This window comes from Nesoenas mayeri (assembly GCF_963082525.1).
Source record: "Nesoenas mayeri genome assembly, chromosome: 5".
Classification (NCBI taxonomy): domain Eukaryota; kingdom Metazoa; phylum Chordata; class Aves; order Columbiformes; family Columbidae; genus Nesoenas; species Nesoenas mayeri.
In genome coordinates, this window is record NC_137548.1 from 13,436,730 (window position 1) to 13,580,908 (window position 144,179).

Consider the following 144,179-nt stretch of genomic DNA (forward strand, 5'->3'; position numbering starts at 1 on the left):
GCCAGGGAGCACTGCCTGAACCTTCTGCTTGCTCCTACCCTGTATATACACCCTTTGTGTATGGAAAGTGTGAATTTTCTTTTCTTCTGCCTTTGTATGTAAAGAATTCATGATCTGGTTCACCCTACCAAACCACAAATTGCTAACTTGGCACAGCTGAGGGGAACAGGAAGGAGAACTTAGAAGAAATGTATAAACTAACACTGAACTTGAAACAAGTATAAGGCTTGAATGCCTTCACCAAGAAGGAAAATCAAAAGTTTCTGGCCCCCACAGGTCTCTTCCACTCCAGGACTGTGAAATATCCAGGGAAATGTAATGCTTCACTAGTTGTTGTGATGTTACAAAATGGCGCTTTGGATAGTCAGAAATGTGAAGGAGGTTTCCAGGCTCAAATTTTTGGTAAGGACTTGCCCAGTCTGTCTCCTCTGATTAATAAAAATAGATATGCCTAATACTTTTATAACTCTCAAGTGAAGAATAGTCTTGGAAAGACTGTCAATACCACTCTGAGTGTTTGCTCAAAGCAAAAATTCCAAGTCTCACAGGAAGAAATGTTCTGCAGTGCTAAATATCCCAGAAATGAAAAAGAAAAAAAAAAGGACAAATTTGGACTGTTTTCAATTTCACAGACTGAGACACTCTTTGAGTGTTACTGGGTGATATGCACACACACCCATGAACATGGGGTCATCCCAAGCAGACCATGCTGGATGAACCATCAGGTTTCTCCCTTCCTACAGTGCAGGACAGAAACATCTCCGCTAGGCCAGGCACTGGGAAACAGCCAACACACACACTGCAGAGCTCCCTGTGGGCTCATCAGCCGGGAACAAGGCAGATTAGCCCCAGCAAGGCTGTGTGCTGCTGTGACTTGTGCCCTAGGGGCCTCACGGCCCCCTATCTAGATGTCTGGTGTCTTCTCCCTGGGCTGCATTATGGCCACACTCCAGCAAGGATGGCGACTTTACTGGTGCACAACTCAAATGCATCTTAGTGGGAGCTCTGATGGTGGCTTTTGGTCACTTCCCCTCATCATGGCACATTAGATCAAGAAGCAGATGAAATGGAAGTCTTGGGGAGGTGCCTGTGGATGAAATCTGCCTGAGGGAGAACAACAGGGTGAGATGAAGAAATGGTGGCACAGCTACTCCACCTCTGCTCCGTGCTCCTGAGAAACTAAACCTAGACACACAGCTGAGAAAAAGAAATGGGGGGAAGCACCGTGGATCCCTAATGTTCTGCAATGGCTGTGGAGAAAACAGAAAACATATCTCAAAACTACCCCAATCCTCCTGTAGGAGCAATACCTGTGTACACTGGAGCAGTTTTTACTGCCTATCTACTGTAATGAAGGACAATATCAGCTAATTTTTTAAGATAAACAGAAATTGAATGAGATAATGCTAAGATTCAGATTCAGCAAAGGAGCCTGAAATATCTGTAGTGACCTTCTCAGACTCAGAAAATCTATAGCTCACCCAATTTATTTTAATTCTGTAATTATTAGGATTGAACATGAGTCAGGATTAATTTTATTTTGGCAGCAGCTTTTGAAATCTTTTCTAAAGAGGTTCAACACTGCTCATTTTACACAGTTCCCAGAACTGAGAGAAACTGTGACAGACAGCAAGAAAAAAAGGAAAGAAATCACAAAAGTGCTAAGCTGCAAGATACAGGAAATTATTTAGGCCTGAACTGTGTTTGCACCTTTGAGAAGATTTTGATGATTTCTTACAAGAAATACTTACAAATACTTAAATACTTACAAAGTGAGAAGTGTAGTAGTGCCCAAAGGAAGCACCTAGTCAAGTACAAAGAAAGACTATGCAGGCACCTTTAATGATGACACACTTCTAATGAAGCTGCTCTGCATTAGGACATCTGTTGTTTAACACAGTCTGAGTGATCTGGGAAAGGACAGAAGTGAAACATCACACAAAACCACAATATTGAGTTAAACAGACCTGCACACTCTCACTTGAAAGATGGCTTTCAGCCTCCATTATACCATTACAAAGAATATAAAACATGTCAAAAAAGGGAGAATGCAAAAAAAGATGTCCAGGGTTTGTCCTTTATTTTAGAGAGGGGAAAATAAGCGTGTTTTTTAAGAGTACAGAATAACAATTAGTATAAAATTGGTACAACTGGCCTGCCTGCTCACACGTCCCAACAGTGAGGGTACATTGACGGAATCACAGCATCGCTTGGTTCCTGATGAGCCACAGCCCAACCTTCAGCAGAGGTCCAAAATTTGCTGACAAAGGAGTTTGTCTGCAGCTAGAGCTAAACTGCCTCTCTACAGATCTAAGGGGAGCAAACAAAAGCAATTTTCTGTCAGCAGCATAGTAGCCACACTTGGGATTTTGCTGATGAAACTGTGACAGCCAGAGGACTGGGTGTTTCCTCATGGAGTGATGCTGGCAGATCTGCGCAGCACAGGTTCGGCTCAAAAGGCTGCAAACCTAAACATACCAAAAGGTGTGATTGTAGGTGGTGGTGTGACAGCTCACAGTCATCCCCAGGAGCCCACAGCCATGCACATCGCAATGCCAAGGCACATACATAGCAGGAGTCAGAACATGGCAGGACAGAGGTTTCAATTTAAACAAAAATTAACCAAGTTACAAGTGTATTGTTCCAACTCACAAATCAATTACTAAGTGACAAGGTTAAAAGACACTTTATAGACAACTTGATTTGATTATCCATCTCAGGGGATGCTACTGCTTTCCTGGAGGAAACAGTACACTGGGCCACAAGGCCAGTGAGTTCAGTAACCTCAGTTCTGACAACATTATAAACACAAACAACACATTCTCTCTAATTCGTTACAGATGGAATCAGAAAGAAACAGTAAAGAAAAAGAAAACATAGAAAATGACACTGTATACATACAGCTCCAGTTACTCCAAGCAAACTAAAAGCATTGGCAAAACTCTTGAGTTATCCCATGAATTACTTAATAAATAGAAAATGTGGAAGACAATTAAATACTCAATACATTGTGTTTATTGGAAGAAATGTAAAGACTTCACTTGTTTATGTCTGAAAACAAAAGGCTTAAGATAAATGATGTATATACACTTTGTGTTACTAAAACCAGCTTATTCTATGAATATTCAGTTCTCTTTTTCTCATGGTCTTGCTCCATCCCTTTAAATCAGGCCTAAATACAACAGCTTTTTAGGATTTTCAGTTGGCAGCTATACAGGAATGTCAGAACAAAAAGGCTGACTTTAGCCAGAGCACTCTACAAATGTTAAGGTGCTAAGGGAAACCATTTTCCCCAGTAACTTCTGTATTGAACTCATTACCTCACATTTGATAAAAGCATATATTCCCACAAAAGAGTACTTTTGATCTGAATAATCTCATTTAGAGGTTGTTTCCTTCTCTGGATATTCTGTATGTTCTGTTTAGAAAAAAAGAAGTGCTGGAGGTGGGAGGCTTTCCCCACATCATTGCCTCAGGACCGCAGCACAGAGCCAGCTCACACTCACCACAGTCATGGCAAAGAGACAGACAATGAAGACTTTTTCCGGGATGCACTCAAAATGCTATAGGTGGTTTTTATTTTTAATAACAGAGACCACTGAAATACACGTGATTTATAAACTACAACTATGGCTAAGAAATGCAAGGTTACACCTCTGTTGAAATCATGTAAACATCTTATTTTCATCTACAGTGCTATTCATAGACATTTTCCCAAATATGAGCTAATTCTGTTACTTCCAAGAATAAATTAATATCTGCTGGAGAATAACCTCAATATTTATTGTACTAAATGAATATTTTTATATTCTAAGCAGTAATAACACCTCTGCACTTTAGCATTTTCCACCTAGGAATCCTAATCCACTTCTGAGACAGAACATCTATTGTAATCTGTTTTATTACTAAAACCTGTGGTACACCCACTATACACACTACACCTTTGAAGTGAAGACATAAATTATCAAAAAATTGAAACCATCACATAAATGCAACTGTGCAAAGAATAGCATTGTAACCTATTCACCACAAAAAGCAATATAAATAAAACACACATAGCTAAGCAAATGTTTTAAGAAGGTTTTTATTAAATGATTGTATAGCCTGCCAGGGTCTTTTGGAATTATATAGCCTATATTTATTAAACAAGGATTGTTACTGAAAGAGGTTTTAAGTGATTTGCAGACATGTATTTACTGACAAGTACAACCTATTCAGTAGTAACTGTATCAGGAGGCAAAAAAATCAGTTATGGAAACCTTTAAAAACAAGAAAGCATTAAAACCAACCAACCAAACAAAACCAAAACACCACCAAATACAAATAACACTAACCAAGCATATATGTTAAACTACAACAGCGGTAATTGTATGCAAAGACTGTTTTAAGCATTATACGAGGAAAACAGGGCAGCTGTACTAAGTCACACACAACCCAACTCCGGGGGTCGGCTCCACTACCTAGATGTGACACAGCCTGGCATGAGGTGTCCAACCTAGAGAAGCATCCTGTCCATCACCATCGAAAGTGAGAACATGGAGAAGTCCTGAGCCCCTCCTGGAGTGAAGCTGCTTTTTCTTTCCAAAATGCCCTGTAGCTCCCGCCTCCTCAGAGAGTGCCCCATCTGTCATGGTGGGGATCTCTTTGGGTGCATTATGGTACTCTAATTTACAGGCTATCTTTGTGGGTCTCTCTCTTTCCCGCTGCCTCTTCCGACAGAAAACACAACCACCAACTTCAAAAGTTCATATGGAGCAGAGTGCCTTCAGTGGGAGAAAGTTAAAACTCTTCCAGCCTTCCAGCTAGCCCGTGGTGCCCCCTCAGGGGTGAAATGTGTGCTTGAGTGAGAAAGTCAGCTTTTCTTCATGGGGGAAGAGCTCTACCAACTGGGCTACTAACTGAATGGGAGGGAACAAGCGAAAAATCCACTGCCCTCTCTTGTGTTTGATCTCTGGAGGTCTCTGAGCAGCATCACGATCAGACCAGGGAGACTGATGGAGATAGATACACATTATGTATGGAGATCAGAGGGATCTAGGCTACCAGTCGCATTACACTGCAGGCTTGTGTGCTTTCAGCCCACCCTGAGAATGTAATTTTAAGGAAGTGAAGAAAACTATTGGTAAGATAAATGACTAAATAAATCTATGCAGCTCCAACCCTTCAGCACACGTGACAGCATCAGGAATAAATGTAACTGTAAATGCAGACAAAGGTTTTTAGACTTCCACTGCACTTCCAAGGAGCAATGCCAAACTTGGAATTCAGGCATCAAGCACTACAAAAAGGTATCTGGCTTCAAACTATTATTTCCATTTTTAAGGTTTCCCAAAGTGGTTTTACCTTGCTGAAGATAGTAATTAAGTGGAAAGAATCACTAGTATTAGAAGATGAATCAGAGGCTGGATGGCTCTGAGATACTGACAGCTCAAGTGAACTCTTGAATAAATGAGGAAAGAGATAGATTTGGAAGAGCATGAACCAAAACAAATAACGTCTTCCTTCCACCAGGCACTTATCTGGCTGCAGGAAATCTGTGTGTTGTTTGTGGGTTTTTTGCTTTTCGTATTCAAAATAGAGAAACCGACCTCGGGAAAACTACGAGTTGGAGCACTCACTGCCTGACGAGACTCCGGGAGATCAGGCACGACCTGTGCTGGATGCTCGGGAGAAATCTCATCTCCTCTCTCCGGATCTCCTCTCTCACAACCCCGCACGTTGTCCCTACCGCCCGGAGGGTACTTTGTCCGAGTCTCATCTGGCCGAACCCTCTGGCTGCGAGGCACAGCAGCATTAAGCACGATCCCTGGCTGTACATCGCAGCACTATTTTCAAAGCGCTTTACAGCCTTTTGTAACCGCCGAGATAATCTGTCATATGGATTTAGGCACTGACAGTCAAACATGCCAAAAATGTCACCACCCACTCGTATTATCCATCCGGCGAAAGACTAGGAAGCGCCGCATTGCTTAACCTCTCCTCCGCCTTCCACTCGCACAGGAAATCCCCACCCCCCACTGAGTGACACCATCGCGCGGGGACCGCGGACACCCCCTACTCCCGCAGGCCGGCTCGGGGGCGCCCTGCCCGAGGCGCTCGGCGCTGCGCATCCCGGGCCGCCTGCACTCACCTCATCTTCCCGGCGGGGCGCGGCGGTGGCCGGGGCCGGGGGCGGGCGGCGGCCGGGGGCGCTCCGGCAGCGGCGCCGCCCCACTCGCAGCGCCGGGCCCCGCGGCGCTATCCGGGCAGCGCGGCGGCGGGCAGCCCCTCTGCCGGCCCGGCCATGTTGCCGGCTCCCGCCCGGCTGCGCTTAGTGTGTCTGTGTGTGTGGGCAGGACAAAGCGCCGCTGCCGCCGCCCGCCCCACTCCGCTCCCACGCGCGGCGGGGCCGCACCGCCCCCCCGCTCCGCTCCGCCCCGCGCAGCCTCCGCGGCTCCACCCGCGGGGGGATGGGGAGCCGTGCTCGGCCTCTCCCCCGCTGCCCCCCGTGGGGGTTGCGCAGGTGAGGCAGGGCGTGGGCGTGGGGAGCGGCCGCGCACCGGGAGCGGCACCGACCGGCGGTTCCGGGCTCCTCGGCCGGTGCCGTTGTCGAGCCGAGGGCTCGGGAAAGCGGACGCGCCGCGTTCCCGGCTGGAACAGGGGCAGTGCCCGTAGTTGCAGACCGCTCCTCTGCAAAGTGCTGTAGGGGTCCTGTGTACCAGCGTCAAAAATGGGTGCTTTTGTGGTTGGAAGCAAGGGCAAAAATTCTATTTTCAGTTAATATTGAAGGGAAGTTCTGTTTTCCGTGCCTTCACCCTTTCCACCTGCCCAGATGAGTTTCCCTGAGAGCTCTGTCATTCTGCTGTCAGCCGTGTCCATCCTCTGCATCCACCTTCCTGCCCACCTCAGGGTGACCTGGGCTTCCTCCCAGCTGTGCTGTTCCTTCCCATACAACTTTCCTCCCTGTTCCACAAGCCAGTCCCATCCCTGGCCTTCTGCTCTTCTCCTTCCAGTCACCTCCTGCCAGCTCTCTAGTGCAGGGTGAACCACATGGTGATGATCTCCACCAGTGGGAACGGCTGCTTTGCAGGACCAGAGCCTGGAGCTTCCACTTTCCCTCTCTTTGACTCTTCCCATGCATCACGCACTAGAAAAAGGCGATACTGAAAGTTGTGTCACTTATATATCATCAATGACTGGCATCAGGAAGGACCAAATACTGCAATTGTTTCTCAGGTCTTTAATAAGTATATCACCGTAAATTCATTGGCAGTTCTCAGGAGACTAAAGACTCTTCAAACTGAAAATTTGTGAGTTCATCTCCCACAGATCTCCCTGAGTTGTGCATTATCTAATTTGGACACAAAAAAACCCCAGCAACCATGTAATCCCAGGTAATCCCACAGCAGCGGGCTTTCAGGCAGGTAGCACGTGTGTGCACATTGTGTCTGAAATGGTTGCTTGGCATGTCCCTGTGTCAATTGCCACTGCTCCAGTCACTGAGACCCTGGGACCCACCTCTGTCCACATGTGCCCTGAGGGGCAAGGGAGCTGTAGCCCCTCTCAGTGTGTGCAGAGGCAGTTTTGGGAAGGTGCAGGGGGTACGGGTGGGGCAAAGTGGGCTGCGGGGCAGCACAGGTGGCTGGAAAGGATTGTGAGATCTCAGGGAACCTGCCCGTAGTGCAGCACAAACAAACTGCAGGACCACGCTAGAGGCGATCGGGCATGGCACAGCCTGTGCAGGGGGTAGGGAGTGAAGCAGTGGGGCATGTGTTTAATATAAATACTTTACATTTGCATTTCTGTTTCTCTAAAAAGTTACGGTTTTCCATAAGGTTTCCATATAGCGCTTATTTTTACTGTAATAGTAGCCTATGCCACTAGAATGGATGCTGCAAAAATCAAGCCATAGATCTGATGCCCCAGGGACCTATTTCCCCATTTGCTTGTCAAGCCTTGCTGCTGCCTGCTGCAGCCCCATACCAAACAAAATTATACTACAACAATAACAACAACAACAATATGACAGCAACAAAACTCCTGGTAGTAATAATGTCTATGACTTTCATTCAAGGCCATGTTTGTTTCTTGGTAGCTAATGTGTTTCTGATAATTGCTGTTTTCAATGATCATTAAGCTGTTAAAAAAATAATTAGGACCAGAATTACTGAGAGGCCAGGGGGATGGAACTGCCACCCCTTCTGTGCCTCATTAGCACAGAACCTAGCTCCTGCCTTCCCTGTCCCTTAGCAGGTCTGTGCCACTCTCTTCCCAAATCACCCCACCAATTAATCTAAGCTCATTTCACACAGATAAGGTCTCTCCTAAAGAAGAAGATTCCCCTGTCACTAACGGGCTTCCTCATTTGTTTGAAACCAAAGCTTATAGTCCTTTCTTATGAGCAATTATCCTAAATTTCCTAGAAGGCACGATAAATGTTTATATAAAGGAAAAACTGTGTCAGACCATAGATTTGATACACCGTCTCCATCAAGTGACAGTGGCTTGGAGAAGCTCTTCCCCATAGTTTGTGATGGAGTTGCTGAAAGCAGCAAGCTTGTGAACAAATAATGGCAAAAATAAAACCTATTTTCTTGTTACGATCATCTGACTAATCCTTTAGAGTGTGGGTCACTGACCAGCGTATGCAACATATGGGAGACAGCATAAGGCAAGGAGGATGCTTATTAAACTAGAAAGTTTCATGGAAATTGTACTAGAACTTAAAACATGATTAAAAGAGCAAATCCATATGTGAGTTCACTGATAATCTGGGGTTTTTTTAAAATGTAATTTCCTTAAGCTAGGTTTATAACAGGCACAAATCAAATAGGCAAAGAAAGGTATGTAAATTATGCCATGGTGAAGATATAAAACTAGAGTAAGCAAAACTAGCAAAGACTTTTATCTGGGTAGGTATGCTGCACAGCGTAAAGTGGCACCTGATGTTGCAGAGAGACTCCTGAGTCTTTACAAAGAGATGAAACTACAACCACCACATGCCCCAACACAGACACATCCGGCAGCCGCCCAGAAGGGGCTGCAACCCAGCGGGTTCGGTACGGAGTGGTTCCCACCACCTGCAGTTCTGTACTTGCACAGCCCCTGAGAAGAGGTGCCGTCCTTCGGCAAGCTGCAACACCTCACTGGCTATAAACTTGTGCAATGTCTGCCTTTGCAAAGGGTTGGGAGGCTTAATTGCCCAGGAAATGTTTTGAGAACTGATGCAGAAATGCAGAGTATGTGAGGTTACTTGTCAGTTTTACTGGCCATTTTATTTATTCTTATGTTAAGAAACAAGAGAGAGAAGGAGAAGAAATTTTATGTACTGTTACATATGCCAATTTTGCTGGCCTCTAACGGCACAGAAACAGGAGAGCAGTGTTAGAAATCTTTGTTATATCAGAATCCACGAGGTTTCTTCATCAATGTTGATGTCTTCAAGTGTCCACAAGATCACTGTGTTGATTGAAAGACAGGATTGAACCACGTAATAATGGTTTTGCTGGGACAAATCTTACACCATACTGCTGTCAGGACTAAACGTCTTCTAAGAGACTTAAAGCTATTCATTTGTATGAACACATATATCATTTCAGACTGTGGTCTTGCCGGTTCACCTACCCTTGCCCCAGGGTGACATCCTGACCCACCATCTCCATCCTTCTGGCCTCGCCAGCCTGTCCACTCTCCCTAGCAGCTGCCCCTAATTGCAAATCCTCCTGCATGGCCCAACAAAGAGCCGCACCAGAGAGCCCCTGGCCCCAGGGTCACGTCTTTCCTGGCTGACGCCTCCAGCATGGCAAACTGTGGTGGACCTGCCCCGTCCTGGTCCTACTGGAATGACTGCCTAGAAGCTTGCCCTCCTTGTCACTTCAGGGATTTCGTGTTAGGAAGAGGAGGAGCATGCCCACCTTAAATAGTCACACAGCCTGGGGCAACATTCTCTGTAAATATCCTCATATCAGGAGCTCAAGGTCATCCAGTTGTATTTCACAGTGAGTCAATGCCACATCCAGAGCTACACAGCGGTGCAGGAACAGTCTTGTGATTTTCTTCCCACTGAATTTGTCCAGCTCGGAGCTTTTGCTTGAAACTCTCAGGCCTTCCTGTGGGCTTGTCCAAAAAAAATACCTAGTTCTTTTCAAAGAGAACAAATGTCCACAATAGTTTGCTTTGCACACTATTTTTGGAAGGCTTTTCCTAAGCAAGTAGGATTTAGCCTCATGAAAGTCACCCTTGAGAGCACTTCATTATACTGGTTTATTATATGGTGTCCAATAATACACATATGCATTTATTTCTAAAAAAAAATATATATTCTTTAGACAGCAACATGACTCATAACTTCACCAAAGCTGAAGCTGGGTTTCAGTTGCACAATTTCATGGACACCTTCTTGGGGCAGAGAACATGATTACTCAATTCAGGCACAAAATGAGAGCAAATGATTCCCAGAACTCAGAGGGGTTCAGTCCTGGAGGTTTGGTTTTCACCCATCACCATGCCCGTGTGCTTGGCCACTTAAAACATTCCCTGTGATCTTTGGCATCATTTGGCAAAGTTCTAGGTACTGACTCAGATTTGTTATGGCAGCCCAAAAGACATCCCTGGGGAGGCACTGGCACGGAGGGAACACACATCACCATGGTCCATGCTGCAGGGAGATGGTGAGAATGAAGCTGGAGCAGGGCTGCAACTGGGGACTCCCAAAACCCTGAATTTCTTTAGCAGTGCTTCATCCAGCCATGGGGTAAGAAGAAAAGAATGAGAAGAGGCTGGAACAAAGGATCAAGTGGCAGAAGAGTTGTCAGGAGCTAAAGAGAGTAAGAGAATGGAGACTAGAGAAAAATGAGGGAAATACAGAGGTGTTTTTCTTTTTTTAACAAGGAGAGAAAAGGAAATTAGATGAAAAGGGCAAAAATGAGGAGAGGAAAGAACAAAGAAGGAAGACAGGAAGGGCAGCTTGTATAGGAAAAGACAGAATAAGTAGGAAAAATTACACTGCTATATACTTTAATTCTATGTTTTATTATACTTCCTCAAGTGAAGATGGCAGCCAAGGAAAGAGCCCAATTGCGCCCGCAGGGTGGTGGTGGTGGATAGTCAGTACTTTCTCTCAGAAAGGGAGGAGCCCCCTGGCATTTCTATGTTTCCGTGACACACCAGGAAAGCAGGGTTTGCGGTCACTGGGAGGGCTGGAGCAGGCAGCCGGGAGCTCTGCTGTGCAGGCAGCCCCTGCTGTGGCCTTATCTGTTCAAGGCTATCCCTGATTTTTCCTTGACAATTTTTATATGCAACTTAAGGAAAAGACATGACTAAACAACAAGTGTGTAGGTGCCCAGTGGGCAAAAGCCAAACCAGTAAGGATGTTTCCAAAGCCCACACACCCTTCTGCGGGACTCAGAAGTAACAGTGGTCCAGTTTCCCCAGTAGCATCTCCAGAGATGCCTTTTCATGCTAGGGTGAGGGCAGGAATGGGAAATATAAACACACCTGACAATTCCAGTTTTCCCTGTAACAAATGGAGTAGCTGCATCTGAGCATTGCCAAAGCCTTTATTTTGATATGGCATATTCCACATCAGGGCATAATGTAGTGCCCTTGAAGGACAGTCTGTCTCTTTGCTGTCTCTTGCAAGAAGGCTTTACTGAGCCAGGCAAGGAGACGCTTCTTTTTGTTTGTTTGATTTATTATTTTTAAATGCTCTTGGTCCCACTTTTGCGAGGTCAAGATTGTTTGGCCTTGAGCTTTTTAGAAAGAGAGAACAAAAGCAGTGGTGTCCTCACCCAAAACTAGTCTGAAAGGTCTCGGCACAGAGGTGACGCTGTGCTCCTGAGGTCAGAGATGGTTGGGACTCTCCAGGCTGTTAAGCTGCGTGTGGCCGTATTTTGTGCTGAATGGGAGCTGAGCACACGGGAAATGCCAGAGGGCTTTGCACTTAAACTGAGCCTCCTGTCAGCTTGCTCTCCAACTGTTTAAGCCCTCGATAGACACTCTCAGAGCTCAGCTCCTGCTCTTCTTAGGTGCTGTAAGGAGGCCAAAACACTTGAACCTCTGGCATAATAACCTCCCCTGTGGTTACACACTGATGTCATAAATTAGGAATTATGATGTCAATGAAAGCTGCTGAAAAGGAGAAGCTGGGCAGGAAGGAAGGATCCCTAAAAGGCTGACATTTATCTTCATGAGAAACTGAATCCAGGATGAACAGCCAAGGCAACTGATTTTGTAGAGGCGAGCTCTCTTCAGGCTGCCTCAAGCAGACAGTTCCCTCTTCAGCACGTCTCTGTGGTGCAAGGCAATGACAAATTACAATAATCCAACATGGCTCTAGAAATCATCCAGGCTTTTTAATTTTTGCTTTCTAACTATAATGACTGAACAGCCTGAAAGAGATTTCTTTAGCCTACAACCTGGAATCTGGAGCAAACATAGCCAGAATCCACAGAGCAGCTGAATTTGCTTCCCTCTGGCTATGTATTTACTGTAGGTAATTCCATAGGTCAGATTTTTAAAATGTTAGTCTCTTAGAAGCTCCTGCTAAAACACATTCACTTGCATGGAGACCCAGAAAACAGGCCACTTTTCTCATGGTTGTAACCTCAGCACCTCAGACTAGACCCAAAAAGGCAGCTGTTAAGGTGCAGATATGTCCACTACAAATGAGTGGAAATGTTTGTAGATAGATAGACAAAAGATGGTAAATGCAAACCTATGCTGAGCTGGGAATGGAGCTGGTGAGGAAGAACCACTTTTTGTGGGGTACAAAACATCAGGCTTTCATACAAACACAGACAAAATCCAAGGTCCCAAGGAAGTGCCCACAGACTCTGGTGGCACCAGCAGTGTAGCACCTTCTTACACCTCCATGTTTGGCAGGAGACCAAGAGGAACTCACAACATTGTGAAAAATCCCACTGGACACAGGTCCCCTGAGTAGCTTACACAGATGAGCCTGTCGTTATCACCAGGGACACAAATAAGGTCTGCCCAACTTTGGGCTAGATGGCAGCTTTTGCTGAACTATTATCAATACTTCCATGTAAGTTAGCACTTAGCCTTCTATAACTATTTAATGAATTCATGGCCAACGCTGTTGCATTAAGAAAATTGAAATTGCCACAGAACTGCATGACTAAGGAGACACATAAATGTCTCCCAGCAGGAGAATGAGCCACTAACATACTCACTCATCCAGCAGCCTCCATCCAGGAGCAGAGAGACCTGGGTGAGATCCTGTCCTTCCCCTCAGGAGCCAGATCCTTATCTCCTACCTTTTGGGCCAGGAGATGCTCTGCCTTGGGACATCTCTGCTGGAGGGCAGCGATGGGACCGCTCCAGCACAGCTGGGAACCCCGGCCAGTGATGGAAGAAATCGGAGATTTCTGTTTAGGCTTCTTGTAAATCTGTTCTTCTCACTAGAAATTGCAGTGACGTTTTCCCTGCCATCTGTAGGATTTTAGAGGATGTAGTTGAGTGATCTGTCAACAGCCCTCCATCCAGGGATGGAGGAGAAAACACCACAAAGAAGCCTGCTTACTTCTCTGAGCACATGCATAATTTTGAAGGGAAGTACTATCTTCTAACACTACTTTGTTTGAAGAATAAGTTTCATCCAAACATTTCACATAGGAAATATGCCCTTGTCTTAATTGGAATAGCAAAAAAATCAATTTTACAAAAACTATTTGCTTTGTGAGAGGATTTTCTTATTCATTTGAAATGGTGAGGTGTTTTCAATTCACTAACATTGAAGTTTTTTTACTTTCCCTTACACTTATCCCCTTTCTTCATTTTTTTTTTAATTTTAAAAATACTGATTTTTGTAGAGCTCATCTGTTGGAAACTGTTAATACCTCTCAGGTTTCAACAGCCTGTCAAAACTGAGCACTAGCAAAATATCTATGTAATAATAATCTTTCAGGTAGTAATTCAAATTGTACACATTAAGTTGAAAAAGGCTGTAGTTTTGATATATTACAAATATTTGTCCTTTAAGAGTAAAATAAATATATGAAAACAGGCAGATGTAAATAAAATTATTAAAAGCTTCTACTCAAAATGGGTGATGATCCTAAAAAACAGATTGAGTCTATGTTTGGTCTATAAGCATATAAAAGAGGGAGGAAGAAGTCTTTTGGAAGCATATGTATTATTTTTTGAATAATTTAAGACTTAGAGAATAGATATGCTCAACTTCAGGAGCTAATAACTTTGAATATCCTGACATAGAAGGGTTACCTGATTACACATGCTCATCATTTTGGACAAATATGACAGTTGTACTGTTATAGTGAGTGTAGGAGCACAATATCCCACTGCAAATTTCCATACAACAAGAGAGGAAAAAAAATCCATACCCTAAAAATATTTAAAAATCAAAATATGTGATATACATTAAAAGGCTGCTCACAGACAAACAGCGGATGGCTGAGAAATGAGACACTGTTGATCGCCTCAGTGCACCATACCAGTAGGGCAGGGAGGAAGGGGCTAAAAGCAGATGCAGTCACTCATATTTGTAACTGCAAATCAAAGAAGCAGCGTAGATACAGATACAGTAAGAAACCAAAACGATGAGGGAGGCAGCCATGGCCACTGGTTTCACAAGCAGTGAAGGGCAGCAAAATGTGCAGGTGAGGGCTAAGGTGGATGTGGTCCTGGAAGCTGAAGTCACAGATGAGCGGTGCTAGAAATGAAAAAAAAATAAGAAACAGGAATCAAAACTGAAGTTGAAAGGGAGGAGCTGAATGCTTGGTAGACAACAGCAACACACCAGAGACATGGAGAGTGAGTGTCTTTGAGCAAGGCTGTAGCTGCTGCAGCCAAGGCTGGGGAGGGAAGGAGCAGGAGCAGAAGCCTGGCCGGGTCTCCAACCATGGACTGCAGAGCCAGCCCTGCGCTCCGGGAAAGGGCAGGAAAAACAGCTGCTGTAGGTGAACCAGTGTCAGAGTACCAGGTGCTGCTGAGGGCATGAAATACACAATGTTTGCAAATAATTCCTTCATTTTTTAAAAAAAAAAATTATTTTAAAGCAAAAAGAGGATGCTCCTGGAAAAAAAAAATAAATGCAAGAACCACGGAACAAGGGTGGAAGTGGGAAGAACGGAAGATTATATATAACAATGGCAAGATTGTGTAGGCTTTCCTGGATAAAGAAAGAAGAACCACTTTAACAGTCATCAAACGAATATTTGGCTCAAGACGTTACCCACCATTTGCCAATTCAGCTAATACGTTTATCAGGTTTTCACAGAGGAACAAAGACACATTTAACAGCAAAAGTTAGAGAAGCGGAAGACGCACAGATGGGCTGGGATTGTTGAAAATCCCCTTTGATCAGTAACCCTAGGGATGGACTTGCAGGATTCCTCATCTATTTCTTGTAAGGGATAACAGTTTAAAATGAAGAAGAGGATCACAACTACATTATTACATCCCAAGAGTAGGGAGAAGGATGAAAAGGAAATGAGCCAACCTAATTTGCAGCTCTGTTTGCCTGTTGCAAGTAATGACAAATCACCTGCAATTCTGAAAGCAGAAAACCCTGAAAGCACTCCATCTGCAAAAGTACAACAAATTAATAAACAGAAGGTATCGTGGTATAATCAACCAAGAATCCAGACAAGATGAGAACCCGTCACTTGCGTTATTACAACCTCTTAGGATTGGATTAACCCTAGAAAGGGTGGGGATATTCTGCCTTAGTTTTACAGGCTTCAAACAGAGGCAGATCGACATCACCATCAAAAGAAGTTGTTCCACTTGCTCCTCTGCCCATCTATTTTCTTTTCCACATGGCTCCTTCCTCTGCATAAGCTCAGTGCAAGTACTCATACAGCTGCACAGCTAAATCAGAAAAGGGAACTGAGGAAAAGGTGTTTCTGTTTTGTAGCAGTTGTTGTTTGCTTGGCCTTTTAATCTTTACCCCCTCCCAAATTGATTTTTACTTGGGTCCATCTCCTGGCTGGGTTCTCCCTGTGGCCACAACAACAGCTGTGCTGCTGCATGGGATGGGGATAAGCAGCTGGGGGCAAGAGCTCTTCTTTCAGCAACAGTGCCAGGTAACATCAAGTTAAAGTCACCCTGAAACCCTGGGTGTCCAAAGTCTTGCCTGAGGACAAGTTCCTCACACGGAGGAGCTGTCAGGAGCCCTTGCCATGTGCAGCGGAATGATGCTGCTCCACCAGCCAGGTGCTCAGGGACAAGTGATGTGCACCAGGAGGCAGAACCGAGTCAGGCTGCAGGTGAAATCACATGGCGTGTCCTTTTTTCCTGCCGTGAAGTTGGAGTTTCACCCTCTCCATGTGCATTAGGGATCACGTACCCAGAGCCATGCTATGTACCCCGAAATTTAGATTTTATTCCCAAAGATTTGCAAATGCGGCTCTGAGAAGTCTCAAATGTATGTCATTAAGGAAAAGCCTGTCTCTTCTAGCAAGTGTTTCACATTGAAACAAAGATATTTTACTAAAGAGGAAGAATACATTGAAATTCACTTTAATACATGTTTATTGGTGTCCTGCACTTTCAGTGTAGGAGGTTGGAGATGTAATAAAAAAGTTTCAAAATTTATTGATTCCATTGCATTTAAATCACTCTAAACAACCAGTGCTTTAGAGTTCAGAGAATTAACTTTTACTGTCCATTACAAGCAAAATTTTAATATTACCTTTTTCAAGTCCGTTTAGAACTCCTCTTTTAAAATTCTTCGGATACATTCCTCAGAGTAAACAATACATTTCAATCTGTGTCACAATCAACATTGATAAGGCCTTCTTAACCATTTTATGCCACCTCCACTATTACTTCATTGCAAAACACAATCTTATTTGATACTATAAATATCCATCCATGCACAAAACACAGGGGCCAGAAGTTACACATTAATGTCTCATGTAGGCTTCTGAGACTTCCTTTACCCTCTGCAGGTTCATGGTACACTTAAAAAGATATCTTTAGACTTGGTCTACTTGGTCTTAAAATACAAATATACAATATCCATAAGCATAAAAAAGTAAAGCTAGATTGCCTTACCATTTGTTATGAACTGCTAAAATCTTATACATGTACAATATAGCATCATGCTGATTAATATACATATTAGTTAAATATATCAACCAATAATGGGGATGTGGCCAAGCTTTTTTGTTCTGTTTTCAAAAAGAAATTGTTCATATACAAGTAAAAAGATTTTTAATTTAAACTCATATGGAAAACCTGAACCACATAGACATCTGTAAACCCTGCTGAGATATTCAGGTCAAACTGGGGCATAACCTGCTGCTTCACTTGAAAGGGAACACAACTCCTCCCGGGTGATACCCAAGGTGTGCGATTCCCAAGAGAATGCAAATTTACCAGCATTCATATTTTCAGGTTTAGAACACAAATTTTTGCATCTTACATCTCGGTTTAACTTTTTGTATCTATTCATCACCCTCCATCAGAAACAAATCGGTACCTCGATGTTGTCATAGATTTTTCTGAATAAGTAGATATACAGTACAAAGTGTAGATAGTGAAACAAATAAGCACATATATACAGTCTTTGAAAGGCATTTTTGTGACCATTTCAGCAGTGTTTATAGGAAACATTTAAGATAGTCACATTCTGCTGATACCACTGTATTGCAAACTGTCAAGCCACGTTTCTTATATTAAACTTGTACTGCATTGTATATTGTACGACAGAAGAGAAAACCATCATTCTTAAGGTGTGACACAATGAAAAAAAAAAATCACTAGACTGAGTAAGGTAACCAGCACAGGGCTTAATTTTCCTGAGGTTTGTAAGAATTTTTTAAACAAAAATCACAGTGACCAGGCTAAACTGCAAACATACTGTTAAATTTTAAATATACAGTTTATACATAAGTTCTGTGCATGGTCGACTCAACTGTGCATGTTCACACTGATGTTTCCTCTATATGACTCGCCACTGCATAATACTTGTATCTTTTCCGCCTGTGGAGATGAGATGGGTGTCTTCACAGAGAAAATCTACATTAGTTACGTGACTACTATGTCCACCGTACACATGGCTTGGAGCCTAGAAAACACCACATTAATAAGAACATAAGCTGTCATAAAAACATATTGGTATAACATAACAATTCATACAACAATGAAACAAAGACATCACATTATTCTCAAATTATTTTAATATTAAATTAAATCTTAAATTTAATTGTACACTCAATCAACCTTAAGTAAATCCTTTAGGCATATACTACCATTCTTTTCTTTTTCTTTTTTTTTTTTTTTAAATACGAAAACAACATTTAATGCATTTGTGCAAGTTAAGAGAGTAAATTTTTAGGAAATGCCTTACCCTAAATTGCGAACATGGATATGAGAAGAGATGTACTTTGCCAAAATCATCCCCTGTTGATAGCAGTTTTCTCCCATGTGATCGACAGACAGCATTGATATCTGTCCCATCTGAACCTTCAGGCCATACACCTGAAACACAGAGGGACTAATTACAGTTTTTTATAAAGGAAATAAAAGCGACAGCTTAAGGTTTTGTTAAAATATTAACAAAGGATTACTTGTTTTTTTTTTAAAAAAAAGATAAAACCATAAAAATAACTGCAGCTGAGTCAGTATGAATACTTCCGTACAAGCAAAAGACCAGATCCTAATAGGAAATGAGGCACATAAACAAATATTTTATTTCTTCTAGTCAGCAAAGTGCTTTTTACTCTGAAGATTTCTGCTGAATTACAGTAATGTGTTTGAGCCTAAAAGAATTTTTATGTGGTTATGTAGAAAAACAGCAGTTTCTGCTTTTGTTTTCCCTTCTGCTTATCCCTGTATGAGCTAACATACTTTTGTCATATGACTGTAGTCTAAAAGACTACCTATGTATGACTCAACATATTTCTTCATGTTACTAAAGTGTAAAACCTATGACACAATAAATACATTTTAAAGTGTTATTCAGTAATTAATAGATCCCTAGAAAAGAATCTGAACCTATTATACATTTTAAAAATGCTTTTGTTTTACTGTAAGTAATTCTCCTTCCTCACATAGTCTACTCCTTGCTGTTCTTGCGCAAACTTGTGTTCTAAAATTAAACTGTAGGCTAATCAAAACAACAACCAAATCGATGTACCACATCTTTAAACCCTCTGAACATTTGCCTGTAATAAACTGTAATTGTAATAAAATCCAACCAGTTACTGATTTTTTTTTTTGGTATGCAGTGCTGGGCGTTTTTTATGATTTTCATAATTCGGATTTTATTTAATCTCTACTCAATATAAACAGTACTGAACCTTGAGAGACCACTGACATAATCAGTTATAGAATAGAATCGTTTGGGTTGGAAGCACCTTAAAGATCATTAAGTTCCAGCCCTGCTATGCCCTGCCCTTGGCAGAGACACCTTCCACTAGACCAGGTTGCTCAAAGCCCCATCCAGCCTGGCCTTGAACACTTCCAGAGATGGGACACCCACAGCTTCTCTGGGCAGCCTGTTCCAGTGCCTCACCACCCTCATGGGGAAGAATTTCTTCTTTATATCTAATCACAATCTACCTCTTTCAGTTTTCAGTCTTCACCCCTTTTACTATCACTACATGCCCTTGTAAAAAGTCCCTCCCCAGCCTTCCTGTAACCCCCCTTTAGGTACTGGAAAGCTGCTATAAGGTGTCCCCAGAGACTTCTCCAGGATGAAAAACCCCAACTCTCTTAGCCTGTGTTCACAGGAGAGATGTTCCAGCCCCCTGACCATGTTCATGGTCCTTCTCTGGACCCACTCCAACAGGTCCATGTACGTCTTATGTCACAAGCCCCAGAGCTGGACACAGCACTCCAGGTGGGGTCTCATGAGAGCAGAGCAGAGGGGCAGAATCACCTCCTTTAACCTGCTGGTCATGCTGCTTTTGATGCAGCCCAGGACACAGTTGACTTTCTGGGCTGCAAGTGCATATTGCTGGGTCACATGGAGCTTCTCATCAACCAACACTCCCAAGTCATACTCCCCAGGGCTACTCTTGATCTATTCTCCACCCAGCATGTATTTGTGCTCAGGATTGCCCCAATCCATGTGCAGGACCTTGCACTTAGTCTTGCTGTACGATATGATTGCTCATTTCCTTTTTCTTATTTGAAAATCAAAGCCATGCTTTTTTTCTCCTCCTGTTCTCTGAAATTCATTCATTACATCTCTTCTCATAGAACAATATTTAGACGGATAATTTTTCTTGCTGGTCAGCACATTATCTGTTGGTCCAACATGCAAAAGCCAGAAGCAGCTATTCCAGCTGTGACTGAAGCAGATACTGATAAATGGATGATTACTTCACATTTTGCAAGGCATCCTTTTCATTATACATCCCACTGATGCATCTGCCTTTTCTAAAACCACATAATGCTGTTGACTCACATTCAGTTTGCATGCAAGAGTCATCTGACCTTTCTGTGCAAATGTACTCTCTTGCCTGCTCTCCTCCATTCTGGATTTATACAACTGGGTTCTGCTGTTCAAGTGTGGAACCTCCTATTCATCTCTATTTAATTGCCTCTTTTTTCATACCATTCCTCTGTTTCTCAATACAACTTGCTAATCTTGTAGCTTCGCGTCACCTACAAATTATACACAGTGTTCTATCATCCATGTTATTAATAAATATATTCAAACAAACATCATATTCAGTGTACAGCCTTCTAGCCAGTTTTGAACTCAACCAGTGTTGGCTCTGCTTCACTTGCAGCGTTGTCAGGCTTTGCACAGCACCTTACATTACTTCTCTTCCCATCCTTCACCACAAATACTACTTTTTCCAAAGCTGGGCATGTGATAGGCACTGGTGCCTTGGTTGTGTATCCAGCAGCACATGGCTCTTGCAAGAGCATACAGACAATCAAGCATTTCATGGTCTTTAGTCCTTCACACCTCCATGTGTTTGTATCACTAAAATGTCCCCCACTGGACACACTTCTTTACATGCTGTTGATTTGCAGTTGAATAATCTCTAAACATTTCCAGGCTGAGTAATCCTTTCTCATGCCTGAAGACAGGTGTTCAACAAACCAATGTACATTTTCCCCCCTGCACTGGCTGTGTTGCTCTGCAAGCGCTATACATACTACTTGTGATTTTTATGTGGTTCTACTAGAGTGAGAAAATATTCCTCATTTCAGTCAGCCAGTAGCTACTGAAAAATCAATATACAAGATGCCTCACATCCTTGATGATGTGAATGCTTCTTCCATGTCCAGTAGAGCAATCCTGGCAAGCATTTAAAGATTGTTCATACTGGCTGCTCTGAGGCCCCAAAGTACTGAATAGTAGAGTGACTTCCAACATTACCAGACTGGTTTCAAATTTATAATTTATGAGCTTCTTCAATTTATTAGTTTAGCCACTGACTTTGCGCTTTATCCTCTCCATATGGGCTCTGAGGGCAAATACACAATTCCACAGATATTGCATTAATTCTTCTCCATTTTTTCCAGCACTTTGCCTATTCTCTGTCCTGAAAATAAGTACTAATGGTCATGACATTATGCTAACCAGTTGTTTTCACAGATACAACAAAGTTCATCACACTTAGAAGTTACATATTTTCAAAGTATCTAACTATTTTCTAATGTACTCCTTCCTCTGCTGAAGGCAGAGGCCTTTTCATTAGTGGAACTAACCGGATTAGCCATCAGATTGATGTAGGTCTTCTAAAAAAGACACATTAAAAAAATTTTAAAAGAAGTGTTACTTCAGCCTTAGCAGTGTCATCTCTCCTCTCCACATAGCAGAACAATATTGTCGTTGGCCCTTCTGTTATTTCTGTTTATGTTGCAAGCATGCATTTATGCTTAGGTTTGTTTATGTATCTTCTTGATCGTCCAACAGCTTCTACTTTCTGTGTTCCTCTACCTTGTAGGAACAACAGTGTAACCAAATCTGTGTCTTGCTGCCATTCCTATCTTTCCTCTTGGCTGGCAGATTTTCTGCCCTTCATATCACTGAAGGAATTATTGCATCTCGCCTTTTGTTCAACTTCAGATCTTCCCTAACAGGCCTTTGGATTTTTACGTTTTCTTTTCCTGAGGTCCATTATTTTCATTTTGTTGCTCTTTTTCCTTTCTATACTAAGGATCACACCTCCCTGATTCCTAACACAAGATACACTCACGTTCTCAGCAAGGTTCTTCCATTTCCCCAGAATCAAATCTGGAAGAAGCTCACCTCTGGGTGCTGAGCTATTTCTGTATCAGAAGACTTCTGAGAACTTGCTGGTTAGCCAGTGAACTGCAATTCCTTTCTCAAAAGACACCGGAATAGTTAAACTCTCACATCCTCAGCAGTTCCTGTGATTTGACTGATTCTGCTAGCTATTAAAAATATTCCATTAATTTGATCTTTCTGGAAGGATGGGCAACAGTTTAACCCTGCCACCATTAATATTATTTTTTTCACCTATATTATTACGAATTACCTCTGTTAACTTCCCAGTCTAAATCTAACTGCACAGCTATGAATCCTCAGTATATATGGCACCATGTTCCATACATAAAAATGTTCTACCAATTTGGCATTTCAAATCCTTTCTGAATAGGTTGTATCTTTTTACTTTAAAATTCCGTTCATTTGATGAACATCCTCACAATCTTCATTACATTACTAAAATAATAATTGTGATAATTATTAAAACTTGCAACTACTTCTATTTATCCCTCATCTTTCTTGATTTAGCTTACAATACACCAGTTCAGCATGGAGGATGTTTCCACACATTCCCCATTGGCTCAGCAGATCATTAGTTTCCACAGACTTGCTCCAAAAGCTGATCTGTTGCAAGGGGGCAAAAACCCCTCTGAGGTGTGATACCCCTCTCCAATGACCAAAAGTAGCCTCATGTTCTAACAGCGATATATTTTGCATGAATCCAAATTATGAAGTAAGGAATACTGACTCAAAGTATTCATAATTTCAGAATATCTGAACCTTTGATGCTAAATGCAGAGACTTTGTGGCTTTGTAACTGCGTCAGGTACACTCAAACTGCAGGAATACACTAATAGTTCTGTAGGGGCCATCATCCCTCATAGGAGAAACACATCACATAAACACACAGCCAGGCTTCTAGGGCTTCCTCCTCCTACTAGATCTGCGTGTTGTAGTGATACCCAAGCACTGCCTGACAATTTTACAAACTACAAATCTGTCTTCCCAGCATATTGCTACTGCCATCCCACCTTTAGGCTCTAAAAGCATGTCCTTTCTGGCTGCCTTCAAACACATCACTGCCGTTATTCTACATGAAATATGGGTGAAAAATCTTGCTTCCTTACTGCTTATACTAAATCAGATTCTTCTCTGAACTTCTACCATGGCTTCCTATTTTGTCTTGAGGAGTCAAGAATCTGAAGCTTCTCATACTCAGCTTTTGTAATGATCTGTCTAGCTCTGCAGACATTGTGGAATGAGCACAAAGCTTCAGAGCATGCTGGGGAAAGCAGCTCCTTCAAAACTGGCAGAAGTCCCAGGCCAACAAACCATCCTGATTTTGTTACCTTTTAATTATTTCTTCTTGTAGCCCTTTCACCGCATTTAATTGTTATATATTGTATCAAAATAAATTGTAAGTACTTAGTGACCGATACTGTCACCCCCTTTCTGTTTGTACAGTAACTAGTACAAATGACACTGGTTCTGGTAAGGGGATTTGGCCCAGTAGCTGTCTAAAGAAATGATAATTCCATAGAACTGGTACTTTAAGAGATGAGAAGCAGCTCTAAAGTGACAGAAAGGGTACTGTGTGATTTCTTCCTTGTCTCCCACTTATGTTGCAATTTAATATTTACACTTGAAGCTAGCAAGAATAACAAATTAGAGTCTTTCTGGATTGAAATAAGAGGACAGATTGTAATAAAAATGGTGTAACAGAAGTTCTGTATTTTTCCCTGAAATATGAATAGTCATGTTTCATAAGCTGGGAATCCAAGTATTTTTTAATAACAAGAATGACAAGAACTTGTAAGGGGAAAGATACTTACCAAAAACATGGAATCCTAAAGTACAGGTGTAAGTGTCCCATTCTATATCTCTGGTTGTTTCAACACTCACGACTTGTTTACAAGCAGAGGGAATCCCTACAATAGAAAAAAAATACAAAACATGATAATGTTTTTAATTCTCAAGTTGTATAGATTTCTGATTGCACCAGATGAATTAAAACATATGGTCTAGCTTGGCAGTTACACGGTCTCATTTAAATTTTAAATCTGTATTAGAATGCCTGAACTTTGCATAAAAAGACTAAATATAATTCTTACTCACAGTACAAGATTTCATAGTCTCCTGAATTGGACACAAGATACTGTGAATTAACAGACCAGTCCAGATGAGTAATGAAGCTGGAATGACCCTACAAAGAGAGAAATATTGTATTAACTGCACTAACAGTATTTCTCAGTGTGACAGTATTAAGTATGTTTTGTAGCACTGTATTAGGTGGTTAATATTGAATATAGAGAAAAAAAAGGTTGCTTACCGAACATTTGCCAATTCTAGTGTATTTTCTTCCATTTTCACTTACACTATATATATAAATACAGTTGTCATGGGAACCTATTGCCAAGAAGTTTCCATCTATAAACACAGAAGTGAAGACTAATTATTCCTGTAAGAAAGAACTTAGGCTAATTTTGAAAAGCTAGTGCATCACAGACAGAAGGAAATGCTCTTGAAGGCCTGAATATCAAAAAATGAAAACCAAAATTCTATTTTTAATTTTTCAGTTGCATGTTGATTACTGTTTCAAGATTACAAAACAAAAAGTTTATACAGCAAATATTACTGTTAAAAACACATGACATTTCTGGAAGTGGCTACAGTCCATTTAGGGCTAACCTGACCGCAACAACCTGCACAGCTAAGTCGTATTTGTTTTTCCCTTCCCAGTGAAACCATTCTGAGCATGTGGGGGAGGGAAGGAAAAGAAAACTAGAGCTTAAGACACCACCCATTCAGTGCTGCCAGTGGTTCATGGCATATTTATTTTCAACTTCAGCATGGCAAGTGGGCAATTATTTTAAAAGAAACCAACCCCAAATTTAATTTAAAAAATCAATTTTTCTTTTAAACAGTAAATCAGTGCTCTCAAACCTGGTGAGTAGCGCATTACAGACAGCTGTTCGTTTCCATCTGTGTGTACAGTGACCAAGTCTTTTGTTTCTGTGTCAAACACAAACCACCTGTTTTAAATACAGAAAGAGGCCAATAAATCATTCCACAAGGAAATTAAATCTACTGTAATCTTGACCAACTTTTCTTCTGTCAAAATAGCATAAGTTTTACACCAGCAAAAGCAAAACAGCAACTGCTTCTTGGTTTGCTTTATTTTTTTACTTTAACAGGATAGTTTCTTTCTCATGTTTTTTAACCAGACATTGACTCTCATACCAGCATTCGGATTTTATCATGTTTTACTATTTGTCATTCATTAGAATAAAGTAAGCACTGCATATAGGGACCTTTCTCCTTTTAAACTCTTCTATGCTATGCTGATGTTTAAATTGATGCCTGCATCAAATCGTGGAGCAAAAGAAAACACAAGCGAGAATCAGGACCATTCTCTCTTGATTTGAGGATTAGCTTTATTTATTAATTATTTTATCAATTAACCAAAATTTAATTTGTAGAAACACGTAGAAGGGACAAAGATAAAATTTTCATTTCAATACTTGCATCAGATTATTAAAGACAAAGTAAAAATTCCTCTCAAAGCTTCTCCTTTTGATTTACTTTATTTAGGAAAAATAAATTAAATTTAGTAAGGAAAGTAAACCCTTTGTTTAGGATTGATACACAATCCTAAATAATTTTGGCTTATAACATAGACGTATTCTGTAAGTTCTCAGTTAAGTGGAACTGTTTTCAGTACTAATGGTAAAGTCTGCCCTCAAGTGACGTTAAAGGAGAAGATGAAGCGATGGCACAGGCTCCCTGCTCTGACCCACAACCCAATGAAACGCGGCTCTGCCCCAACCCACTGTGTGACCAAGGGCTCCACCTGCACCGTATGATGGAAATATTACCTTTTACCCCAGCTTTGTCTGTCTTGCTTATGCTTTACACTCCTCAGGCAGAACAAGTCTCTTAATATGCATTTCTACACAATGTCTAGCACAGTGGAACATTTGCCAGAATTTTGTTAGATCCTCTAAACATTACTGCATTACAGATAATAAACCACTTGCTAAATTTTTGAAGGAGCAACCTTTTTCCATATGATTTCCTCTACACTGCCCTGGTGAGTAGATGTCTGTCTGCATCTGCAAAGTTAACTCATCGTCTCACACTCTTCCTTTAACCTCTCCTTTGCCACAATGGCCACAAAGATTTAACATTTAGGACACTGGTATGGTGACAGAACCTCTCAGACATGGTCTCACTAACTGAGACTTCCAGCCCTCTCCAACACTGATCTCAGATTGCTGTTCTCAGGGCAGAAACCACCCCTTCTTCTGTGTTCATGCGACACTCTGCAAACATGGGCTACTGGTCCAAGACTAGGGCTTCTAGGCAACTCAAATAAATTTCACTCTGAAATTCAACATAAATCAATAGGGAATGAACATATGTCACGCACACATCTACAGAACAAGAACATGAACTTGGACGTGAGCTGAAAAAATCACATAGAATTTGTTTGTTTCCAATGTGTTGCTCTGCACGTCTTACCTGCCGGTCAGCGTCCCCACTGCAACAACAGATGCTGAAGGATGGAAACCTGAGGACTGTGCTGGATCCTAAAATGTTACACAAGGAAGCACACATGTTTTTAACAGTGCAAGTTATAACAAAAACACAGTTCAATTATATCTGCCTCAGGAACAGCATCCCTCTTGTGCTGTTTGTTGTTGTCGTCATTGGTTTGGTTTGGCTTTGTGTGTTTGTGCTTTTTGTTTGTTTGTTTTAAATACAATCTTGAGGGGAAAAAGAAGTATTTTTAACTGATTGTAATGTTACCCAAAAGACTTTTTTCCCCTCTACACAAGACCACTGTATTCTTCGGTATCAAAAAACAACTTGGCAAGTCATTTCACTACAATAATGTTGACAAAGGCAGCTTCTCAACAAATCACAAACAAGCAAGAGATAAAAATAATTTCTTAAATTAGAGCTGACCTAAGAAATAAGTATCAAAGCTGCAGTTTACCTACTGTCTAAAGGACAAGCAAGTACACTATTCCACAAAGATATCTATCGATTTGCATGGAAGCTTCACTTCCATGTGCACCAATGCCTTTTTCAGCACCTGCCCAGGTACAGCTTAGTGGGAGAGTAAGAGCATAAACTGGGTTTCTTATTTTGATATGCAATTTCAAAACATTTTACTTTGTGGAGTATATTATTATGGAAACAAGTAAGAAATAAAGTGTTGTTCTTGTAATTTAAACATATACCTAAAAACATGGTAAGCACTTTCATTCTAATACTTGTTCAATTACAAAGAATGAGCTCCAGAACTCTTCAGGTTATACCAGGAAGTTGCAAAATAAGTAGCTTATTTTTTCTGATACCTACCAAAAATAATTTTTAAATGTAAGCAAAAAAAAAAGTCCAGTAACATATATCACAGAAACGCTTATGTCCTTGATTTTCTGTATTTTAAAATGGTATCACATTGTAGCCATTTTAGTACACCTGTTCACATTTTTAGCCATTTGTAACTACTAGCCTTAGAGGCTATGTGTAAGGGATATTTTCATTAGCTTTAAACAAGTGACTAATTTCTAATAGGTTATTAACTAAGAAAAATTCAGAGAATTGTTGAGATCCAGGATTTCAATATTCATGTTCTAAACCACAACAGTAATCAACAAAGGAAAATTTACTTATTTTTCGTAAGCATAATTGCATCGTAAATGCTAAAATATTCTCTTGAATAATCCAGAAGTTCGACCAGTGAATTTAATCTGAGCAGCAACTTGTACTCATAACTACAAAACCCCTACATTTACACAGATGTCTGTGACAAAAATAGGTTACTGTGAAATGATTTATTTACTCTAGATAATCACTTACTGATTTATGAAACAGTCTCAGACATTTCATGTGGTTAATAAGGAGATTATTGTGAAGATTGATAACAGAAATCTTGTCTTAATGAAGTGGTGTGTACTTGGAGGGGAAAGAAAATAAAACTAAGTCTAGTTTACTGGTGCTTCTGCAGTTGCCATCAACATTTTCACAAGAATGAGGATAAATAGAGCAGTTTCTTAAACATTCCAATAACAACAGTTTCCTAAAGACTGTCTTATATTTCTGAAACTACAGCTAAATTTTAATTGAAGTTCGCTGTAAGTCATAATCAGCTAAACTCCAATTCTGTTTTTCAGAGGAGACAAGGAATCGAACAGTGGAATCAATGTCCTTTTTTGAGTTGATGATGACGTAAGTAACTTTCTTTCTGAGATAGAAGCTTACCTGATTAATAAATTTGTTCCTGTTCCTTGTACTGTACTTATCTCCACTAATTATGTCTATCAACCCAAACTTCTAAATGCTTTTTTTTTAGACTGTAAGATAGCAAAGTGTCAAATATTGCATTTCTCTTAATGACTATAGGCCCTCCTTAGAATATTGTTCCTGTAATGAGAAATATATCAGAAGTACTGACTTCTGATTCAGCTTTTTCAGAAGAATATGCAAGTATACAAAAACATAGAGCTTTACAGTGATCAAAGGATCCCATTAGTACCTGCAACTAAATTACATTATGGTTTTTTCCCAACAAAAAAGAAATTTACTAGGAAAACATACAAAATGGTACCAATGATTTTACTTTCCACTTCAGGATATTTATAAATAAGACTTGCCCAAAACCAGTCACACACCATTTCTAAATAACCAAATTAAGTCTCATCAAAAATCTATGATAAAGCCCCGAAAGGTCTATGTAAAAGTTTCCAGTTCTATTGCTGTTTGAGTCACTCTGAATTCCATGTGAAGGAATTGCTGCAATTGAATGTGCTCATATTCCGTACAGTACAACACAATCCACTGCTACTGCTGTATTCCAAAACTAAAAATAGGCATAGGTTTATCTTTTGTTGTTTTGTTGTTGTTGTTGTTTTTTAGAGAGTCTATCAAGACAGATCCTGGAAAATTTGGTTTATAACTGCTCAGTGATCTTTAAAAATATGTTTTATCACTAAAGCTTGAAGCCTAAATGTGCTGCTATTTATTTTATCTTGCATTTGGCATTTTGGTAACAGTTCAAGAGATTTCAAGCACATTAAGATTTTTGTGCATATCAAGATTTGACCATTCCCCTTAGGAATACTGTAGCTGGGCCTTAAGACTGAAGGGGAGGTAGCTTATTTTTAAATCTAAATCATATTGATGTATCTTAAGCCCCCAAAATGATCAGGAGGTAGGAAAATGAAATTATCTGTGTGCCACTCAGGCCAAACTCTTAGTGTTACGGTTCTCCATTTTTTCACATTAAAATAAGTACTTTTATTTTCCTTTCTTCGGAGTTCTTATACTATAGGCCAATCTGTCTTTGTACCTAGTCACTGAACTGTGACAATGCAGCTCCATCTCTGGGGCAGTAACTGTTGATCTGGTCTCACCAGCTTCCTATGTCAACAAAAATACAGATCTTAGAACATATGACCTTCATGTAAATTAATGAAGGATTATTTACTATATCACACAGAAAGGACTTTTGCTAGTAACATGAGGGTCATAAGTTACTGGCTACAACTTGACTGGTAAACCTGTCTATTGGATATAAATCTACACCAGGTATTGTTGTGTATGTTTTGTGTGGTGTTTTTTGGGTTTTTTTTAAGTAATTTTTGAACTTTTCCACTCTACAGAGGGCAGATAAGAAAGACTGAGAAGTAACTTGTTTATTGTGATCAGTACCTGTATCTCCAAAAAGGCACACCTTCACATCTATTAAAAAAAAAATGTTAAGAGAAAAACTGTTTGAAAAAAATGTGATAGCAGCATCTCAAAACAGAGAGATAAAAGTGTCTCTGCTGTCTCTAGGAGATACGCCAATGTCTTTTTACGGGTACATATTTAGAAAAATGATCAGGTGTCAAAAAATGCATACTAAAAAAATCAGTACTTAGTGATGCATGTAGTAATCAAGATCGCATGTGTACCACAAAGCTACTACCACAAACTACTTTTAAATTATAACTCTTTCCTAGCTTTATATTTGTGGTTCTCTTCATAAAAAGTATAAACGTCAACAGCACTGTACACTTCTATATGATACAGCATATAGAGCCATTTAACCTAAGGTTTTAAATTATTGATTTTAAGAGTTTTACATCCATTTTCAGCAAGACAAATTTTATGATTCTCTCATTTTTTTTTCTCAAATTAAAACTTTAAGATATTTTAAATCAATAAGCTTATCAAAAACTCACATTACTTGAGAAGTTCTATAAGAGGAGTAGAGTTGTGTTTAATAAATTTATACCTCTATAATCTTGTTCCAGATAGGACGATGAGTGGTGGCATCCCAGAGGGTAATGTGTTTGTCATGTCCACAAGTGAAGAACTGAGGTTTAGAGGAATGGACTGCAAGTCCCCAAAGCTCATCAGTGTGACCCTACACAAGCAGAAATGTTTCTTGACAAGAAGAACAGTACCATCAAAACTAAACAAGTTTAAACAGGATTAAAATGACCAAACAATACATTAGAGCATTAAAAAAATATGTTAGCTTAGATGGATACTTATAATGTAATTTATTGCCAAAAGTACTGTGATAATAAATCAATTAGATTCATATTTATGAAACTTGACTTTAAGCAATACCATCGTTGTTTAAATTAGACACATAGAAACGTTCTTGTAAGGCAACAGCTTACCTGGGTAATTGGGAAAAAGTCTCCTGATAGCGTGCCCTGTAGGACGAAGTTTCTAGTGGTTCCTATTAATACAACATCCCCTTTTCCCTCTGCTACTGTTCTGATTGGACCAAACTGCTCCGGAATCTGTGGTCACAACAGACAAACAGGTAAGTGAGACAATTTGTCAGGCGTTGCTATTTTTCAAGACATATGGCCTAGCAAGTGCATTTTAATAAAGGTTGCACAGAGAGGAAAGGAAATGGATGAATATACGTGTCTGACTGTCAAAAGTTTATAACAGTTTGCATCAGTTCAGTAATTGTCTTTATAAAGTTACAAGAAAATCCATTCTTAACTATGGAACACTCTATTTGTACAGATAAACCAATTATTTCAACAAACAGAAAAGGTTTCTTCATGCTGTGCTAACTTGATCATATTTTAATTGCAGTTGTGATATCAGACGGAGCATTTCTACTCAGAGATAGATAAAAAAATTAAAATAACAAGGAATCAATAACACTGTATGAACAAATAAGAGAAAAACATGGACACCATGGTTAGAAACAGCACAAACACCATGTGCCTTGTGATGTGTTAAAAACTGAATTACCAGACATGCCATTCCAGTTGCATATATGTTTGCAACATTTAATAATATATAGCAGAGCTGAAACCCTTCCACAAGAGTTTTATGTCGATTGTTCTCTTGCATTCAGTATGTAAACAATCACGTAGTTCTGTCCCAACAAATCGTGCTTTAATCTTTTAAGCTCCTACATAGCAACTGAATTCATTTTTAGAATTTATTTTTTTTAATTAAAAAAATAAGACTAAGCAAGAAATTAATGACAAAATGTAAGTACTAAAAACCAAAAAAACCCCTCACATCATTTTGGAAAAAAGGAACGAACAAAACATTTTAATATTGTAATACTCTGAAGTGGAAAATGAGGTCACATTATTAATTGCAAAGAAAGGAAGGAATAGCATGAAAAAGTACGAATACAAAATTTGTTTTCCAATTACCATCAATCTTAAAAAGGAAATATTATGTCAGTGAATAGGGTGTCACAAGAATGACCTGATGGCTCAAATGACATTAAATTTTACCATTAATTTGCTTTCCCACAGAATACAGCTAAAATTTAATTTTGAGTAGCTGAGTAACTTCAAGTTAGATGATACCACCTCGGTTTTGTGAAGTTTTTGGTAATTTCCATTCCATGATATCAGCTTTCGGTCTTTTCCACCTCCTGATACAAGTGTGCCATCTCGCAGCATACACAGAGCAAATATTCCACCCTCGTGTGCCCCTTGAACGGCGTGGCTTATTCTGTTGGTACCTGGATAGATGAAGAAAAGATATTACTACTGAAATAGTCAGCTTTATAGTTCTTTCCCCCCAGTTTGTTTTTTTTTCTCCCCCCTCAATTTCTCTACTACCTGTCAATGACTTAAGCAGTGGTAATTGCAGGCTTGGAGTGTTGCACCAAAATACTCAGAGACTAATTTACCACATCCTAAGAACATATTTCCCCCTCTCAATAATGAAGAGTATACGTATTCACTTGGTCTAGTTCAAATGCAAAGTAAAATAGATTAATTTAAACCTTTGATAGGAGTTTAAGCTAAGTCACTGGGCATCATATTTGATCTTCAGTAGCACTATGCACCTTATCAACAAAGAAGCCAGAACCCAGTCACTTGTTACCCTCCAAGGATACTCCACAGCCTGTGGACACCTCACTGGCATCAAAACCCGACCAAACTAGAGGTCTTTGTAGGTCTGGCAGAAGGTGCTGAATCACTCTCCGAAAGAGCCCATACCACTTAATTGATGAACTTGGCTTGTTCAAGTACCTTCTCAGACTCAAAACATGTTCTAAGCAACCGTATAAGATTAAATATCTCTAATTCGATGAATCATTACTATTATGAAGTATAAATAAATTATTACAAGTGATTCTGCTACTGAAATGTGCACCTTGCATCAAAGCTTTGCTAACTTTACGTTTAGCACAGGCAAGGGGCTGATGCAAATTAAGAAGAAACAACTGCTTTTTCCTTTATAAATCCCATTTGCTTCTATCCTCGTCTATGGATATAATGTGTCAGTTACAAGATTTTGCTAAGGGTACTCTGGCCTTGTGGAAGCAGCCCTCGCTTGCACAGAGAGTCCCAAGCCAAAAGTAGTAAAGACGCAGACAGTATGCTGTACTTGGATAGAAAAACAAGAACAACATTTTTGCCCATCCCAAAAGAACTGGCAGAGGTGAGGAGATCTCGCAGTATACAAATAATTCCCTTTACTTCCTGGGAGAAAAGGCAGAATAGGCTGCTTGCAGTCAACTCAGAAATTAGCCTATTGCCATGAAGGCAAAGCGGCCCCTGGGCTGACCCAGCCCTGCCCGCAGCTGTCACTATCTCCCTTCTCCGCTGGCACTCCAAAATAACAGCCAGGAACAGGGGAGAGATGGGACTATGCAATTTCTAAACTCAATTTGGAAGGAAAAGTGTTCAAATGTCTTGCTTTAAACTATCATAGGGAAAAGAAAAGAAGAATAAAAGAGAAGCCAAGTTACAAACACCATATCTACCTCTTTCCTCAACAGTAGTGTATTGGTCAAAAGCACAAGGAGATAATCGGCTGATGGCCTTTGGATGAAAAATGTCTACAAAATCAGCTCAGTAAGGTTCATCTCTGTGAAAAAGAAGGCTGTCTACAACTACCTGAAAGGAGGTTGTGGCAAGGTGGGGATCAGTCTGTTTTCCCACGTAACAAGGGACAGGATGAGAGGAAACAGCCTCAAGTTGTGCCAGGGGAGGTTTTGTTTGGATATTAGGAAAAAATTTATTCACCAAAAGAGTTGTCAAGCACTGGAACAGGCTGCTCAGGGAAGTGGTTAAATCACCATCCCTGAAAGTGTTTAAAACATGTGAAAATGTGGCATCTGGGGACATGGTTTAGAGGTGGGCTTGGCAGTGTCAGGTTTACAATTAGACTCAATTACAATTACATTTTAAAGGTCTTTTCCAACCTAAATGATTCTATGATCCTATGTAGCCTCCCACATCTTATATCTTTCGTGTATCTTGAGAGAAGGCACTGAGTAAATAAGCAGCAGCTGTCATCCATATCCCTCCTCCTTTACTAATAAGGCTTCCTTTAGGGGATTCTCCTTATTCCCATGCATGGCGTCTCACGCACTAAGTAAACATGTAGGTAGGATGTTGCTGCTATTTGCCTTCTAGCAGGCGTTGCCTTCTGCCGCCTAAAAAAGAAAGAGTCTTTCCTTAATAGAAAATGCTTTTTAAGAAGTTTATCCTACCCATCTGTTCTTCTGAAATAAAGCTGAGGAATTCAATTAGTTCTGTATATATTTTAGTTTGACTTCCTCAGGAAACGAAGTGAGCCATTTGCTATCTTTTTAAAAGTGTATGTCAACAGGCATACAGTATAGGAGTGACAGTATAGGAGACTAAAGATCATGATTTACACTGACTGTGTTTCTTACTATCACATTGATTAAGGAAAAGAACTTTTCCTGCCATTCCTTATGTCAGGAAAGGCCATACGTGCTGGCATAGCTCTACGATTTGGCATTCGACCAAAAGGAACACATTCTATAGACCTTAGTGCTCTAGCAGTCAGGTATAAGTTCCTTAAGTGCTTGTAGAGGAGAATTTGCTGGATTGGTCTTGGCAAAGAACTCAAGATAAACAAAATGTATTCTTAAAATCAGGCTACACTCATGTAAAAAATTCAGTCTTTTATATTAAAATTCCATTATTACCTTCAATCTTGTCTTACCTTTCCCCCAAACCAAAATGTTTCCACTTGAGTCTCCTGTAATAGTATCACCATTTTCAGAAAAGGTCACACACAGGACAAACTTTGGCTTCTCTTGTTTCTGCATGATTAAGAAAAACATAAACTTACAGCAACACGCAACCCATTTATGTTAACTGTATGTATTTGAGTACTTTTACAGTTCTATTATTGTTTAAATGTCTACATATGAGTTAAACACATTCTTACAGTATAACAAATTAACCTGTGCAAGGGTAAAAGATGCATCAGCTGAGGTTGGTGGCCCAATCCTGCCCCTTCAATTAGAAGCTATGGATAGAGCGAGTGAGAAAACCTGCCAGCTTCTAACACAAGACCAGGAATGCTCTGAGATAAACCAAATTCTCCAACTCCCATGTAATCCCAAAAGCTTTAAGTATTTAGAAATGGCCAAAGATGGAAACAAGCTTTATTATTGCAATTTTAAACTCCAAAGTTTCTAGGAGAAAAGTCTTACTAGAGAGTTTGGCTGCAGTGTAAGAACTAAGAAATCATCTCTTGAAGGAATCCTAAGGCTCAGTAATGCAAATGTTGCTTTGAGACCCTCCATTTAAAATACCAAAGGCAACAAAACAGTGAAATATATAAGGGGACACAGAATTCACTACCTAGTAGCTTCTAAGGACGCTATTTACAATGTTTGTTGACTACAAGTTGGTATGGCCTCTTCCTCCCTCAAACTGAGAACTGTTCTCAACTAGAGCCACCACGCTTTTCCATCTGCAACAACCATGAAGAATAACAGAGCCATAACAGGGGCAGAAATCTGCCCAAGCAGCTCAGGAGTTAAAAGATGCATGAAAAATAAAATGTAACAAAATTTAAATGCATTTTTTCAGTATCTCCTCCTGATTTCACCAGAAGTACACAAACTGGCATTGAAAAATAGTTGTTTTGACTACACTTGTAAACCACGACTCCACGCGCAGTTAACTAGGCCCTGCTGGAGTTATCTGCAGTCACTGCAACATCCTTCATTTGTGCATGCGGCTACTGTAGAGCGTAGTCTGTATTTAAGAACAAAACCATATCAAGACCTTGAAATGAAAATGATATTTACCAAACAGTGGCCAGCTCACTTTGTATTTGAATTACACACATGTATGTATCTGAGCAGAACAGAGGAAAAGGCGAGAATATTCATATTCACATAATTTATAGGGTTTTCCAAGTATTTCCTCTGACAAAATAGAAAGAAAACAAACAGCCTATAACATCCTATTTATTTTTTTAACCTGAGGTAAGCATAGAGAGCCTTAAGGTAATTTTATTTTCTTGGGGGGAACGGTATAAAGAATATAAGAAAAGCAATGCAAGGAACAGAATGGTAATTGCATTTCAAAACTTCATCATGATGACAACCCGTGGAAAAACTGTCAGTGCCATAAAATGAATGCTACCTGAAATTCTGTAAAGTTTCGAATTTATTAATGATCAATTGTTTTGATTTACTCAACCCTTATTAATCCTTACTTCTGTATGACTATATCATGAGTATAAACATAAAATTAAGGAGAAAAAAATATTTTACCTCAAATAATCCTTGCTTTTTAATAAGGGAATTCCCTTCTAGTGTCCAAAAATAAAGGTGTGACTTTCCACAAGTAACTATTATATTTGTGTCAGTAGGGTGAAAATCTGCAGCAAATACAGCCTCATTAGAGCACTTGGAAGGAAAAAGAAAAACATTGTATCAAAATTTAAAATTCAAAGAAAACAAAACAATATGAAATGGTTCTCTAGTTAAATTAACTGATCAACTGATTTATGAAAAATTCTGAGCCCTTCATTTATTACTGTAGACTGGAATACTTCAGTACAATACTTTGAAGTCAATAGATTTTATGTTTTCATAAGTTAGTATCAAAAGTTAGCCTTCAAAACCATGTCAGATAATGAGAAGTTCTACACTAATGTTTAGTTTGAGATGTTTTCTTTTCTGTACATTCTCCTCTCATTGCTGTCTAGATTTTCTAATCAATTCTAGAATGACTACAACAGCAAAACTTCTTTAAGGAAATGCTATGGGGATAATTTCAGAGAGAAAATCTTCCCTTTCTTCATGTTCTTTGCCTTTTATAAAGTGAAAGTGCTATAAAGGCACAAGAAGTTAAATTTAGAAAGATATTTTATGACAAGAAATCCAGATCTACATACAAGCAAGTAGTACAAAATGTCTTATTGCAACACCTTGACATCTGCCAGCTTTTCTTCTTTCTGCCAGTCCCACACAGAAAGCACATGGTCGTTTGAGTCATCCACGGAGCACAGGCTACTTCCTCCATTCTGAGGCAAAACATGGAAAATATTAATGCATCCCCAACCAACACTAGAAACACAAATGCAAATGCACATTCAAAATAATGAAATACTGTGTAGATGAAAGTGACATATTTACGCTCTGTTACATTTTTAGTCATTGCATAAATTTCCATGAAATATAATAATTTGTAGGGTCACTGAAACATAGGGCTAAAAACGCATCTAGAAGCAGAACTCTTGCAAACTGTGGACAAACAGACTTTGTCAGGAACGAGGTAGGTATCTCTTTTCTAACAATTCCTTTAGTCTTCCTTCATGTATCATATCTCCTAGACCTTCTCCAGTTTATACGCATTTTTCTTATCTGTGAATCCAAAGACAGAGGAGGAAATCCAACCGAGACTGTGCCTGAACTGAGGGGAGCTGAGTGACATCAGTCTTACCAGTGATGGGAACTGCTGTACAATCACCAGATCTTTTTCCAAACAGTAGCTATCTGGAAGGTATTTTTTGGACCATTTTTCCCCAATTTCTTTGGTGTTCACTCCTAGCTGTGGAATAAACCACCACGTAATGTCTAATTGCCTTCCAATCCATTCAAATGTGATTTTTGTATCCTATTGCTCCTGGCATCAGCTGTGTTATTAATAGTTTGATTGCAGATGAGTTTGCTGGCAGAAACTGAGCCTGTGGTGACACAAACACCTCTTTGGCAGCCGTGCTGACACAAACAGTCCTTGCTTTGCCACCCACAGCACAGCCGCTTGTTGCTGCCTCTTGAGCGGAGCCACTGCAAAAGTTAGGGCTATTACAGAGTCAGCCTGTTTGGGGAATGGATCAGGTTTGGAGATGAAAATAAGACCTAAGAAAACTCTGCTTCTTTTTGCTTATATATGAGGTTGCTTGGTTGTTTTCCTGGTGAACACACATCTCAGACACAGCTACAGAAATAACTGTGCCAAGGCAACTCGCAAGGTGGGACAGAGACAGGACTGAGAGCCCTGAAGAGAGGGCTGTCTGAAAAGAGATAAGCAGTACTGCTATGGGATGGGAAAAGTGATGCCCAAAACAGGCAAAGCTATGACTGTGAAAACACAGCATAAAGCAAATGTACTAAACCCTTTCTTGCTCCTGACATCTGCCAATACCAGTCCTTTGTTATTAAGTACCTATTTCTTCCTCCGGGGAGAGACTATTTCCTTGCAATTCCTTTTTATTTATTCTTCAAAGCTGATCTTGAACTGTGTTGGTTTTCAACTTTGTGGGTTTTTTCAACCAGCTGCCCCAATTCACTCCTCTCTACTTCACTTTCTGTAAAATATTGTCATCAACAGATTTTAAGTGTTTGTGGAAACTTTTACTGAAGTACATTGTGCCTATGGTATACACCCTTTAGTCCTCTCCTTTTTAAAAATGCTGCCGAGACAACCAGACACCACCACATACAGCGCTTACAGATTCTGTTCTATGCGGAGAGTTTTGAGACTTGCATGTGTCAGATTACAGACTCATGTTTTTATATGGGACTCAAATGGTGCTTGTGTCATCTTTTTTCACCTCCCTGATAGACTAGAGTTGAAAGGATGGTGCCAAGAGGCTAACAACAGAATTCTAATTCTTTACAATCCATTATCCACATGCCTTTGCTGTTTTCAAGCAAAAGATTTTGCTTCTCCTATGGGAGCTTCTGTTTTTCAAGTCCAAAATCAGGTCTTTCATCAGTCATTCTTAGACACAGTGTAGGGGGTTAAAAGACGTTGAAAGGGTAACTTATGTAGGAAGAAACACAACAGGATGACTACAGAGAAGAAGTAAGGGTACTTCAATTTCAAGAACACAAGTACTTCTGCACCTGCTTGTCCCTGAAGAAATTAATTGCATTTAATGATAAGCATAAGGTAGACCTCTGAGACTGCTGAGATATTTCTAACTTTAATAGCAACATAGACTATTGGAAATAGCTGGGTTGCAAGCTTTCCTCCTCTGAAAAGGATGCTGAGAGAAAAGATAACCTGGAAGTTTGTTCTGCTCAGGGAAGCTAAATTTGAAAGACTTCAAAGACCTGTTCAGCAAACATTCTTAATATGACCATTAATTTTACTTACAGATTTAGAAAAAGCAATGCAAGTGACAGCTCGGTCAAAAAACCCCATTCCAATGACATGCAGTGTATTCAGAGTTACAGAATCCCAGACACGCACGTGTGGTGGCAATTGCTATAAATAAACATAGAAATAACAGCTGAAACAATGGTGGTTGAAAAAAAAAAAAAAGTATTTGAAAAAATGAGAATGCATCAAAACAAACAATCAGAAAAACAACATTTTATCACAATTTAAGGTATGAAAATTATAAGAACTTCTCTAGAGTCACCCACGGAAGCAGAGATACGCTACAAATGATTTGCTGATGACTGTGCCTAGGACCAATACCTGGGACTGACTATTGGGAGTGCACAGCACATCGGGGGTCACTGCTCTCCATTAGTTCACTGAGGTAATGGACACTGAGACATTCTTCATTAAGGAAAAATTGTGGATGACCCCGTGACATAGGACTTACTAGTAGGTCCAGGATCATCAGTTTAAACTGTTGTAACTGAGATAATTGTGGTCAACACCTAACAGCAGGTGCAAAAAGAAGCATAAGAATTTCTATAAAGTAATTAATGTCAGTGCCATGAAGTGGCTGTGGAAAAGAACTGCATCTCCAGACTTTTCCTTACAACGGCACGTGAAATTCAAGGTATATATGAAGTTGGTGAGTTCCCTATGGAAACCAGGGGATTCCCCGTCCCTCCCTCCCGCCCCACGCAGCGGAACCTCCCGGAGGCAGAAAGTCGCCTCAAGGCCACCAGGGGGCGCGCGGAGGCACGTGCTGGTGCCCTGTCACTAAACCGAGCTCAAGGCGGGACCGCCAGCCCGGGCAGGACAGACAGGGCCGGGCGGTGTTTCGCTTTTCCCCGCCCTTTCTAATGAAATGAGTATGTTTCATTACCACACTAAAAAAAAAAAAGCAACAGCCACGAGTGTCTCTTGATCATAAGTAGAGAAATTGTCCTTTAACATCGATAAATATATACAAAAATCAATGCAAACCCAGTACCTCATTATATAAATGGCTTTTATATAAGCTTATCTATATAACACATTCCCCTCAATCACAGACATCAAACCTTCAGATTTTATTTCACAAATACAACAGTAATTGTATTTATGAAGTTTAAAAAAAAAAAAACCCAACCAAACAAAAAACTATCAGAGATTTCTCCAACACGCAATAAAAGTTAAGAGTTTATATTACTCTACGAAGTTATCTTTACATAAACCTCATATTGCAAAACTGGGATTTTGTCTTCCTCATTCATGTGAAGTACTTAGTGTACTGATAATTTGGTTTTATCCTAAAATTCTTCTTTGATACCGACCAAGAACTCCACAATAGTTTGGCTGTGACATCAGCTGCATACTCTGCTGAGTAACTTGTTCCTCATGCTTTTCCTGCCTCTGCTTGTACCCGTTCTTTCTCACTTCTCTTCGGTCTTTGGAACAATGTTCCAACAGTGTACCCTGTTCAAATAAATGCCTAGCCTGCAGCTAAGCTTTACGATAATACAGGCAATAATTAAGAGAAAAATATTCTTGTCTAGATGATGGCAAGAGTAAGGGTTTATTTTTTTCAGCAAACAACCCAAAGCCATCCTTATTGTACTTTGGTTTGGGTGGCTGTGGTTAGAAATGTGTGCTGTAAGTTTTAATCTCTGCTGCTTCTCCTTTTCTGCACATCTATCTGCCCTCTCAGGTCTCCTTTAAAGCCTCATTCACCCATGTCTCTTTTGGAGACCAGCTCCAAATTTCCCTTCAGTCCGTGTAAGTAACATAACCAGAAATCACTGGGTAATTTTGATACTGTGCAATTTGCACTCTCAAACGTAGTTTTGCCTGCGTTCAGTCCTATAATGTAAGACCAATTTAACTGCAAAATGAAAAGAATACACCATGCATCTTCTTAATATTATTTCTTACAAAACAGAAGTAATTGTACGTCAGCAAACGGGTCACTCACTTTTCCATCCTTTGATGTCCCTGCAACTTGGCCTGTTGCTATAGTGATCCTATCAGGATGGACAGCCAGGCTAAAAAAGAAAATAAAGAGAGGTGAAACTTTAAGCCATTTGTTATCTATTTCATCAAACTTATACATGAGATTGTAAAATATAGCCATATTTTAGTCATATAAAGCACACAGCATACATGTAAACATTTTAAAAATAGAACTGACAAAACAATTTTCATGCTCCTTTATTAAAAAAATTATTTTATGAGCAGTAATTTGCTTAAGTCCTAATACTTCAAAGCATGTATCAAACAAGCCCCAGTCTCATTCATGCTGGGATTCATCTCACTGAGATTTAAACGACTGCAGTGGATCAGGAATTTACACTTTGAGCTAGTTACCTAACTTCAGTTATCACTAATCAGAGGTTGCAGAGACCTGGTTAGTACAGTCAGCACTGTCTATACTCCACTGACAATACTTCAGAGCAAACAGATGTATCCATGTAAACATTGCTCTCTAATCCTTTTTGAAAGGTAAAAAAAGTCCCTTAGTAAGAAAGAACAGGATATAGAAATCTGGAATTTTGACTCTAAAATTAAAACTGAGACTTCAAAAACTGTAATCAATGTTAACTAATGTATCTAAGAAAAAGCAACCTAAATTCTGTATTAAAGGCTAGAGTACAGTTTATTTTCCCCCTAAATTCTCTCTTGGATCTTTTTTCGCTGCAGTTGCTTTGCATACAGTTCTAGAGGCCAAGTGCCCTGCAAAATGAACTGTGGCAATAATTCATTCAGCTTTATAATGCAGAAAGGTATGCTCTTTCCAATAAACCTGAAAGTTTTGAAATATCTAAAGAGCCTGAAAATTTGAAACAAAGAAATGAGATGAACAGGTCCAAGTTAAAAATCCCCTTGTAAAACAACTAGATTATACAAATTATTCAATTTTATGAAAAATGCTCACAATGCAACCAGATTTGGTTATCAAGCCTGTTTTTTGGCTTTCAGGGACAACAGGTGTTTCATAATGCTTAATCTAAAGAAGGGACGTCAAACTCACTTCATATATTAGGGTCCATCAGATAATCCGAGTGCTCTTTGTCAGCTAAAACCAGACCATCAACACAAACCATATGTTTATTTAGATTTCAATTTAACAGTACTGATATTTCCTGATATCTAGTATCCCCTAAGCTTGAACATAGCTAAATCACTTTGAAGCCCAAGCCAGCATGCCTGTGTGGCAGCAGACAAACCAGGCTGCTCAGGATGGGTTTACAGCACATCTGCCATGACGTAGACATGACTGACGATAACCAGGATGACCACGGATGAGATTAAAACTGTTTTCTTAGTTAAATTGAGCCTAAAGGACCTGTATTTGGTACCCAGACCCAGGTGAAGATGAAAAATTCCATCCTACTTAAGAAGCGGAAGGAGAAGGGTCTAAAGAATAAGTTAATGTTAAATCATCCTAAAAACAGAGTAATGAAAATTAGTGGGTCTATAGATGAAGTCTGATTGCTACTTTTCTGTATTCTCAATGTAAAAAGTATATTAGTTATGGAAAGCAAATTTTCTCAAGTAAATAGAAGGAAGAATTGTCAGCAACTTAGAGAAATGAGCTGTAGCTTGGATAACATCAATACAGCAATTGCATGTAGACACATGCAAACGAGGTAGCCCAGCACATATGGCAGCACAGACCTCATGGCAGGTTTCAAAAGCAAACTCAGGCTCTGTGAGGGACATTTTTGGATATCCTCAGGTCTGTGCCATCACACCCTGACAGCAGTTGCTTTGTGTGCTGACTAGACAGAGCTATAACACACATTTGACATCCTTACCATGGCTACAGCCAGACCTTTATTTCTGCAAATGTATTGTCAGGCATAAGGACTCAATCTATGCATGACTTAGAGATTAAACCACTTGACTTTTCAAAACTGTCTTAAAAGAACAAAACATTACCTCCCAAATACTGTTTTATGAAGAAAAAAGCAGGGTTATTAGGTGACTTACCACTTCACATCATCATTATGACCAGTGTAATGTCTCTGAAGTTGCTCTTCAACGTTGAATAACACAACTACAGATGCGATGAAATATACAGTTTCGCCCGTTGGAAGAAGATAGAGATTACTGCGACAGTCCCGACCCCTATATCCATAGCTAGCATGTTGGTCAAGTTGCAATAACATGATCTACCAAGGAAGGATGTTAAAAATAAGAAAAACAAAATGGATTTTCTGCCCCTGAATTTCTTGAAGTTGGCATCTCCTGGCTTGAGCGCAGCTTTATCAGGTGACAGCCTTCAGAACTATCCCCCTTACTACAGTAAAGAGAGCTAAAGCATTTCACAGTCTGCGGTACCGAAAACCTACACATCCCACAGAAAATACGCAGTAAAGAATACGGGAATTTGTGGACATATTATCTCTTTAGTAGTCCCCTGGAATTTGCTAAATGACAGACTAAGGCAATATTAATTTTGTTCCAAGCATATTTACTATTTACACTGGTTGACTAATTAAAATAAAAATTTAGACTTAATGGAAATGCTAATAAGTCATTCAGTACATCTCCCTGCGTTACATCAGGGTTGATTGCTTTATCCTTTGTGCAGGTTGATTGATTTCATTATTCTGGGCATTACCAGCCAGATGGATATGAAACTGTAAAAGGGTTACATCATCCATTCCAATTTATTTTTGCAGTATTTAAAACGCAGTGGCCCAGATTCTGATGCTAGTCATATCAACACTAATCTAAAATTAATCCAATGAAATAACTGGAATTAATCCAGAAATAATCTCATTTAGACTGAATGTCAATTCAGCCAAATTATGTAGTTTTATTTTTCTGAAGAGTCATTAGGGACTACAACTATTTTGGCTTTCATTTTTCATGAGAACAGAGAGAAACAGCATTAGCAGAATCTTGGCAAAACAGAAGTGCATTCTAATTCAGTCCTTATGAAGAAACTGCCTGTGATAAATATATGGAAAGGTACTGAAACCCCAATTATACGATATTAAAAAGATAGTTGTGCACTATTCTCTATCGTCAGTGATAACCCAGTCAAGCTAAAACACTCACGCTAATCTTATCCAAGAAGTAAGGACAATAGTTACCTTACTTCTAAACCAGGAATTTAAATAACAGCTTGCTATATTTTTCTTACATTAATAAATGCAATAAAAGTAGTACTGCATACCTAACCATCAAAATGTGCATTCAGAAACACAGCTTTTGGACTACCAAACTGAAATATTTTAGCCAAAGTTCCTTCTAGTTTCACATATTCAAATGTGAAGACATGTAAACAACCAATATCTTCAAATTAGAAAGCATTTTCTATCCATTTTGAATGTGCCCCTAAAAGTTAGAGCTACTCCTCTAGATTGCAGGACAATGCTTTGTTTAAATTTATTTTTCTCTATAAAGCCAGATACCATTACCAATTGAAGCCACCACAGAATTTCCCTCGTTCAACAATATACAATCAAGTTTATATTGAGCTAGCAGTTGAAGCTAGCATTAGGCACTGGACTCCTAGAAGTGAAAACTTTATATAGACATTCAAAAGGAACAAATCTCTGTGCATAAAAATAGCTATTAAATGGGAAAGATTACATTCTTTAGGGAAAATCTCCTTTCTTTATCATTCTTCCTCTGGGGAACAATGCTGCATTCAACACTTCACATGCTGGCTGTTGTCAAACACTCGGTTTCTTTCCATCAGCCTTTTTGCTCAAATGTAAACTCCTGGGGTTGATCCCTCCTTCTCATGGTTTCCCACACTCAGATTCAGTAGCTTCAACTTGGATTTGGTGAGCTGGCACTTCAGGGAATGTTATCGTGACCTTTTCTTTCCATGTGGCCTGCGGCCTTTGTTTCAGCTGCCCTCAAGCCGACCTGTGCCGACCCTGGTGTCTCCATTGCCCATTTCTTGCTCAGGTTTCACCACATCTGCTCCAGCCCTCCCTCACACCTCATCACTCAGCATTTCTGAATATATCTGATGTGCTCTGAACCTTTCCTGGCTTATTCAGATACCTGCTAATGCAACTGTAAAACTGCTTTATGGTTCAGCCATGCCCTGAAATCTGCCCACGCTTGATTTTCTTCCTTCTGTTTTTCATCATAGTCTGCTTTGCCCTTTCCATTTGTCCATCTGACCTCCTGTATCTTACTTCTCTTTGCCCATCCTTAGAAATTTACAGAATTTCAGCTGTAATTCCCCAGCCAGGCTGATTTGTCTGCTACAGAGATGTTTTCTACTATTCCCGTTCCGTTGCCCTCCAAGCAAACAGCTCACCTTCTCCATCTTAACTGGAATGAAAGCCTGCAATATGGGTTGGTTTTCTGCTGTCCTCATCTTTCTCTTTAAGCTATTCTATGCTCCTGCCCCTAGCTTTTCTTCTCACCATTAGAGCCTCTAATTTCATTTTTTAAGTCTTTCATATATCTAGTCATTGGTGTAACTTTTAAGTATGGGTATTAAGGTTGAGCTTAACTGCAAAGAAATATTTTGGGAAAAACATCCATCCCCCTTAGTAACCAATTAGGGTTCATTAGATCACTTTATTAATCCATAGCTTTCCTATTCACAGACAACCTTCATATGTAGGATTCTGCTGGGCATACAGACACACACCTAGAAGGACATATGAATATCCAAACTAAAAACAATTCTCCATCTGGCAAATATTCAGTCATTTAAGTGAGCTTAAATGAGAAACTAATGAGACTGAAATCATGACCTACTCTAATTATAATTTCCAGTAATAGTCTGAAATATTAACTTCAGCTTCCACCTACACACTGCTAATGAGAGTCTGTTGTTTCGTTTTTGTTGTCTCAGCAGCATCCTAATGCTTTATCCCGTATCATCCCTACACCGTACAAGTGGAAAAAGGCATCATTAAGCTCTGTTGTGATATACAGTGAGAGCTTGTTCAAGTATAAGAAGGTAAAATGCTGCAAGCAGTATTTCTCACTCTAATCTCTGATGTTTTATTAATTTTGTGGATTTTTGGTTTTTAAATTCATCCTCAGTTATTCCTGTATGCATGATCTATGCAGTTCCAGCAGAGTGAGGTAGAACCCACAGGCTCAGCTGCAACACGAATAATAAGAATGGTAACTAAATCTGTCATTAATCTCTTGTGAATACAATGGGACTTTTGGAGACTCTCTGTGTGCATTCTGAAACCACATGCAGTTCTATTTATACAACTTCGCGAAAGACTATATGCAGCCTGTCTTCTTTTTTATGAAGACAAAGCAACTTCCTATTTGTACTGTGTGGGACCAAAAAAGTCTTCTTCTTAAAATAGAAAACCTTATGAAGACTTCATCTCTCGAAAGATAGATCTTGTGATTATATTTTATCTTGAATCATCTATTACACATACTAAAATGATACAAAAATGAAATTACAGTTCTTTTTTCAATAAAGAAAATATTTTCTCATTATATTTAAATGTCAAAATTTCTGTATGTAATGAAAGACTGATTTCTTTCAAGTCAGAATTCTTTAAGTATGTCCACTCACAGAAGTCAGTGGAAAACTATGGTTGTTCGGTATTTATGGTGCTCACACACAGTTTAAAATCGAAATTCAAACACTATTTTATAAATGGTATCTTAAGAATTATGTTGCTGAGCACCAGTTGCAATAAATAAATCAGTTGCAAAGTGCTTTTCGGTTCCAGGCTTACTCAGGTACTGAGCTGATTCTAGCATCCTCTAAAGAACAATAATGCACATTTTAAATGAACGCAGTCTAAAATGATAAATTACTACTAAGAATCGGCAAAATAAACTGAGCTTGCTTTACGCATACTATAATTAATAATCATAGCTCACTACATTCTTACAATATGCCTAGTTTAATCTTTAGCTAATTAGCATGCTTCAGACTTAACCTTCAGGCAACATTTAACCAAAATCCTTCCTTAAGCTGTCCCCTTGCACTTCCCAAGGTGCAGAACAGCAGCTTCAAGAAATTAAGACCTGTTTCAACAGAATGTCACTTCACTAACGAAATGAACCCTATTAATAAAGACCTTAATTTTGCTATACTTCGGCATGAAAAATTACTTAAAGCAAATCATTAAGAAATGATTGATTTCCAGTAGTTCTCCAGCACAGAAAGGATACACCCATTCCAGTTTAAGCCTCTTGGCTGGCAGTTCTACTTTTGCTTCCAAATTGTAAGATTCCACTTGCTCTTTGGGCATGTACATAGTAACGGGACGTCCACGAAGAAACATTTTTACGTATCCTTCCTCTACAAAAGGTCAGAAATGTTTAGTGTTACACAAAAGAGACATCAGTGGAGAACTGCAGTGCTCCTCCATCCCTTCCCACTTAACAGTTTGGTGCATTACAATTACAGAATGACATGCAATCTCAAACTTAGAAATTAAATTTTGGTGGTTTGTTTGTTTGGTTTTTGTTGTTTGGTTTTTTTTTTTTTCCCCTAAACCATAATCACTAAGCAGATTTTTTGTAAAACATACAAAGTCCCTTTTTCCTCTAAATATTTCGAGCAGCAGAATTAGGACTAACAATGTCATCAAGAACTACAAAACTGAAAGGACTGAAATAAAAACTTTTTTGGTGAAAAATACTGTTACAATATTACAGTTTTTAAATTTTAAAAATTAAGGGGAAACATCAAAGATTACAATTAACGCAGAAATACCACTTAAAATTAATTTTATTTTTTAATCAATATTTACAGCGGAGCATCAGCATCTAAAGTATTTTCCAACTCAGTTGCATTCTTTGCATCTCAGTGTAAAGATACACTTTACACTTGATACAGTGTTAGAGATACATTCGAAATAAGGAACACAAACAATTAGTAAAAGGAATCATGCTGATGTACATGCAGAAGAGATATAAGCTTAAAGAATTACTAAACATTGAAAAAGGAATGACAACATTGACAGCAAATTAAAAGAAAGGAAAATGACATACAGGAGACAAGCTACAAAAACTTAATTGGTTGACAGAAGTAAACATTTCTAGAAGAAAATACTAAAAGTAATGTGTTGAACTGGTAAGAAATATTTTTGGGGAAGAGAAGCAGGGATTAATAACAGATCTGGAAGTACTGACTTGGGGACTTCATGGGGCTTATAAAACTAGGAGATCTGGGAAATGCCATGAAGGTCTGACTAGGACTTTTGGGAACTGGCAAGGCCAAAGTGGGTGTCCTGTGAACTTCTGATGAAGTTTGTCCAGATTCAGAACGTGCTGGCTCTTGCTGCTTCATCGGCAGATCAAGGGATTCAGCCTTGTTCTCATGCGAATCAAGCAGTTTTGGAGTCAGTGACATCTGTAGAGTTACTAGACAGAATAATCGTGGGCACAGAGGAAACGGAAGGGCAGAAGTAACAAAATCATGTAAATGAAAAAAAATTATAAAATTTAGAACTGTTAAAATTACGCTACGAATTGTTAAGCATCATTACAACTATACCATTATTTTTTTATTTTGAAACCTAAGGCTTTATTTTAATTGGCAATATGCATACGTTGCAAATCCTGACTAAATTAATAAAAATGAATGGTTGAACAAATAAACATCATAGCTATGCTGTATTACCTAAATATATGCGAATTTTGCCTTTAGACAAATTCATTTGGGAAAAAGATTTACCTGATCTGTCACAGTAAGGTTACAGCTAGGGCTCTCTAGCTTCATTTACAGAATTCATACATATAGTGAAAACAACAGAAAACTGAATGTTAAAAAGAAGCAATAATAATGGCAAAATAATGGTGACAGATGGTTGGAGCTTAAGATGCCTGATAAAATGCTAGAATACTGGAATTGTTTTTAAATATCTACTCAAATAGATCTGTATTGGAAAATAAACTATAGAGGGTAGAGCATTAAATAGCAGAGCATCGCAGCACTGTTTGCATGCGCATGCAGCATCTATTTAATAAGCCTGAAGCACATGCCAATATTACTGATACTGGTGCACTAGAAGTCAACAGATTTTCAGCCGTGACAACCACTGACTGTGCTTATCAAAAGTTGGGAATGAACAAAAGTTTAATTAATTGACCTGCTTTTCTTACCTGAAACTTATGGGACTCATTAAACTTGCATATTTAGCCACGTACAGTGGAAGTATTTGACCTAGTCACTCAAAACTCCTTTTTAGAGTAAATAGGGGGAAACAGGCAGTTTTGGACAAATTAATCACACTTTAAAGCAGATGTCCAAAAGGAAGAATAGTAAATTATACCCAATATATCATACCAAGTATAGAAATTATGCCTTCAGGACACCTCTCTCTCTACTCACTATAAAGAGGAACTTATGCTGACTAGGTCAGGCACCAAAATACATACTGTTTATTTATTTCTAATTTTGGTAATGTTAATTCCATCTGTACTTATTTTTATTGCTAATCCAAATGTACCATCTACGCAATCAACCTACATCCCTTTCTTTGCACTTTTCATAACTAAGGTTTTAAGACAGCAGAGCTCTACATGTGAAGATGTAGATGTAAAGACAGACAACCATCAAAATACAAAGACAGACAAATGGTAAAACTTTAAGACAAATGTATCTTTTACATCTGCAAATTTGTAAATTTCAAATTTTTGCTGAAAATAACTGCAAAAATTAACAGTTACTGAATTGAACTAAGAAGGCACATGAATGCTAGCAGGATCTGCAAAGGAGACCACTGCCAACTGCAGCCATAAAATTGTACAAAGAATACACAGAGGTAGAGACTCTCTAAAAGACTTTGCCTTGAGAACAAACATTCTTTGCTTTGTGAAATTTTAGATTCATTGCAAAGCTGAAAGATGCTGATTAGTGGAAAAACTGTCAGGATTTGGCTATCTCTAGAAAGCAAGACAAATCTGTGATTATATCACAGACATAAACATGCATCAAAAATGTGCATATTTACACCACAGTTTAGCTAAAGCTTTAGAAAACAATACGATATGTTTACCAAATGTAACTCTGCTTTATGACATTGAGCAAAAAGCACTGAGAAATTAGTTGGAGGCCTAGGTCTGTTTATTCAACATTCAGAAAAATCTACAGTCTACTCAGTAAGAAAAAGCAAGGGAAAAACAAGGCTTCTATAACCATGTTAGGCTAACAGCGAAACAGCCAATAAAGGGGCAAATTCTATATGAATTTCAGCAGAAGTGCAGAACACCATTTCCAACACAGTGAACATCCACATGTTGCCATATAGCTCTCTCAACATCTTTTGTCTAATTCAAATTCTTCTGAAAAATTCCCCAGGAATCTAAATTATAACCCCTTATTATTATTAAAGTGCCTCTGAGGGTTATAATTCAGTAGACTGTATAACAGAGGGTATAATGTTTTTGTCTCAGTCAAAAGAATTAGAAAAGTTTTAACATTGCAAAATGTGCGCAAGTTAGAAAACAGCTGTTGATACATTGAGTTTTTATCCCACCAGTATCACGTTTGCTTAGAGAGCTATGAGGTTTTGGAAGTGAAGCCTACCTTTGCAGTGGGTCACACGGCGCTTCCCTTGTGATTACAGAGACAGAGACAGAAGGGCTGGATAAAGATGTGTTTGAATACAATAAACTCACTAAATACCTCTCTACCCGCTGTCCATTGCATTCTGCTGGAGGCGAACCTGGTGCTTCAAAAACCCTGAGCCGCACTCCATGCCATACGTTGGGTAATTACAGTCAAAACCCTTTTCCTCCAGCTAGGGGCCCTGTTTAGTTCTTCTGTCATTAAAATACTAGCTTAAGCTCCATTATGCAACTATATGCTTAAAGAAAGTAAAATATTAAGTATAACTTTCTTAGAAAAAAATAATCACTTGCAGTAGGAATTTTGTTCAGGTGAGAAGGGTAAAAGTAGTGTCACATCTGTTTAATTACTGAACTTTATCTAGAGGGAAAGTGTTAGAATAAAAATTGTTCAAAATATCTTTGCTTACAAGGTACAAGGGAAGAAGAAATGTTACACAAGAAAACTCTATTCTGTGTGAATCAGAAGTTTTCTTTTTCTAAACCAACAGTTTTCATGAAAGGGATATAGACTGTGACTGTATTGCCACGAAATACTTAAGCACTTACTTAGTTTTATATATCGAGTTCAAAATCAATTACACTAAACCCTGAAGTATGGCTTAAGAGCTTTGTTGGATGCTGATCAATTGGCTCAGTAAACAAAGGATTTTCTACTTTTTCAGCTTAATGTATGATTACTGTTACAGGACTATACACAAAAAGAATATGATACATCTGGTAAATCAAAAGGATCTTTCCTTATTTCATTAAAAGAAAGCTTTTATATGAGTCGTTCTTGATTTTTCAGAACAAAAATAACTGTTGCATATGTTATTCCACTCTGTATTTTATGATTGTTCAAAAGTTTGCAGATGTCTCATGAGAAGGACAAATTCTCCTTTCGCTTATACCCACTATTTCACTTTTGAAATCTTTTTACAAGGATAATACATAAGTAGGAAAAACTAGAGTGGTTTTCAAATTAAGACAGACCTCCAAAACTCTAACACCTTTTTTATTCATAATTTGACAGATTTTATTATGAGGCATTGGGACAGATGTGGCATTCTTTAAAAGTAGTTGATGGCTCCCTTTTATGACTAAATTAACATGACAGCATCATAGCTTGAACTTGGCAGATGCTTTAATTAACAAAATCTTAATAGTGCTTTGAAAGCAAAGACATATTTGGGGTAAGAAGACACAGCCTTTTTCTTCTTTGTCTTCTTACAAAGAATCCTAACTGTAAAAGAAACCTATTGGGCCAATAAAAAGTAGAGCAAAGTGATCAACCTTAAAAAAATATGTCATCATTAACCTGAAAGTATCATGCTTAGATTCCCAATACCAGTTGCTAGGCATCCACAGAAAAAAAAAAAAAAAAAAAATTAATAAAAAAATCTATTATCACAGTTGTTTTCTTAAAAATGTTAAAAGTTCCTACCTGCACTGAACATTGGTTCCTTGGGTTTGCTGTGAAAATAACAGAGAAATTTCTATTTTAAAAAAGCAGGTACATACAGTCTGCACATATAAAGGTATCAATATAAAATTTAAAATTTAATATAAAATATATTTAATATTTTGTGTGTGTGTACTTATAAATAAAAAAATACTTTTTCAGTTCAATTATTTACAAGGTAAATCCCCAGTCAGACACAATTAAAACCAGTATACATTGTGGTTCCTTGATGGTAGGTGTTACAACTTTACGTTCAATTTTCCTTACATCCTCAGAACTATATATTTTCCTTCACTAACTATCAAATCCTCTCCTGCAGAGTCAGCCCAGTTACAGGAGAACACAGAAACTGGTCATGAGTAGCTGCATCAGTTTTGGTTTCCAGTCAGTGAGATTTGTTGGTGTAAAGAAGTCTATGACTACAATAAAGAGCTGGGAATACATTCTTAACTACAAAATCTCTCTGCAAATATGGAGCAGGGGGGGGCTACTGGATCAGTGCATGTGTGGATGCTTGGTTACTTCATCGCTTTGTTCTCTCTGGATCCAGGGAGCAAACCAAAGCTGGAATCACGCTACAGAGAGTTTACACAAAATATGGAACTTCACAATTCTACCTTTGTGAATGACAGTACTTGGTAAAATCCAGAAAGCACAAATCCATCATGATTAAAACATCTTTTCTTTCTCACTGTACTGATGCTTGTAAGACAACCTGAAATGGTTCATCTTTTTGTCTTGAGAAATTATTTGGCTAAACCTGAGGGGAAAATACATGAAGCTGTGGAGAAGGAAGAGGCAGAAAAGCTATGGAGCTCTCTGGATAGTACTACCCTGGCCAGAAGAACCATTTATTTTTCAAGAAATGCCAGTCATTTGTTTTCTTTGTCCTTTGCTGCTGCATAATGAGGCTTGAGGGTGTTGTTTCTGTTGAAGCATGGAAGGGACACAAAGCTATGGAATGCAGTTATTTGTCCTCCCAGATCCATTTTCTTTCTATTCAGCAAAACTTTTGACATATCAGATTACTGTTGTGTGTTTCTTAGGGTGATCGCAAAAGGGTTGAAAGCCCTGTCATTCTGAAGGGGAAATGCTGAAATATTAAGTATTCCTAGAGCTGTTATGCCATCTCCACATCCATTCTTAGACTGCAGTGGGCAGATAAAGAGAAACCAAAAAAAGAAACAAAACTGGGTTGGGTTTTTGCCCACAATTTTTTTTTTTTTTAGGCATAAAAAATTCTCTCTCTACAATAGAAGTTTTACCAAATAATTTTACAGTATTTTTCCTTTTGTCACGATTCAACAGTTATATTAAGAATAATACATTTACTTAATGATAAAACAAAAACAAAACAAAAAATGAGTTCTACCGATCCTAACCATCAATTTAGCAACTTTTCATAACAACAGCCTTGGTATTAATCATGCATCAGAATTGATGCATCAAGCTGGCGGACACAACCAATCTCATCTATATATAACATGATATGTTGCCGCTGTTAACACCAAGATTAACATTTTCTTTTATGAATGAAGATATTTTTAGAAAATCAAAACTTTATGAGATGGAGCACTAGTCAGAAATGCTGCCATATTAGAGACAAAAGAGTCCCTAGCTCTGAAGAGACCATGCTGACTTACTCAAGCTAATCAAGCTAATGTGAAAGGATGATTCATGACAGTAATAAAGCAAATCATGCGTACTTTCTAATTATACAAGCCCTAACCACACACACAGCTCAGAGTTCTGAGTACTCTTCCTTTTTTGTGAACTTGAGTCACATCCTACTTATCTAACATTTAGAAAGGCTTATCTTTGGCTTACAGCCATAGGGAGTTGGGACACCTCATCGTAGAATGGGAGATCATGGTCATCTCCTTACTCCTTATGCTTAATGGTTCTTAAAATCACTTTCTATAACATTATGTTTTTGTGTAACAGACTACAACTGGGTGCCACAGTATAAAAAAGATATTAAGCTACTATGGAGTGTCCAGAAGAGGGCTACAAAGTTGGTGAAGGGTTCAGAGGGGAAGCTGTATGAGGAGTGGCTAACGTCAATTGGTTTGTTCAGCCTGGAGAAGAGAAGACTGAGAGGAGACCTCATTGTGGTTACAGCTTCCTCACAAGGGGAGGAGGAGGGGCAGGCACCTCTTCTCCTTAGTGACCAGTGACAGAACCCAAGGGAATGGCAGGAAGATGTGCCAGGGGAGGTTTAGGTTGGACATGAGGAAAAGGTTCTTCACCCAGAGGGTGCTTGAGCACTGGAACAGGCTCCCCAGGGAGGTGTCACAACCCCAAGCCTGACAGTGTTCAAGAAGAGACTGGACAACACCCTCAGACACATGGTGTGAACTGTGGCATTGTCATATGCAGGGAGAGGAGTTGGACTCAACGATCCTTGTAAGTTCCTTCCAACTGAGGACATTCTATGATTCAATGACACATAACTCTATATACTTAGAAAAACAGTGATTTGATGATTGCGTGTTTAGATTCCTGGCATGCATTTTGCTTTACGTTTCATCTGCAGACGAGACCCAGAATCATAGACTCATAGACTAGCTCAAGTTGAAAGGGACCCATGAGGATCAATGACATAAATAATAGGGCTGTGAGTAGATCATTAAGTAACACCCTCTTCCTCACTCTTTCACACATACAATTAGCTTTAGGAGGACACCCTTAGCTCCCAGCATACAGAATCATGCTCATTTTTCTTTTAGCCCCATGACACTTGTTTTATATTTTGCACGATGGTCCAGCTGCAACAGGATGCAAAAGTCTTTCCCCAGGCTGTTCCACAGGGTAAGGATGCTCTGCCAGGAGGTGAGAGCTGTGGTGTTGAACACCCTGGGGCTGCATGTGACAGAAATCGGGGAGAACTCCCACCATACAATGATTATTCTCACAGCAGCACCAACACCACGATCTCCAGCTAAGGTAACCTAACAGGCGCTCTCCATTAGTTCCTTGGGACCCTGGCACATTATTAAGCATCATGTTTCTTCTCTCCTGAAACTCTTCCTTGAGTTCAAAATAAGTGATTTCTGATGAGTGGTGTTTCTCAACTCTTTGTGGCCTAACCACTGCAGAATGACATAATCACTGGGTTTCTATTAGAATAGTATGAAAAAATTAAAAATTTACCTCAAAACCAATTTTGCAGATAACCATTAGTTCTGTCATAATGTTTTATTTCTCAGCTATTTTGGAACTCAATGTAAGTGCACAGTACCACTCTGTAGCTGCTAGAAGTCATATCTTTCCTTGACTTAAATGAACAACAACCTAATTAATAATCTCACCTAATTCCTTCAGTAGTTTTAATATAAAACTGATTTTAGATAATTATCACTTTATGTAGGTAGAAGGATCTCAGGGATATCTTGAGGAAAAAAAGAGATTTTGCAAAGCCCCATACTTAGGTTTTGACAGGTTTCTCTTCTACTGCACAACATACACAGAATTTGCCTTTTGGAGAATTGAAATTTTCTGTTAAAAAACCTGATAACATACAAGAAGGGACACTGCTAAAACTTCTTTGAAAAACTACAGTGAATTGGAAAAGCAATGACACTTCACCATTGGTAGTTGTACTTCTTCCACACATTCCAGAAAGAAAAGTCTTCCCATCTAATGATAGAAATTTAAATTTTTAACAATATGTTTCCATAAGAAATTTGTTTTGTTTATATAACGTGCTTTTTAAAAAAAACAAAGCAAAACAAAACAAAACAAAACATCAGCAACAAGAGATCAACACAGAAAACAGCAGCAACTTCTTAATTAATTCCATGAGACAATGAAGCTGCATGAAGTTACACACTATGGCAACACATCATAGAACTTCCAGCTTAAATTAAGAGCAAGTTTTTATCTTCTCAGCAGTCCCTTCATTGGCCATTAATTTTTGCTTAGTTTGGCCTTTCAAAACTTTCAGGCTCACTTGTCCCTAAGAGTGCTGATATTTGGTTTTCTGCTTCAGAGCTTTTCTATCAGATGTACCAAGGTGTAAATTCTCTGTGCTAGAAGCATCTGAGATGTTTAGTAACAATTTTGCCCAAGTCTGCACATGCAGAAAGAGACATGGCTCTGAAGTAATCCCATAAAAGACTCATTTTCCTCTCAAAAGTGGTATTTCTGTAGGGATTACTTAAAGAATTTTTTCTTTTTTGCAGTTATATTTGTCTTTTAGGAAATTTAAAGTGAAGTACAAAAATCTTGAAAACAGAACCAAAACCACTTCTACTCAGCACCATTGCTGTGTCCTCATCTCTTCAAAATACATTCCCCAAAGGCTACCTGTGGTTAATAATTATTTTACAAAAAAATTAAGTAAAAAAAAAAAAATCATATGATGGGATAAAGACAAGTTTTCAGAAGTGCCAGAAGGCCCAGTCCAGCAGAATTCTGTTGGCTTATAAAAAACTCATTCACATGCCTAGATGCACATTGCCAAGATGATTTTATACTTGCTAAATTTTTAGTTTGTGTAAATATTTAATTTACACAATTAAATGATGTTATGATATTCTTAATTTTTCCATTATTCCCAAATTTGCTAAGCCTCTCACAAGTTTCATAAACTTTGCACACTTGCTGCCTTGCTTCACAGCTGAAAACATAAGCCAGGAAACTATTAATAATTTCAAGACCCATATTCAGGTTGCCCATTAGTACACAACAACCTCAGTCACTCCTTACATCAAGTAAAGGTGCTGAAGGTATAGAAAGGAAGGCTGATTTGTGCGATACCATCAGCTCATGAGCAACCCAGCGACTCCTACAACAGCACTGATGCCAATACAGAGCAGCTAAATTAAGTTATTGTGTGATCTCCATTAGCATTCTGTTCCTGTGGTGACATCATCTGTGAGGCAGTGAAACAGTACCATCAACACCGCCTCTTAGTGGTGGGAAACTGGATTAGGACAGATGAAGTGAAATGGCCAGGACTAAAACCTGTCTAGGAAATCTGGGAAAGAGCCAGTTTGAGCACACAGTGACTTTGTCACAAGTATTGATGAATCAGCTATTTGTTCAAGACCATCTTGAGCCTGAAACCCTTGAGCAAGACATTTTCTTTTCCTTGTACTGTCAGTCATGCAGAGAAGCATCATCAGAGCCATACAGAGACAGGCATCCCTTTATTCTGCTTTGTGTTGGATAGATATTGTAAGCCTCTTCCTCCATTTCTCACGTGTGACCCTTGGACTGTGACGGTCATTGCTCAGACTGGCCTGACATCGGTCTACATGTGGGAGGTGGTGAGTGATTGCCTTTCCAACACTTGTTTTGTTTTTTTTTCTTCCTCTTCCCTTCACTTATTAAATTGTCTTTGTCTTAACCTATGAGTTTTCTCACTTTTAAACTTCCTACCCTCTTCCCCCATCCTGCTGAGGATGAGTGAGTGGCTGTGTGGTGCTCAGCTGCCAGTGGGGGGCCAAGGCACCACAACCAGGGACTTGAAGAACTACATGTCAGGAACCACTGATGTGGAAACCACTAAGATAATGGAGAAGCACATTTAACAATTATGAACTTTTTTGGGCAACTCAAGGTTCTCACACTGTTCATGGTTTGGAAATAAGGCAAATAAATATCATCTACATTTGAAAAACTGTTTAAAATGTTTTAAAATATACTTCTGACCAACTGTTGCAGCTTTTGAAGAAAGCTTCCAATATTCTCTACACTAAATAAACTAATTCATCATTAGGACAGTTAGGCAAAGAAACTAAGAGATTCATATTTAGATAACGTTACCTTTCGCTGTTCTTTTTACCGCTAGATGAACTGCTGGTGGATCCAGTGCGGTTGCGACTCCCTTTGGAATCTCCATAACTTTCCCTCCGACCGCCTGGGGACACACGCTCAGCTGAACTGGTTCTCTTAACAGTGCTAATGAAAAAGGACCAAGTTTTACAATGGCACTTGTAAAAGCACATATCCCTATGACAAATATTTTTGAGAAACTTATCAAGTAGAATGCTGACGATAAAAATAACAACAACTTTGTTTTTAATCATAATTTGATTTGCTAAAGAGCCTCCATAAGAGTTTTGTTGACTACCTAGTGCAACAGAAACAAACATACTGCTTTTCCTTTGATCATAATATAGAAGATGGGCTAAACCAGTATCAGAGTAAGCTTCAGTATCTATTTTCCAGGTCACATTTCAAATCTCTGACTAGCACTCCACGCTTCTCGAGTTTTGGATTCTCTTAACAAGAAGTGAAAGATTTAAAAAGAAAGCATATTGCCTGACACCTCCGCTCAGACTACAGGGAATGTCAAAAGTATGTCAAAATTTGAGTACCAGCAAGCTAACTTTGTGTCATCATTCAATATCAATTATTCTGTAGTTCAAAGGTAGTTTTAACATACCCCAAAGCGAAATTAATGATGAGCTAGCCCACACTTCTTCATTAGCTTGTCAAAAATGCGTGGCTCCTATTTACACGTATGAACAGATTAGATTCCCCACATCACCTGAGAAGGGGTTTCTCAAAAGCGTAAAGCTTGCCTTACTGTCTTATTCTTCAACCATCCTTCCTGCCAAGATAACTGTTGGGAGCTCTTGTTTGACTTTATGGCACCTTTTAGATACCCAGCTCTCTCTGATGGAAAAACATGAGTGAAAACACAAGCAGTATTACTTAGTAAGTTAAGAGAAGTCCACTCAGAGCTTGCACCTAATAGGAGACAAATTATTATGGTTATGCATTAGTTCAAAGCACTTCTCCCTAAAGCAGTTCTTCTTGACAGGAGAGTGAGCAGCTGAGGGTGAGGCCCCGAGCCGGGCAATGCTCTTCCCTTTGCTGCAGCCCCTGCGTGGCACAGAGGTGCAGGCAGCGGCACCCGCACCCAGGCAGGAATTGCCCCCGTGGCAGGAACGACAGGAACCTGGTGTCAGGGTCACCTCCCCCACCCCAGTCCTGTGCTATTTCACCACCTCTGAAGAGCAGAATAGAAATGTCTTCTTTACCCCTAACATTCTCACCACTAAATGACCGCCTTTAGCAGCTCCCTCGGCCCAGAAGCCATGGACACCAAGCTCACAATCTTAACACTCGCGCCCCTCTGCCCAAATCCCAACCATAAACCCCCTCTTCCAACAAGAACTTCAGTTCTTTCTGTTTCTGCTCCTTCAAGGCCCAGTCTCATCCCAGCTGGCCCCTTTACCAGCCAGCTCCCCTTTGACCTCCACATGCCGCCAGGGATGCTCTGCTTACCATAGAGCTCATCCCAAGCATCCATGAGGACCATCCCAAATCCCACTATAAGACCCCAACAACTATCCCTACCCAGTCATCCCAGTTAGCTCCTCAGGCTCTGTCCCACTTTGCATGTGATGTAAGTGGCACTGGCTTTTCATAACTAAGGGAAATGAGACAGACGTTTCTATCCAATCAAAAAATATTCAGCTTATCATCTGTACACTACCATTGATACACTAAATATATATATATATATATATATATATATATATGTTCTTGCTCGCTGATGTCTTTTTGCCAGCAAGGGGCGAGTGTTTCAACATCTCAGCTGAGGCCCGCTTACAGAAATGCTGGGAACAACCAAACCAGAGTCTTTCTGCAAAGCAATGGCCTTCAGGAAGGAGGGAAGCAGCCCCAACTAGGGCAGCCCCGAAGAGCAGATGCAGGTTAAGATGCATCTCAGGTAGCAAGATAAAAAAACTTTCTGGAACATGCAGTGCTAGAATGGATGTTCAGTGCTGCATTTTTGTATTAAAATCAAGCACGAAACAAATTATTAAGCTTGAATTTTAAAAATGCTGTTTCTCTGGAGAGTGTCACGTAAGAGAGCAAGCAGAACGCAAAGTTACACACAAGCACAGAACAAAAAACATTCAACAAGAGAAGGGAAAAGACAGTAAAGAATTTACTTCTGTCTTTATTTCAAAAATAAGTATCTCCTACACTAGCCTAGCATTATCCAAGTCATCTCAATGTCAAACACGAGAAAAACTCCTCTAGTAAATTAAATAATATACTGTTCTCATTTAACTGTTCTCCAGCATCTCATAACACCATCCAATTTAATACTACTCCAGTTAAAAAATAAAGCCTTGATCCCAAAAATGCTTGCACCACATAAAATATCTTTATTAACATGAGCCCTTAGACTGCTTTATGTACAGTACTTGCAAAAACATCCTCTGTGTGATTTTGCAGGATCAAACCTTTCTTTTGGCATCTTTTTCTGGCTAAGGAAAAGAAAAGGCACTCTCAGCCTATCCTGAAATTAAATTAAGGAAATCACCAAATTATATTAATGTTAGAAAAAAATGTTAGTTACAGAAGCAATTTTAAACTAATTTTAATGCTGCTTGGGCTTTTATTTTTATAGCTATCAACATTCAAAAGATGAACTGGTGGATAAAATCCAATGGGTGGGACTGAAGCTTAAAAGTGTAATCCTATCTTCTTTCTGAATAATGAAGTCTCATATCAGTACAAAAACTACTTTTACCACAAGAACAAAATTATGTTAAAGTCTTTTGGCTTATGTCCATCACTGCTTAAACTAATTTGCAATGCTATCTTCTGACAAATTTTATTTTAAACTTCCTCACTGGGCTTTTGTTGTTGTTGAAGTATTAGCAGGTGGTTGGAAAAGAGAATTGTAATTTCATTACATTAACTCAGTTTTGGCATATACACATTTTAGTAGCTATAGTGCTAAAGACTGGTGATTATATCCATGGCTACAGTAGACACAGTCACTTGGGGAGAAATTTAAAATGACAGAAAATATTCATTTAACTTACAGGTTTGGAAGAATATAACTGGATTTCAGAATTTGCCTTTCACATTAGTGATATGAAAGGAGAGCATTTTCAATTATTTCAAAAGATAACATTTGGTAACACAATTTTTAACTTGTATAAGACAGCAATGTGGTCTAATAAAACACCCCATAACAAAAATTACGTTAGCATGAGATAATGCAGATACCAAAACTGAAATGATTATTACATCTGGCAATGTATTTATCAATGATGACAAAAATGTACTTCTGAGGATGTTAAAAATGGGTGTAATAATTAAAGTTCTACCGTATTAATGCTTGTACTAAAACAGGCACTTTCTATGTGTTGAATGGAAAGGGAAAGGAAAAACAACTGAGCTTGAACACTACAAAGCTATTAAGGATCCCTCACCTTAGAGCAGGCTTTTTCAGTTTGCATGCATTGAGAAGATTCACAGACCTGCTTAATCCAGATTGAGAGGTGCGTAAACAAAGCAGAATAAAAAGTGAATGCAACAATAAAATGTGGAAACAAGACATTTAAAACACTTACATTAAAAGACATAATTGCATGCTTTCAAGATATGAAGTCACGTGCAAGAGTAAACAATACAGTGCTTATTGACTCAGGTAGATGTTTGATCATTTCAAACCATACATTTAAGAACACCAATGTATCTTTGAATGACAAAATCTCAGCAATGCTCCAACACACGGATCATTTCTAAAAAAGCGATTTAAAAAAAAAAGAAAGAAAATCAAAGAGGCTGTCTGAAGAAACAAGACAGATGATCCAGCTAGAAGACAAACACTATTAAAAAAGCAACAATAAAGACAAGAACATAAATCCTCATATATACATACATATACCACTGCATAGCATGAATGTTTCGGGTGGTTGCATTACTGAATTGTGGTGAACAAATCTGGTTAAAATTAAAAAATATATATGTTTAATTACCAAAATCTGGGGGGGGAAAAAAAAAAAGCTTTCCAATAAAATAAATTAAAATAGTGCATACTGCTCTTAGTAACTGATTATATTAACAATATTTTGAAACTTGTCTAATACCCTTTCTGACCCTCATTTAAATCAATTAGAATAAATTCAAGAATAATATATGACTTTAATTTCACTATGCCTTTGAGCAAAATGCACTAATAACTTTAATTGTCAGAGATATAGTGAAGTGGTATAATAGTTTCACCACTCAAAGTTCAATGGAGAGGGATTTATTTTTTAATTTATATTATTTTTATTTTACAACATTTTCTTTGACAGACAACTGTTAAATAGAAGACTTAATTGAAGGTTCGATACAGAGGTCGTGTGTGTGCCAGTTACAAACCATCACTGCCCCCAGAACAGAACGCAGAACATTAATTCCGGGCGACCGAACAGCTTCCTAGGGGCCATGTGTTTAGAGTTTAGAAGAACAGGAATTTATCATATTAAAGTATTTTATTCTCCCTACAAACAAAGCTCTTTATGTTTTCTTTGTTCCAGCTTCTTCCTTTTGATCTCCATTGTCAGAGTTCTGCACCATTGTGATACTTTACAATCTGCTGGGGGAGAAAGAATGACTGATTGTCTCCTTTTGAAAGGCAAAGTACGCGCCAGCCCCTGCCTGCAGCAGCATCCCTACTGGGAAAGGTACCCTCTGCATTCTCCTCCTCACGGTTTTTTTTAATTCCTTTCTCCTCCTCAACTCTTGGAAACAAAGCTATCCTAGATGAGCCACAAAACTCTTAGATTTTAATAGGGAACACAAAACATTACGACTGTGTGCTGGCCAAACGCCAAAGACAAATCTAGTGTTAAGCAGGGAACTTCAAGCCACATTACATCTGAAAGTATGAGTGCAGGGGGAAGGGAAAGTTCTGCTCACAATCCACTAAACTCATCTCATTCTGAAGGAAAATTTCAAATAATTGTTCTATGTACAAAGTTCATAACAAAAATATAGCAGCATTCAAAAAGCTGGTACTTGAAATAGCTTTTACACTTCAACAGCATAAAAGCAGTAAATATATTAATTTTCAAATCAAACCCTCTGAGCAAAGGCTTTTTGTGAACATGGCTTTGAAGCACTTTACAAAAGCAGGTAATTCTCAATTGTCTGTGTCAGGTGATTACCCAGCCCATCACAAAGTCCCTCCAGCTGTGCTCAGTGGGTTTGCAGCTGGAGGCCACCCAGCTGTGCTCACAGGGCTCCATCCCCTGAGCACCGCAGCACCTAGTGGCACCAGGCCAGAATTTTTGGTCCCGGTACCACCAGCATCACCAGGTTTTTATCTTGCATTGTATTGCCACCAAGTACTTTTATAATCCAACTGAATGATGCTTTGTATTTGTGCTTTTGCTCTGTTCAGGTTATTTCATGCCTTCCCTAACTTGGATAATTGGATGTTGACTGTACAAGATCTGAACACTGAAGGGGGGGTTCGTGCCCTCAATTCTAATTGAAGTCAGAGACAGTTGAGGTTGCTCAACACTTTGCAAGATCTGGATTTAATTATCACATTAGGCACTATAACAACCTACTGATACCTAGAGATACACATTTTACATATGGAAAACTGATATGCATAGAGGTTAAATGATTTGCATAAGGTCACTGAGAGAATACATGCAGAACTCAAATAAAAGCCTCCTAGTGCCACCCTTTCAGCCTCCAGCCTTTTTTATCACCTCCAATTTTGCATTCCTGCCAGAAGTCATTTCCATTTCAAATATTAAATGGGAAATCGGAAAATGTAGTGAACTCTGAACTGCATCTCCTTGGTAATCCAGCACGGGGGATAAGCTGCGGGCCAACCTGCAGTTCCAATGCGTTAACCAACGCATTTACATATGGCTACTGTAGGAAATGTGATTGTGTGTGCAGACGTATCAGTAAGTACATCTGTTTCTAAGCAGTGGAATGTATGGATGCACACTTGGTCCCCACAGAGATTATTTGCATGTATTTATATAAATATGCATGACATACCGGTTCAAGGGACAGACTGATGTCATTTCAATTCAACACTGCACATTTCCTAACCTAAGTGGTGAAAGCGTCAGAGAACGGAGGAATCAGAAGTTACTTATTTGTAATCCCCCTTTTAAAAAGGGTGTTTGGTAAAACGTTTGGGAAGGACTCCATTCACCTGGTGGTTTGCCTCTCTTAAAATATGGTCACAGCTACAAAAAAAATTGAAGATTATGTTTTCTACTGTAGTAATTCTAGTAGATATTTGTAATTCCCAACAGCAGACCAAAGATGCAAAAGATTACTCAGAAAAAAAAAAACAACCAAACATTTTTTTTCTTTCTTTTTCTTTCACTTTTCAACTGCTATCTTTTTCACATTTTAAAAAATATCAATTTTTTCAATTCTGCACCTATGTTGTGCAAGAAAATTATTAAAACTATCCAAGCAGAAATTGCACTTTAAAACATCTATAAACACTTAATACTATTTAGAGCTGTTATGCCACATTACCATATTTTGGACTAAAGAACACGTATACTACCAAGTAGCAGTAGGTTTGGAATCAGTTTATAAAAAAAGAGCACTATAAAAACATAATTGCTTAGCAGAAATCAGAACTAAAAAAAATATTTTCAATTCCATGTCATCTATATACTGTTCAACACCGAGTGAAGCTTTAACACAAACAAGCTCTAACCCTTAAGAAAGGGAAGCTATTTGATCTTGCTGATGTATTTCCATTACTGTTTTATGCATACACACTTAAAGTTCCTGAAGGTAAAATGGTTCAGTATAAATACAAAGCATGAAAGAATTAATGAATGCATAATAAATTAATCTACTTGACTATTTGCAAGAAAGCTATTTGGAACACTTAATAAATAGTCTTTGAATTCTGAATATTTGGAGCACAATTTACCACAAAAACATGAAATCCCACCAGTTATTTTAAGTTTCATTATCAAATTATAAAAGTAGATAATAATTTACCAAAACCAAGTTTTGTACAGTAATTCATAGGTGAGGTCCATACCATTCCACTCTCTTCTTGTTCAAGTGTATTTATAAGCAAGGCATAAAAATATACTTTAACATAACTGAATAAAGAATAAAATTAAGGAACAAAATTTACATACTAAATACAATCAATACAGAATTTTAGAGCATTTGAAGGCAATATGAATTTCACAGCACTGGAATTTATAACTTCTTTTTTCAAGACATGAAATAACTCTGCTCTCCTAAGCACTCTTAGTAAGTGTGCACCTATAACAGCAAAACTGCCCATGTGTATTCTTTCTTTTCCAAAACAGAATACACATTTTCACGCTGCATATTTAAAGCACCTTCAGTTTAGCACCTTCAGCAAAGAGAAGGGATAAAGCTTAATAAAAGGACATTAAAGTCCTTATCCTGTGGAAGATTCTCATACAGGAACCAAGACAACCATTGAATGCTCCCTGAGGACTTTCCCACTGGCACTGAAGGAATCCAGCTGCAGCTGGGTCCGGTGGAAGGGCTGTAGGATGTCACTTATCTGCAGCAATCCTGAGCTAGGGGAATGCCCACAGGCTGCAGGCAACCCCTGTGGGCCACCTGAATTACAAAAAGTACCCTCAGAACAGAGAAAGGACAAGTGCAACCTTGACCTGCATTTCATCCACCCTACTCTGGGCCATAAAGTCCTACACTGAACCTTCGAGAGAGGGAACAGAGACTCAGGAATCATATTCTTCGTGTACAAGCGAAGCTTGCCAATGCTTGTTCTCTCTCATGTGTTTCATAAATATCGCTTGAAACTTCATTATCGAGAATGAAATTAAGAGAATTATTCAGAAAACACAAAATTCAGCACATACAAAATAGTACTCCTTTTTGAACACTAATAAGGCCCTTTTTTAAAAGGTAGGTTCTTTCACCCATTTTCAAAATTCTGATAACATAATTCTGATAATGGAACAGTTTGTACTCTTATCTTATGGGCTGATTCAGGCAAACCTGCCAAAACCTTCAGCTGTAGCAAGCCCCAGTTCATAAGCGCTTACAGGAGTTCATTTGTGCAACACTGCAACAAATACGGTGTTTTCCAATTTTAATTGTGCACAGTGTAGCTTCTCTACAGTAACAAAACCTGGAGTTTCCTGGAAAATCAGTTCCCTTCAACACAGTAACAAAGAGAGGCACATCCTTAGTCACCACCTCCCCTTTAAGGAAAAATTCTCTTAACAAAAGAGGCCTCAGATCTTAGCAGGTTAATGCTCTCTTCTCCCCAGCTTGCCCCCCTCAGAGTTGACAGCATCATCACGACAAAAAGCTGAGTACAACACACAACAAAAGAAATTTAAACAACCCTCACAAACAATATCATCTTTTACAGGCAAGCCACACAGCAGATTAGCACCACAGTAACTGCCACATGAAACCTGAACTTGATGCACCCGATCCGCTGCGCTCCTTTTCATCTAGATGTATAAAACATGTAGCCCACTTAAAAACAAGCACACATACACAAAGCAAATTGAGGCAGAGCACTAATTTTAAAAGGACTTAAATACATGCTAATGGTAAGATATCTAAAGATGGATGTTTTCATTTGCATAAATATGTGCTAGGCATAGGATTCCCCTCCTCCCTGAGATGCTTCTAACATTGCACATGCAGTTTGTATGATAATTTTTAGTGAGAGAAAATCATGAAATGTAACATGCAGATTTGTAATGTCAGCATGGTTTCACTACAGACTATATATTTTCTACTGGATTCCAAAAGAATCCTTGCACTACTTTTCATGTCACGTTGTACAACAGCACAGTGGAAATGCTTTATTCTCTATATGCTACACTGCAGTAGCAAGAAAATAACACACACCAGTAGACCAAGCATTGTGCATTCTTTCAATATTCATGGTAATAACCTTCATTCTAATTAGACCAAATAAGTTAAAGCCTCTTAAGAATGAAATCCATCCCTCCTTTTCTTTCTGAACTAAATATTTAGACCACAGCTTTGCAAATAAGACGAACTATGTATCTAGAAACTTAAAAAGGAAAATAGGTTATTTTCTCAGTTTAATGATGATGTTTCTGATAGATGCGTACCTTTTTGCTGCTGGTGATACAGTCTCCTTTCTGGTTCCTGATGGGGAAGGTAAAGAGCCACTTGGTTTCTTTGGTAACACAGTTCCATTATTAACAGTAGTCCTTAAAGGCAGGGTTTGTACCAGCGGTCTCGCTGCAAAACAAGCAGAAGATTAAATCGGTGTTTTCGCTTTCTTTTTTTAAATTTATTTCCCTCAGCAAACAACATTAGAATGTTCAAAAACATCTGTGTAGTAAGCCATTTTTCTTCCCCTATTGCCAAATTCACCATAGATGAGGGTTTTAATAAGGAGGATTTCTTTTTTTCATATTTAATCACATCAAGCAAATCATCTGCATGTGGCTTACACACAGCTATAACAAGCCTCACCTGTAAAACTCTGTCCTAGTTCAAGGAGGTTGCAGGTAAGTGTAAAGGTACCCACTGCCACCCAAACCCATCCTGCTCTCTTAAAAGAGCATCTGCCTCCTGCTCACCTGGATGGTGTTCAGAGGACATCTAGAAATCGAAGGCAGGTTGACATCCCAGAAACTCCTGCTCTTTACCCCTCAATGCTCCTGCAGGTTTTCCACAACCAAATGATCTACTAAGAAATCATTATTCCCTGAAAAATTTCCTCCTTATCAAGAACATGGGCTTATGTCTGGCAAAAAGGAATTTTACCCTTTAGTCAGAAAAAGTGATTGAAACCAGCAGAACAGTGGGTTTAATCAGCTGACATTATCTACCTTTGTTCTTCTGATCAAATTTTGGCTCAAAAAATGACAGAAGTCATACCTGTAATTAATAGGAGAATAACCAAAAACTCCCATTCAAGTACGTTAGAAATTAGTTGCAAAAACAAACAGTAGTCAAAACTGCAGGCAATGAGTACAAACACAAAAACTAGAGCAGACCATACCCTGAAAACACAGACACAAACACAACTAGTGCTCTCCCTACAGCGGGAAGAAAGCTGTGTACATCACTTGAAATTTGACAGAACATCGTATCACGAGCCAGCTTTGTAAAAATGCCAAAAGTCTCCGGGTTCAGATAAACAACACCCGAGAGAAGGCAGCAGTCACAAGTCATTTAAGGAACACAAAATAAAATTTCACTGAACTTGGAGATGGCAGAGAATATATCTAAAAAATGCTCTTTGAAATGAGCCTGCTGAGGATAAATGATCTAAAAAACTAAGCCAAAACACTAACAATTGTATGCAGTCCTAAGTTATACAATAACATCTTACGTAGCATTGACAGCAAGCATTTCTTGACCTGATAATCTGAAATATTAAAATAATGACCAAAAAAAAAAGGTAGCTATAAAAGCCTGTGCCTTGAGAAGATTAAAGCAGGAAATTCGGTCTACCTGGGAGCGCAAGTTTCAAAACAAACTTTGTCTTGAAATTTTGTTAGAATATATACTTGCTTATGTATTCATCATTTATTTGTTCATAGAAGAGGAACTTAGAAAGAAACCTACAAGGAAATATTGAAGGAATGAAGCTTATTTGACACAGAAGACTGAAGGATGATGTGAAAACAAATGAACAAAGAAAAATAAAAAAGACTTAAGTCTCCATGCTGACTGAGGATCTAAAAGCCTGTAACTGCAGATTGAAAGTGTGAGACAGTATCATTCTTACCAAAGGCAGGAGGAGCACGGGCTCTCTGTTTTAATGGGAAGGTTTAAGGAAAGGCTCAACAAGAGTTAAACAAATGCACAGTGCTTTCTAGCCCTGGCTTCCATGATCTATTTTAACAGACCAATGCCATCTTTAGAGCTTATATAAAAGACCTAAAATTCACCGTGCTTTGGCTTCTCATGCTTCTATTTATTTTTTTATTAAGGGATTCAGATATAATGATCCTATTCACTTATATAGTATTCATTCTTCCAAATTAAATTATTTCTACAGTTTCATGCTGGATGCTCTACTGCTTGTTTCCTCACTAATTGCTTCAATGCCATAATTAATCTGTACGTATAAAGTTAATTCTGTTGCATATAACAGAATCAGAGAGCTGCAGTTGAGCAGCTGTAGGCTTGTTTCCTGACATTCTGTAGCTCACAAAACTTCAATGAGGCTTTGAGATCAGGAATTAGAACAAGAATCAAAGTTAAATAAATTATTAAAATATTTTCCTCCTTCATAGTTATATAAAAAATGCCCATTAAAAAGTAGCAGGAGTGAACTAGCTGGATACTATTCACTCTCCTAACCTTACAAAATCAAATCTACCAGCAGCCAGGAATAAGCTCTGCAACTTTTATCAGAGATTTTGCTTCAAATCCAGCGCCAGCCCAGAATCCACACTTGTGGAGCTGGAGATTTAAAGATCTAACCCCATGATCAGCACAGAAAGCAACACCACAGAACTCTCACATGGCACACAGAAAAACTACACGTTATACAATTAATACACTGTTTACTCTGGAGTCACTTAGTTCTATTTACAACTACGAGTTCACATCAGTGGTAACTGACAGAACAGTCAAACAACCCCAAACGTGTCCTGGCTGTTAGAAGTTAGTAACTCAAACACATTGGTATTATTGCTTTGTCAGTAAGGTTTATTTTGGTAGTTCTGTTGCTTCAAGGTCTTACCTGTGGTAGCAGGACTGACATGTTTATCAGCCTCAGCAGCAGCTTTTTTAATCATACTCTGATCTATGGATTAATAGGGCTGTTAAGTTTACAAACAAACCAATAATGGCAAAAGGAAAGAACAACAAACACAAGTAAAACAAAGGCAGGAAGTCATACTGAACTCCACCAAGTAGCTGAACTAAATAACGAATGGGGGAGGAAAACAAAACAAAACACCCAAAACAGCATCAGTGAAGGAGCTCCACAAATGGCCAAGGTAAGCAGCTCACTTTCTGTTACGTATGCTGCTCCTAAGCTGCCTGCCTGAAGTCCAGAACAAGAATATGCACAAAGACCAAAAACAAGCTGAAGCTTTTTTCCAAGATCACAGACATTTCCTGCATATTCTAACAACACGATATATGATCAATCTCATTCTGTCCCTTTCTCCTTTTCTCATCTCCAGACACAAAACAAAACAAACATGACATCTCAGTTCAGCAAGTAGCTCCTTACCTACTCTGTTAAATCAATGCCTAAAAGTAAATATCTGTCACAAATATATAACTGAGATGAAAGGAAGTTCGAATTTCCAGGTGAGAAAATTATGAATCCATAACTACGTATCATACTTTCAATGGGAATTAAGTTTCTAATTTATATTAAAACATATTGCGACCCCAAGAGAAACAATTTCTTAATTTAGACAATAGGGAGCCTGTGAAGTCAGCCATATTTTATTTCCACATCTAGGTTGCCACCACTCTTACTCCTAAGATATCCCAAAAATACTTCTTGCATTCCTGCTAAGCTGCAGACAGGCAGTCTCCCCAGCTTTTGCTGCCGCACAGACTACAGCAAATCACACCAGCTGGCTTCTATTAAACCTTTACTACTGCGAAGCACTGGGTGTTCAACTCCATCTCTTCCGATTTGCGTACAGATCAACCCGTTCTCGCAGAGCAGGAACCAAGAGAGAGCTCACTGTGCAGATATGCACAGCCCAGCATGCTGTGAGCAGCAACATCTGTCACTTGTGCCACATTGCTGGCTCTGGATCTGCTGAGATGGAACAGGGTCGGGTACCAGCCACAGCTCTACCTGTCCCTCCTGCCTCAGCAGCTGGTGTTGCACCATCTCCTTGGTCACATCACGCTGCGCTAGCTCACAGCTCTGTCTTTGGCTATGCCTGCACCATCCAACGACACTTAAGACATTTTAAATTACATTAAAATTGCGCTTTATTTAAATTTAATTAATGTTTTCTATCAGAGAAAAGCTCTTAGGAGTTTCACTCCCAGAAGATGATGCATTCCCTAAAGAGTTTATCAACTGATCTTGATCAAAAGTCAGGAAGTGGTAGTCGTGGTTAAACTTAGGAAATGAATTAAGCACTGAGAACATGGAAATGCTTTGCTGGTTCATGGAAACTTTAGAAGCTCACAGATTTAACCACTTAGATTTTTATGTGTTCTCCTTTATGGGTTAAATTTCAAATATATTTCATTTTGAGTTTGATGTCTTGATTTTGAGCATTTCAGATATCTAAAGAATAGCCTGTTTTAATACATATCAAACATTCACTGAATTGCGCTACCTATTTTACATATATCTGAAATGCAAACCTTTGGTAGGTCCTTTCTTGTTCTGCATGGCCTGCTGTTCCTCTGTAATATTCAAGCGTCGAACCACATCAGCAAGGGCAGATTTGAGCAGCTGGATGTCATCTTCCTGCATCTGGACACGTTGCTCCAGAGAGGCAATGCGATCCGTTACCTCCATACTGCTTGCAGCAGAGGCACTGTCATCTAAGTAAAAGAACAGAAAAAGATGCGTTATCAACAATCTGTAACCATCAAGGAACACCTTCTATAACAGGCTCAACTGGCTGCAGCAAAAACCAAAGTGTTTCTCAGAGTTGGTGACCTACTGAGGAAGAAAGTTTTTAAGTTACCAAAAGGAAGAGATGGAAATAAATTAAAAAAATAAATAAATAAAAAGAGAGTACCTAAGTACCATGTGATAATGAGGTTGGTTCCAGGGCTACTTAGTGTTAATTGGGCCCCGCTATCATTCATTCACATGTCTGAACCAGAGTGATCAACCATCACCCTTCACTGTTCTGCCCAACACAACCCTCTGGCATTGGCCGGTGCTCAGGTGCAGAGCCGTCCTCTCCGATGCGCTACACACCCTTCTGGATTTTTCTTTCTCACATGTGTGATAGAACGTATACATTAGTTGTATACAAACAACAGATAGGCTTACACTTTTCAAATTATTCTCCACAGATGGAAGAATAGATATTAACCCCATCTGCTAACCCCTAATTTGTACCAGCAGTTTTATGAGAACATTCCCTCTGACTGAAATAGAAACATTAACTGCATTCAGAATTACTCAATAATTGTACTCCTAGCCTGCAAATTCTTAAAACGGTCATTACTTAGCATACAATTCACCCATTATTTGGAAAGAACCCACAGAAGCTTAAAGCCTACAACTCTGATGAAGGCTACACATTCTTTCCACACAAAACCAGTAACAAGAATATTTTTCCTACATGATTACTTTTGTTCCACTCCAGCTCCTATCACATAGAAACACTGTAATTTCTTACGATATTTAGTTTGGAAAAAGAAGAAGAAAGGAAAACAAAAGCAATGGCAAAGATGTTGAAGGTAGTATCTATTGCAGGGTGCGGGGGGCAAGTGCTGTTTTTGAAGAGTATGGTGAGGTTTTATTTAACTAGTGGATTTGAAACCTAAAAAAAAAAAGGTTGGGTATTAATTTTCTGGATCATTTTAAGTCATATTAGTCAAGTGATAATTAGATTACTTTAGCAAAAATGGACATTTATGCTACTATCTACAATCATAATTGACTTCTCCCTCATCCCTAACACAACTCAACAGTACATATTTCTTCTGTTAAAGCTGATCTCTCTTTGTGAAGAAGCTGGTATTTGTTTTCATTTCTTGTGTATTTAATTCTCCTCCATTCCAAACCAGTTTTCCACTTCTTTTGTACAATGGCATAAAATGCAAGTTAAATGCTTTGTGCATCATAATAACTAGTGTTGCATTTTAAAACAAAGTAAGTGTTTCAAACAGAAAAATAGCAGCTTCTGAGGGCATTTAAAAGCATGTCCAAAAATGTTAATAATACATACAAACTTTTACTATGAAGGCCTGAGGAAAAATTACATTAAGAAAAAAAAAATCTATTCATCTCCAAATAAGCCCAATACAAAATGTTTTCAGAATCTGTTCATAAACTGCGTTTTGGCTTCCTCACCCTTCCCACCCCCAACAGCTTTCTGCGGTTACCAAAAGCTGAATTACAAACAACTCAGAAACAAAGACTATAACAATATCGATAGTCCATAAACGGCTATAGACTAACATTGTTTAAGTTGCTTGTTAATTCTGTTACAGAATTTTCAGAGCATATTTGAAATATCAACGTAATTATGCTAAACACAGTGGTAATGTAAGTACCCAGTTCTGACAAACTAAACCAGAACTCAAGTTCCTGAAAAATGTTTTAAACCTTTCCCCGTGACAAAGCTGTCCAAACTTTGGCCTCTATCAGACTTCTGCTCAGCACAGCACAGGACTCTGTCCTGCAGCTGCTACAGGTAATTAATCCCCAAACCCCGATTAGCAGCCGTGCTGGCAGCAGCCTGAGCTGCCTGCAGAACTTAACCTTCTCTTGCACAAACAAAAGGCCCACGCTGCTCTAATGACTTTACACTTTAACTCTGCTGGAAATAACACAGATTAGCATAGTGGACAATAGGCAACCAAATCAAAAGCTTGATTTAGCCAGTACGAGCCAAATTCAAACTTCAGCCATCCTGCCAAACTCCATATGACAAGGCATAGTTTTCTTCTTAATTCAGTCAACAAGAAATAGCAAAGTCCCAAATTCAGGGCAGAGAAGGAAACCCAGGGAGAAATCAGTTGGTGATAAAATGATCTTGTTGTGAAAGAAAACATCCTCATTAAAGTATCAATTTCACTAATTTTTAAGGGTCTAAAAACAGTTAATTTTGTCTAAACATAAATCTTCAAGTAGTAAATCAGTGGCAATCGTTTATTTAGAGTCCCAAAAGCAATCACTCCCACTAACAACAATGATGTCGGACATCTCCCTTTCTTCCTGCCCCTTCTCCCAGCTGCTGCTGGGACTCTTCCCCTCACTGGCCAGCAAGCACCAGCAAACCCTTCCTCCGACAAACCGTCCGCACCTTCTGCTGTCACCGTCCTTCCTGGCCCTCAGGAACAGAACCCTCAGCCTTGCTGCCATCCACAACTTGTTTTTTTACTGTGGGTACTGCACTGGATGCAGTTCCCTTCCAAGGATGCATAAAAGTATGACATTTGAAACAACTTTCAGTAAGATTACAACTGAAGAGAAGATTTCATGGAGTCCAGTTAGACTCCACCCTGTGTGTGCACACACAAGTAAGCTAGAAAAGAGACAGAGAATATAATAAACCTATGTCTCCTGAAGAATGCGAAGTTCAATTATAAAATAAGCATAACCTGTTTATTACGCAAGGAGAGGACTGAATGTTCTTGCCATTGAGATCACTGCATTTGAGTGTGTTGAGTAATAGAGTTGCAACTTCAACACAACCAAATAAGCAAAGTGGTATAGTGTCAGAAAATGAAAAAACTACTTAATGATATAAACTAACCAAACAACAACAAAAAAGTCACAACAGATGCCACCTACTCTGCCCACAAGAGCAAAAGCTCTATTCTTTGCCTAACTTGTGATCTTCCTCTGCAGTACACAGCTCATCCTCACAGCAAAGAACATTTGCAAGCAAATATTTAGCACACATTTGTAATGCAATTTATTCTCCAAGTAGAGCCATCTTATTATTATTGCTCCCAAGCTAGTGTTAAATTTAAAGTGACTATACATTTTATAGCACCTAATTCCAAGTTTTCTCATGGATAAAGCACAGGGTGCTGTGAGGGGAGCATGGGGGGCTGGGAGGAAGGTAGGAAGGTGGGACCTTGTGGGGGGTCCAGCCTGGGGACACATCTTCCCACACAGGGTCCATGTGTATGCTCACACGGTAGCAGAGTTCCAAGTGTGCTTTGGTTATACAGTTACAGTAACTGAGGGAAAAGCGCTTCATAGTAAAGATGTAAAGATCAGCAAAACACTTCAGGTGAAGCCAAGGAAATAAAAAGCATGCTTTTAAAAGGAATCCACATAAAAAGAAATTTGCAGCAATAATACACAACCATTACCATACAGCTTTACAATATAATAAGAATACCATTCTGCCAATACATACTACTCCTTTAACATTGTCAATATACTTAGATTGGGTGACCTCTTTGCAATCTAGTTGTCATAAACCCCACAGATGTTCACTACCTTGAAAGGCATTTGAAGGAGACCATGAATCCCAACCATTTGCCTTGAAGCATTAGATCTACTTATCAGTCACTGCCACTATTTCTGCCCATGGACAGACAGAACATTGCATCACCTACATCAATAGCATGTTAGAATTAATAATTGCCTATTTTCTTTTCCATGGGAAGAAAAAGGACTCTTAAAGTGAAATTTATGCAACTTGTTTTCAGAAATCTGAAGTGAATCACATTCTACAAGTGTTGATTTCTTTTCATGGATTATAATGCAAGTCTAAATCACTGTCTCAAAGATGTAAAGCTACATCTCATGAGATAAATGCCACCTACAAAGTCCAAAATTAGATAAAACAAGAAGGTATCAATTCAGATGCCTGATTTTTCATTGTAATACATATTTGAAGTAAAGCTTGGAAAGAAGAGTTATTTGTCATTTATGCTTTGCTGAGATTCTGTAGGTTTCAAAGAGAAGGCAGAGAGGGAATGTTCTTCATGCCTCTCTTTAAATTTTCCAACTGGCTAATCCATGATCTCATAGATTGGAAAGATTTCTTGTGGCAAACTAAAAGACAATACTGAGTCAGATGATTAATCTGCTTCCAGAGCGCCTTCCAGTTTTTCAGCAATTTATTACTTGAACTCAGCCGAATGTGAGGAAACATCCAAAGCAAAGCCAACAGCAGGACATGGACGCTGTTTACAAGAATGATTTCCATACTATTTCAATGTATGTAGGCTAAAGAAAAATACCATACTTAAACTATTAATAAAAGAGAAACATATTAAAATGCATACTATTTTCTATAGATTTTACTTGCTGGAAAACATACATCTGAACTGTAAATTAATGGTGTAGAAAATAGAAGACCTCCCAGAATTAATAGCTTTCTTTTTTTTGGTGGGGGGGGGAGAGGAACTACACAGTCCTCCCCTGCCTCCTTCCCTCCTCCCCCAAAAAGAAACTACCTGTATTTTTGCATTGTCTAATGTCTATAAGTTTTCAAAATAAGTAAGCTCTATATTATTCATTCTTTTTCTACACAGTACTAAAATACAAATTTAAAAAGCTAAAATTAATAGAGGCTTGGCATTTCCTGCACCCTCCTCAAAGAATGACTTCATTAAACATATTCCACCTTTACGTTATGCAGACATTAATGTTGTCTTGTCCAGCTCTGGCCGTGGCAGCTGATTAATTAGTGGAAACATTAGATATTGAGTCTGGAAAGACTGGCAAAAAAAAAAAAGAAAAGAAAAGAAAAAAAGAGTTTATTCAATCAGTACGTTGCCTCTTTGCAGCAACAATTAGCAGGATCAAATGATACATTAAGCACTTCCAAATCTTTTAGCGTGTATACTGTGTATTTCATGTCTGTAAAGTACCTAGCACATTGGAGATATGCTTGCTAGACACAGTACTCATTAAAAGCAGCATCTTACAGTCCTGGCCAAAGCTGTCCTTGAATTTCAACATTCTGCAGGACATGAGAAAGGAAAATCTAAACCTTGTAGCGATGATAAATTCCAGCAGTGGTCTGTGGCAGAAATCAAAGATAACCCACGTGATCGAAAACACGGCAAAGGATGGCAGTGAGATGGCAGCATCACCTGCACACAGAGATGTTCTTCTGACAGACTGTGCCAACAAGCCTGAGCTGAACTCAACTGGTAGGAATGCTTTCCGTCCTTGAGAGATATCAGTAAGTATGTAATTCTCTGCGCTTTTCCCGAAATTAATTGGTACGAGTATTTACATTCCTTGAAAAATGTTCTGAACTCCAGCATCGCTACTAGAGCCTTACGAAACACGCACATGGACAGACAGGAATTCCCCACCTCCAGCACACAAACAACTGTACAGCAGAACCCACCAGCAGAGAGAAAGTTAAGGGTTGCATTTAGTAAAAAATATGGAAACAAAAAGCACAATCCCACAGCTGAGTTTAGATAGGGAGAATTACAGACTGGATTTGACGCAGCATACTACCGAGCAGGTAATAACACTGAATATGCTACACTTCCAGAAACACTTTTCCAGCCAAAAAGGCCCATGTTTTCCAGGCTCCACAAACTCTGCAAAACTGTCAGATGTAGCCCAACTCACTCAGTACACATTTGGCACCCTCCCCTTCCGCCCACATCATCACTGGTATCTCATGCAAGTAATTGAGTTACTTAAACTATTTTCTTGCGGCTCCCTGGGAGTCACACTAACACTAACTTTCAAGTGACCTCTCCGCTTCACCTCTCGCAATGCCATCTGTTTAGCTTGAAACTCTAACAGTGCAGAAAAAAATCCCTCTGTGGCAGGCATCTCCTACATCTTCAAAATCCTGTCCTCCCTTCTTGCTTCATTTCATGCATCTTCGAGTTCAGGGCACAGAAGTCAGCCAGACAACCTTGGATGGATATCGTTTGTCTGAATTAACAGTAACTGAGAGAAAAAGGAGAATTAGGAAGAGAGACAACAGTCCAAGGTTTAAAATTAAAACCTTACAAAATGAACACAAGCAATTCACTGTGGTACATAAACAGGGGAATGCAGCCACGACACCGTTGCCAGGGTTAGATGCAGGATCTGGAAAGTACCGAGTATTCTCCTTGTAGCAACTTCTGTGGCATAATGTCAGCAGTCATTTACAGACCAAAAGATCCTCTGTGCAAGAGAACAATGGGAAAATAAAACAGCAGGTTTAGTTTCCTTTGACAATGCCACACCAAGCTCCTTTGTTTAAAAGATTAGTGTCGACAGTATTTCACAGACTAAATATCTTTCCTCCATCCAGTTTTCTAATGCAAAACATTGTACCGTACCTGAAACACAGCAGCAGCTTTCCAGGCTTGTCTCCTGGGGACAATGACAACACATATGGGCAACAGCTTATCATAAAGTCTGGTACATACTGCACTAGTCTGGTAGACCCTGATTTGACCAGATTAGAGTTTTCCACTGTGAGAAGCAAGTGGATTTAAGGCCTAAAAAAAATGTTATCCTATTTAATCTTGTTATTTTGTGTGGTAAGGGAAAAACCAGACGAAAATTTTTAACTATGTTTAGAAGCCTAAAAGCATGTTGCTTTACCTGAAGTTTTAGCAATCAAAACTAGCTGCCAGCTGAACACTAAAGGAATGTCCTTTATTATGTCAAATCCTCTAATTGTGTTTTATTATAAAAGTATACATAATAGGATAAAAGTGCAAACACCATATATGCTTTTTCAGCTGGAAAGCTTTGATTGTGAGGAACAAGAAATCACATCTAATCTTTAAACCTGATAGCTATAGAAACAATACCATGCCTGTCTATAAGCTTACGTGTGTGTATATGCGCATACAGTCTCTGAACAGGTAGGACAACTTTTCAGTTCAATCCCTATTCTAATGCATGTACTTAAGATAAGAGTGATTAACACTGCAAGGAGATGGCCTAGTTCGGTACAATCAGGTACATCTCACGGTAAGTAATCTGAACAGACCAGATTAGTTTTTCCATGTCCTCACAAGGTATGTGTGTGTAGGAGGAACCGGGAAGAGGACAACTCTGTCCCACACATCCCCCATTGTCGTACTCTGGGCTGCACTGGGAACCTACGAGACAGGTGATCTGAAAGGGACCACAGTGACAGTAATGTAAAGCATCATCTTGTGAGAGCAGATCGCTTCAAAACCATTCTAATTAAAAAAATCCTGTAATCCAAATATTTCTTATTCTACTATATATGGACTACAGATGGTTATTTCTGTGAACAGTATTTTCCCTTCTCTAATACAGCTATTGTAGTTCAGTATTTATAAAATCTTATTACTGTGTTTCCCAACATTTGCTGAGGAATAACTTGTCCTTTTACAGTTTTACCACTAGAAATTTGAAGACGGGCAATATAAAATTAGAAGCAGAATTTCAAAGGATAAATCCATAATAGCAATCATCACTCAGAGCCTCACAGAGGGGTGCACTGTATTCATTAACAAGATGGAAAGGAGAAAATTATCTTAGCAGAAAATTCTCAGAAAGTTCCTTGTGGATAATTAGTCAGCAATCACTGTAGCAAAATTAGAAGCATGTGCCCTTGACCTGCCTGTGGCTGTCAGGCCATAACCAGCAGTTTACTATTTTTCCCCAGCAGATGGTAGATGAGCTTCTATTCAGATATCAACTAGTTAAAAATTATCTTCTCCAATAGTGCTTAAGTGGAAGATGGAGGAAATTTTTGACACATCAATAAATTAGAGGAATTTTCCCCACAAGAGGTCTATCAATGTAAATGCTTCACAATTTAATGTGCTAGCTCTGTTGTGCATAGAAATCAATAGAAAATGTTTTAACAAGTTATCATTCCTCCACATTATGCTGGGAACAGTCTGTACCATAAGAAAAAGAAATCGTGAACAAAAGCCAGGAGAAAAGAAGACGACCTGTAGCATAATATTAACACAAGGACATCGGCTGGAGAGAAGTGACACCACAGGATCTGCCCAGTAAAGAAGCTGGAGATACAGCCTAACACAAACTTGTAAAGAAAGGAACTTAGCTCAACATATTTTCACTGCCTTTAAAAAAACTGGATGTCTCCACTGGATTCTTCAACTATGCCGTATGCAAGTAAACAGAAAGATTTACTTTAACTTGCAGTCAGGACAGATTTAAATGGCAAGAAAACTGATTAAAAACATCTTTTAAAAGTTACTGATGTCAGCCTGTGATAATGCATTACAAACCTTTTGTATTTTATTTTGTTTGTTGCGTACTTCTTCAGTTATTTTCCTAGAGAAATATTGATCCACACTAGCAAGAAACCACAAAAACTATCAGCCACCAGTCGATCTACAATTAAATGTAGCCTTAACGTTACATTAGAGATAGCACTATACAAACACTTAAGAAACTACTTACGTTAGCACACATTTCTTCCCTTATGTATTTGATATTAGAATGACAAGTGATACTTAAATTTACTTCACTCATTAACTTCTAACCTACAATTCCTTATAATCTGCATTTTAATGAAAATTATAATAATATATGCATAAGGTCTTAAAAATCAAATTGAAAATACTATTAAACTTCACAAATACATAAGCAAATAAAACACTTTTTCCACTTATGAAATGAAAGATTTACTAAAACTGAGACTATATCAATAGCAAGAAATCCATAATTTTTCATTAGAAATACTTTGTGTTTTGCCTTATTTCATAAGCATATCCTTGGAGAATTTATGAATTGGAAAATCTCGCCTCTAATCAGTAGCATTTATTTGTAAGATATAACCCACCCACCAAATATTCTGCATTTACACTTCTTAAAGGCTTATCAGATTTTCAAATTGTTTATTGTATACTAAAAGTAAACAACATAATACAAAGAGAACAAAACATTCCTCCTGCATCTGCAGAAGGGGTTATTGATGTCAAAAGCAGATTTATCACTTTCACAAACTCCGGTTTCTTGTTCTCAGCTAACGGCTTCACTTCGAGCAGTGGCCTGACTTTTTTCCAGAACTCTGTACCTCATGAATATTTTAGTTTCTGAAATTAATACAGTATAACATTAGGCTTCATTACAGGTTGTCACAAAGACAAATCATGATCTAAATATTTAAAAGAAAAAAATTCTTACAAATTTAGAAAACTATTTTAAGTCTTCTTTTCAAACCTGTCTTGTTCAGAACTGCCTTTCACAGTAATGTACGATTTTTTTCACTATTCCCAGTTAATCTAGTGCTCGTGAGAAGTACTTGAATTAACTAGTGACACCCTTGCTTGGATGGGAGAGGGAAAAAAAGCATACAGGATGCCAACAGACTGGAAATTGTACCACATTGTCCATCTTTGTATTCAATTAGGGTTAAGTCTTCCTTTCATTTAATACTGATAGACATTAAAGCTCCCATTTAAAATTATGCTAAACCAATAATTTAAGCTAAGTAATATAATTATTTTATTCTAAAATCTTCAGATCGCACATTTCCACTCTCCAGAAAAAAAAAAAATATATATATATTCTTACTGACATTAATGCAGAAAGAACAAACTGCCCTTGCCAAGGACTTAAATACAGCCAGACACACTATATTTGATAGAGTGTTAAATGTTCTGGTAATAACCAGGAAAAGGATTGCTTTAGGGCTTTTTAGGTCACAGAGAAGGAAGAAAATCCCTTGATTCCCTACCCTTAAAAAAACTCAAATAAATTATTTCAGGTTTGTTTCAGGAAACAGATAAACATACATAATTTGAAAAATTATTTGGTTTAAAATGCAGCTCCTCTAACTGAACACAATTCGCATTCTTTTTGTTTTAAACTGGGTTCCCTAGCATGAGATCATATTCTTATTTTTACCACGGTGGGGTGCGTGGCACTGTCACACATCTCACCAGCTGCGATGGCATTCCCGGCACATGACGCCAGCGTGGTCCTGCCGCCCCGGGAGCAAAGGAGCTGCAGTCCCAGGCTGGCCCCGTCCTCCCCAGCATTTGGCAATGCTACGATGATGGGCACGTGGCCTATTTTTAAAAGAGATTCGGGTTTGCATGGAGGAGGAGACAGAGCTAATCTATTTTCTAGCTTTCATGTTTGTTAAAAAAAGTTTACAGATATGCTTTGATCAACTGATGCAGCATTATATCTCCCCAAGGCTACACAGAGAGTCCTTAGCAAAAGGGAGAGCAGACAGCAGAGGCCTGATCCGGCCTTGCCTGGGAACAAGGCCAGGCGAAGGTCCAAGCAGAGCCCGGCTCATGACGGTTCCTCTCCCTCAAGGACTTTCTGGGACTGTTTTCCTTCTGGCAGCAGTCAGGACTTCTCCATTATGAGTTTTACCTGAGAGAGTAGATGGGCACAGGCTGTGCAGAGCAAAGCCTTTTCCAAAAGTCATCTCCTCATGGCACTGAACTGAAGTACTAGTGCCAACAAACCCTGCAGAAAGCCAGGCTGACAGAGCTCTTGTTGCCCCATGACTACCAAGCATCTGAGCTGTGACCTTCATGATAAGGTAGAGTCTACCGGCAAAGACAAACTTTTAAGGCAAATATGACCATAGAGATTTAGGGCAAAGGTTCACTTATGCTTTCTTAGCTTGGGATGTGGAGGGACCTCACTTAAGCCAGACCTCTGTATCCAACTATACAGACACAAGATAGGGCAACTACAGCCACTTGAACTACATTCATGTAATATTTTCAGGGTTCTCACTTGTGACACTGGAATTTTTTTGTTTACTTATCTTCCCCTCTTTAATATTTTTTTTTTTTTTTGTAGGCTACAACTTCATAAGTCAAATTAAATACATGCCAGGACACCATTTAACATTAAAATCTTTATTTATGATTCAAACAGGTACATTTCTAAAAATGGTCCTGAACACAAATTACCAGTCTCCAAATGCATAAAGATTATTTCAGGGACAAGACTTGCCCACAATGGCACCTAGGTATAGTGAACATCCTTAATGCAGCACAGAGCAGCAATTTCCATGGGCAGCAAGCTGAGCAACTGAACTTGGAAATCGATAGGATTTGTGAGAGGTGGGAAAAAGGCTGAAACTGACTGGAAAACATTTCGCCCCACTGCAGTGAAGCGATAGTTCAGAAAACAATATCTGCTCACACCACATCCATTTTGTAAGCCAGACAAGGCAAACAGGAGACACCTTTTTCAAAATACCCTTCAGTTTTGCAAATGGCAGACAGAGTAAAGTCTAGTACAGAAAAGCTCAGCATGTAAATACTTAACTACGTAAAAGACACAAATATAATAAACAATCACAAGGTAAGATACACAGATCAGAAGGTCATATTCCCAATATTTAACACAACTTCGGAAACACCCCAGATGTCAGGCTCTCTCCGTGGCAGTGAAATCTCAGCCCCACAGCTACAGCTTCCCCGGGTCAGTGACCCAACTCCTCAAGCTCAATCACCTTATTTGCAACAAACAGTTTCCAAATTTTGATTCTTCACCAAAACCAAGCTTTTCATATTTGAAAGGTCAAAAGATTAAGATAAATGAAAAACAGTCTGATTGACCAGGCCTTCCCTGTTACACTCAAGCAGTAAGAACCACCAAGGCAAGGTCGTCACACACCCCAGCAATGATATTCTATCCATACCTCTCTGGCTTATTCCTTTGTTTGTTTTTGTTTTGTTTTGTTTTCCAAATGGAAACAAGACAGCTTCATAAGTACACTATCAAGTAAAAGCAACCCACACAAGTATTTTACTGAAAAATATATTATGAACAGTCACTCACAGAGTGTGATAGTTCCCATGTCCCTACTTATTTTAAAAAAAAAGAACATTTCCTAGAAAAATATTATTAATTTTTATATATTTTTTTTTTACTGTATTGCAAGTAATTCAATGCCTTACTAGCTCTCCTTGCCAGAAAATGAGAGGCTTTTGAACTGGATATCAACTTTACTGGCTTTACATTTACTGGATTTCAAATCCACTTTAAATACATTTACTGGATCTATTTGACCCAGGGAAAATCTGTCTTGTGAAATGAATGAGGCACAATGAGGCACTATTCCTATGAAAATTATAGGGGCTGATGAAGTTACTAAAAAAAAATTGTAACACACGAATAAACCAGTTTTGTTTTAAGGTTCATTATGCAGCCTTAGTTCGAATATATTCTGACTTCCCAGAGCTTAAAAAGGAAAGCTTAATAATTTTCCCAATTTTTCCAGAGGTGTTGGAACTTTCTATCTGCTTGCTACTTCTTCCACAGAAACAACTGACAGCAATGAGAGTGCATTAGAATCCATGGATCTGTACCAGAAGATAAAAAAAAAATATTATGTTTCATAGACACCTGCCTACAGCGGAGTAGAGACAAGATTCAAGAAATCTGCATTTCCTCACAAACTCTCTAAGGGACTACACTCTCATGCTGCAGGTTCTCAAGGCTTCTGCTCTTCAACCTGCTCAGTGTCTGGTGAGACACTGGAACAGGCTGCCCAGAGAAGCCCCATCATTAAGGGTTTTCAAGGTTAAGTTGGACAGAGCTTTGAGCAACCTGATCTAGTGGAAGAGGGCCCCTATGTCCATCATAGGCAAAAATCTACCCAGTCCTACCCCTGCAGTCTACAGTCAACGTCTCCTTAGCTGTTCTGTTGGGCCAAAGACTACACAGTCTGATGGGGCAAGAGCTGGAGGACATTCAGTTGTGCTGCTGAGACCTGTGCTTGAAGCTTCATTAACACCAGTGCTGAGAGACCACAGTACAAACAGCAGAAGCATCATCTGCTATTTTGGCAGCTCACACCTGATTTCTGAAAGACTTGCAGCCTGGCAATCAGACAGAGCAGCAGTGTGGTGGGGAAAATGGTCTCCCTGATAGTGCTGAGTCCTCCAGAACTCACTCTGACTTTCTCTCAAGAAATAAAAATGCTGCTAGCAATTTGAAGAGCAAATTGTAACTAAAAACTGGCAGCATGACCTCACCACTACCTCTTGACTGCCCATGGACAAGTCCCCACCACGTGGTCAGCTGTGACTGCTGCTCACTTTATGGAAGAGATCGCCCCGTATCCCCGCAACACAAACAGCTCTGTGAGCAGCACTAGGGAGTCGCGGTCCCAGGGCACATGGTGAGTGCCTCCCCACAGCAGTTCCTGCAGACCCAGCAGCACGGCTGGGCCAGGAGCTCGGGGATTCCACAGGCAGGAGTGGGTCCCTGTTTTTCATGGGAAGGACCAGGGATCCAGTATGGACGTGGAAAGTATGAGTTAGGCTCCCAGCAGGCACAGCACCCAGAACATGCACAAACCCCAAAGCATGCTGCCAGAAACGTGGCAGGACAGGGTGCAGGTGGCACTGCCTGAACCCAATTCTGCTGCCACCACTCCCTTTGACCTCCTGATGATGCTCTGCCAAATTAAGTTGGATGTCCCAAAATCCTACAGGAATACTAAATGCCATGTGTTTTCTTCCACGTTGTGAATATCTCCCCATAATCCATTTTTCTGTGGACTAATTATTAAATTCATACATTATAGCTGCATCAAGGCCCTGCTTCATCTTCCCTCCCTCTGTCCATTCCTCCTCAATACAAAGTACAAACCCATCTTCTTCAACCATTCCTTCCTGTGTCCTCAACAGGATGCAAAGGAGGAAGGGTAATGCTCAGAATATACAGTGAAAGAAAAAGGTTACTATTACAGAAAGTAAATTTGATGGTGAGTAAGACACTGGATGTAACTGGAAGTTAATGCACAGTTCTAAGATTATGCGCATAATATACTGTAAAGAACTTCTTACCTAGACAAAGGAGTTATTCAGAAATAGAAATGAGAGTACCAGTAGGTTTCTCCAGCTTCCGTTGGATTATTTCAAAGGGATACAACCCGTTTTCACTTTAAAACCTCTGCTTTACACAACTGTTCAGAATGATTCATCTTCAGCGTAATGTTGCTTAAAGAAAAACGCATATGAACTTGTATATCATTCATATCTAATGCCTTGCCAACCCACACCTTTTTACTATCTAATTATCATGTGGAAGCCTGTCAAAAGTGTCAAAAGCTTTTTTTTTTTTTAAGCTGCTACTTTTATCATGACAGGAAAAAAAAATATCAAAAATTCTGAAAGACATAGTCACTTTAACAATGCTCATTTATTTCCCAAGGTTTCCCTACAAAAGGTCATAAGAACTCCCTGGACTTCACTGCACTCTGCACCAGCCACCTTGGGGGGAGCCTTGAAGGACTGAGTTTATTTGATTGCCTCATGTTTTCACTCCCACAGCTGTGCATGTGGGAATTCAGCTCATACAGATTGCAACATGCAATAACTGAGGTTTAGTATGCAGCTCTTAACCATAGCTCGCTAAAGGACAGGTAACAGGGACTCATAAGAGCAACAACATGTCAATTCTTCCCAATCATAATTGAAAAAAAGAGGAAAGATTTCACAACTGTGCAAGTTACTGACTTGTCAAGGGAGTCACAGAATTGCTGTTTCCAACACAGAATGATTTAAAATTTTTATAGAGGTCTAACATTCATTTTAGTACAATAAATGATTATGTACAAGAGAAACCGAATACATTTCTATGCAGCAGAACAAAAGGTACTACAACAAACAGCAAGTAAAAACAGATCATTTACATCATTGTTTGAGGTAAATGAAGTTTCTACTAAAAAGCTTGCTACTACATTTACAGTAATGATAAAGCCTCCACAGTGCACAGAAGTCATGACAACAGTTATTTTTCCTTCGCTTACAAAACAAGGTTTCACTCTGCTGAACATCAGGGATCAGTAAGGGCTGACTAAACGACTTTGATCCAGAACCCAAACAAGCTGCCTCGCTCAACACAGAAGCAAACAGCTCAAATGAATTAAACAAACTTCGGTCTGAACAACACTGGTGCCTCTGCAGAGCAGCACAGGGCAGCTCTCTTGTCACACAGGCGCTGTGCCCCAGACTGCCCATGCTGCTCAGGTCTCTGCAGCAGATGAACCCACAGCGCGTGGTAAACCCAGCAATGGGTGCATAACACTAATGGTTTTTAAATCACTGTATATATTTTAGCCAATGCTAAATCTAGTGATCAGAGTTACTACTAACCTGCATAGTGCAGGAAGAGCCCCATGCCACAGCTGGGAACACCCCAACAGAAAGACTTTCACCCTGCCACAGTCAAGATGTTTGAAATATCTTTTTTATCCACCTCCCAGTGTATTTGTCCTACTTCTATTTCACTCCCTCAAGACACTTCTTTTTAAGGGAGCCAGACTGGAAAAAGTTAGGAATAGCCAGGAGAAGGTAGCCTAGAGCTATTTTATTGTTGGAGGAAGTACAAGAGCAGTGCTAAGGTAGCATCTAAAGAACCTTGCTAGGAAAGGTGAACGCAAAGAGGACTTTGCAAGTGTTTGCTTGCTGAGCTCAGTGTGGGACTGACAGACACTGTGTACAACCAGAACTACAAGGATCCAAAAGCCTGTGGTTTTTTTTCCCCAAATCTCTTTCCTCACCTTTTCTGGTACTTGTCAGTGGTCCATGGGGCATCATCTAAGAAAACTGGACTGTAACAAACCCTGCTTGAATCTCACATTCCAGTTCTTATATGGATTAACCAGTTCCTAATGCTAGATATTAAAACTGACAAAAATATAAATGGTTTTCCCCACCATTGACTTTAAGCAATTGTTCCAAATTAAAACCAAATCACAAAAGATACAGAGTCTTTGCAATTGTGTAATTTTAGGGTCTCTACTAAAAATCAATCATTTCATTTATTCTTGTGTTAAAATATCTACAAGATGGAAAGAAGTGTCAAAAGCACAAATTTTATTATCCTTCTCCAAGTTCCCAGAGAGGTTTCAGCCAGGCAGCAGCTACTTCAAAGCTTCACATCGCACATGCCTGGAGACTGAAACTGAGAGAAGCAACTGCCAAATTCAGGAAGCAGCAAAATGCTCATGGGGCTCCCCCAGGCTAAGCATCTTTTAAAATTAAAAACTCAAAAATGAAATTGGAAAGGAAGAAAAACCCTGAAGTTACACCCTCCTGGAATGATGTGCACACAAATTTCTCATAAACTGCTGATTCATAGCCACCAGGGTTAATAATCCAGCATCAACCAAATGGTTTCTGGGCTTCGCAAAATCCTACAGAGCCTTGCAGGAATCACTGAAGCTGCTTTAGGCTTACTTCAACGTTTTGGAAGCGAAGAAGTGTAAAAAAAAAATGGGACACACAACTGCTCTCCTCAGTGCAAGGCTCTTAATCCAGGCCTTCCTCCAATGCAGACGAAAAGCTCTTCAGAAATGTACATTGCCCACTCTCAGAGAATCTCTCTTTCCTCTGTACAGATATTCCCCTTCCAATTCTTTTCTAATTTTGATTCCCAAACATCTGACACTAAGTCTCACTGTCATACACCCAAAGTTCAACGAGATTAAAATGACTGCTAGCTCCTGCAAGAGTATTCCCGTTTAAATTCCTCAACACACGGAGATCTTGTGGATCTTCCTCTTGTCCTTGCGATGAGTCTGCTGTAACCAAAAGAAATGCTTCAGCTGCAGTCAGCCACACTTGGTTCTGAGAATGGAGCTGCAGCACCACACTGATGATATTTGTTACTGATTTATTCTGGTTTTAGGGTATACCATTTCCTGCAAAGTTGTGGAATAACCTGATCAACATGCCCCTGAAACCAGTATGCTCTTAAGAAAGAAAACATCAGAAAGATCTTTGTTCTTTTAATAGAATTTTATTTTGTACTTTTGAGGGAAAAGTAAAATTTCTAAGGAACACATAGTTACAATGTTGTAAAGTGCAAGCAAAAAAGGAGGCGATATGCAATAAGGAATTAAAATATTATGAGTACACCTATGTGCCTGGGCTATGATATTTTTAGAATCAAATGTGATGTCTTATTCTGCAAAGAACATAAGAAGAATTATAAAAAACTATTGAGATTCATAGCTTCCAGGGAGGGGAGGGGGGAAAAAAAAAAATTACACACAGATACATGAAAGCAACCACAAAAGCTAAACATTCACCAAAGAAATGCAGGAATCGCAATGGTAAAAAATTTATGTTAGTCCACCCTGCTTTAAATGGGTAACTGCATTGAAAATGAAATTATGCATATGTAATTTTCCACCTCTGTGAACTTTTAATTCAATTATAAATCATATTTGTAGCCATCAAAAAGTACTTTTCCTCTTCATTACAGTCTTCTAGCAGCCGGTTGCCTCTCTCCTGTATTGCCTTACACATTGTTTTAAAACTTTGCTTGCCTCCATCACGCCTGGCACAATACAGAAAAAATGGGGATCACCTCTACATGCTACAATACAAACCAGATGGGTATCACTTCTAACTCGGATTAATATATTGATGCTGTACAACACATGGTGCCACAAGCAGCTGCAATGACAAAAGCAAGGGTCCAGTTCCACAAGACACAATGGCCAATCTAGAAGCCCCTGGTCTGCCTGCAGCACCTGCTACTCCTACTGTGTATCTTCTGCTGCCTCTGGAAGCTGATTTAATTCTCCAACCCAGCAGAAAACTAACCCAGCAAAAGCAAAACCAAAGTACCACATACAAACATTGTGCAGATTATTTTTTTGTTTTCTCTTGAGTTAGCATGTTAAATTAACTCTGACAAATTATTCTGTCAAGTGTTGAGTAGGTAAAACCACCGAGAGCAAGAGAGGGAAGGAGAAGTGACACCCTACTGAACAGCCGCACGGTGCATGTCACCTTATCTGCCTGAGCTATTGCAGACTAAAAATGGGAACGGATGGCTGCGGTGGGGGCATCAGGTTTGCCCCAGAGACCAGAATCCACTTAACCTCAGCCTCCTGAATTTTATAGGATCTTCCAGCTCCCACAGCTCTCTGGTTTGTTAACCTTTACTCCTAAGCAACCCTATACACCCTCTTACGACAGAATATCTGAAGGACCCAGTCTGTCATCTTTAACATCCCTTTATTCAGTCTCCCCCATCTATGTTACATTGTATTCTTTTACTTAATTGAAAACATTGAAACATTATCACATGGCCTTACTCATCTTCAAAGTTAGCAGTGAGAATTATTTTATTATATCAATATGCATCAGAAACAAGGTAAATGTTATGAAAAGAAGCAGATAAAAGGAGAAAGGGTTCTCTAAATTTAGCTTTGCCCTGGGGGAGGAGAAGGGTGAAAGTGGTAGGTTACCCTGGTATTGACTCCCCCTGTTTAAACAAATTTTAGAAATAAGCATATCAATCACCCAGGGGTATGTCTTCATGTAAACGGTTAGGGTCCCAGCATGAGTGTCCTACCTGGGAATGACAGCTACAGAATGGAATTTCTCAAATAATTTACACGAGACAATGCTGGAATAAATCACACTACTCTGTTCACTGCTGTAAAGTTTCACCTTAATGCCTTACAACCGTGAACTCCATAAAAATTGAGTAGATACAGATATATTGCTCTTGGGAGACCATAGCAACAACATATTTTCCAGCTTCCATGACTTTTAGTTAAAAAAACATTCACTTAACAGAACAGCAAACATTTTTCAATTCCACAGCTGGACATCTAGTCCTACGACTCAGTTTCTTAACGGTTTCCAAAAACCAAAACGAAGCACTCAGGTCATAAAAGAAAGCTGAAATACACTTCAAATAACTCATGATTTAATTCAGCCGTAAATTTGTTCTGAAAGACTACTGGTGTGATAAGTCAGAAACATTTATTTTCAAACTTGTGCAGATAACACGCTTATTCTACGTCTTTCAGATAACAGACTGTCAAATGTAACAAAACCAATCTGAGCAAAAGCCACCATACAGTTATCAATCATACTGGGAGAGGGTGGGCAGGGAGCCCCATAAGCAAGATACAAATATTAAGGGTTTTGGTTATTCAGCTTTAAAAACAGAGATGGAAACACTGAGCTATTAAATAATGAAAAGGCCAGGTAAACTGCTATGGTCATATCTGCCCCAGCACCTTCACAATAACTGGGCTTGGATCCTTCAATAAAGCAGAGCTGTTGTAAAACCTTGATTTTAGTTCTGTCCTATCTGTTAATCTTTGCCCAAAAGAAGTCAATATTTTAGTTTTCAGTTCTGTACGTGATCAGTGACCATAATCAGCTTTTTGATAAACAAACCATTAATAAATCTTCAGACCTGCAGAAGTGCTCAAGCCTAACAGAAGTCCTGTAGTCCCTTATTCACGATATTAAGAACCTCTTCTAAAGCAAAACAGAGTGGAACAAGTAAGCCACTTTTCAGGAGTAGTGTACTGACCATATTCCTTCCCAAATCGGAAAGAGCAACAGTAAGAGATGAGATACTGGGAGGCAACACCTCTCAAAGGGGACTACAGCAGCACTGCCTGACCACACACCAAACCCTCAAATTTTAAAAATGGATCTTTTCTTGCTTCTCTTTAGAGAAAGGCCTCAAGCCCTGCAAAACATATAAATGCTTAACTTTAAAAATGTATGTATAGATTTTTTTTGTCCCAAAGGGTCCCTAATTAGTTCATTAAAACATGTGAACACAGGAAATTACTTATTTCCAAACTGATATACAGCCACCACAGGGATCTCAGGCATACATGCTGTCTAGCATAAAAGGGAGAAAAAGAAAAACACTACCCTCACACCTCCCTCTGTGCATGGCATTATGCAAAGTTAGCTAAATTACAGTGATGTATATTTTTTACTATGAGAGCCAGTATTACTAATAATCCCCATTTTCTTAGGCTCAACTGAAGTCTGCCATGAGCACTTTCAGAGTTTGAAACTGCAGTCCTGTTAAGTCCGCAGCCAAACTCCTGCACTGCACCAAGATTTTGTCTCTTACCCCAAATCATATCAGTAATTGTTCACTGCATTACATTGAGCTATTTTAAATATGCTTTATATCCATCCTTCATATAATCCATGGACATGAACTCCTTTAAACTCAATTCAAAATTCAATTTTTACGTTCACAGTTAGGAACCTAAAAAAGATGGCCTGATTTTTCAGATCACTTGAGCATAGTCCTGGCTGTCACTGCCCTATTATTTTGGCCTATAATTGGAAGATGTAAGGCGACAAGGCAGAAGTGCAGGCAGTGATTAAAAGACTGGCCTGAGTCTCAGGATATGCTAATGCCTGTGAGGTTTTTATCAGTTTAGATAAAGACCCCGTTGCCGGCGGTGGCCCAACCAGACCACCCATCAAGCCACAGCCCCCACTCACCTCCCAGTAGCCACCTCCACTGTGTGCAATTCATCGGACGTGGAGCAGTAGGACCACATTGTGTAACACATGAAGCCTTCCGTGCCAACTGCAGGGTCAGGAGGACCCAGCTGCCGGACCCTGCATGCTGTTTAAAGCAGCCTCTCATTTTGGAGTTGGAAGGATGCTTTCTAGGCAGCAACAGGTCTTTGTAAAACACTTTGGGAAATGCTGGACATGGAAGAGGAAAGGAAGTACTAGACTGGTAATTGGTTTTAGTAAACATAAAATAAATATAAAACTGACTGTCAGCATCTTTCTCAGGTTTCAGGATGATTCCCCCTCCACACTGCCTGCCAAGAGAAAAAAAAAAAAAAAATATATATATATATAGCTGTTCCTAATGCTACTGAGGTCAGGGTACAGAAACCTTCCAGAGCCTTAGCGAAATTCTAGACACCACTGCACAGCCATCCCCACTTGGGTGTACAGGAGCTGCAGCAGGAAATCTCAAAAGCTTTTTCTGTTTATTGTGTTTTCCACCACAGTTGCAAGAAAAAGAAACATTACATTTTCATGAAATACAAGGTTCTTTACAAAATTTTCGTTAAAAAAAAATTTGCCTTTACTATCTCAAAACAATGATCGTTTCTCTGTCTTTTCTATTAATACATTGCAATATGTTCATCTATTTTGTATCTTAGGAATCTCACAGTTTAAAGCTTGGCTTAGGCTCCTGCTCACACACAACTCTCAGATGACTACAAGCCAGTAGCAATGTTTTATATATTGACCTGCAACAGATTACAGGAGCTATACTTAAAACCAAAAATATTTCTTCTTTCCGTTTTGCAGGAAACTTACATATGTTTACAATAAAATACAAGGTCTATGCTATTAAGAAATGCAAACTGCTTTTATCACGAGGTGTTTATTTCAGATAAGTAGTAGTTTCTACATTCCACAATATCTAAGAACACTGCTAGAGACCTCTGATATGTTTTCAAATGAGTATATTATATTTTTTCAATAATCTGTCATTTCAAAGGAAGACAAAATAATGACGGACCATGTCAGATTTTACTCTTTGGAAGTAATGGAGTGTGGACAATCTCACTTAATTACTTTCCAAAGAATTAATTTAGTGAAATCATGTTAACATATCATTATCTCCACCCCATCTCCCTAAAAAACCTCAGGGAGCTACTTCCACATTTTAATTATGTAATGGACGAACATTTTAATTTGTGTTTCATGGAGGAAAAGCATCTTCCATGGGTCTTTCTGCACTCCTTCTAAGCTTTCACCATTCCTTATGGTTGCCCAATTAGTGTCATTTGCCAACAGCAAGCATGCCACAAAAAAATATAGTCATTATACCATTTCACACAACCTTCCTACTAATTCTCTCACATCTTCCTCAAGATTTGAATGATCAAAGGACAGGTTCTTCGCTACAGTTTCGTAAAATTTCTCTTGACAAAAGAACAGCATCAGCTTTAAAAACTTCATCTTAAATTTCTAAGGAAAAGAGAAATGGAAGGGAAGTCAGGATAAAACCTGTTACAATGTATGTCACTGACTGGTGTACTCCCTCACTGCCTTCTCATGTATTCACTTCTTAATAATATACTTCCAATATAATTTACATCCTTATTTGAATTGTTTGCACATGGTTTAAGCTTCAGTAAAAGAATCTGAGTTTTGCTATTCTTAATTAGAACTTAAAGCACATATTTTCTCAGCTCTCTAAAGTACTATTAAATTTTTAAAAAACTCCTTGAAGATCAGACAAAGCATGTTTTTCTGCTGAGAGCCAAATGCTTTAATTTGCAATTCTATATGTTGTTTTATTCATGATAAAATACTTGATACTTGTGGTTTCTGTCCATACTGCTATCACTGACACAGATTCTCTATTGAGGTTTGACTGTCACCCAATTATTCCCTCATGACTGATCTCTATTTTCATTTGTTTTTAAAGCTTAATTTAAAATAAAAAAGCAAAGAAAGTATTAAATTCCAGCAACTGCAATTAACGCTATTCATGATTAAAATGAGCTTTAATAATTCATTATTTGGAAATACATAGCTAATTAAAGAGCAACAAATTCATTGTACTCCTATAGTGTCTTATTAACAATCATAGTTTGAGCTTTAGTAGGCTAACAATAAATATTGTGAAAGTGTCCATTACAGCAAGTTATTTTTTATTTCATAGTGTACCAACTTATCCTGCATTCAGTTACTGCACACACACAAAAATGTGTTTCTGTATGCCATCTCTCCCCTTAATTTCAGGATAGAAGAAGATAAGTTCTAGAAGCAACTTGATTAAAAAAATCAACTCATACTCTATATAGCTCCAAAATGTGGGAAACAGACACTAAATGTAAAGTTCAACCCAGTATTATGTTAAGAGTCCAATTATAAGAGCCAGAACACATCTCAATGAAAGGAAAAGTAAGAACATGCTCTTCAAGCAATTCTGGGTAAATATCTTCTCTGTCCTACAAACTGATAGAAGCTTCATGCAGGGCATCTCCTTTGCTCCTCAGTCCAAAACGTGCTACTGGCCTGGAGAGAACAGGCCTAGAGATAAACACGAGAAATGCTGGTTTGTCCGTCTGCCTCTGCTGTTACAGGCTATTGAGAAAAACAACAAACACAAGTAACACTATTAACTCGTTGGCAACATCCTTTCATACATGCTTGCAACATCTTTCCATACACATGGAATCCGCCCAGTGAGAACCACGTGAAATCCAGTTTCACTCTGCAATATTCCTAGGAAGTGATCACAGTAACACAAATCACAGTCCCTTCCAACGCTCAACAGATTTGAACTAGTGACCTGAAAACTGTAAGGTTCAACATACCATTGCTCCTTCTCTAATCCAGACTATTTTGTCCGGTTTTGGTCCAGCTGTAGGAAGAGGGTGACTGGTTGTATTTGGGAAGGTCAGGGAGAGGAAGGGTGAGAGTCAAATGGGAAAGAAGAGTTGACTGCCACAATAACGCTGTTCATACAGGTTTCCTGTTTGTGGCGTTCACTTCCTCACCAACACAGCATCACTCCACTTGTAGGTACACGAATTAGAGAAAAAAAAATACATATATTCAATTTATTTTCAGGAATGGTAGATAATTACAGCAGCAGAAGATTCAAACTGGAAATAAACTGACCAAAACTAGTATATGAACTGATTCACACAATCTACCTTTCATGACTTAAAAGAAATAGTGACTGAAAGTTATCAAAACTATTATCTGTTGAAAATCTTAATAATATGATTTACTGGTTGGGGGGGTGAAAAGGAACTGCTACTCTTTACACATTTTTTTTTAAATTGTTCTGCCTTTTTAAAAATTTTAATATGATTGTTCTTATAATATGGAATCATAGAATAGTTTGGGTTGGAAGAGACCTTAAAAATCATCTAGTTCCAAGCCCCCCACCATTGGCAGATACACCTTGTTTTTTCTACTAGCAATTACACTTCAGGTAATTAATATTAATATTACTATTACTATTATTAATATTATGGAATCCCCTGCAAAATAAATGCATTTTGTTAAGAAAGAATTTGGTTTACACTTTTTTTACTGCTTTACCCAGATATTCTATGTTTGAAGTTTGTCAAACAAGGCATCTGTGGTTGCAAAAGTGGCTATTTGACAGCTACAATTTTCCCACTAGCCAAGTGAAGAATATACAAAAGATTCTACAAGCTATAAATTAATAAAGCATAAATTCTCACTTCTCTAAGTCCACACAGGCATTCTGCAGAGCACAAGAATCACAGATTTCATCCTTTACGCTCTACATGCCTAATAACCCTGCCCACAGTCATTAGCGTGGTGCAGACCGTGATCATTAGGCCATCGTTACAGCTATAAATGGACAGGCAATTGTGGTCAGAGGACCCACAAACCTCTGCTCACACCCTACATGCCTCCACAACCTGTCTGTAATCACTACTGATCACTCTGGCACCTCAATACTGGAGGCAAGACAAGCACTAGTCTATAATGCCAGCACGTGCCCTGTTTGGTAAAGTTTGAGGTCCAGCATGGCTCTCGCCATCAGTTTTTAAGCAGACACTAAAAACCTCCACACAGTCTTGCCTCATCAGTATTCTACCACTTTTATGTTCAGCTTAAATAACACATTACTAACACCCTGACCGTCTGCAGATAAGCATAATGGTTTTCTAGCCAAGAACTACATAAAAGTTACATCAATACCAAGGAGGGTATCTATAACCAGGTAGGGTTAATATTATCCACGCTTTACTTTCCAACATGCAAAATAAACCAACAGTGTTCTTCATTACCTAGAAAGTGAGATGTAAGTTGAGAATTGTCCTTAGACAGGCATTAAGAGGAGTTATTTTAGTGTCTTTCTTAAAAATAAACAAACAAACAGAATAGGCACAAGAACTAGCAAAACGTTTTCTGTATCTGGAGAGACTGTCCTCTGAAAATCAAGAGGGAGATTTCAAACTAACACCATAAATCCCTCCAAAGTAGGTATGTACTCTCCTCTGAGTTTACAACTACAGAAACTAAGGCAACAAGAATGGAATAACTTGCCTAAAATCACATTACAGGTTTGTATTTCTTGCTTTGATGTCATCTCAGACTGACACTTGTGTTCATTAACACGTTTCTCAAACACTAACCCTACCCTACTCTTCTGCAAAACAGAGTTGCAGAAAGTAGGTGTCTTTGAATTAGCTGTGCTAAATATTTGCCCTAGATTTTAGACATGCAGCTCCAAATGAACATATTTTCCTTGCCTCTTTCTTCTCTCCCTTCCTTCAATTTTACTCATTTCAAACCATAAAAATATGTTACTAAACAACTATGTAGACTAAATCTGCATATGAATAAAGAAGAAAAAAAAATAGGATGACCTAAAGACCGAAATTATTCTCCTGAACCTAGAGCCCTGCCTAGAGATAAAGGGAGGCTTGAGGTAAGTTTGCCTTTGTATTATTTCTTTCCTCTCTAACCAGGTCCTCCAACAGCCAAGACCCTGCTCCCTTGTTCCCATCACAACCTCCTGCTCACCACGGGTCCCTCCCTGCCCCATCTCCTCTGTGCTGCCACCCACCCCAAGCAGGGAGAAGGAACCAGGAAGCACCAGAAATCCTTGGGCCCAGGCCAGAGCTCACCTGCCGCCCTACTGGTGACCTGCAGGTGTTCGGACAGGAGCACAGGCTTTGTATCCTGATCTTTCAAACACAATACATCCAGGCAGGCTCTCCATCATTTCTTCAGTTCAAGACTATCAGAAAATTCCACCTTGTCTCTACTTGCAAAACTTATTTCTTCTATGTTCAGAACAGAAAGCCTCTCAACATACAGCAATGATCACTTTGAGTGCTTACCAGACATTTCTGTATTTCACATTACCCTATATTAAAAGTCACATTTTCCTTCACATCTCCACCACTTGCTTGCTCTATTTGGTTCTTCTTCATGCCTGCCCCACTCCCAACTTCACATCATCTTCCATACTACCCATTGTACTTGCAAGAGCTTTCCACCTCCCTGTAAAGCAATTTTCTTCTCCTCTTGCAACCTCAAAACCCCCATCAGCATCCTCCATCTTTATTTTTTTCCCTCATGGGTTATGTGTGTCTGATCACCTTAAGGCATCATTCAAAGGCCCACTTCTCTTGTTCTTCCTCATCTCACTGAAGGCTAACTCATAAAAGCAAAGGCTTCTGAATCAAGCCACCTTTTTTTATAAACACAGAATAACACAAGTTTACAACAGTTCTTGAGCTCACTATCTACAATGAGATGACAGCTAGACAAGAGATCTCGTCAGTAACACATTCTATAACATAATACTTAAAGATTAACTAAGATTTTAAAACCCATGTACAGCATAAATATGTACGGCTTAGTTCTATCAGGTATAATAGGTGCCCAGAGTTACAAAATCAACATGAGTGACAGTTCTCAGAAATTATCTACTTCGCTTATTCCAACTAGTCAGAAAGTGTTGCAACTCCTACTGTTCCCATATGTGTGCTACCAGCATGAACACTGTAAAAGCAAAGCCCAGGGATTTTGGTAGGAAGACAGCCTGCTTATAAATGGGTTAGAGTATAAACTTTGAAATACATTGCTCTATATTTTCTTTTTGAAAACACTTACAATGAAATATTTATTAACTTTAGGCAAAACAGGCATCTGCTATTAGCATACAACCCCCGTACACAATCATAGTTTTCTCTCCTGAAGAGCTCTGAGAATATCACACAATGCGAAGCCCACACGCACCACTCATCATGCCCTGAAAAACTGCTCCCACAGTCTCAAGGTCCACACGTATTAGAGGTTTTCACTAACCCGTCCCTTTCTTGTGCCACACCACAAAGAAAATAAAGTAAAACTCATCATCTTCATTTCTTGCAAGAGAAGAGGCAGCTATGTTTGATGCAGTTGCTGTCATGAAGCGATTTAATATGAACCTGACTCCAGCTGTTCAGATGGCAGTAGAAAGCCAGACCACTGCTAAAATCTGGAGGTATAAGAGACCCACAAATCAATTTTCAATGAAACAGGAGATTATGAATTCTCAGAATTTTATTGCTAAAAAGCAATAACTAGAAACAAAATAAGGTATTTTGAACTTAAAGTCTACCATGAAGAATTCTTTGTAACATGCAGGATACCAGATTTATTTCCCCACAAATAACAGTAAACACCAGCTAGCTGAATAATCCCAAATACTATGCAGGCCAAACTCCAAACACCACCTCTGAGGATACTGGCAGCTCCTCTCCTTTCTTTTTTACCACCTGTCACTGCAGCCCAGCAGCTCCCTAGCCACTGCCACCCAGGTGACACCACCACGCCAGTAACCTTAAAACACAACAGAAAAATCAGTAACTACAGGCCAACTACCTCAACTCTACACAGGCATCTGACACCTAAAAACTGTCCTTCGCAGATGCTGGGAGCCCCTGGGTGGGCTCTCCGGGGAGGCAGGGAGGGAGGGGAGCTGGGCAGGGGGCGGAAGGACACACCTGCCGGGCCGCACCGCGCTGCCCGCCGCCGGGACGCTTCTCTCCGCCGCGATGCCGCCGCTCCGTGCCGCTGCGCGCCTCAGGGTCACAGACGTGAGCTCACAGCTCGGCCGTATACATACATATATATGTATATGTATTATATATACACACGTTAGCATACGCGCAGCGGAGACACGTAGCGGTGGGTGATCGCTTCTCAGGCAGATACATATATATATACACAATATATACATATATATACACATACGCACACATTTCTACACATATTCCCGTGAGGAGGTGCAGGAGAAGTTCCTCACAGAGGCTGCCGGGGGCTGGCAGGTTTCCCGCTGCATAGCGGGGGACGCTGAGGGGGTGAAGTTTCCTCCCTCCTCCTCTCCCCGAGTTACGCCGCGGAGCCGGGCGGCCCTGGGCGTCGGAGCCGTCGCCGGCAGCCCCAGGCAGGCCCGCTCCCGGCGCTGCCTTCCCCGCGCCGGCCTCCGTCTCCGCCCCGCCGGGGCGCCGGGACCCCTTCGCTCCCCGGGGACGGCCGCGGGGAGTCGGCCCCGGCCCTTACCGTTGCAGAACTGGAGCAGCGAGGAGGTGTCGTAGAGGCTGCTGTAGCTGGAGAAGCCGTCCTCCATCCTGCCGCTGCGCTCCCGGCCTCGCTTCGGCTGTCCCGGCGGCCGCCCGCTGCCTCCTCGCCCACACGCTGAGGAGCGGAGGCGGCTGGGGCCGCGGCGGCCTGCTGCCTGCCTCACTCAGTTGCCATGGCAACCCATTCACTCCGCCGCGGCTGGGGCGGCGGCCGCTCCGCTCCGCCGCTGAGGCGAGGGGGGAGACCCGCGGGGCGGGGCGGGGCGGGGCGCGGCGCCGTCTCGGCGCGGCGGCGGCGGAGGGGGCAGTGCGGGAGCTCCCCTCACCGGCCGCGGGGCTGCTGCACCGCTCGGCGGCCGCTCGCCCCGCGGCTCCCCGGCGGGCGACGCAGCCTCCGCCCCGTGGTTCGCCGGCGGAGGGGAGGTCCCGGCGCCGCAGCCCTGTCAGAGCACGGCCGGCGGGATCTCGCGGGAAGGGAGCTTCTCGGCGGGCGGCGGGAGGGCCGGGACAGCGCAGCGATGAGGCCCGGGGAGCCGCCGTCTCCAGCGGGGAGAGACGAGGGGACCCCGGGGCGGCGGGGCCAGCGAGCAGCCGCCTGTTTCGCCGGGCGAGGGGCCGGCGCGGCTCTTACTCCTCAGTGGCCCCGCCGAGCCCCTGCGCCGGGCCGGCCGCCCCTGCGCCGCCCAAACCCGGTCCTGGTCTGGGGGAGAGACGAGCCCCGGTGGCCGTGCCGCGGCGATGGGACCAGGGTGTCCCGGTGTCCTGGTGGAGGCGAGGTGAAGCGAGGCCACCTCCCATCCCTGCGCAGGGAAGTACCCGCTGAGAGCACTAAACCAGAGTTACCGAACGGCATATCTCTGAATTAAAGCCAGAAGTTGTGCAGAAACTGTTGGGACAGCCTGTCAGCTGGATACAGCCGCAGCGTCCCTCCCTGCTGCAGCAACGCTCTGCTTGTTGCTGGTCCATCGGAAGCTACTTTCGCTTCTTCCACTGAAGCAACGGACGGCGTGTCATTGCACCTTATGTCCTCCGCTGGTTTCAGTAGTGATTCAACTGGCTACGGGACAGGGTTGTCAAGATAATGTAATTTATGCTCTTTTACAATAACAACAAGCAAAAAAGATGCAGACTGTAATTTGCCATACCATTTTAATACATTTTTAACTATTTAGTTTGAAGAATATTATACACTTTTCCAATATAGGATTCTAAAATATTATAGTTTGAAAAAACACACATAACACGAAACTGCTTTGATCTCATTGTGGGCCCTGGGTGATCGCTGAGACCAGAATGAGAAAGTGTCTTCCATGCCAAGTTCTGTTCCAAAATAAATAAAACAGTTTAATTCAAAACAAAACTATAGTTACACACAAAAATAAAAGCTACAGTCCATGCTGGAAATTAGTGCAAAGTAATGTTGAAATCTGTAGGAAAGGATTATTCTTTATTGCTTTTTCTCAAGCTAGCCAAGTTAATAAATAATTTCAGCCAGTTTGGATTTTTCTTTATCTAGATATATTTAAAATGGCCAGTCATAGTGAGATGATGGTAGTGGCACAAAACTGGTGGCTAATAATATTGTAAAATTATTTCATACCTTACAAGCTTCAATTTCTGTGCTAGGGATATTGAAAGGTCCAGTGACTGAAAGGCATTTTTATTTCAAGCTCCTCAAGGGACACAAGAAAAATAGTGCATTACCTATTGATAGCACCTTTGATCTTGAAAAATGCCAGAGCACTTAACAAAGTGTATCTTCAGGTCTCAGTCCTTTAAGGAGCTTTTTGCAGGGCAGTTCCATCATGTGGATCCACTTACAGACATGGGTTCAGTATATACGAGTCTTTTCACCAACCACTAAACCATGGTAGTGCTAACACAAAAATATGCTATAAAATTAGGCAGAGATATCAGTTCCATATTAAAGCGGAGTGAAAAGTGCTCCCTCCTGAATTGCCAGTGCCAATATCGGTAGAGTTGAAGTCATCTCCAACACAAGTACTTATCCAGCATGATAGTGCTTAACTTGTATGTGACAAAAACAACTGTGTTTTATAGCTGCGGGCTATAAAATAATGGAAATTTATAGTATCTTAATTATATTAAAATTTTTTAAAAGGCATGGAAGATAAAATGACTTCAAAGATGCTAAAGACAATAGATTAACTTAATGTTCTAAATGAGCCATGATTCTTTCTTGTCTTTAAAATTAACACTTCCTTTAGGTTTTCTTATGTCCTTTTCATGCATAATCCATCAGACTTTTCCAAGATACTATATTCTAAAAAGTTGTACATGCAGGAACACAGATGTGCAAAAGATTTTTAGCAGACAGGTTCCAAGAATAGAAAAATGAAGACCATTTTAAATACAAATTTCAATGAAGAATTTCCTTCATTTTAAAATATTATTGCTGTGATAATTTTATTCTTTTTGAGGTTGAGAAGTGTTTTAATATGCTGTTTTTCCACTGGCTAGAGACAGTGTCAGCAGAAGTAGTGTGCTGGCCATAAGATGTCAATGTTAGCTTAACCTATACCTGCTTCAGATGTGCAAGTTTTGGCAAATAAAGCTGTGAAATCTATGCTATCTAGATGTATTATGTCTGCAGTAAAATAATGTGTTGTCAGTAAGAGTGCTACAAAGATGAGAGAAGTAAATGCCCAATAACTTTTACGTCTCTATTACAGAGGGTGAGGATTAAAAGTCACTCAGAGACTCAACTCTAAACCTGATCTGAGCGCAGCATCATAGAATACCCACCAAAATTAGTTGTGAAGGTGTCAGTGGAACCTGTCAGCTCACCGCACTGCAAATCAGCTCAGTGATGTGACAGAAAATTATATCACCTCCAGTTTCTAGATGCTGTTATGATGCCATTATATTCTGAGGGCAAGGGTTAGGAAAGGAAAACAGTTTCATAATTTAATTGCAATGATTTTGAGACCTGTTACAATCTTATTACACTAAACTGCACCACAAGGCACAAAATGAAAAAGAAATTCTGTCTGGCTGTGGGAACAATGGGACAATGGATCTGAAGGATGCACCAGTGTGTCTGGGATTTCTGCTGGTACAGCAAAACAATGAAGACACTTCTTTCTATTGTCCACTTTTCAGTAAACTGTAGCTTTAATAATTTGTGCAGACCGAAGCTAGTGCACTGGAAAATGGGAAATTATACAGACAGGAATGTGGCATCCTGAGCAATATAGTGGGACTGATGTATCTGGAGGGGATTTGTTGCTGTACATTTGTGTACACGTGTTGTTGGCTGTGTCAGAAACTCTGTATGATGTTACATGTTGAAAGCTGTATTTTGTAACTGATGATTTAAGTTTCACTTGTATTGAGTAGTGTAATACAAATGGTAAATGAGAACAAAAGATCTTTTACCTATCCCTAGCTGAATTTTCATGAATTAATACTCTAATTTGGCTATAGTAAAATAATTTTGATGTTTTGTGTATTCCATTTCTCTTTTTATTTCTATTTCTTTTACATTACTAGTAACTACCAAAAATAACTTGCAGGATTTTCATATCAGAAATATTGTAGCTCATAACTCTCAGCAGTCTAGAATTGTGTAGTATTATAATATACTATAGCAAACGATCCTCTCAAGAGTGAGCTGTCCCAGTCACTATGTCAATATGAAACAAAGAGAACTGACTTACAGTATGCTCTTAAAGTCCACTAAAATAGCAGACACTGATTATAGAAACCTTATCCCTTGCACTGTTTACCTTTAGCAATAGTGTTGAGAGGAAAAAGCCCAATACCAGCATGTTTCACCTGGCTGGTAGAGAAGGGCTTTAGAAGAGAGACTTTCTCTTCTGGGTCAGTTCTGTGGCTCTGTCATTTGAGGGCATCAGGCTGGTTTCACCGTGTGGCGGTAGCTTGGACAGTCTATCCTTTGTACCCAACATCTGGGTCTGTGCTGAAGGCCATTGCCTTCAGTGGGCTTCTTTGGGGAATGGGATGGTTTTAAGCTGAAAGAGGGGAGATTCAGGCTAGAAAGAAGAAATTTTTTACAATGAGGGCAGTGAAACACTGGCTCGTTGCCCAGGGACATGATAAATGTCCCATCCCTGGAAATGTCCAAGGCCAGGCTGGACAGGGCTCTGGGCAACCTGACCTGGTTGAAGATGCCCCTGCTTATTGCAGGGGGTTGGACTAGATGACCTGTGAAGGTCTCTTCCAACCCAAAGTATTCTTTGATTATATAATGGCATTGAGTAGGAGAAGGGCGTTGGGGTTTGGATGTCCATGGCAACACGTGCCGTGCAGCCCTGCTGATGACATCAGGTGTAGTGAGCCTTTTGCAGAGTTTGCAGGAGGTGAAGGCTCAGTTCACCACAGCAGCTGCAAGGTTTTTCTTTCAGATCAGTACAACCCATGTCCACTGAACAGATCGGGAAAGCTTGGATGGCCACTGTGCACACTGAACCTATTTTTTAACTAGAGAAACACAGAATCACAGAATGATTAGGGTTGAAAGGAACCTCTGGAGATCATCTAGTCCAACTCACCTGCTAAAGCAGGTTCACCTAGTGCAGATCACACAGGAATGTGTCCAGGTGGGTCTTGAATGCCTCCAGAGAAGGAGACTCCATCTCTGTGGGCAGCCTGGTCCCATGCTCTGGCACTCTCAAGGTAAATAAGTTTCTCCTCATATTCAGATGGAACCTTCATTGGGCAAAGAGTCACTATCAGCAAATGTGCTGGTTTCACTAAAATTTATCAGTGGATATAATTATAGCATCTACTTTACCATGACTAACTTTTGAAGAGTCCCTCAAGCTCTTTAGCAATGATTTGATATGTCACGTTTACTGCAGTGTGATCAAAGGGAGCTGAGCTCAGCTCTGTACTCATCGTGTTTCCATTTAGGATGTAACAGTCCATTTCACAGTCTTACTTTATGAAGCAGTCAGTCTCTGCTCAAGCCTGGAAGGTTTTAAATGGCATGTTTGTTCAAGTTTTGCTTTTCCTCTGTGAGTCAGAAGTTTCACCCATTAAAAAACTGAAGCACTGCAACACTTGGTGCCTGGCCCTGGCCTACAGTCCAAAACACAAGGCATCATGCCTATGCTTCTCCCTGAATAATCTATCCCTCATTAAAAACAGATGAAATGGGCACTTCTTCCAGCCGTTCGCCACAGGCACTGGGAGTTGGGTGGTCTCAAAGCTGGTGTCAGAGCACAGGCCTCGTTTCACTGACGTGATGCTCTGCGTCAGTGCTGAAAGATGCTGTGCTTTGGCTGGAGCCAGGGCCAGTGCCGGGCAGCCGTGATGCCCAGCACCAGCAGCACCAGCAGCACCAGCAGCACTAGCACCAAGCGCCAGCAGCAGCGTCACCAGCATCACCAGCAGCATCACCAGCATCACCAGCAGCATCACCAGCATCACCAGCAGCAGGCAGCTGAGCACTGCAGGAGCCCTAGTGAAGGAAGAGACAGTGCCTGGACTTTAGGCACTGAGGATGAGATCAGCACTTAGCAGAGGGGGGCTCTGGGGTTAAGTTTTGGATTTAGCTGCCTAAAGTCTGCTGAAATCCTGATTTAGACAGATTTTTTCTTTTTTTTTTTTTCTTTTTTTTTCTTTTTTTTTTCTTTTCTTTTTATTTTCTTTTTCTCTTTTTTTCCTTTTTTCTTTCTTTTTTGATTTTTTTTTTTTTTTTAAATTTGCCTTTTCTCTTCAGTGAGCAGCAGCAGAGATTGTTTGGGGTTTTTTAAGAGAATTTCATGCAGTGAATAAATTGTCTTAATTCTTCAGAAGTGGCTTTTCCTCACCACTAGACTATCTCCAAGTGTTTTAGTAGGATTCTCTGTCAGGGTCCTGTCATAGGCTCAAATAAGGATTTCCTCTCCTACTGTGCTGTAGGAAAGGAAGAAGTGCCTTGCCGCCCAGTCTCCTTTATGAAAACACTTCAACTGCTGGAATAATCGTTCATTCTAAATAGCAGGATTCCAGCGTTTCAGCCACAGTGGGGATCTTCATGAATGTCACTACAAAGCATCCTTCATACATGTGGGAAAGATGGGGTATGAGGGGAGGATCACCATTATGCCAGCACAGTCTGAGCACATTAAAAATACAGTATAACAAATGCGGGATGAAACCATCAAAGGTATGCATGTTTTACAATCCAAATGAAAATATGTTGCAATATGTCTGTATACATCATGTTATTACAAATGACATATATTGGAACTGTGGAATTTTCCCCATAATTAATAAGAATATTCTTCATCATACTGCCCGGGGGAAAAAAAATATTGCTTTGCAGATTGATTAATTTGTAAATACAAAGAGAAGGCTTTGAAGATGAAAAGAATAATGCTTTGCACATCTCTGACTCTTCCCATTCAAAGATGGGAGGCTGCTCAGCAAACAGTAATGCTTTCAGACTTGCACCACCTTTTTGAGCTGAATGTTGTCTTTATTTTACTTATTTGGAAAATGAGAGGGAAAACATGACAGAGTCAAAATCACACCAGGAAGTCAGTGACAGAATCAAACCAGAATTACTACCAGTTGAGTGCTCTAGCTATAAGGCTATCCTGCCCACAAACACTGAATGTATTACTTTTACGGTTTATCATGAAATGCATTCAAGCATAGCACCTGCAGTAGAAATACCCTTATTTTTGTGAGATCCTCCATCAAGCTGGGTTCAATGCACTTCAGTGTATGTAATGGCCAGCTGCAGATTTGTTACACCCACAGATATAACATTATGATACTAAACTGTTGAGAAGAAAAATGGGCTGCAGATACACAGGAATGAATGCCTTTTCCACCTTCTGTGCAATCTGTGCTGATGGGAACAGCATTTCTGAGATATTAATACTCTGAGAGATTGATGTGAAGAGGCGTGAGGATGGATGACATCACCCAAAGAAATGACCCATCTGCTCTTCAGAATTACTCCTTTAAAGTGTGAATTTCTAGCTCAGCTTTGCAAGCCTATTTTTGGTGACTTCAGTCCTACGCAGAGGCTGAAAGCTTCCAGCAGCAGAGCTCTCTGAGACCTGTGTGTTCAGGGGCATGAATCCTGCTTCCTGGTAGCGTTGTTTCTCTGGTTTCCAATGCAACAGATTTGGCACAAGTTCACCAGTTCCTCAGCTAGGGCACAGCAGGGTCATTCCTACAGGTCTGTATCACTTCTCACAGGGAATTCCCTCCCAGTAGGAAGAACATTTTGCACCCACTGAATCCTCAGGGTGCCCCAGGCAGGTAGGTGTGGAGAAGTGCTTTCAGCAAGTATGAACAAGGGATGCTTTTGTGTGGCTAGCACTGCATTGACGCTCCTCCTGCACATGACTGAGATAACCTTTTTTTTCTTAGTTCTTGTGGTATGATTGTAAAGATGTTACTATGACAATAAATATTCTAGAGATCTATTTTATGCATATATTTAAGTCATATTTTGTTAGAATTTAATATCTGGTTTACACAAAGCCACAACAATATAAATCTGTGCCTTGTGAATTAGATTACAGAAGAAAAAGACTAGAACAAAATATAGAGTAGATATATGTTTTAAAAAATACTTAACTTAAGTAACTTTAAATTAACTTAAAAACTTAAATAACAGCAGAGCAAACTGATCATTTAAGGTGTAGACAAAAATTACCATTTTTAAACAAAATGGTACAAAACCAGTTATTCTTTTCAGTGTTTAGAATGAGCATTTTAATTTGACTGTAACAATTTACAAGAATGTGTAAAACCCAGAAGCAGAAACCAGGGTATATGTCCAAAGAATATATGTCAGCTATACTGTGAGAGAGAAGTCTCTCTCCTCTGCAGATACCCACAGTGCTATTTCTTACATGCCTTGGTCAGTAGGATGGTGCTTTAAATGTGTGCCTTGTCAGACATGACATTCATAATTTCCCAGCTTCCCATGTCACTGTTTCACTGTCTTTAGGATCCAGTATAATTAGGGGCATCTCATGGGAACCGATGCATACTAAGAGAATTTACTGTCGGCCATGTAAATAATAAAGCACACATAAAAATGTATGTGTAAAATGAAGCACCACATCCGTTCAATATATTAACGTTAGAAGGGGCTAGCCAATCTTATTTATGTCACTTTCTACATTTGCAATAAGAGCTAAAATGGGTAATTTATGTGACTGGAAATTTGCCCAGATATGGAAAATTAACTATGGCAAGTGCCTGCAGAGGTAATTGGAAAAAATACTGCATTTCTTTTAGTGATCTTATATGTTATGCTTGTTTCTAGTTAGGAGTTTATTGGAAAAGCTAATTTGCTCTACTAAACAAGTCACAGAAAGCACTTGCAGAGTTCACCTCTAATCTTAACCCCTGCCACCACACATGCTCATTTACCACCACAACTAACCTACCATAATGTTTTGCTTATATGTCTCCTGTATCTTTCATCAAACACAACATTAATAATACCAAAAGAGGTAGGGGAAGAAAAAAGACAATATTCCATTTGTATGGTGTGGGTCATTTCTGCAGGGGACAATACAAAGTCCACTGGTTCAAACTCATTGAATTCCCATGAGCTTTTCCGGAGAGGGTGGAGGAGCAAGAGGCTGGAAGGCAGGATGACCTACAAGGAATACGCAGGAAAATCAGCCCACTACACTCGCAGATTCCTTTGATATCTGCCAGAGCCCAAGACCACCTACATCGAGACCTTACATCCCTCCTCTGCTTTTGCTGCCTCAGCCTGTTCCTGCTTTCCCAGTACAAGATCCCAAGGCACAACCTGGGAATGGAAGAAAACAGTTAAATCATCAGCTAATCTAAAGTTGGCTGGCTTGAGAAAAAGCAATAAAGAATAATCTTTTCCTACAGTTTTCAACATTAACTGATTTCCAGCGTGGACTGTAGCTTTTACTTTTGTGGGTAACTATAGTTTTGTTTTGTATTAAACTGTTTCATTTACTTTGAAGGAGAATTTGGCATGGAAGAGACTTTTTTGTTCTGGTCTCACCCAAGGCCCACAATGAGATCAAAGCAGTTTTGTGTTATGTGTGTTTTTTCAAAGTGATTTCTTTCTGCAGATTCACAACAAGTGTATCCAGAAATTTAGAGAAAATCAGTTTTTCATCTTTTAACATATCAAACTTCAGACATAAAATGCAACAATGTAAGTGGCTGAACCAAAGAAGCTTTCACTGAATTGCCCAGGAATATCGAGGTTTAAATTGCAGGATCAGGTCCATACAGTAATAAAATATTTGGCTTTTGGGGAAAGAATGCTGGTTGTTCTTAAAACACCTCTGCCAGCCAGTGCAAGGTGTAGGATTACTAATCCTCCTCAGGGGAAGCCATGCGTGGCATTCTTTGCTTTGATGGTGGCATTCAAGAGTCCTGGACAGAGGAAAAAGTAACAGGGGCAATAATGACAGTCTCTGAATGGAGCCCTGAGAAATAGTCCAGGCCCTGCTGCCTGGCTGCCAGCCATCCAAGTATGAAGAACAATTGTACATTTGTTTTGGATACCAAGTCATCTAATTTTAAAAACGCTTTCTGATGCAGCAAACGCTTTCTGATTCTTAAGTATTTCACCACCTGATGTTTCTCTCTCAAGCTTTCAAAGAAGCAAGAGAATACCAGAGCTACGGGTAAGGGAAAGGAAGGAAACTAAAAGGATTTTGTCATTAGTGCAGTCATAATTCAAGAAAAGAAGGGTAAGAAGACAAGTTCTTTTCAACTTTTTGATGCCTGATAACCCCTCCTTGTCCCTCCACTTTCTGACAGAATAATGCTGGAATAAAGACTAGAGTGAATCTCAAAAGAAAAATATGTGTTGTGTGCCATAAATTATACAAGCAGATGCAGCCATGAACTAAAGAATGAAGAACATAAAACCCCTGCTGCGTGCACTGGCTGATGAAGGGCCGGAGGTTGCCAAGGGACAGTGCGTGACCATGGCTCAGTCCAAGCCAGGATCTCGCTCTGAACATCAGCCTGAAGCCCTGTCATGCAGGGTCTTGCTGCCTTAAGGCATTCTTCCTCTTAAACAGCCCTTTTACATATCGGTAGATGTTTAATGAATGTTTTGGCTGTAGCCAGCTTGTGGCATATTTTGCAGATGTCTGAGAAATCTTGCAATTAAGAATTTTGCATCTTTTCCCCAAACCATCCCTTCAGACAAATATTCCCACATGAAGGTGAATGAGTCTCCCTAGACTAAGGGATGGGTAGAATAGGCCACTGGCCAAGTCTTCATCTGTTGTGACCTTGCAGAGCACTATCAGCTTCAGCTGAAGTCTTGAGTACATTACCTTTTATTTATTAGAAAAAGTATTATATAGCTTAATGGTGCTACATACAGAAATAATTAAAAATAACTTAGCTGGCTGGCTAGTGCTCCTCAGAGACTTAATTCAGCTAAACAGTTGTTCAGCAAAGTCTAAACTCTGGATCCAGATTTTTCGGATTTCAACATTTACAATATCTTCTCATTTTTCGTGGCATTTTCTGCTTCAAGATATCAGCAGCTATTTTCTTATTTAGCAATCATTTCAGCAGGAAAAAAAAAAAAAAAAAAGATGCAATTTAGATTAATTTGACCAATTAAGAAAAAATGCATTTCAAAGAAGTTGATGGCATTCATTTTATATCAGCAAGATGATTTAACTAAAACCTGTATAAGACTGTGTAAAAGGACATTTTGCCAACTTCACTATTTTAAATGTCATGTGGTGGCCATCCAAGAATAAGGAATAAATAATACTTTGTGCTGGAAAAGAATACATATGACTCATGATTTTCAGCTGTTACACATGTGAACTTGTGGAAAATGATGCAATTAGAGACTAGAAGCAGAGCACAATATCTGTTTACATTCAGCTCTGCTGAGCAAATCAGAACTGCTGGAGGACTGCAGAAAAAATGTCCTTTTCTCTCTTGCTCATGTCCTCCATGGGCTATGTACTGCTTTGAGTTACAACGTATTTGTGCAATACAATTAGACGATAGTCTTGATAAGATTTAGCATTTTGTACTTTTTCCATTTGTCTGATGGAGAGTGTTCTGTCATTCATTCACCATTTCCTTCCATGTGAAATTAGGAAATGTGGCATGTGAAGATTGAAACCCAGGGTTTTTCCATCCCTGCATGTTTTCCCTTGGAGCTCAGAAACTCAAGTTATTCCAGTGTAGATGAAGGAGAGAGAATGTAGTAATAAAGTCCCTGGCTTCACCACAAGCCCCTTTCTGACCTCATCAGAAGAAAGTATATGGAAAGTGGTCGAAATATTGAGGATAAGTATAGATGAACAGCAAAAGTATGTTGCGGTAAGATCAGAAAGACAAAAGCACAAAATAAGATACAAGCACGGTCACTGAGTTAACAAGACGTGATTCCACAAATGTGTGCCAATAAGGGTGAGGGGGTGCAGGTCCACCCCTCAGGGGTGCGAGACAACAATCAACTGACGACATGGAGATGGTACAAGTGATTAACGACTTTTTCGTATCTATCTCCATTAAAGCTGTATTTCAACAAACATGTTAAGCCAGTGCTGTTGCTGAAAAATATTGTTACACCCTCCCTGCTCCACTCCATTCCCATCTCCTCGCTGGTCTCCTGCATCCCAATGCCACAGTGATTTGTAAGGGTCTGCAGGAGTCTGGATGGGGGAAAATTAACCTAGCAAGTAGATGATTGTAACTAGGATCAATCGGTTCTGCTGCTTGATTAATCTCATGGCTGCACTGTATTCAGATAATTTTTTTCAAATTCACCAGACTTGTTAACCTCATCCTATGGTGCTTAAAGGGCAGACTGATGGAAGGATGGGTAGTTACTGTCTCTGAGTAACTAGATGTATAGAGTGTCAGATGATCAGAAGTAGGAAAGCATGGTGCCTATCTTTAAAATGGACAAAAAGGAAGGAGCTAGGAGATTATTGATCACTGAGGTTAAATTCCATTCCTGCCCCAAAATCTAGGATCTTTTAAACAAACCATTTGTAAGTGCCTGAAAGATAAAGGGGAAGTGAGTAGCATTCAGTGTGAGTTGTAAGAACAAAGTCAGTCAAACCAATCTATTTCGTTCTATGACTGTGTTGTGCTGTGGACAGGAGAAAGGCAGTTGGTGTCATGTAACTCAATTTCAGGAAGGCTTTTGCACACTCATGACACTCTCATAAGCATATGAGGAAACACAGCCTTGCTGACCCTGCTACACCTGTTCTAACAGGTATAAGGCTGTTCAGGAAATTATACCTAAAAAGTGGCACAAAAGGGAAGGATGTATGAAAGACGATTCTGCACAGTTTTCCATATTTTCATTAGTGACTGAAAAAGGAAGCAGAAGACATGCTTAGTAAATGTGCAGGTCACAGCATGGGAGCTCTGCAAGTATGCTAGTCAGTAAGCAGATTAAAATTTTATAAAGATCTTGGCAGCTTGAAGAAACTATCTGTAAAAGCAAGATAAAATATACTAAGGACCAGTACAAGGGACTACATTTAGACAGATATTATCTGCTGGAAGGTGGGTAATAACTGGTTAGGAAATAGCTTGGCTGAGGATAGACCACAAAACAAACATTGCATCAGCTATGTTATGCAGAGTGGAAAAGGCAGGCAGCATACTGGAATGGATAAATAATACAGAAAATATATCAAGAAATCCTTCTACTCTATTCAGTACTGATACCACTTCAGCTGGAGCATTAAGTCCAGTTTAAGTGGGGTTCAAATTGTATTAAGAAAGATTCTTATTCAGGTTAGACATTAGAGAAAAAATCTTTCCAACTATGAGTGCAGTAAAGCACTGAGATAAGTTGCCTGGTGAAGTTACAGAGCATCCGGAAGTAAGTGGCTGGAGTGCCTCTAATAATCCCACTTTACTTACAAAATCTCTCTCAATTTCTACTAAACTGGAATAATAAAGATTAGGGCATTGTTCCGTTCCTCTGTTCTGAGGAGATCAAATCTTGCCCCCATTTAGGTCATTGACAATATAGTCATCCCACCCCTAAGGGCAGTTGCTGAAGAAAGTACTGTAGATAATGTCATACCAGAAAATCAAGTTGATATACAAAAAAATGAAGTCACTTTTCTGAGGACTCGCGTGTACGGTGCTGCTGTTCTGGGGGCTGGTGATGGAGAATCAGCCTTTCTTCTCACAGTCCCTGGTGCATGTCAGGTCAGGTCAACATGAAGCAATCACAGTCCACTAGTGCTCACTAGAAAATGAGCTAATGTCCCTTTTCCTCTTATGAGAATAAACAAAGTAGAGTAAAAACTAGGTAAAACAAATCACTATCGCAGTTGCAATAGTGAAACACTACAAGTCTGAGTAGGCATTAAGACTGAGGTGTCCTCACTATGTCCTTCCAAAACCATACATGGGATGTCTGCGATTTCATTTCCTTACTATGTTCCCAATTTTTGGATCTACTCCTGTAATGCTCATATAAACAAGCTGATGAAGTTAAAAGGCTATTCACACTGACTGCAGTATTTGCTTTCAGTTAAAAGCATTTCATTGCTATTTAGCAGGCAAACATTGACACACACCTATGGAAAGGAGAGCTCTCTCTGGGTTTGATGCTCCTGAGCATCTGTAATCAGCACATCTGAAAATATTTTAAAGTGAATTCAGCCTGTATTTGTCTTCATATCACAAAGTGCCCCTAGGGACAGAATCGAATGTTTGGGTCTGTTTATATTATTCCCTTATATGAGAAGAAAGGCATTTATGCATCTCTTTTCTCTGCATTCACAGGCACCTATACATAAAGGCGTTCTGTACAAACTGTCCTCCCTTTCCCTCATAAAAGAGTGATAATCTAATATGATTTATTTCTTAGTGACACAATCTCCTAAACATGCATTGAAAATGATCATTAACCTTGAAGGCTAGATTATGTTTTCTCTACTTGCCCTTTGCAGTGCTAACAAAAGTAATTTCTACAAGAGAAACATGGCTTTTGTATTAGCTGAGATATAAATTTAAATTAATAAAATCTACTAATCTTTTCTATATTCCAGAACCTAAACAACAAAGTTTAAAATTGTGTCTTCACAGTTATGAAACTCAGGTTTACCGTCCTGCTTAGATGGAATAGTGTGACATATGAGACAGCTGCAACATTTGGATCTGTGCCCAGTAAAGGGAGGTGTTCCGAAACACCGATTTGATCCAAACTCTTTCTAAGTTTAAAGAATTCAGCTGAAGGGGAGAGGCACACACAAGTGCGAGTGAGCAACCCATGCTTTACTATTGCAATCCAATTCATTTAGCTGCTCTGTGAGTATTCCGGTGTGGAATCACTGCCTACGTACAGAGTCAGAACTACTCAGATTCAGGATCAGACCAACTGGGATGATTTGGTGGGAGGACTTTTAGATCAGACAGGTGACAATGTCACCTCTGTGTTAGAAAGTAACTATGATTCTCTTAAAAATAAAAAGCACTGTTCAGTTCATACTGCCTGTTTGATGTAAGATGAACTCAAGCACAGGTCCAGTCTGATAGGCAATTTGGGTTCAGAAAAAAACTGAAGTTATTTGGCTGTGCCTTCATCACAAGCCGTCACTATGGCAATGAGAAAATATTGTGAGGTATAGGAATGATGGGAATATGACTCAGAGAGTACAGAAAAAGAAACATTCAAAAACATAACTCCCAGTAGGCACAGAGTACACTTTTCAAATGTATGCACAAATCGAGCAAGATAACCGGGTACTGCTTTGCACCGATGTGTGTATTGGGGAATGTGGATAATAAATAATGAGCCAGGGTGCTGCATGTTTTCAGCCCCTCTATTATCAGGGGGAAACAGAAGCTGGCGGTGAAGGAAACGATGATGCTTTGCTCGGCTCCTTCCAGCCCTGTGCCTTTCCCCACAGGTCGCTGTGTGGCTGGAACAGTGTTTATCAGTGAGGGAGATGTTTGGACAGACCCAGCCAAGTCAGAATGTGACTTCCGTGGCCTTTCCAAGTGAGAAGCCTTCTCCTTTCACTTGTGAAGATATGGAGGCTTGTGGGAGGGAGCCCCTGTATGAAGTCTCCCATCTCACTGACCATGGTCCCATTGAACTGGGGTTTGATCCAAACAGAAAGCAAGCAGCCTGAGGCAAGAGCCATCCTGCAGGGACACATCCCTACAGAGCATCCCACAGGCAAGAATGACCAGGCTAACCCACACCTGTCCTCTGGCTGGCCTCGTGTCATGTGGGCTTCAGTGTGCCACACAACAGCCGTTTGTAAAATAGCTTGTCCTCAGAGGAATTGTCTCTCCAGTTTTGCTATCTAGTTATTTAGTTCCAGGAAGCATGAAGATATATATACATATTTATATATATATATATATATATATATATATATATATATATATAAATACACTTTTTTTTCCAGGTTTAAAAAGAATCTACCTCATGCAGCTAATGATGATTGCATGGCCTGTATTAGCACTAGTCATTCTCCAAACACTTTATGCATTTGGCCTCAGTAGCACTCTGGCATGAGCAGTTCCTCAGATCGATTATGCATTGTGCAAAAGCTTTTCCTTTAATCAAATTTATGTTCTGCCTTCTACTTCGCTTAACGTCTCTTTATCATTGAACTCCAAGAAGCACCAGATTAACTATGCTCTCTGTATCTTTCTTTCCCACCACCCCCCATCCTTCTCAAGCTTCCTCTTCAATTTACTCAAAATCTTCAATCGTTTCTGCCCTGAAGGAGGTGAGAGCTTCCTTCCCCATGGGTTTCTGGGATGTGTGAAGTTTGGGGGCTGTCCCCAAGCTTCTCCTCCTGACCTGCAAGCTGCTGCTTCTTCATGAGAAATTCAGCGAGCTGCAGCAGTCCGCTGCGCCCTTTGATCCTGCTCCCCCGAGTTTTACTATGGGAGGTACAACGGAGCCCTGAGGCATCAACATGATTATGCTATATTCTTTTACCTTAAAAACACTGTCCACCGGTATTGTTGCTCAGCAACATGAAACTGTGTATCACTGCTGGCTTCATTAAACTTTAAAAATATTTTTCCTTGCTAACTCAAATAAATAATTGACGATGATTTCAGTGTATATTTAGCATGTCTGTTGGTATTCCAGTAAGCAGGTAAAACAGTTTTTATATTTCTAGAATTAAGATGAAATAACTAATACTGGCTGTAAAAGAAACGTATAGCTTAAAAATGCTTGCTCTTACATAGCAATTTGTAAATTGCTCAAAGACGCTGTTCCAGAAAAATGTCAAACCCTATCATTATTTCTTTACTGAACACACCACATCTTTTTTTCAGAGATCATTGAATCTTATTGTATAATTTCCTACTAGAAAAGACTACCACAACTGATCCTTTAACTTCTTTCTTATACATATATTTGCTAATTTAGGCAATTGAACACATTAAATATGCATAAATAGAGAAGAACAGATTTCAACATATATAGTTTCTGGCCAAGTAATAGTGCCTGGGGTTATTAAAAGGGAACGAGCTATAAAAGTCAAGTGTACCTTGTGTCATCTAACTGATGGTTTGCTTGTTATTCACCTCTAGCATGGGTCCCCACTAAAATAAATTGCTGCAATCCTTATCAGCAGATTCTTTTCTATTATCTGTGTGAAGTCTTAGTTGTATTTAATTGGTGGCATTACCATAACATTTTTCTGCAAATATAGAAGCCTCTTGGTATATGCAATTGCTACTTTAATCCATGAGAGGCATGTTTAGATGTGTATCTGTGAGCAGAATGGAGAGAACCTGAGCTAAGGAGCTCCGGAGATCTCTGATCTAAATGACTGCCAAAATAAACATGAGTAGAGATAGAGGGATTAATCCTGTAATCCTTACTTAAGCAAAATTCCTGCTATCTTCAGTCAGGTTCTCACTGGGGAACAGCTGTAGAAATTGGCCTAAACAAAGCAGAAATGAGAAAGGCCAAATTCTGCCTCTGGGTGTGTGTGTGTGGCTTCCGTAAAACCTGAGGTGTGACACCCTGGGCCTGGGATAATCAGCACATAAATTCCCACCAAGCTCTATACTGCTGAGGCTTTACACAGTATAAATACGAGGCATATCCGAACCCCCACGGGGAAATGTTTCTATCCAAGCTTCACTAAGAAGTGAGAAAACAAGTGCAAACTGAAACTAACATTCAGAAATAAACCATGCATTTTATTAAAAAATATCTTTCATCGTAACCAATCCTAGGAGTGTTTGGAGCATTTGTCTTCACTGAACTCAGAGTTATTGCCCCTGTTTTCCAGCTGAGATGGAAAATCAACACACAAAGTTAAGTGATTTTCCACAGACCACACAGCAAGTGATTAGTATCGTGGGGACAAATTAATCTTGGGTGTAAATCCATAAAGATTAATGGAGCTCTAACAGGGATTAATTTGGCCCATCATCTCTAAGGCTGGTAAAACCAATTAGGTGATGTCATTAATCTCCTGGTTAGTTCAGGACTGTTTCTTAAGCAACATTGAAAGAAATACAATAGAGCAGGAATGACCAAAGGATCCACTAAAACAGATGAATTGGCCACTCCTTGGCGGAGGATTTACAGGAGGAGCCTTCAATAGTGACAGCAGCTCTGATGTGCCCTCAGGCTCCCATCCCAACTGAGACACTCCACAGCAATTGTTTATTTGAGGACTGGATGGAGAGTCAGCCTGGATTTCAGCCACTGATTGAGTTTATGTTTTTTTGTTAGGGCAAGACTGCCATGAAGCTGATTTGGAGTCAAATGTATTCACTATAGTCTTGGGGTCTTAAAATCTTTGGAAATAAGAAATGGCTTTATGAAAAGTAGCACTTGAAAGAGTCATAAGCTTTAAAACGTGCACATTTGGCCTAACAAAATGTGAACGATCCCATTGGAAATAAGTATTAGGAAGCACTGCAATATCTGTAAAACTGACATTCTGAGATCTGTAAAAAATATTTCCTTTCTCATTGGTTGGGCAATACAAAATTTCCCATCTTAAATACTGAAGGTACTCCTGATGCTTATAAAAGGATCAGAACTGGCCCACAGCAGAGAACAATGTTTCCTCCATTTGGCTCAGGAATTTTATTTTAAAGAGAAGTTAAATAGAAAGTTTATTGTTAAAGAGGAATGATGAACTATAAAAAAAATGCATACAAGTAGAGATGAACTGAACAACGAAAACTGTGGCTTCCAAACTGTGGTTGATGGAATTTATAGAAAAAGAACATCTGTGTCATTGGCAAGGTCTAGTGTGAGGACACTGAATAGAAGTTAGTGAATTTGTGCCCAATAGTTGTGCGCATTACCAAATAGGCCTGGTTAAAATGTTCCACTGGGATTTTGAAAGCAAAACTTGGCAATAGTGGACCATTAAAACCCTACTGCATAGAAGACCTCATTCAAAATGTAATAATACATAGTGGCTTTTTCATTGTTATTAGGAGAAAAAAATATTCTAGCTATAATAGGGATCTTCCTATCAACAGTTCTGCCTGAATGAGAGTTTCACAGCTGAGATTTCATAATCAGTGAAATGACTTAAAACTTCTTTCATGGGGATGTTCTCAGATAAATTAAGATTTCTTTCCTTGTTTTATATAATGTAGGAGTTCAAACGAGGTGACGTGCTCAGGCTGATAGTATGGATCCGTTCAGGAGGGAGGATGTCATGATGCTCCTTTGTGCTGCAGGAGAGAAGCAAGGCTTTGCAAGGCTGGGCTTTCCAGCCTCCTTCCCACCACCGTCAACTGAGCACTTTTTAGGAATGGAATGACACGCTGCTGAGTCCGTACACAAATGAAGGATGCTAAAAAGAGACATGGAGTAAGCACCTATCCAGAATGTGAAAGCAACTTGAATTTTGGCAGGGTGACTTAAACATAGAAGATAGAGTCAGGTGGACAGTGCCGATAATATGTGAGCATCAATACTTAGGAGTAGGTACTTCTAAATAGCAATGCTCAGAAGCCTAGAAATTGAGATGAGAAAATTTCATCAGCCAAAAATAGTAAATAAACGTACCAAGGAGTGTTCCTACGTAGTATCATCTATGTTTTAGAAGAGCAACGAAAACAAGAAATGCAGTTAGGAAAAAACTGTCAAATAAGGCTCTTATATACAAAAAGACAAAAGAATGTAACTTTTAGTATCTTCCTTTGACAGTTGGATCTAAAGAAATATTCTGAGAAATGCTTCAATACAGGCCTATGTTTCCAGAAGGCCTTTCAGACTTTCAGAAAATGTTTGTCTCACTGTTTGCTTCTGACAACTGTATTTTATGACTGTTAGAGGAAGAAATTATAAAAATAATACAGTTTCTAGGCAAGAAGAAAATTCTGACTATTTCAGTAGACTAGCTAGCTTAATACTATTTTCCTTTTAAAAACCATATCAGCTTTCTTATTAGTAATTAGAGAAAATGGGTAGTGACCATGTCACCATTTATCCAGCCTTTCTAATGTACAAGTATGCCTGTAGCACAGTGCTGCAAGTGGAAGGCTATGTAAAACCAGATAGTAAATGTAAAACTGTGCAAAAGCTATGCAAAATAAGTGTCATAAATGTAAACCAGTACATGCTTTCATCTCTAGTATGCCCAGGGTAGGAGCTGGGTACAGGTACCTTATCTTCTGCAGCTAATGTTTGTTGTAGAAACCATATAGCAACCAGCACAAGATCACAGGTATTAGCTCCATGCAAGTAAACTTCTATTAAAAATTAGTGTTCAGGGGGACAAAATCAATACTTTAGTGCTGTAGTGAATACCACAGTAAAAATACCTGACATTCAAATCCAAGTTACTTTGCAAAAAATGACTCCCCACAAACAATTACAGCCTGTCTAGTTCATATATCTTCATTGCCCTGCTTAAAACATGTGTCAGAAATTATTTATGAGGGACACTATATGCATATTCATAGTAATTACTGCTTCACAAGTCCAGTTGCAGTAAAGCTGAAAGATCTTGGAGAATAACAGTAAGAAAAATGGCAACTGCTTCAAGGCACTGTGGAGCCCAGTGAAGGGCAGACTTTGTCCTGTGAACACTGTGTTAGCTGTTTGCTGATCATCTGATTGTTACAGCCACTGATTTCATTGGCAATTAACTCTGGTTCTGTTTTCAGAACAGAGTAACAGGCATCCTGAAATGCATGTATTTATGGAAAAGCCTTTTATGTTCTAGTTTGGATATATTGGGTGGTCTTTAGAGGTTTCGTGGGTTCTTTTTTTCAGACTGCAAACACAATCATGGAAACATTTATTCATTGGTTTGCATACACAGTGCTACATATGGATTGTGGACACAAATGACAAAGCTGGCTTACATTACAGAGATATGTCATCTTACACTCAGAATGAGAGAACAGACTTCATGTAAGTGTCTGAAATCTTTGTGGTAATGTTTACATACTCATTTTGCTCCATATTTACAGCAAATTAGCTCCTCACCGTGTCCTTGCTAAGATGTGAGAGCTCCAGCTGTGGTGGCAGCTCGCCCTCTTCAGAGGTACCAACTTGATCCCTTGCTACCATCCTTCAGTTCCAAATAACACCCTGAGGGCTATAAAAAGCCTCACTTCTACAAGCAAGCATGCCTTTGAATGTTTTGTGAGTTGATACCAGTCCAAAGCAGATGGTACAGGTCTACCCCCTACCACGTCCCTGTGAAAAGTATCACCTCAAGCCTCATCTGGGGAATCACAGGTGCAGAGCAGCATGTCCAAGAGGGTTAAAAGGACCCTCTCTCAAAAAACAGAATACAGGTGTCCTGGCAAGTCAAGCTTGCTCCAAGCACACAGCTGTCAAAGGGGTAAATATGAAGACAAGACAGACCAAGGTCTGAAGTACCTCCCACAGAGCCAGTGTCCCAAGAGCATGAGCAGCTGGTTAATCCAATTAAAGGAGATGGAAAAACATCTTGAGGTTGACACGGCCTAGGGGGGAACATCAGTGTGTGGTAAAAGCCAGAAAAGTGCCCAAGCACCCACACAGCTTGATGCCAATACCAGAACTCAAGCAGGAGGTGACCCAGCAAGACTGTTCCATACACTGCTTCATGGCACCCACCAAAAGCTGCCATCCCCACCTCTCCTGGGTGCCCAGCAGGATTGGAGTTCCCTTCCTGCACATTCTGGGCAATGTGAACTCCAATAGTACAATTAAAAGTAGTGTAATTTATCAACAAATAGCGCTCTTGCCTATTTTGAACAAAGAAGAGCTCATGAGGATGATTTCCTTGTTCCATCTATTACAGACTGCAGGCAATACAAGACCTGGGATCTTCTCAAAGAATTTTGTTAGAAAGGAAAAATACCTGCTCTTCCACAAACCCTGTCAGTCGACCTCCCAGCCAGATAGCTTTGAATAGCTTCAGAGATCTCACTGTACTTCTGCCTTTCTAACAGCTCCTGGGTGTCTGACACAGCCCTACACTTGGCTCTGCTGGGAGGAAGTGCCGTGGCTCCTCCATCGTCAGTGTCCATGAGCCGGTTCACAAGACCAAGTGCTACATTTTTGTAAAGCTCTCTCTGAACAAAGCAGCCAGCTCCAAAAGCATCTTTCTGCCTGGGCTGTCTCAGCTGCTCACAGTTATGAGTCACATGCCATCTAGTACAGCGATAGGGCTGTCAGAAGGGTTTCTGAACCCGTTCTCGCTGTGCAAAGCCCAGGATTGATATATGTGTAACTCAGAGAATGTAATTTGCTGCTGTGATGCCAATTGCCAGACTCAGGCAGCTCTGTGGGATGCAGCACTGCGAAGGGAAGCGCTGCCCAGGGCACCACCAGCACACAGCAGTGGCTGACGGCACCTGCCGGGGTCACACCTGCAGACCACAAAGTCACTGCCCTGTGCAAACACTGGGTTCTGTGCCCTGATACAGGAGAGCTGGTTTTTCTGGGGTGGAGTAGAAATGCAACACCTTCTTCTCTTAAATCTGGTTTTGGTTTCGAGGTATGTTGCCAAGCTCTACAATGCAGGGAGAAAGACAATACAGCTATTTAATCTACATAGATTAGTGTCTGCAGGAACTCCAATCCCAGATTTTCTTGACTAGATCTCAAGATGAGGATTTCTACTGTTAGCTAATGAGTAACATAAAAAGATCAACAAGTCTAAGACTTAGGAAAATGAAATAAATTTAAAATAAGGTATTTTCATTGTTTATCTTGTTTGTGTTTTTTTTCCTTACTGACTGAGACTACAGTTATGTATAATCTCAAGCTAGTAAGCAACAAATCCTTTCTTAATAAAGCAACTTAAACCATTAATGGCATTATAGCTTGCTTTAGGTTTACAGTCCTTTTTTTTACTGCCACCTGTCTACTTACCAGGCTGTACTGAAGGAAAAGGAAAGCTATTTTCTGTTCTAAAATCACACAAAAACACTCACTGTGAACAAGTAATATTTAAAAAGAAACAAGTCTATAATCTCTTCAGAGCTCAGCACTGAGACAGAACAATGTTTCTTGATGTAGTGTGGTGTTTAAAATCAGATGATACAGAAACAGACGGTCTCTTACACTATCACATCCAGACAACAGAAAACATTGCAATAACCCTGACTACTTACTACTTAACACCAAGCCATCGTCACACTTAAGGAAAATTAATTACCTTGTAGATGGAGCTAAAATCCCAACTGTTATAAAATACAAGGTAATCCTCATGTCAACAGCAATATGGAATTAAGTAATGGAAGAAACTAATGACCTGCACAGAACTCTGGTGCTCCACTGTGGTCTGCCTGGGATGGTTCCTCAGGGATGGACTTCATGTTCCTCAGCGATGCCCCCGGAGCAGCTGCTGGGTTATGTCCGGGACTCAAAGGGCTCTGCATGAGCAGCAGCTGGGTGCCTTGTCTTCTTTTTATTTATGTGAAGGTTACAATGGCAGCAGACAGCAATGCATAGACACTAAATTAATTAAGCTGTTTTTAAGCCACAGCATTAAGGTGATGTCATAAGAACCCGCTTAGGATAGCAAGGTCAGTGGAAAGGGAGAGTATACCTCCTGCAATAAAATAATTTGTAATTTGAAGGGCTTGTGTTGGATGCCTTGTGTGGACTTGTCAAACCATTTGTTTTTCACACCTGGGACCACCTGGAGAAGTATTTTTTCTGTCCATTGACATATCCAACAAGATCTTTGGTCTAAACAGAAGAGCTAATACACCTGCTTCAGCTGTGAGCAACACACATAATATACTCAGAAATGCATAAATTAGACATGTTTGGAAACACACAGAGCTGGGAAAATATTTTGATGTGAGATAACATAGTTCATATAATTTATGCCAGACTGAGTTTCTGTTTGTATAAAAGCAAGCTCAGAGAGGCACCTGTTGGCAAACAGAAATCTGCTCAGCTTTCAGCTCGCATTGACATGGTATTGCATTGCCATTTTGCATTGATAGTTTATGTTGTTCAACTTCACCTGAGATTTTTTCTCTATTTCCTAAGTAACTAGTTTCATAAAAATCAAGAACAGCACTTGAGTTTCTTCATAGCCTTACACACACATATACAAAAAAAAAATTAAGGAGATTCGAACAGAAGAAATAGAGCAGATGCTAATGCATTGCAAGCTCTTAATTATGCTATTGTTTCATTGTAAAATTCTTCTACTAGGAAATGTTGGGCATCTGAATGGTAGCCATAATCCTCTCACACAGAAGCCTTTTCTACAGCTTGTACAGAGTAAGTACAAGCCTGTGTCTTCAGCATTAATGGGATCAGCTGAAATGAGTAATGCTTTGTGTATCCTAAGGCTGTGATCCTGTAAACGTGGTAAAAAGATGGCAGTGTTGGTTTTTCTAATCAGTCAGCCTCACATGAGGTAAAGCGAGTCAGAGCATTTGAGATGGATGGGAAGCTCTCAGAAAGGAGCTTTTGTTTCTCATCTCCAGTTTCTAACAGTCACAGGGAAATATCTCTACCATCTACCTATTAGTGTCCACATCACTAGGGCTGTTTGTGTGAGAAACACTTATGAATATAAGCAAAGGTCACACAAGGAGACTCTTAAATCAGGATCTTTTTTCTGTACGCAGCTTAAAATGACCACACTGGTGACCCACCAGTGCCTCCCATAAGGAAAAGCCAGAGGACTGCCAGAGGCTGGAGGTCAATTTATCAATGATCAATAGGGACCAATTTGTCACTGAGAGCTCTACAGAAACAAATATTTATCCTTGTCTGCAGTATTCATACAAACGACTGAAGAGAAATATTTCTATTCACTACATGGCAGCCTCTTAACCTTTCTTTTCCTGATAGCTGTTACTTGTAATTGCAGCAAGAATAATATCCTGAGGGCTTTATGCTGATCTGCTGGATTTGAACATCAGTGTCTCAGTTTACAGCCTCCATGTCCCCCCTGCCGCCAGATGAGTACACGCTATTTCTGCTACCCAATAAAAGCTTATGAAACAAGCTTAGACCTGCCTAGATTTTATTACCAATTTCGTACAATGAATGGAATGTAAAATCCACTTGGTAATCATGCAAAACTGGAAGGCAGATGAAATAGCTCTGTCCTGCTCTCGATGCCATGGGGCACATTTTGTCGCAGTTTGTGGGTGATGCAGCAGGACGACGGGCAGTGAGCTGAGCAGCACCTGCCAAAGAGCGGATGCACTCACTTAAGTGTTGCTTCTTGTAGCATCTCAGCGTTTCTGAGTGCTCGGAGGTTATATACTAGCTATGCTTCAATGGTGCGGAAAAGCACTCTCCATTCAAAGTGGATAGTCATCAAAGTAATAGAGAAAATTGTTAAGTGCTGTCAATGGAGACATCTTTGCTTTTTTTATAGGTGCGTTAATGGAATGTCCTGCCACAAATCATACAGGGTTTGCAGCCCGTTACTCCCAAATGGTGAATATAATGATAAAAATAAATATTGTGTTACCCACTGGTTTCCAAAATTGGGCTAAATTATTGGATTAAATCATGATTCCCAGAGCTGAAGTCAAAGGATTTTGCCCAGAGCAATGATTAGGATGTCAGCAGATGTAATCTCCCTGATCCCTGAAGGGGAGCTGAGGGCAAGTGCAGGGGCAGGAGGGTAGCAGCACAAAGGGTGCCCAAGCACCCCGTTCTACATTCTATCCACCACAGGAGGACATATGTTGGGAGAATTAACTACTTTTGCATGGACACATGCGCATATATGTAGGTACCTATGTGTCTGTGGGCCCTACTCAGAGCTCTGCCCACCCATACAGGAAGCCCAGCATTGCTCTGTATGGATTTTTAGTGGCTCCTAGATAGTGCTTCACAGTTTTCTCAAGGTAAAAGGCAAAAGAAATGTAGGCATTCCTGCTAAAAATAGTCAGTTATGCCCTCGGTGATTCATTTGTTGGAGGGGAGTACCCAGTCTGTTCTCTGGCTCAGAATCTCCCCTACCAGTTTGTATACATCTCTCCAGTCTTGCTCAGTCTGTTTTCCTATAGGTTATAGCTTCTTTAGCCAGATATATTAGGACAGTTTATTTCTCTCCCTCCATGGCAGCAAGACCCAAGTATGACTTCCTCCTGCTCTAGGGATTTCACAAATAAATCACTATTTATTATTTCCCTGGGAACATATAGCATTACAAAAGAAACTAAACTAAACAAAAACAAAACAAACCCCAGCAAAACCTAAAAAACAAAACCAAGGAATCATCCCTTTCTTGGGTTGCATATGTTGGAACAATAACAGAAACAGGAACATGCCATTAAACTTCACGGGCAGACCTCTTTGCCTTGCTCTGATTTATGCAAGTAATAAATAATTGTACTGAATAACTTCTCAGGCTAATTCCATGAAAGAAAGAAGGCTTCATGTGATTTAACTCCCCATCCCCCAAACATACACATTCAGGGTGATGACCAGGATTTAAATCACAGTCCTGCAAGTTGCTGTGGATTTGGAGAAGATGAAATTGGGCCCTTTGGTGACATCTTTGTAGTGCAAATGAGTGTTTATGAATGTATAACTAAGTCTATTGATAGGCATTTTGAACCTGAAATCGTGTCTATTTAGAGCTGTTGGATTTTTTATTGCATGTTACAGTACCACTGTATTTCTGCAACTATTCTGTTTTTTATAAGCAAGCTCTACCCATCACTAACAACCTCTAGGAACAATGAGGGAATAAGATGCTTCTTCAGTTGCACTATGGGCTTCTTTGTGTCTGCTCCAGCATGAAGGGCAGACAAATCAGAGGTGGTTTAGCTGAGAGGGCAGGGTGATGAGTGTATATTGAGGTTACCAACATGAGCCCCAAATACAGAGGAGCCAAAACCTGCTTTTTCTCTGTGGCACCCTTCCAGCTACGTACGGCTGAGCCAGGCCTTTGCAGGATTGAAACCATCACTCACTACTTTGTGTGCCCATGGACACCGGCTCTGGGTGGGGGAATGAATCTGGGATACTGTGATCAATCGTTCTTTCCTTCTTTTTTTCTTTCTTTCTTTTTTTCTTCTAATGGGATCTCATGTTTGACATATTTTATCTTTTGATGCAGGGACTCACTGGTAACGAATAAAATATGGCTGGTTTTAAATTTTGCTGCTAAGGATCTTTTTGTAAGGTATTTAAGTTGCAGTAGGATAACTGGGGAATAATAAATAAATCCTTTGGGTTGTGATAGTTACAGAATATTTAGTCTCCTCATTTTAGACATACCATGTAACCAGCTTTTAATATTATTTTTTTTGGTAACAAAATAGTGTTTTCCTAATATGTCCACTGATATTACTTGGCAGTCACCTTTCTTATTTTTCTCTGTAGACACAATCTGTCTTTGTTATGAAATGAAGACAGTGATTTCCCTAGCCAGTCTGCACATAATACTGCATGTCCTTGCTGGAGCACAAGAAGAGATACCAGCATATTTGTCTTCTCATTTGTAAAAGTTTCCCCAAACACTTTCTCTTCCAACAGCATGTTCATGATCCATACTGCACATGCTTAGACTGCACACCTCATGTTAGCAAGGCAACATCTGTGAACTTGTCATTTATCCCTGTTTTCCCTCAAGATCCAGGCATGCACAGCCCCAGGCTTGAAGGGGAAAGCTGCTGACTCCCAGCAGCCAAAGGCACAGCAAGACTCATGTGCTGTGGCTCCCTCTGGGTAACTAAGCAGCTGAAAATAACACTGCTTACATTTTCTTTGGCAACAGGGGTTATAGACAATATTTATCCTTCTTTTAAAATTTTCGGTGAATCAACTAGTGCATGATCACAGCTAATTTAACTGTAATGCAGACTCCAGTTTGTAAGTGATGTAGCTGGCTTCATCTCTGATGACCCAGCTTTAAAATACTGATAAATTCATCCATGATGTACTCTTCTCTCTTCTGCATAGTAGTGGATTTTGCAGCTAGTGTTTCTCTTTTTATGTAATATGACCCTATCTTGGTCCCACTGTTAATGCTCCTCACTATCAGCCAAGGCATTAATCTCCAGACTGTGTCCGAAATCCGCTCCTGGAAAGGCAATGGAAGTGGGTATCAATGCTGTTTTTCAGTTCAACAAGTACACGCCATAAATATTACATTTGTACAAGGCACAATAGGACAAAGAAACACTTGTCAGTTGATGGATGTTTGGATCAAACAATTTAAAAGAAAAATAATAGAAGAGCTCTTGAGATTTTAGGAACCTAAGTTTGGTCCTAACAGTAAGTCCAAGCTGAGCTCCCTCAAATCAATGAAAAGGTTTGAATGAGGAATGAGACAGACTCAGGGTGAATATTTCCAGACAGAACTGCAAACTACCTCAAGGGATCTTGTACATGATACTGTCTGCTTGTAGCAATGGCACATGGCACTTTTCAATGGCCTTTGGGCCATTGCCATGCTTATTCAGTGGGGAGTACTTGCAATATATCTCTTGCAAGAGAGACTCTGGGGCTGATTCCCAAGTGGCTGAGTAGCAGGCTGTCCCACTGGAGGGCATCAGGAGGAAATGGCATCAGCTAGGAAAAGAAACAGGGACTAGAGAAACTCAAATAGAAAGAAACAGAACTAGAAAATGTCTGTGAATTGGGCCCTTAAATCTAGATTATTAGTAGCTGCAGAATGCATCTCCTTTAAACAAGGACCTTCATTGTCCAAGTGCCCAAAAAGAACTCTCTCAACTACGATTTCTGAACTTCTGTGATGTTTACAGTAAATGAAAAATCATTTTTCTGATTGCTGCTCTGCATGTCTGGCACTTTTGCAGTAGGTTCTTTACAAATCAAGAAGATACTGATTGGATGCATTTTTATGTAATAGTTACATGAATAAGTGAACTTCATGAGCACCTTTATTTCCTTCCTTTCCAGAAAAAGAAAACACCTCGAGCAGCCTCATAAATCTTCAACTTTTTTCCAGCTCTCATCAAATACGAGCAGTGCAGGCTAGCACGCAGGGCAGAAGGAGCATTAATGTCAAGCACCGTCAACAAGCCAAGTAGGGCTGGAGCTTGGCAGAGGACCAGCCGTCCTTCCCCTGCACAGCCACGTGGCACTGCTGGGGAAAAGGTCCAGGTCTGTCATGGAGGGTCTAGTACTGATTTCTACACAGCTTCCAAAATGCTCTCCACACCATCTGGTGACAGCATCCCAGCCTGGGTAGTTAGGATGCCCTCTGCTAGAGGATTTGAATCCTCTCAAGGAGCTGTAGGATAAGCACCAGTGCTTATCTGCTCAGCAATGTCAGGACTCAGGCATTTGGGGCCACACAGAGAAGTGGCAAGTTGGGCTGAAAGGTATGAGCCAGCACTTATATTGGAACTCCAGTGCTCATGGGTAGCACTTGAGACTCAGGTACCCAAACCTTTGCTCCTTCCTGGGAAACTGAGCTGTCTGTGGCTGGAAGTGGCTCAGCAGCCTATGATTCACTCACAAACCATGAAAGACCTCAGAGGCCAAATTCCAGCCATCCCATGAGGTCCAGGTTGGGACACGAGCCAGCTGGGCCACCCTTTGCCACTGACTGGAACAAGGTCGAAGTATCTCTAAAAATGAGCCTGTCTTTCAGGGAAACCTCCCCTTCATTTCAAATATTTTGTAACTGGGTAAGGGCTCAAAATCCACAAAACAAAACCAAAATAAGGTTTGGATTCATTAACTATTAATACTATTCATTACTAGTATTTCTACATTAGCATTTGCATGCATGAAACTTCAGTACAAATGAAAATATATCCCTCCTTCACATATCTTACAAGTTAATTTATATGCAACATAGCTTGTCAAGAGACGGCAAACAAAAGACTTGGGAGGAAGAGGATTTACTCTGAATAAGCCGATAGCTACAAATGATTCTGAATCATATTGGAATTAAGTGACTTAGTGCCACTAATGCCACTGGCACTGCTGCTGGCCCTGACACTGGTGAGGTACTTAATCTAGGAGCCTCTTTTGATTTCTCAGAGGCTCCTAATGGTTAATTTTCTTTTCCTTTTCCTTTTTTTATTTCTCTTTCTTTAGGACTTGTCAGACAGAAAGGCTGATGTGTGAAAGGATCTAATCTAGGCTACGCTTAGGTTATGACAGGCAGGAGATGGAGGAACAAAAGAGAAGCAGGACAGAGAAAGTATCTTGCAGTTTGGCTGAGCCACTAATATTTGCTAATTGCAATAAATATGATACTGCACAGAAGCTCCTAATGAGCTTATATAAAGCATTTTAATGGGACGCTGTCAGGTTAAACATTGTGTTTAAAAACATAAATATCCTTAATAATTCCAGATTAAAACAGAATGAAGTTTTAATACCCAATTAATTTCCCCCCTTTGTGCCAGAGTCTGAACCATATTTCACACAACTCAGCCACTGAAAACAGATGGGGCTTTATTCTGCTACTTTCGAGCTGTAGCACACCTACAGGGCACGGATGCCCCAGGCAACATGGGAAACGCAGCTGCAGAGATGCAGAGGGGACACGTTATGTCCTGGCTCACCAGGCTGCCAGGCAGCTCTTGTTAACTCTGGCCCAGCATCGCGTTCCTGGAACAGCAGCTCTGGGGCTTGCAGGAGGGTCTCCCCCTCAGGGTGGGATCTCTGGGACTTGCAGGAGGGTTTTCTCCAGGATGGCAGCTCTAGGCCTCACAAGAGGGTTTTCCCTGGGTGCTGCTCTATGCAATGGGGCTGTTGCTGCTCTACAAGGACCAGCCCAGGGGTCTTCACACAGCACTGGATCTCACTGTGCAGCTTCATTTTCTCGTTTTAGCACATGAGTTAAATGTTTCCATGTTTAGATTACAGGCCTTTCAGAGCAGAGTTTAAATCCAGAGCAGTGACTATGTTGAGTTTAACTGAAACTGAAGGAAAGAGCCTGTGGAAACTTCTTCACAAAGAAGTTTTGTAAATAGTGGTTTGATGCTATGGTGATGGGTCCTTAGAACTGCCGACTCCATTTTTCTTTCTATTTAATCCCTTATTTTTCTTCCAAACATGCAGATCTTAGTTCTGTCCAACATGGCATTGTTGATTGTACATTTTTAAGCATCAGGCAAGTGTCAAGGAAATCATACATACAGAATAGTGATGCTGGATCTACGTCCAATCCAAGCCTCTCACATAAAGTGTGGGAGGGGGAAAATGCATTTCCCTGCTCTGATATCTCCAGGGGCCTCTAGATGTACTCATTTGCCCTGGGTTTCAGTAAACCACAAAGGATGGTCCAAATCTGAGAAGGGCAAGAGTGCAATGGGTCTTGCCCAATGAGAAAATCCACTCATAGACTGAAGGGCTCAGGTATGTTGCCATGTGGAAGCAACACCAAGGACATGCTTGAGGTCATGTCCTCTGCTGGTCACATCATCTTCCTGCTGAAGCCCCCCTTGATGCTGGTTCTGCAGTTCCGCAGCCCACCCTCCTGCGAGGGTGAGCCCTAGGATGACCCCGCTGTTGCTGCTGTCAGAGGAGCTGGACCATGCTGGCAGCCTGAGCTTGGTCTGTGGATTACGGAGTGTCTGATCCTAAAAGCCCCTTGGCTTCAGGCCATGATCGCCATGAGTCTCTTCTGGTAGGTGCAGCCTCTCTCTAACATTTGAAGCATCTGAGTGTATCTATTCCCACTTCCCAGAAAGGCACCGGAGCAAATTTAGTAGGCTTCTGCATTTGCTATCTAGCAAATCCTCCTCTCCCCATTGGGAAGATCCTCTACTTCCTTTATACTGAAGAAGAAGAGAAAATAAATGCTTTCAAATAATCCACAATCTGTATGACTTCAACAAAAGCAAGAACAAGCACTTAGAGCATGATAGAAGGATTATAGTCGCCATATATCACTATCTTGGGGAGGACAAGCCCAATGCACTGGAAGCTTTGTGAACATCTCAGACTACTTAGGAAATCTGCAACACAAAGAAAAATGTTTGAAAATGTATTTTTCCTAAACCATACGTTTCCCAAATGAATATGGACAAATCCAGGTCTGGAACAAGTCCAGTGAACATGATGAACAACCACTAGGGAAGAAGAGAAGCAGTTGTTATGTGTTACTCCCTCCCTCCCAGAACAATGCAATGTCTCTTAAATTCAGTGGGAAGAAAAACAAACAACCAACCATCCCATGCAATTAATAAGGATATACATTTGTTCCGATTTCCTCCAAGCCTGCTGAGCAGAAGTCTATATACTGCAATCTCCTGGCACAGCCAATTGAGTGGTTGACTGTGTTTTCTGTTTACTTCTTTTCCAATCTCTTCCGTAAGCCAAAGATAAATCCAGTACAGCTCCAGCTGTACTTTTGAACCCATGTTTAAATGGAGTGGAAATAAATCTTAATGAGATTGTCCATCCCTATTACCTTAAGTAGTATACCTCAAATGAACCCCGCTAAAAGCTATAATTCCCTTCTGAGATTTCAGTGACATGAGCAAGTGGCTCATGTTTCACTATTGTGGTTTGGGTCGTCATCAGATACTTGGTAGAATTCCACCTTTATTGCATAAGAATTGGAGAAACCCGCCTTTATTAAAGATGTGAAAATAGTAGAAGATGCTTTCCCCTAATAAGCGCAAATTTATCCTAATCTTCAGTGCAAGCAGAAAATGACTTTTGTATTTCTACTTCATGAGTACACAGATGCAAAAACTTTACTCCCCTAGATTCTTATGGTTGGTATTTTGACACCTCTTATTCCATCTCTGGATAAAATAAAGGTATTTTCCCAGGACTTACTGCTGGGCAGAGCAAAAAAAGGCAGCAGCGGATGGGCAGGACTGAAAGAAACGAGGAAAGGCTGGAGAGGTCTCAAACTGGGTGTCTCCAGGGAGCATTGCACAACAACAGTGACACCACTTAGCATCTCTTGAGAACCACATACACAGCTAAAGAGAGACAATTTTTAAGAAGTACTTGCCTAAGGTAATATCTAAGGAAGAAAAGGGTGGTCCTAAGTGTTTGGCAACCTGCAGCAGAGTCCTTCAGGGCACATGCCCTTCATATGGAACTTTGGTAAGCAGCAAGAAGAAATCAGTCTTCCTAGTCCAAACACACTTGGCTGTGCAGAAAATGGGAATTTTGGATCACATTGTGCCCACAGCAGCCAATGGGTAACCCATAAAATGGAAGTCCAGAGGAGAAATCTCTCACATGAGGCCTTGAAAATACAAAGAAGGAAGCCAAACATCACCAGTAGCCAGAGAATCTAGACAAAGAAGATAACTCAGTTCTCCTAAGTGGCTTTTGGGAAATAATGGAAACAGAAACAGAGATCTAATAACCTTTTACTGAACTGAAGTTAACCTCCAACTCCGGGCAGAAAGCTACGGCTATCTCTGGTTGTACAATGAGCTCGGTGAAGAATTCGCCTTCCTGCTGATTTTTAATACGTTCTCTTGATGTTTGATAGCAGATCAGCACATAGAAATTCAAGCACGTGATCCCATCAGATGCTATTATATGTTGAGAGGAGAGGTCAGGGACTCACAGTATCACAGTATCACAGTATCACAGTATCACAGTATCACAGTATCACAGTATGTTTGGGATTGGAAGGGACCTCAAAAGATCATCTAGTCCAATCCCCCTGCTGGAGCAGGAACGCCTAGGTGAAGTCGCACAGGAACATGTCCAGGTGGGTTGTGAATGTCTCCAGAGAAGGAGACTCCACAAGCCCCCTGGGCAGCCTGTTCCAGTGCTCTGTCACCCTCACTGAGAAGCAGCTTTTTCTCAAATTTAAGTGGAAACTCGTGTGTTCCAGCTTGATCCCATTACCCCTTGTCCTATTGTTTGCCACCGAGAAGAACCTGGCTCCATCCTCGTGGCACTCATCCTTTATATATTTATAAACATTAATAAGGTCACCCCTCAGTCTCCTCTTCTCCAAACTAAAGAGACCCAGCTCCCTCAGCCTTTCTTCATAAGGGAGGTGCTCCACTCCCTTAATCATCTTTGTTGCCCTACGCTGGACCCTCTCCAGCAGTTCCCTCATTGCTAGTAATCATTGCTAGTAATGGGTGAGGTGGCACAAAGGAATGAGACCAAGCCTGGAGAAGCTGTACCAGAGGGCACCTGCCCAGCTGCATTCACTTCTCGGTGTTCTCCAGGCCGCAACTTGTAAACAGACTGGCCCATGGCAAGGCAGTGCATGGAGCAGAGGAAAGTAAATTTGACCTCCTTGAGCTGGCTCCTCACTCAAACAGCTCAGTGCGTGTTCCTTCCTAAGAATATAGGTGCTCCAAGTGGCAAAAATGCAGCTGTTTGGGTGGGCTTGGGGCCATGCTGGGATGGACTCACGCTACAGCCTTGTCTTGCCCTTTAGGTCAAATCATTAAATTGTTCTGTTGCCTCTAGTTCTCCTCTCTTCCTGAAGGCAGCTTAATTAACGAGGCAGATTGTCAATTGAGCAATTGCCTCAAAACAAGGAAACCTTTAATGATGTGGCACCATCACCTAGGATAACCCAGCTGCTGAACTTCATTAGGAAAAGGAAGAAAATGCCAAACATGAACTCAGCTTTGAGGCACATTTCTACAGGAAAAAGTAAAAACAATTTAGGAAAACTGAGTAGTTTCTAAACCTGTATCTCCCCCTTGAACAAAACAGATGTTTAGCTCCTGGCTACCATTGTGTCTCACAGCAAGTTTTCTTGTGCACTTTGTGGTGCTCCTCTGCCTCCTCTCCACTACAGGGACAGCAGACCTTGGGAGGGAGCGACATGACACAGGAGCACACGTGTTACTCTGGGGACTGGCTCTGTCCTGCTGAGGTCCTGATAGCAGCACGAAGCAGAGAGATGCTCATGCTCACAGTCTGATGGTCCTTCTGCATCCCCAGAGCCCAAAATGGTACTGGTGCCTCACTGGTGTGAGCTGTGAGGCTACTACAGAAGGGAAGGGAGACTCATTGTGCCTTGACCAAAATGGGTCGTCTGGTCACTTTTCAGAGATAATCTCCTTCCAGTGTCATGGGGGAAGAGTCAAGAGCTGTCTTCTTACTCTCCTGCTTCATAGGACATCAGAGTAGGCAGAGTGTAGTAAAGAACAGCAAAAGGACTCTTCAGCTAAGCTATTTTATGTGTGTGGAGGCCCCTCAAAGATCTGAAGAAACCACGTAATTGTAGGAGAGGAGTTTGCTGAGAAAATAAACACTCCCCCTGTGAAAAACTGTGAGCAGATTGAATGATTTCCCTGGAGTTTTCCAATTTTTGAATTAAATGACTCAAAATGAAAACATGCAAAAATGTGGTTGGTGTTTAAAAAGACAGTTTTTGTTTGAGAAATATTTTTCTCCAGCCTACACATATGAGCACTGTGTGCCTTAGCTTGCCGTATCTGTTCCAGACACCGCGCATTCTCTCACACTTTCTCACATGATGCTTCTCCCTATGCCTTAGATATTTAAATACCTGACCAAAACATCTTTGAAAAAAAATCTTCAATCTCCAGTGACATAAGGCTCCCCATATGTTGCTGACTGGGTGAAAAAGATGGTACATAGACATCTTGACAACCCCAGAAACTCATGACCCAAGAAACCTGGCTTTAGGAATAAAATTAAACCAAGTCTTATGAGGCTCATGATAAACATCAAAGAGTTGGCCGTACTAAGATGAATCAAACATTTTAGGTGAAATTTCCCAGAGAAATTGCTTCCATTTCATCAATGTACTGTCTGTTTTCAAACAGTTACGCCTGAATATAGCATTTGGAATTTATGATAGATGCAGGAAATGATAGTTTCCTTTTCAAAATCCTTTCCACATGTGATCTATATGCCTGCAGCACAAACGGATTGCAATTTCATGCCTGAGGCAGATGGGTGTGAGAAGGGCAGCTGACTGTTGTAGCAACAGGATGAACCTGGGAGCCTCTGGTCTGGCATAGAAGAACTGTAGAAAATGTCAGATTTAGTGTCCTGGGGCAAGCTGCCTCTATCAGAGGTGCTTGTTTGCAAGGCTATTGATGCTGTAGAGTATTTCCAAACAACTGGTAAAGTATCAAGTCCATATTATAACAAGTATACTTACTGCTAGAGGTCTAGTTATGAGGTGTCTGAGTATTTTGTATTTTATGACATATGTGTTTCCAATAAGCTGTTTAATATAACATCACAGATTTGCCTGTTGGAGATATTGAACATGGTAAAGAATGCAATTACAGGGAAATCAAGTATGATTTCAGGCTAAGTTAACTTGAAAAGTGTTGCTGGGAGCTGGATTACATCTGTGCCTCAGTTGCAGAGCAGCTCTCAAAGGGAGAAGAGTTGCTTCACAAAGCAACTGTGAAAACCAAGCTTTTCACCCTGGTCAGCGATGGCACTTTCCTCACCAGACTCGAGAACATGGACCTGATTTACAGACACGCCCAACACTCACAACTGCAAATGAAGTTTGAACATATGAAATACAGCACAGTGCTGGTGCTCCAAAGGAAGAGCTCCTCAGCATCTCCGATTAGACACCCACATCTGTGGGAACTGGTTTTGGCTTGATCTTGCTGTGCTTTAGTGCCTCATACATAAACTCTGAATGATACCACACACATGGCTGTAACTTACTGCAAAGCGGTATCTACCAATGTTTCACTAGGGGAAATATGAAACATTTACTGAATTTTAATTAGATGCAAATATAAATACATTTCGCTGAGCAATCACACTGGGACAAAGTATGACTAAGGCATGGTGCTTCCCACACACTACTAGAGTGCTTGCTGCTGAGGTCTCACCCAGCAAAGCTCACCAGCCATGCAGTACAGGGCTCAGCATGGCTGTCTTCAGAAGAATCAAGCTGACCCAGCCACAGACTGTGGATAAATGTATTTCTGCAATTTTAAGACTTGTAATCCAAATTCATTGGACTGAATGGAAAGGCTCCTCTTGACCCCAAGGAGTTGGATCAGGGTCCTAAAATTTTCCCTTCCCTCAGAGAGTGGGACATGCACAAATTATAAGTTTAACCTGAAGTTAGGTCCTACTCAATCCCTGTGATGTGATCAAGCACAAGCTGAGACACTCAGCTTGCTGTCACCTTTGTAGGTTTTTGAGTATCTGTGGAAAACAAGTGTTCAGATGTTACACATGGGTCTTTTTTGTGTGCTTTTACTTTTTCTTTGCATCAGTAAGGCCTCTTTAGGCAAGTTGTCTAGCTACAGCAGTTTCTAGCCAACCCTGGCTTCGGGCTGGAGAGCCCTTGCCTGGGGAGCTGGCTGCTGCTGCTGGGGTTTGACAGGTTTTTACAGCAAATGGAGCTGCCAAAGTGCAGGGTCATTCTTCATCAGAGCTTCTGTGGAGAAGCAGGAATGACCATGTCCATCCAAGCGGACTAGAGGAGCTTCTACACACACAAATATGTCCAAGCCACCAGCCCTGGGCTCCTTTCCCACCACCGGTTGCAGCAGCAAGGATCTTCCCATTCTCACAGTAGTTTTATGAGTTACTGGGAAGCATTCTGTGTGACTGAGGAGTACTGGCAAAGCCATAGTGCATCCTGCAGCTCCACAAAGAGCATGTCACAAATGGTAAGTGTGCATGTGTGTTGTGCAGGCAGCAAGAAAATATATTCATCTGCAAAATAGGTGAAAAGCATGTGAAACAACAAGTTTGGCAAGTAGCATCTATGGATTCATGAGGGCATTATAGACCTAAATATTTCAAACATCACCCCAGACTAACTCTTCGTTTCATGCTTTCACACTAGCTGGTGCGGGTGAAAGCCTTTGTTCTGCCAGGGAGCACTGAAGTGATGGAGACATGCTGAGACGGTGCTGAGAGCGGTGATGGGGTGCTGGGGGGTTCCTTCCCAGGTGGTGGGAAGGTGCTGTCTGAGATGAACGAGTCATTGGCATCTCTCTGAAATGCTCCTTGTTATCTGTGATGAGGACAGCACTGTACTTTCCTTAATCTTCTTATAATTTATTGCAATTCTTCAAGGGCCACAGCCAATTTGCTGAGCCCAGTTTGGAGTCATTTGAGAGTGAGCTTGCAGAGACAGGCTTTTCCTCCAAAAACCAATTTCTGTGATTGACACACCATATGCAGAACCAAAGAGCAGCTCTGACCAGCCCCCACGTGTTCCGCTGACTCAATGATGACTTCAGCTGCTCCATCAAACCCAGGATTCCTTCAGGGAACTGATCCTGGACACTATCAACAGGTTCATGCCCAGTGCTTGGTGTTTGTCAGGAGCCCATTACTTTGCCCCAAGAGGTTTTCTTTCCAGTTTCCTACAAGGAAGAAAGGATTTGGGGCACCTTGCCAGTCTTTTCAGTGAGTTTTAGACGAGGTTTCAGATCTATAAAAGTCCTGAATGCTACTAATTTGACCATGGAAACCATTAGTGCATGGTGAGGGAGCTGATCGCAGACAGTAAGGAAAGAAATAATGTGGACAGAGAGACAACTGAATATGTAGATGAGAGACTGGGCACTCCCCATATTGGTGAGAGGGCCATCTGGGCATTTAGTTGGAGTATGAATGCCAAACTGAGGGAAGGGTGCCCCACCCTCTAAATTACTGCCTGTGAGACAGGTCTGCAGCAAGAGAGGGCTCCAGACAAGGAGCAGCAAATGTTAAATGTAATTATGGCTTCTAAATGCCAATGGCTTAACGCAGACTGTGTTGGAAATGCTGCAGATGTTGTGAAGCATTGAAGAGAGGAGAAGAAAAAACATATCAGTTGGGTTTTTTTGCATGCCTTCAGTTGCTGTAAACATAATGGAATATAACTGTTCAGAAATGTGCTGTGCAAGTGTTCTTGCTCACAGACCCTGAGACAAACTACATCTTCCAAGTATTTCTACAGATAACCAAAATCCTGCTGTCAGTGGTGGGGGTGGGTGGGGAGGAGGAGCATTCAGGAACTGTGTAGCATCTTCTGTATTTCCTTAACTAGATCTTTAACAAGCACTGCAGCTGCAAACTTTTATGCTAACTTCAACTGTCTCTAATGACTGCCTGACTCCCCTTCTTCAGCACTCCCTCTCATAAGTAGGAAAGAAAGGAAGGAAAGAGAGGAGAGGGAAAGGAAAGGAAAGGAAAGGAAAGGAAAGGAAAGGAAAGGAAAGGAAAGGAAAGGAAAGGAAAGGAAAGGAAAGGAAAGGAAAGGAAAGGAAAGGAAAGGAAAGGAAAGGAAAGGAAAGGAAAGGAAAGGAAGAAAAGAAAAGAAAATCCCTTCTTATACTCCCAGATGTAATTTCAGTATATTTGTACAAGCTTAGACTTCTGAATATTGGTGTTAAGGTCTCTGCTAGTTTTAATACCTTCCATGCCTTCGCTTGGGACACTTCTGGAACATAGTCACCGCCCACATAACTATGGCCAAGCCTCAGGGACAGGACATCTGTGTCCTGCTGCTCCTGTGCTGCCTTTTTCCTGTTTCCAGGAGTTGCAAACTTTGAATCTGGTTTATGAGTAGTGGGTGGGACTTATACTACACAGCTACATACAGCCATGCTACAGCTGAGCTGGGCTAAGCCCCTGTTGAGAACAATCCTGGCTGTGACAGTGAGAAACTTCTTTCTTCTTTGCTTTTGATGGCAAAGAACCAGCTTCACTGTCCGTGGCATTTACACAAGTACAAATAGGGAGCTGCTCCAAGCCCTCCAGCTCTCTCCCTTTGCCAGCACTGAAACAACTGCTACATGGATTTGGGAAGCCTCAGATCTCTCCCAAACGGAAAACCACTTTTTTCCCCAACAATAGATCTGAGAAGGTGGATTAGAAGAGTCTATGGTTGGACAACCACAGCCTCACAGCTTTGAAAACTGTTTGAACCTGGCAGTCCCTCCTTAGCAGGGAGCCCTCTCACCAAGGCTCAGCCCTCACCAGCCTGTGAAGCAGGTGAAGGCTGCACAAAGGTGATTTTAACTCTTCACAGACTGTTGGCTGAATATTTTGGATCCTGAGACTGTCTGTAAATGCCTGATGGGCAAACTGGGCTTTCCAGATGTGCCTCTGGCAGGTTCTCACCCCTGTGTCCTGCTTGTCACCGTTAATCTGCTTCTGTTTTTCCCTTGGAAACCGTGGATTCCTGGGGCACCAGAGTCACTCATTTTTTCTTTCGAGTTTGTGTGATCCTCAGGTTCAAAAAACTCTTTAAAACCATACAAAATGATTTCCTCAATATCATTGATGTTTTCCCCCTCAATGCAAAGCATCCATTTGTTCAAGGCACTACTCAGACAAATCAAGGACCCACAGCTTTTCTGGGAGGAGCAACAGGGAGGGTCAGCATGAGAATTCCCAGTTGCCACAAAAATTCTGGGATTTCTGTTTCATTTGCATCAAATTGGGCCAAGGAACACAGGTATTATATTTGGGTTTATTTTACCCAAGAATTCCCAAATTTCTTGTCTTACTTCCCACTCAGTTTCAGTTTTCAAAATGTAGTCTTTAGAAACATATTAACATATTGAAATTGTCGACAAACATCTGTATTTTGCAACAGAAGAACACTCTACCAGAAAATTTTTGACTGTCTTTAGTAGTTAACATTCATCTTCTGGTCTGATTCCCAAATGCAAAAGGAAATCAGTTTGCCAAGAGGTCCATAAATCAAGATCAGAGTTTCTGTGAGGTCTTCATCAGTAACCAACCCTGTTACATAATACAGAGTGTTCTAGGTTCTCGTTGCTTTGCAAAAATTACCTGTTAGCACTTAGTACTATTATGATGGTGATTGTCCTCCTCTACTTGGTACTTGTGAGGTTGCATCTCAGATACCATGTTCAGTTTTGGGCCCCTCACTACAGGAAAGACATGAAGATGCTGGAGATAGTTCAGAGAAGAGCAACAAAGCTGGTGAGGGGTCTGGAGCAGAAGTCTGATGAGAAGCAGCTGGGGCAACTGGGGCTGTTTAGCCTGGAGAAAAGGAGGCTGAGGAGAGACCTTATTGCTGCCTACAACTACCTGAAAGGAGGTTGTAGCATGGAGGGTGTTGGTATGTTGTCCCAAGTAGCAAGTGATAGGAGAAGGGGAAGTGGCCTGAAGTTGCACCAGGGATGGTTTAGATTGGATATTAGGAAAAATTTCTCCCCCGAAAGGGTTGTCAGGAACAGGCTGCCCAGGGAAGTGGTGGAGTCACCATCCCTGGAGGTACTGAAAAGCCACGCAGATGTGCTGCTTAGGGATGTTGTTTAGTGCTGGACTTGGCAGTGTTAGGTTTATTGTTGGACTTGATGATCCTAAATGATTCTATGATTCCACAAAGATCAGGAATGGGCCAAGCTCCTGGAGTCAGAGAGCAGGAGCTGGTGGGGATTTCCTCGCCATCGCTCCCTGGGATGGGGCTTCCCCTATGCCTGAGCAGGCAAAGGATGGGCTGCCAGCTCAGGTGAACTCAGTAGAGAGCTTTTGGGAAAAGAGGGGAGAGCAAGAGGGAGCCATGCAAACTGCAGGAAATCTCTGAGATTTCAGCCAAACCAGGTGAAACAGCTTCATGGATAGGATGCTTTCCTATGGAAAGCTGTGCATAGAGAGGTGATGTCTTGCCCAGTGAGCCTGGCCAAAGCAAAAGCACAAGCCACTAAATGGGGTAAAGGCTGGCATTTGGAAATGCTTCTGTCTTGAAGATTTACACTGACTGTCAGACATTTTTACCTTCCCTCTTCAGGATGTTTGACTTGGCCGTGTCCATCACAGCTGCAGAGCATCTTTAAGTGGCTTGGCCATGGCATGTAGCAAGTTGGACAAGAACAAAAGTGGAGTTAGACCTTCAAATCAAATCCCTAGACAGACTTGATGTAATCTGTGGTGTTATCTAAGCCCAGGGACTTGAGCAAGGCTGCACAGCTTCAATGACAGTGCTGTAGCTGTAGTCATTCACAGCCACTCTTCATCCAGGCTTCACATCATTTTCCCCCAAAGATGAAAGATATGTATAATTTTTTTTTTTCTTTCTAAGTGTATTGACTGCAAGATTGTTGGTGCTTGGCTGTGCAGGGCTTTGGTGACTCTGAGGCGTGGGAGCCCCAGTGCCCCAGCCTCACCTTCCCCTTCCTGGAGAGCTTTAAGTATGCAAGCCAGCAGTCCACAAAGTGCCAGGTTTTAGTGGGGTTAGGAGCTGTTGTTCATCCTGAAGACCACTCTCTAGAGATCACAGAATCACAGAATGTTAGGGATTGGAAGGGACCTCAAAAGATCATCTAGTCCAATCTCTCTGCCAGAGCAGGAACACTTAGATGAGCTTACACAGGAATGTGTCCAGGTGGGTTTTGAATGTCTCCAGAGAAGGAGACCCCACAACCTCCCTGGGCAGCCTGTTCCAGTGCTCCATCACCCTCACTGTGAAGAAGTTTCTTCTCAAATTTAAGTGGAAACTCCTGTGTTCCAGTTTGTACCCATTGCTTCTTGTCCTATCATTGGTTGTCACCAAGAAGAGCCTGGCTCCATCCTCCTGACACTCACCCTTTACATATTTATAAACATTAATAAGGTCACCCCTCAGTCTTCTCTTCTCCAGGCTAAAGAGACCCACCTCCCTCAGCCTTTCCTCATAAGGGAGATGCTCCACTCCCTTCATCATCTTCATTGCCCTGCGCTGGACTCTCTCCAGCAGTTCTCTGTCCTCCTTGAACTGAGGGGCCCAGAACTGGACACAATATTCCAGATGTGGTCTCACCAGGGCAGAGTAGAGGGGAAGGAGAACCTCTCTTGACCTACTAACCACCCCTCTTCTAATACACCCCAGGATGCCATTGGTCTTTCTGGCCACAAGGGCACAGTGCTGGCTCATGGTCATCCTGCTGACCACCAGGACCCTCAGGTCTCTTTCCCCTACACCGCTCTCTAACAGGTTGTTCCCCAGTTTATACTGAAACCTGGGCTTGTTCCTGCCCAGATGCAGTACTCCACACTTGCCCTTGTTATATTTCATTAAATTTTTTCCCACCCAACTCTCCAGCCTGTCCAGGTCTCTGGATGGCAGCACAGCCTTCTGGCGTGTCAGCCACTCCTCCTAGCTTGGTGTCATCAGCAAACCTGCTGATAGTGCACTCTATTCCCTCATCCAAGTCATTGATGAATATATTGAATAATACTGGCCTCAGTACTGACCCTTGAGGCACTCCACTAGATACAGGCCTCCAACTAGACTCTGTCCCATTGACCACAACTCTCTGGCTTCTTTCCTTCAGTCAGTTCACAGTCCACTTCTCTATTCAGTTGTCCGGACTGCACTTCCTCAGTTTAGCAGCGAGGATGCTGTGGGAGACTGTGTCAAATGCTTTACTGAAGTCAAGGTAGACCACATCCACCACTCTGCCATCCTCTATCCACCTCGTTATGTCCTCATAAAAGGCTATGAGGTTGGTCAAACATGACTTCCCCTTGGTGAAGCCATGTTGACTGCTCCTAATGACCCCCTTATCCTTGATATGCCTTGAGATGGCACCAAGGATAAGTTGTTCCATCACTTTCCCAGGGACAGAGGTGAGGCTGACCAGTCTATAGTTACCCGGATCCTCCTTCTTGCCCTTTTTGAAGACTGGAGTGACATTTGCTTTCTTCCAGTCCTCAGGCACCTCTCCCATCTCCCACGACTTGGCAAAGATGATGGAGAGTAGCCTAGCAATGACCTCAGCCAGCTCCCTCAGCACCTGCGGGTGCATCCCATCTGGACCCATGGATTTATGGATATCCAGATTGCGTAATTGCTCCCTAACCCAGTCCTTAAGACTCCTTAACCCATGCTTAAGACATGCCAGTACTTTTCTAACCTGCAACAGGTAGCTGGGTTGATATGCTGGAAAAAAAACTTGCCACTTTGCTGCTTATCTCAGGGCATTAAATGAAGCCTGTACAGCAACTCTGCCAGGTGATTTCAATGTATCACCTTGCAAATAGTGGTATTCAGTGTGACCACTCACATGGCAACATCAGTGTCTGAGTGAGGACTTTTTATCTAAGGTCTAAAGTGCATAGCAGAACTGGTGCTCCAGCCCTAGGGGGAACACAGAGTTATCTGCAAAAAGCTTGAGATTTTTTACCAAATCTGATGAAAAATTAATTTGAAATATAGTCCTATACCGAGTGCATGAAAGTGGGGCAATTTTATTTGGCAGGAGTACTACTGCTCATGCATGTGCTGAGTCATTTCTAATGATTTTTTGTTACAAAAATATGTTTGTGCCATATTTTATGCCCAGAGGCTGTTTAGAGACAGCCCAGCATGTGAGATGGAGGTCTCGCTCACTAGCAGCCTCCCTGGCTGAGCTCAATGGACTCCCCATGACAGCGCAGAATATGTGCTGAATTTCAGGAAATCTAAACTCCTGTGGGTTTCTGGGATATCCTTATTCTGAAAACACCAATTTTAGCAAATTGGCTCCAGCCTGTCTTAAAGACATGTTTGAAATGTGTAATTTTAGCTTTGAAAGGAAGTATTTAGCTAAAGAGTCAGGAACATACTTCAGATGAAAGGTCTTGTTTCCTCCTCTATTGAAATGAGGCCAATAAAAGTTTGGGAGGAGTTTTAAGGAAATTCAGTTAGATTCACGTGTCACCTGCTGCAGAACAAGCTACATGAATTCTGCTTCTTCCTTTCTTAGCCCTGTTGTAGTAAATAACATAAAATATGTACATATGAGACTCCCAGTGTCTGAATAGCTACTCCTTCTTCAGCAATATAATCTTCATCTATTACGGCCGAATACCTTGTATTATTGCAACAGTGATGTTATCCACAAAAAGTTACCCATGCCATTCAAAGTCAGTCTGTGGCTGAAATAAAAAAAGTAGGGCAAGAGGCACTTTAAGAACCTTTGCGTGACTTCCGAGGTTTTTCTGAAGTCAAAAGGATTGTGTTAAGAACCAGAACCATCGTGACTCATATATTCCTCATCAAAATGCTGGGTGTGTGAAAGGCCGTTCAGTCGTATGGGGACTGAACTATGTCTCTTTACAAGAGAAAAATAATACACACAAGAGGAAGCACTTAAATAATTGATGTGCTTTTCTTTTATCTGCATGTAGGAATGGCAGGAAATCTATGTAGCTGGCACTAATGGATAGCATCAGTATGTCAATAATTGCTAATGAGAAAGAAATAGGAGTGCATTTGTCCTGAAGTGACTGATCTTTCTTTCTTCTTTATCTCACTGTGTTACAATGAGGAATTAATAGCCTAAATTTTAGAATGCTGTTCACTAATAGATCATTTTGATAGTGATGCTTTCAAGTGCCTTTTTTGGTATGAATTCAGTCCAAAATGACTGTACACTTGCTTACATTTAATCCAATCTGACAGCTAGGATCCTTTTTTTATGTCTTCTCTGCTACATTCAAAAGACAAAATAAAACTTTATTTGCATCACATGTTTAATTTTCCATTTCACATCATTGAAAGGGTGCAGCCACGCTGGAATTGAACATAAAACAGAGATTTAAAAAGACCCAGTGCTTTCATCCTGAAAAACTGCATAACCATTTCCAACATAGAAGTAGGATACTCTTACTGAATAAAGCTTCTTGTTGAAAAATTATTAGTATATTGACCCGTTCACATGCAGCTATTTAATTCAAAGATTGTATTCAGCAGTTCCCTCTGGGTTGTTTGTCCGAGGGAACAATTACACAGCTGTTCTTGCCACATTCTTGTGCAGGCTGAAAG

At 40.2% G+C, this 144,179-nt stretch overlaps 1 protein-coding gene across 4 annotated transcripts; it reads right to left on the bottom strand.

Annotated features, from left to right (window-relative positions):
• Positions 1 to 17,908: 17,908 nt before the first annotated feature.
• Positions 17,909 to 99,227, bottom strand: EML1 (EMAP like 1; the record flags this gene model as incomplete). Of its 4 annotated transcripts, none has more annotated exons than XM_080344904.1 (23): positions 17,909 to 18,034; positions 18,317 to 18,447; positions 23,995 to 24,090; positions 24,278 to 24,365; positions 24,492 to 24,589; positions 25,106 to 25,194; positions 26,684 to 26,751; positions 30,450 to 30,581; positions 30,844 to 30,969; positions 32,017 to 32,171; positions 34,640 to 34,739; positions 36,210 to 36,344; positions 36,869 to 36,964; positions 39,046 to 39,156; positions 41,006 to 41,075; positions 43,024 to 43,173; positions 47,170 to 47,299; positions 50,534 to 50,560; positions 52,001 to 52,029; positions 57,791 to 57,925; positions 66,877 to 67,009; positions 71,081 to 71,263; positions 99,161 to 99,227. In XM_080344904.1, the coding sequence occupies 23 exons, from the start codon at positions 99,225 to 99,227 to the stop codon at positions 17,909 to 17,911; spliced, it is 2,475 nt and encodes an 824-aa protein (XP_080201030.1). The 4 variants fall into 4 exon arrangements, with proteins under 4 accessions (XP_080201030.1, XP_080201029.1, XP_080201031.1 ...); XM_080344903.1 differs by lacking the exon at positions 50,534 to 50,560 and adding an exon at positions 61,213 to 61,260; XM_080344905.1 differs by lacking the exon at positions 50,534 to 50,560.
• Positions 99,228 to 144,179: the final 44,952 nt, after the last annotated feature.